General features: G+C 36.7%; 9 protein-coding genes and 1 pseudogene across 12 annotated transcripts in view; 6 read left to right on the top strand and 4 right to left on the bottom strand.

Annotated features, from left to right (window-relative positions):
- LOC130711460 (glucan endo-1,3-beta-glucosidase 5) overlaps nt 1-1,242 on the bottom strand; it is a 1,994-nt gene extending 752 nt beyond the window's left edge. The window contains exons 1-2 of the mRNA XM_057561089.1: nt 791-1,242; nt 1-530 (exon numbers count right to left, since the gene is read on the bottom strand). The exon at nt 1-530 is cut by the window's left edge and continues 752 nt beyond it. Of these exons, the coding sequence (XP_057417072.1) occupies nt 1-530; nt 791-1,143 (883 nt within the window). The 5' untranslated portion in view covers nt 1,144-1,242. The remainder of the gene's footprint in view (nt 531-790) is intronic.
- A 388-nt stretch (nt 1,243-1,630) lies between these two features.
- On the bottom strand, nt 1,631-9,284 carry LOC130711468 (protein SLOW GREEN 1, chloroplastic). Of its 4 annotated transcripts, none has more exons than XM_057561102.1 (6): nt 8,529-9,284; nt 6,630-6,776; nt 6,401-6,481; nt 5,360-5,383; nt 4,581-4,762; nt 1,631-2,988 (listed from the first exon to the last, which is right to left on the bottom strand). In XM_057561102.1, exons 1-6 carry the CDS (start codon nt 9,156-9,158, stop codon nt 2,886-2,888), a joined length of 1,167 nt encoding a protein of 388 aa, XP_057417085.1. In that variant the 5' UTR covers nt 9,159-9,284; the 3' UTR covers nt 1,631-2,885. The 4 variants fall into 4 exon arrangements, with proteins under 4 accessions (XP_057417085.1, XP_057417093.1, XP_057417101.1 ...); XM_057561118.1 differs by having other exon boundaries at nt 2,853-3,002; nt 8,529-9,282; XM_057561110.1 differs by lacking the exon at nt 5,360-5,383 and having other exon boundaries at nt 1,633-2,988; nt 8,529-9,282.
- A 16,226-nt stretch (nt 9,285-25,510) lies between these two features.
- LOC130711508 (probable WRKY transcription factor 13) lies at nt 25,511-28,605 on the top strand. Its single transcript, XM_057561177.1, has 3 exons — nt 25,511-26,073; nt 26,303-26,539; nt 28,214-28,605. Exons 1-3 carry the CDS (start codon nt 25,775-25,777, stop codon nt 28,383-28,385), a joined length of 708 nt encoding a protein of 235 aa, XP_057417160.1. The 5' UTR covers nt 25,511-25,774; the 3' UTR covers nt 28,386-28,605.
- Nucleotides 28,606-47,585: 18,980 nt separating this feature from the next.
- Nucleotides 47,586-49,129, top strand: LOC130732047 (protein ALP1-like). The gene is made up of 3 exons (XM_057584174.1): nt 47,586-48,167; nt 48,273-48,498; nt 48,595-49,129. Exons 1-3 carry the CDS (start codon nt 47,586-47,588, stop codon nt 49,041-49,043), a joined length of 1,257 nt encoding a protein of 418 aa, XP_057440157.1. The 3' UTR covers nt 49,044-49,129.
- A 102-nt stretch (nt 49,130-49,231) lies between these two features.
- Nucleotides 49,232-52,304, top strand: LOC130746441 (uncharacterized protein At2g29880-like). The gene is made up of 3 exons (XM_057599070.1): nt 49,232-49,594; nt 49,691-50,239; nt 52,116-52,304. Exons 1-3 carry the CDS (start codon nt 49,232-49,234, stop codon nt 52,302-52,304), a joined length of 1,101 nt encoding a protein of 366 aa, XP_057455053.1.
- Nucleotides 52,305-56,575: 4,271 nt separating this feature from the next.
- Nucleotides 56,576-57,019, top strand: LOC130746451 (uncharacterized). The gene has a single exon (XM_057599082.1). It carries the CDS (start codon nt 56,576-56,578, stop codon nt 57,017-57,019), a length of 444 nt encoding a protein of 147 aa, XP_057455065.1.
- An 18-nt stretch (nt 57,020-57,037) lies between these two features.
- On the top strand, nt 57,038-57,535 carry LOC130746460 (uncharacterized). Its single transcript, XM_057599092.1, has one exon. It carries the CDS (start codon nt 57,038-57,040, stop codon nt 57,533-57,535), a length of 498 nt encoding a protein of 165 aa, XP_057455075.1.
- An 11,866-nt stretch (nt 57,536-69,401) lies between these two features.
- Nucleotides 69,402-73,459, bottom strand: LOC130711568 (systemin receptor SR160). The gene has a single exon (XM_057561251.1). It carries the CDS (start codon nt 73,240-73,242, stop codon nt 69,676-69,678), a length of 3,567 nt encoding a protein of 1,188 aa, XP_057417234.1. The 5' UTR covers nt 73,243-73,459; the 3' UTR covers nt 69,402-69,675.
- A 15,493-nt stretch (nt 73,460-88,952) lies between these two features.
- On the top strand, nt 88,953-92,966 carry LOC130732048 (uncharacterized; annotated as a pseudogene).
- A 3,643-nt stretch (nt 92,967-96,609) lies between these two features.
- Nucleotides 96,610-103,227, bottom strand: LOC130711588 (UDP-rhamnose/UDP-galactose transporter 6-like). Its single transcript, XM_057561271.1, has 6 exons — nt 103,021-103,227; nt 101,989-102,166; nt 100,874-101,058; nt 100,583-100,783; nt 100,088-100,249; nt 96,610-97,205 (listed from the first exon to the last, which is right to left on the bottom strand). Exons 2-6 carry the CDS (start codon nt 102,116-102,118, stop codon nt 96,876-96,878), a joined length of 1,008 nt encoding a protein of 335 aa, XP_057417254.1. The 5' UTR covers nt 102,119-102,166; nt 103,021-103,227; the 3' UTR covers nt 96,610-96,875.
- Between the last annotated feature and the right edge of the window lie 30,596 nt (nt 103,228-133,823).

Below are 133,823 nucleotides of genomic sequence, written 5' to 3' on the forward strand. Positions count from 1 at the left end.
TTAGGAACCCTTGGTAGAATTTTTTTGCGTTGTTGGGGTTTGCATTTTTGTCACCATCAGTTGGCCATCCAACTTCACCAACCACAATTCTCAAGTCAGGGTAACCAGCCTTTTTCAATGCCCACACAAGTGTGTCTAAATTTGCATCAAACATATTACTATATTGTGCATTCTTGTCACTAATTGTGCTACTCTGGCTATCAAAGAATGCAAATTCTTGAGGGAAACCTTCATTTTGATAGAGACTGAGGAAAGGGTATATGTTGACAAGAAATGGTGAATTCTTTTCATGAAGAAAATGTACAATCTGTTTCATGAGATCGTGAATTCCACTTCTGAAATCTCCTTCTGAAGGTTGGTTTGTAGCAGACTCGTAAACATCAGCATTCATAGCTGTAGTCACCTTCACTTTGTCACCAACACCAGCTTTATCAATGGCCTTTTGAATGTTTTGCATTGCTGGGAATGTGGCCTTTATGTATGAACCATTGTAACTTTCCAAGAATGGCTCATTTCCAACAACCACATATCTGCAATAAAATGATTAGCTCTACGTGTCAGAATTGATTCTAGAGAACAATATACTAATTCAAACATGCTAATTTGACATTATTCCAATATTGGCCGGAATATTAACGATTCAAGTGTTGATATTATCCAACATGTTAATTTGAGTATTTGACATTGTTCCAACATGTTTTCTAGGGAACAACTTCTGTTGGTAGCTTCTATATAACGCCATGGATTTTGAAGAAAAATAAACTGATTCAAACATGATATTAAGTCGTACCTGATGTTGACTCCTCCCTTATGAAGATGTTCGGTAACATTTTCTTGTACCCAATCCTCTGCATCGCCGTAGCTTCCAGCAAAATTACTCAATTGATCATTAGGAATTCCAACCATGACCTCAATATCTGTCCCAGAAAAAGCACTCACGGTCCAAGAATCTGCATCAAAAAGTTTAACCTTTTTGATTCCATTGTCCTTCAGCATAGCCACAACAATACTAGGATCCAAAGAGTGGGATGCTAGTGCACCCCAATTGACACCAAGGCCTGGAATGCTCTCTGCACCATTGGCACCTTGAGCTAGGATCTGAATCAAGAAAAGTGCCCATATGGTGAACATGGCTCGAGCCATGGTTTGACCCTATAGGCTGAATTGGTTTAACCAAGGTGAGAGAGAAATGGAAGATGTTTATATATAATTAGTTACTATCAAAAGTACAACAACATATGGACCATATATGGTTTTCTGCTTAGATGTTTTCAGTTACAATAATGTCTAAATTAAGTGTTTTAAAAGTTGGATAGTTATATATGCAACTCGTTGAACTTTTTTTCTAATTGTAGTTATTTTTCACACATATATAATTAACGGCTAGTGAATATGTAAATAACGAGACAGAACTAAAATAAGTTTTGTCCTTGATGTTTATGGAATATTTAACAGTTAAAGTGTCGGAATAAGGTATATATTGTATTTGCAGTTTTGGACTCGTCTTGAACCTTCTTTCCTATTTTCCCTGGTTCTGTTGGGCATGTTCTGTTTTGCCTGTGAATTGTCATGGAGATAGATCAGTGTTTCTATGAAGGAAGATCTCCAGGTATGTCTGTCATATGTGATTTCTAATGGACCAAAAGGAAGATTCAATAATCATTTGCATTAAGAGGCAATATCTCAACATTCAATGTAATAACCGCTCCCTTATGTTTAGGCATAAATTATGCACTTCCTTCTCCTCCTTGATTCACCTCGTGTATTATATATATTCGTACACGGTTATACAAAAATAATATAACATAATCATCTTTGTTATATGGTATCAGCGGTATTTTTGTTGTTGTTACTTAGATAGCAATTCGACCCTCTCCCTCACCATGCCTTCCACTCCAAGCTCTGAGATCCCAATTACCTTAAATACCAATTATGTTGTTGCTCTTCACACTAGTTCATCCTTAATACTGAACAACACCAATTTCCCTGTTTGGCATGTTCAATTCAATGCCCTCTTGTGGGATATGATCTCATAGGTTATGTTGATGACACCAAGGTCATGCCTGCAAAAACTAATGCAACCTATACTCGCTGAAAAATACAGGATCAATTGATCCTCCATGCCATCATATCCTACGTTGATCCCAATGTCATTACCATGTTTGGTAATGTGAAGACTTCCAAACAAATTGACTCCTAGAGCTTTATTTGTTATTACCCAGTGTCATCACATATTGGGGGCATCCCTCATATCGTATACTTAGACATCTACGTCCATCCTACAAAACAAAAGAGACAACAAGAACTTTGCATGTCATGCAATAGCGTCAAGAGTCATAAATTACCTTTCTCAATTTCTAATATCAAAACAAATAAACCTCTAGGAGTCAATTTGTTTGGAAGTTTTCACATTACCTAACATGGTAATGACACTGGGACCAGCAGAGGATATGATGGCATGGAGGATCAGTTGATCCTGTCTTTTCCAGTGAGTATAGGATGCATCAGTTATGGCGTGCATGACCTTAGTGTCATCAACATAACTTATGAGATCATATCCCACCAGGAGGGCATTGAATTGAACATGCCAGACATGGAAATTGGTGCTATTCAATTTTAAGGATGAATGAGTGTGAAGAACAACAACAGAATTGGCATTTGAGGCAATTGGGATCTCAGAGGTTAATTTGGACCAATTTTCTTAGCTTAAATTATTATATTAACACGTGAATATTGACAAAAAAAGAAAAGATAAACACATGAACTTTTTTGGTACAGCTCATAAAGAAAAAGAAAGACGAGGCAAAACCCCGGACTAAGGCCTCACAGAAGAGAAGCCCATAGCATCAACCAACAGCAGCAAGCTCATCCCATCCAAAGGATGGTCAATAACCACCAGGGCACCAGGGTATCAACCTACTCTGCTCCATGCTTTGCCAAGAAATCTGCACAGGCATTACCTCCCCGCAAAGTGTGGTGCAGGACCACCTGCCAATCACGACCTAACAAATATTTTATGTGTCAAACAAGAGAGGCATGAACATGTCTCGATGGAAGCACAGACTTAACTAAGTATGTGAACATTCTTTGTTTTTAAGAAGAGAGAACTCTATTAATAAGAGATACAAAATAATAATGAGTTTTGTACCACATATGGACCCAAATCCTAAAGTCAATAAGGTTGTAAAGATAAAGCACCATACTTAAAGAATGATATACAGATTTAAATAGAGCAAAACAAGCAGATCCTATTGCTCCAAATCATGCACTACAAGACGAAAAGAAATATTATGCTATACACTCTATGATGATGGACAGGATAGGATAATGAACTAGATTTCGTTATCCTATCTTGCGGGCGCAACATTACAGTACGAAATGATTAAGTTATTCTATCCTATCTCCTTATTCAGCCCACCAAAGGAACCCTAAAAGGTCTAACTTTAGGCCTTCACAAGAGTCTGCTACTGCATTGCATTACTAATTATTGCCATGACAGATAAGAAGAAAACATCATATATATATATATATATATATATATATATATATAGGGAGCATATCAGGTGAGAGGAGTGGTTTATAGTGAGAGATGAGAGCATTAATTACTATCCATTCGATCAAAATAAATGGTCCAGATCTGATCTCACTTTTAAAATTGCACGTGACTTCTTTTCTGTTCATTCCTTTTTTCTCAACCAGTTTTCATCTTCTTCCTTATTCTCCCCCTCCAACGGACCCATCTTCATTCTCCCTCAGTCCCACCTTCCCTATTCCTATCCTTGCTCCCCTGTGACTGTTTCCTCATCAAAATCACCGATGACGAGATCTGGAACAGCGCCACCGTCATCCGGGAGGTCGGAACCACCATGACAAACTCACAGATTTCACGAACAACATGTTGTGGCTGTTGTTGACGGTTGACCCGCCGATCTACAGCATGAGGTTGCTCAGATGGTTCCCGGAGTGAGTGGGTGCGGCAGATCGGAGGCTTTTAGCGGTGGAGGGAATGAATCGGAGCTGGTCGCGGTGGTGGTTAGTGGATTGGGTGTTTGTGGTTCAATCTTAGAGCTAGTCCACGGAGTTTCGGTGGCGGTTTTGCCTGAAAAAATGGTGATCAGAGAGTTTCTCAGGATGGGTGGAGGTTTGCAGCTTTCCTAATTTCACTCCGGTGGAGGTCTTACCGGAAAAAATGGTGATCAGACAATTTTTGCCACCCACCATGTCATTAGAGGAGATTTGTGACTCTAATACGAAAATTATAAGGGGAATAAATTATCTACTAGATCCATGGAGGAGATTTGTGAAATTGACTTTCATGGAAGTTTTTTTTTCTGATAACTTTTGGGCTGGAAGCGGCTTCTGTGTATAAAAAGTTAAAAACTAAAAAAGCAAAAGATAAAATTAAAGCTGTTGTGCGATAAAAACAAGAGTCACGTGAGCTTTTAATGAGAGAGTTGAATCTGTACAGTCTATTTAAATTCAATGGGTGTGATTTAATGCTCTCACCTCTCACCATAAACCACTTATCTCACCTGATATGCTCCCTATATATATATATATATATATATATTCATTCTTACTTCCTGTAAGAAAATTGATCTCCCAATTCCTTTTGAAACTGTTCTCGGGATGTTCTTTGTGCTGTTAAGGCAATATCATCAAGAAATCCCCTCTGAGGAAACTCTTCAGGCACAAGAGTTTGGTATATTTCAAACTGCCGTGCTGCTTCCTCCTTTTGATCCAGGAGACTGTATATTATTCCCTGCAATTTTTTTAACAAAAATCAATTTAGTAATTTGATGAATGGAGTCGGCCAAAATCATTACATCTCTTCCTGCTTAAATTCCATAACACAGAAAGTAGCCCTTTGGTCAATTATCTCACAGAATTATGTTAGAAAAATGATGATATTATAATCATAAATGAATAAAGCCATAAACCTTAAGAGGGTGGTCGAATGTAGAAAGACAGGGTTTCACACCTGTAAAGTTGCAGGTTTGAATCTCCACTTACCCCTTTGGATGTGATAAATTTTATTATGATTGTAAATGCAATTTAAACATGGAGGCTAACATTGCCTTTAATTGGGGCACCATCCCCTCATCCTAAAATTTTCTAAACCAAAATATTTTTATAGAGCCAGAAAGGGTGTAACACAGAAATAAAAGTCTGACACCTGACAACTGAAAGCAAACATTTTTAAAGTCCAGTGCATCAATAACACTCTTATGTTAGTGCTCTCCAAAACAATGGTGTCTGATAATGAGGGGGGAAATTCTTAAGTCAAAGAATTCTGTTCAAAGATGATTAGCTCCATTTTTCACTAGACACAACATAAGAATTGAGTGATGCAACCAACCCATATTTCTGAACAAGAGCAACCCTGAAATGAGAGGAAAAGACAAGTTAATGGAGACAGTCCTTGTTGTATATCTTATCTGTTCTACAGGGCTTGTTTCTCTTTACACCTGGAACTTTGGAAATATAAATTTAAAATAAAATCATAAAGGTTACATTCATGGTGTTCAATCTATCCCATGGTTTTTCTATGAGGTTTTACAAAGCTAACTACTACCTACGTAGAGTTGTGTGACCCAAACCAACTGAGTGGCTGTTGACACTTGACTGTCAGTCCAAGACTCCAAGTAGAAGACATCAAACCAAACAAGAAAAAATGTATTTAATTAAAATAAGTCTATGATGCTGCGCGAAAAGATTTTTTTTTAAAATAATTTACATAAGCAAGCCAATAAAACAATTTAAATTTTAAAGCCTTTAATTTTTTTACAAAATTTATTGTTTAAGTGAACTGGTCCATTTACCAAATTCGACCAATTTTCTCATTTTTTAACTTGGTTCCCCAGGATTTGACAAAGATCAAAAGATTCAGCTGAACCAATTGGGGATCAAGTCAATGATTCATTAGTCCTGCCAGCTTGCAGAATTAAACAACCAAGTCATTTAGCTTTGCAGCTTATTTATGGTTTAATGGATTAACATGTAAATGAGCTCATAAAATGTACACCAATTTTGATGTTAGAAAGCTATACGAATATAAATTTTGGCAATATCATAATAAGACGGTAGTTTTGTCACATGAACAGCCTTTAGGAAGCATAACCTGTCCTTCTTTATTGGATAGGGTTTCAAGGATTAACTGGTATAAGCTCAACTCATAAAACTGATGAAAACAAAATCATTTCATTTTGCTATCATTATTACCATAATCTTAGGCATCTTATATACACACAGGGAGTAGAACAAGTGAGAAGAGTTGTTCACTGTGAGAGTGAGATGAACAATATATGGTCAATATTAGTTTATTTCACACTTTCACTAGATATACCCCTTATGTATATATAGTCGCATACACTTGAGCTTGACTTACAAACAAACCCACCTGGCAAAAATAAGGCCGAAAATCTCGATAATTTTCATCAATCAAATCTTGAAATCTTTTTAAGCCCTCCTCCAAATTACCCTGCAAAACACACAGATGTTATGCATGTTAGATTATTACTCCTAAAACATATTGTATATGCTTTATCTTGAATTGGTAGCTTATAATCATTAAAACACTAGATCAAATTAAAACAGTCCCAACCTAAGCTGATGGATCAACAGTTCACCTGTACAACAAGCATTTGTGCAATTAAGATCCTTATATTTCTCTCCTCTGTAACTCTGTTTTCATTAGAAGCTAACTCTCGAGCCTTATTCAGCATTTCAAATACAGCAGGACCCTCATGGTTTTTGTGCATCACCATAGCCAGACCCTGTAAATGATTACTCACCTCAATTATAAATGAATAAGCAAAACAAACAAACGAAGTGTCATGGTGACTTGATTTCATGGTCTGGAATTGTAATACATTATGAATGAATATCATACTCACATTTTTTTAATATATCACCCACAAAAATGCTTTCAATGAAGCATCTAACAAGCCACCTTTGAAGCTGAATCTAAAATAAGCAAAACATATATCGGAATGAAGAAATATTTTTCAGCTAATCTGATCAAATCCTACCTAAGAATGCATATGACAAATGACAAGGCCAAAGTAAAAAAAAAAAAAAACTCCATCCCCAAAAAAAGATAAGAAGTCAGCATATTAGAACTATTTATGGTACAGAAATAAGACCAATCAAAAACTCTATGAACCTTCAAGGCAGAAACAATCAGTTGAAGCAACGCTTATAGGGCAATGATTAATATATTTTCACAGAAATAGTAATAAAAATACCAGCATACTTTATGTAATAAGAAAAATGACAATAATTTAATAACATGGTTAAACACATAAGCCCATAACATTACCCAATCATGACATTACAAAAACACTCAATATGCTAACAGCACTCAGTATCTTGTTAGTAGTACCTGACCCTGAATTACATAGTTAGCTAGTAGGAAATAATTAAGATGAGGCAGTCAAAGAAGTAGGTTATGATGTATATAAACAACAAGAGGGAGTGAGAGGAAGATTAGCAAGTCAATTTGTGAGGGAAATAGAACCTTTGGAAGGGAGGCATGCAGACCCTTGAAGATCAGCAGAATTGTAGCTATAATTGGGAAATTGGTCGCTAGTATTAGAAAGTGTAGCGAGTCGCTACACTTTCTAATAAAATACAAGTGTCCTATCATATACCTCCTAAGAAACAGTAAATGTATATTGTCTGCATATTGGTTAATTCTCAGAAGCCTGTTTAACCCTTAATGCTTGCCATTGTTTGGGAAAAATTGGGGAGAGGAAGCAAATGAAGAAGTTGGTAATAACTTTCTCATTTGTTGTTTCGATTTCAAATAAATAAGAGGAATGAAAGTGAAGATTTATACTTACTCTCCAATAACTGATTTCGGTTTAGAGAGTATTTTAAGAATTACAATGTATAGTTTAGAATACATCACCACATATTCTTAATTTCAGTCTACTTAGACTGATTTTAGTGCAATATGCAACTTAGGATCTCGTTAGTTCCCTAGACATGTAAATGTAACTTACATTAATTTTAATTCAGCCCAAAATCATTCCTTCCATTCTAAATTTAAAATCAGAGAAACCCTATTCTCAACATACTAAAGCTTTTGGTTGTTGATATAAATTCACTACCCAAGCACAGCTTCAATTGTTCATGACAATATATGCATCCTAGGAATGCTTTTGAACTATTTCAAGCCGCACATCGATTTTCAATCCTCCGAGTGAACAAGCACCATGAAAAAAAAATTAAAGAACTCAGTGCAGATACAAAATGAACTAGCATATCAATGTGCAATCACAATCATATTTGCATAAAGGATAACAGGATAACAAAGGATTTTTCTTTTTCATAGCAGAACAATGTCTATGTTGTGCACTCTTAATAACCATGATAACTAGCAACAAGGTCAAATAACAATTTTGAGCATATGGCTAACAAAGCAGAGAATTCCTATCTATCCACCCACATTTTCAATCAGAACCAAAATTCAAACTTTAAGCAACATTAAAAAACTGAATGAGAGAGAAGCTGAGAAACCTTACATGCAAAGCTCTGACTTGAAGAGGCATTTTCTCCAGGATTTCCCTGAACAAAGTTTTAGCCTTACTCAACTCCCCCATTGTCTCATAACAGAGTGCCAGCAAAAGCTTCCACTCAACCTCATTCGGCTCCAAATCAATCAAACTCTCCACAAACTTCACTGCCTCATTACACTTCCCTCTCCTGATTTTCCCATACACAATCACCTTGAGAGCCTCAACGTTTCTGGAATCCTTCTCCAAAAGCTTCTCGTACATTTCCTCCTCCTCGCTTTTCCCTTCCATGGCTTCCATCTTCTCCTCCATTACCGAAGGCACTGCTGCTACTGCAAAAGCAGTGTTTTTGCTGAGACAACAACCCATGAAGAAGATGAACGACCCAATTAGTAAAGATGCAATCTTTTGTGAAAGGAACTTGGGTAAACTCGTTTGAGGTCGGAAACGTGAAGTGGGTATGCCGGAAAAAGTGCATAGTGGCAGAAGGGTGGGGCGGATTGTGGCGGGTTGAAGCGAAATTGATGTGTGTTTGTTGCGGCTGTGAAATTGAATCCGTGGCTGTCGAAGTGGATTGAGGAACTTTGACTGGGATTGTGAGTAGGAGATGGGGAAGGTGGTGGTTGAGGTTGAAGCCATCTTGAGGTCCTCGCCGGAAAGATGTCACCGGTGGTGGTCGTCGGCGTTCATGACGGAAAGGTGCTTCATGCTCTCCTTAGCTTGTCACAGGAATTGGGTTTAACACCCCAGCCCTTAGGCTTCCCGCCCCACTTAAAGTGGGGAAATTACCGGAAACCCTCCGGATTAATATCGGTAAATGATTTGCTGATACGTATCGGTTTATCATTTCCCGATTCGTATTGATATAACAGCATCAGATAGGTTTTGAAACACATAATTTTCAAAGCCCATTTCCCTCCCCAAATCACTCCCTCTCAAATCTCTTCCAAACTTGCGTTCCACCACTCCAAGCTTCGGTCCCATCATCATCAAAGCTTCCTCAAAGCACCGGAACTCCCATTCCATTACATTCAAAAGGTAAGTTTGATTTTTATTGATTCTCTCACATTGATTGATGATTAGAGGTAGTTGATGGATTATTAGGTGAATGTTGAACACTAGGGTAGTTGATTATTGATTAGAGGTAGGTTTTATTGACTGAAATGGCATGAAACGGTCATGGGCACGAGTGGGTCGTTTCCAGTTCTGGTTCTGGGTTACTGTAAAATCGGAAAAACATTTTCCGATTCTGTAATGGAAAATGTTTTTCCGATTCTGTAATGGGAAAACATTTCCCGATTGTAAACCAGTTTAAGCCAGTTTTTTTAAGCCAGTTTTTTTTAGTTTTCCTCCATCGGGCTGAATATTTTGTACAAATTTTCAAATATTTTAGTGTCATGACACTGGGAAAGGGTGTTGATGGTATCGGCTTATTAGAACTAGGGAACTTCCTTAATGTTGCATTTTAGTTATCTAGATTGAAAAATTAGAAAGGGTGTTGATGCTATATGAGAGATGTTTGTTTCTATATGAGAGATGTTTGTACAAGTTGTAACTGTTAAAGTTGTTCAAGTTGTAATTTGATGTTAAATTTGTTTGCTTTTCATAGGAGAATGAAGGGCGTGAGGAAGAGGTCTCGATCTTCTACAGTCGATGATGCAGAGGATCGCCACGAGCGCTTGCATGCTTGAGGACCTCGGTCGGGATGTCGGAGTACGCGTGGGGTGCGATTGCGCTGGCATCGTTGTACGAACAGCTGAGTCGTGCTTCCCGCAGGAAGACAGCGCAGATCGGTGGGTTCACCTCCCTCTTGCTGTCATGGGCGTATGAGTACATATCCAGCAACGTCATTATCAGGACGGAGGTCCCCGGCTACACACAGGACCAGCCTAGGGCGCAGCGGTGGTCCACGTCTCGGATCGCGCATTCCGGACTCGATGAGAGACGAGTCATGCTCGATGAGCTTACAGTGGATGATATCACATGGACCCCTTTTGAGGACCATCGAGATGTTCGACCGCGGGATCCCAGGGCCCTCTATTCCGGCTACATCAGGACACCTTACGGCCGGTCTGTGAGCCGACATCTACCAGAGCGGGTTATGCGCCAGTTTGGCTTCATACAGGACATCCCTCGACACCCCTCTGAGATCCAGACGACGGGGTCCCTTGCTGAGACCACAGATGTCGCCTATGCTGAGTTTGAGCCGCACCTCCGCCCTCAGGGGATACCTGCTACATATCCGGGAGAGGCGGTGGAGGGTTACATGAGGTGGTATAGCAGAGTGTCCCATGTGTTCATCATCCCTGAGGATAGGAGGGAGGAGCTTAGTGTCGTGGTAAGTTTGGATTCTAAACTTGTATATTATTTTTATTCATTCAATTGTGATTTTTGTTAATGAAATTATTTTTGTATATTATTTTTATGCAGTCTGCCATACGTAGGGGTGTGGAGTTGTTGGAGCAGTCCCTGGAGGTGCCAGGTGCTCTTGCTCCAGGGACACAGCCCCGAATCCTCACGGAGAGGGCGCTCGATCTCTTTCGACGGAGTTCCTTCGTTGGTACCCAGGGAGTTGCCTTTTCTGCTATTCGAGGAGCCGCAGCTGCGGGAGGCAGAGCTCGTGGAGGCAGAGCTTGTGGAGGCAGACCCCGTGGAGGCAGAGCTCGTGGAGGCAGAGCTCGTGGAGAGGGTGATCCTGGAGAGGGTGTTCGTGGTGGTCGAGCTCGTGGACCCAGAGGCCGCAGGGGGCGGGGTCGGGGACGCAGGGGGCGGGGTCGGGGAGAGTGATTTTATTACACTTGTTATGTGGGATCCATTATTATGTATATGTTAGGACTTTTTATGTTATGTTATGACTCTTGCCTCGTTTTATTTACATGTGTTATATTTTTAGTCTTAATATTATGACTCTTATAATGAAAAAAACAGAAACAACGACAACATATAAATAATTCAAAGCATGTAGTAATCCATGACAATAAGTTAAACGGTTACACAACCAAATTAAACATAAGCAACACCGAAAACAAAATTATTCCTCTGTGATATCGATGAAGTCATGGGGTCCGCAATCTTTTGGGAATACCTTCACTAGGTTGGGCAATGTTATATTAAGATAACAAACTGTTCCTCTAGGTGCAAACACAGCAACCTGCAAGTGAAATGTATACTTTAATTAAACCATGCTTATCTGTCCAAAAAATGAAGCAAGTTTCATTAAACCTTCGCCTCACTATTCAGTCGACCAGCGTAACTGTGGCCAAGTAGTGACTCAGCTGCGAGATGGATGTGTCTACCGTCCATCACCTTCAACCACCAACCTTTATCATCTTTCGTACGTCGTCCTTTTAGCCTAAAAGGACAACCTGTCTTTTGTGTTGACGTTCCTTCAACAAGATCCGGTTCTCTGTAGGGAATATACGCACCATGCTTCTCACACCCCAGAATGACATATTCTTTTCTTCCCTTCGCACCACTATCAGACTTTGTTGTCACCAAAACAAAATTATTTGCCATAGAAATGTCGCGAACCCATTTCATAAGATCATCTTTCAAAGGGAAACGCTGTTTCATGATAAACAAGGCATAAGGCATAAAACAAGGCATAAACAAAGCATAAACTAAACATGCAAAAATTTGTGCAATGAGTACCTGATCAGTATGATACAAATGAGAGACATCTGTACATATAATCGGAGGTTCAACTAGTGATGGTTGCTCCTCTGGATTATCATTTTCCAATCCAGCAGCATGTATCAATTGTGATTCACTAAAAAAAAGGACTCTGTCATCCCTGGAACAATAACGGTAAATCAATAACCGACCCTATAACGGTAAATTAAATTCCGGTACTATAACGGAAGATCATAATCCGATACATTAACGGCAATTCATTTACCGATTCAGTTCACGATACAGCAGCCTAAATTACCAACTTAACTAACTAAACTAACTACTTAAACTAACAACTAACTACTTAAACTAACTATAAATAAAGTACCAAAGCTAACAACACTTACCAGAAGTTAAAAGCTTTCCCTTGGTGGTGGTGGTGTTGGTGGTGGTGGTGGTGGAAATGTGGAGATGGTGGTGGTGGTGGGAAGGTGAAATGTGAGGGAGGAGTGGAGTAATGGTAGAATAAGGTAGTTTGGGCGAGTTATGGGGGGCTGGTGGAGGGTTGTTGGAGGGAGGAGTAATGGTGGAGGGGTTGGTGGAGGGAGGAGTAATGGTGAAAAGGTGATCAAACTGCCAGATTACCACTCGGTAAATGATATACCGATATCAATATACGAATCGGTTAATGATTAACCGATATTGTTCTTCGTGTTCTGGGTAATGGGATAAAGGTGTTCATACTGAGGAACAATAACGGGAAATGATTTACCGATTTGTATTTTGACATCGGCATATCATTTACCGATGGGTAATTTTGGAATAAAAAAAAAGGCTGGGGCGGGTAGCCTAAAGGGTGGGGTGCCAAACCCAAATCCCGCTTGTCACACTCGATTAATTGTTGAGATATTTTAATGGCTTAAAATGTGTTTTTAGTAAATGTGTTTTTTGAGAGCTGGATTTGCCACCCACCCCATTAGATTTCACACCCCCCCCCCCATTTTCGGATTTTCATGTTCCGAATTATTTCGGAATCTTAGATTCCGAAATTAATTCGTGATTTGTAGTGCAAAATACATGTAACACCCCACTTTTGAGTGAAAAAATGTTTCGGAAACCTTATTTCCGAAATATTTCGGAAACTAAGTTTTCGTAAGTGGGGTGACATTTCTAATGAGTGGGTGATCGTGTTTTTTTAGTAAGTCACAAATCACAATGATGAATTTAAATTGGTTTATATAAATAAATTTGATAGCTTTCATCCCTAAAAAATATTTATTTGAAATAAAGATGCGTGAAGCTAAGAAACTCAACGGGTGGAAGGAAGCACGTTTTCTAGAGCCGGTAGAGAGGTCTTGATCAAAGTTGTTGCACAGGAAATCCATCATATGTAATGTCTTTTTTTATTTTGCCGGATGGCCTTTGTAATGAGATTGAAAGAATGATTTCACGTTTTTACGGGGGCGGTGATGTAACCCGTCGTGGTATTCATTGGGTTAAGTGAGATACTCTTTGTCGGCCCAAGGAAAATGAGGTCTCGGCTTCAGGGATTTTAAATCCTTTAACTTAGCCTTAATGGTGAAGAATTGGTGGAGAATTCATAACCACCCGGACAAGTATTTTGAAAACAATGGACATGGTTCAACAAGGGAGATCATGGAGAATTGGAAATGGAATGAATGTTCGAATTTGGGATGATAATTGGCTCCCGCATGAACCACCCATTAATTATAGGCATGATGTGGTGGAAGAGCTCAAGCTTGAGGTGGTGGCTAATCTTATCCAACAGGGTACTGGTGTTTGGAACAAAGAATTGATCGAATGGACTTTTTGTCCAGCCACTACAGCAAGGATTTTGGCGGTTCCTTTGCCCCTTCAACCGACGAAGCATTTGCTCGTTTGGACGGGCACAACTGATGGGTCTTACATTGTGCAATTTGGCTATGCTTTTCATCAAAATTCAAACAGCCGAGCTTCTCCGTCTTCCTCGACCTCTGCTGCTAGTGACTTGGATGTGGGATCATGGCGCAAGTTATGGAAAACTTCCTCGATCCCATAGGTGAAGGAGGTGGCAGGGCGGGTTTATGTGGAGCTGTTCCGACGAGGTCTAGTCTCCGCCGCCGGGGCTTGGACATGGATCCAAGTTTCCCGGTGTGTGGCCATGAGGAGGAGAGCATCGATCATTTATTCCTACATTGTCCTCTTGCTCACGGGTGTTGGTTCGTTCGATTGGGTGTGCGTGTGGAACCAGAACTAAGCATTCATGGAGTTCATGGGGGAGGTGCTTCGGGAGTGGGAGAGCTGGGTTATTGCTAAGGTACAGACCATGCTATATAGCTTGTGGGAGGCACGAAATAAAGTGATGTTTGAGGGTCGTGGAGCTCATTGTGATGCTGTATTGGATCGAGTTACATCCATGGGGGTTCATCGTCTCCGGTAATGCGTGAGACCGAGGGAGAGCAACCAACAGTGGGAGGATGGCGACGTTCAGCAGCTGGGATAATTAAGGTAAATGTGGATGCTTCTCTTGGAAGGGATATGTTTTGCTGGTTTCGGTTTGGTGGCTAGAGATGAGGAGGATGAAATTTTGGCAACGACTTCTTATTACCCGACGGTGGCGGAGGCTCTTTGCCTCCGGTTGGTTATGGAGGTGTCTTCTCACTGGGCTTAAGGCGAGTTCAATTTGAGACCGATTGTTTGCAGTTGTTCCATGCTTGGAAAAAGGGTGTTGGACGTTCTCTTTTATTTTCAATAATTCAGGATTGTATGAGTTTTTTGGTTGGTTTGATTTTGTTGATTTTTCTTTCATTCGTAGGCAGGGAAACACTTGTGCTGGTTTTATGACTCGGAACGCCTCTACCCTTTCCTCTAGCTATCATCGACCATAAACCCCTTCAATGGGCTGCCAAATTCGTCCCTCCCAACAACTCAATCAACCTGGGACCAACCACCACAAGCGGACTGAAACTAGGATATGCCAACTGCGCGACCACTATAGTGGATGCATTTATCACTTATAAAAGGTACTGCATAGCCACCCATCTCAAAACACTCACATCCAATTCCTCTCCATCACTAGTCCTGCGGACGGTAAATCAACGATAAATTTAACGGTGGATTTAACTGTTGAAAATTCACCAATAGCTAGGACAGTCGAAAATTTACCGACAACTTTTTGATATAATCGTCGATAGCCTTTGCCAACAAGGCCTATACGCGGAAGCTGGACAACCATTAATTGATCAGAAAAATTTCAATACCCAATTTTCTTGTAGTGTTTGTAGGTAAATTTTCATTAAAGGAAGTTGTTGGGAGTCAATATTACAGCAGATAAACCAATTAACATGGCAGAATTTTTAAATTGTAAGGTACGGTTCTTTCACATTTTTGGGCATGGTTTAGTTTATGGTATTTATGGCATCTCTTTGTGCTATGGATCAATTGTATTTTTGTTGAAGAACCTCTTGTGCTTCCTTAAATACAAGTTTGGATTATAAAAAAATTTAAATATTTTATAATTCTATATTAGTAAATAATCCATGGACACCCTATTTTCGGGGTATCCAGCGACACGTACATGTGATTTTAGGTGGTTCTTAAACAAATTAAACATTATTGGGAGGTTTAAAATACCACAATCAAGTTAAATTTTTCACCACAAAATGTATGTGTTGCTGGCTGCCTATCATAAGGAGTGTCTAACACTCTGTTTAAATGTAGAGATTAAAAGAACGAAAATAATATAAGTCAAAAAAATATAAATGAAAAATGAGATAATTTTTAAGTTGTTTGAATTGAGTGAAAACGAATGGAAAATAGATGGAAAAGTAAGATAAAAGAAAATGAGTTATGATGTGTAATTACAATTTTCTCCTGTCAATTATAGTTTATTCCTAATATAAAGCTTGGAGGAAAAATATTTTTCTCATGTTGAAAATATTGTTTCTATTTTTATGAAGAGAAAGTTATACACTAAATTTTCAATATGTATAAACATGAGAAAATTTGGTATCATAATCCAATCCTAATCTATATCACTCACCTAACAAAGTTTGGGGAGACATTAGTTATGTGTAACGTGTTTATTGTGCAAGTGACGCCGTAGTTCTCATATCCAATTCATGTGGGCTTTTCACATAACTTTTGGTCATTTTACTCCCTTTTTCACTTCTTCCTCTTCCTCTTCATATTTTTCCTCTCACTCAACCTTCATAACAACCATCTAGCTCCCACTCAAACCACCATCCAGCCCCTACCTGCACAACCCATTCCCCTTCCTCACATAGAAAACAAGGAAAGAAACTTTTGCAATATGTTCTAATAGTTGGATTTGGTCTCATCACGACCCGGATTCTTAGAAGTTTCAATCTTTCCGGGAGCAGTTTGACTAGGTCCTCCATCAGACTACGCACGTAAAGAATCGACGCCCCCACAAAAGAACTGATGGCTCTCCAATATCTTAATTGGGCAAAGCAATGATCGAGCACAACCATTCCCAACTCTATACCTCTCGACATCCATCGCTAAATGCCAGAGCGAGGGAAAACTGTTCCGGGGATGGATCTGATCGCCTTATGTCGATCAAACTCATCTTCAATCATTACCATCACAGCGCCCTCGTCCATGTCCTCGTCAACAACCCAACATGTAAGATAGGAGCTCAAGAACGTACTAAACACTCATGACAATCTCGAATGAGTCTGATTTTTACCTAATCATAATAACATTATAACAAATTTTGCTTTCTAAAAAAATATATATAGTAAGATGTGCGCACCATGAATACATATAGCACTCGATAGCAAATGGACAAGATTTGGGTCTTGGAGTGTCAGACTGAGAATTGAGATCACATCATTTTCATCATATCATATAAGGTGTGTGTGTGGAGCGTGCAAGCATGTGTCAGCTTAGGTACCTGATGTTAATCGATCACGAAGCAGCTAGAAACCTTAAGAATAATTATATCTCCACACCTTAAAAGTGAGGTGTGGAGAGGTGGAGGAAGAGAGATATTAAGATAGGAGAGAGAAAGTAAAGATGTGATAGGTAATTTGATTGATAAAAAAAAAAGAAATAGATAGAAATAAAAGTGGAAAAGAAATAAAGAGGTGTGTATATACCATAACTCGAACCCTAACCCCACATGCGCGCATTTGCATTTGCAGCCTCAGTTGGTTCGCAGTTGTTCAATCTGAACGGTCATTTTCAGACGACCATGATTCTCCTATGTGATACTTTATTCTTTTACAGCAGCAGAGAATGTGCAGACTTGATTGAAATGCTTCTGCTTGCAGTGACCCCTTTCAACTTCGTACATAGCAATTAGCAAGCTAGTTATGGTAGACACTACTATTTGTTGCGTATTTATATCCATTCAAGTTAATAATTAATTAATGCATATGGTTTAATCCTCCGAAACTTTCAAGTTCAGCACTATCTGTTTCAAATGAATTGGAAAAAAAAAGGTAATTACATAGATTTACAAAAAGAGAATGGCACCCGCACTCATTAATTAGCTTACAAAATGAAGACGTACACAAATATTCTTGGCTCACTTTTGAAATTAAGAAATGTAAAGATGACAAATGCATAAATGATAGATGGGGCTGCAGTGTCTTGTCACAACAACATAGATGGGTTGTCCCTGGAAAACGCAGTACCTTAGAACATGATATAACGCCCGAGTGGGAGAAACAGAGCCTAATTGCACGAAGATACGTATGACAAGTATTTCAAACGCACGCACGCAGACACTAGAGCTAGCGGATCAAGGGGCGTGGAGTAATCATTCCATAGAATTGCATATGATTGACGTCCACCATAGATGTTTAATTTTCTAGGAAATATGTACATATATATGTTCAGGTATTTGCTATACTAACTTCGGATATACACATCTAGTACTTTTCCTCCTGTAAAAAGAAATACTTTGGACATACAGGTCCATTACTCACGGTGTGAAATTACCAACGTAATCGTCGAAATGTATTTACATTTTCTACGGCAATTATAATCAGGACAAACTTGTATGTCACTTGAAGCATGAGCATCAATGTATAAGAATTGATATGCGCTAAGCAGTATTATTGATAGTTGGATATACTTAATAGAAGTGTAATAAGACCAGGGATGGATCTACACACACCACTCGGGGGAACTGCTTATGAAAAAAACCACTTGGGGCAATGGCCCCCCCAAAAAATTTCTTAACATTGTATATATATATCATGTGTATTAACTGCTCCCAAAAATATTTTCGTATTATATGCTTATGTATATACATTACCATTAAAGATATATTTTTTGGATAATTGAATCCGTCACTGAATAAATATTTTTGAGTTTTTGGCAAAATGTATATAACCCATGCACGAAATTTAATAGTAGTAATTAATTAAGTATATCGGCTGTAAACGATCTCCATGTGTGCAAGAGAAAAGGAAGGTACAAATTGAGGGGTGTGGATTAATAGGGAGTTAGTTCGAATGCCATAATGTGTCCACCTACAAGCATTGGCAAAAGGAAATGATGCATGTTTGCCACTGGGTGACCTTTCTCCGGCTTAAACCAAAAGAAGAAAGAAAAAGCATCATCATTATAATATAATAATACAAGGGGTTTTGCATTAGAGCCTAGCTAATGCAAGTTAATTATTGATTAACAACATAATTAGCAGTGTGAAGCATGATGGCATCACCGGCACGTCAGCCTCACGCCACCAAAATTCCTCATATACAATTTCCTTCCTGCTCTACTACTATCAAACTATATCAATACACTGATAAAAAAAAAGGGAATTGTTATTCAGACCCCTCAAAATTGGTGAATTGTCCAAAATGTCCTTGTTTAAAAAAAAACTTCCCACTTTCCCCACTAACTCCCCCCTCCCACTTCTTCAAACTTCTGAAACCCCCCCCCCCTCTCCCAAACACATTTCACTCATTCAAAATCTCCCCCCCTCTCTCACGCATCTCCTCCACTGCCTCCGCCTGCCACCGCCATCGCCAGCGACACCGCAACCGAGTGGAGTCGCCGCCACCCCCATTGCCACCTTCTGCTGCAACATTCTTCCCGAAACTCAGGTTTGTTACGCGACCCGACCCATTATGTTATGGTTTTTATCGCACCTTGTAGATGCGTCTGTGTCGCAGCTTGAAGGTGCGTGTTCAAAATGCACGCACCTTAAGGGTGCGCTTGAGACACACCTTTAAGGGGCGACACAGACGCACTCTGAGAGTGCGTCATAGACCCTTATCTGTCAAAGCTTCAATGCCTTTATGTTTTTGTTCTGTTTTGAGTCTTATTTTTCCAATGTTGGTTCAGATATGGAAATAACAAAGAATTTGAATGTGCCCCCGACCAACGAAAGGAGAATCCCCCGCGGCATCGGTACGTAAGGAGCGTGAAGCCGCCACCCTACGAAAGAAAGAAGAAGCACGTAAAAGGCGTGATGAGGTAACCCGTGAAAGGCGTGCAGGTAGTGCAACGACTACTGCCAGTGCAGTACAGGAGCCTGAGCCTAAGCCTGAACCTGAACCAGTACAGGAGCCTGAAGATGATGATATGGTTGATGCAGAACAGGGTTCTGGTGAAGGAGAGGAGGAGAGTTCTGTTGAAGAAGAGGAGGAGGGTTCTACTGAGGAGGAGGAGGAAGAGGAGGACGAAGAGGAGGATGGGGATAAACAAGCGGAACAAGGTGAGGAAGATGATGATGATGACATATTCTTTCCTGGGGGGCCTTATGACAATACCTTGCTGAAGAGCTTCAAGCAACATATATCACTGGAGGTGTGGAAGCATTACAAGAATCCTACTGAAGTGCTTGATAGGGGTGTCTTAAAAACCTACCACCATGGGAATGCTATGATTGGGAATGATAAGGAGAAGCATAACGATGTGAAAAAAATGCTTTTCGACTTATGTAAAGGGAAGGGTTGAGGTTGCTGGTCTATTGCCTTTGTTGACATGCAACCTTCCCTCTGTTGACAAGACCATGCTAATAGCGTTTGTGGAGAGATGACAGTCGGAGACATCCTCTTTCCATATGCCATTTGGGGAGATGACCATCACACTGGATGATGTTAGTTCTTTGCTACACATTCCTGTGAAGGGAAAATTCTTCACTCTCCCAGTCCTGACTCGTGAGGAAGCAGCCATTGTATTGCATAAACAGCTTGGTGTTACACAAGCAGCTGCAGAAGAGGAGATCCGGAAGTCCTTAGGACCTTATGCTCGTTATACATGGTTGTTGAAGGTGGCTGAGGACATGGCTAAGGAAGGGAAGACCAAGAAAGCTGCTAGAGCCTTCTTGCTGCGTTTGGTGGGGATGACGATCTTCTGTGGGAAGACAAACAACAAGGTGGATGTTGCATATTTGGGGATGTTCATGGACTTGGAAAAGGCTGGAGAGTATGCATGGGGCGCCATGGCATTGGCTTTCCTTTATGACCAGCTGAAGGACGTCACCAAGGTCTGTACCACTAGCCTTGGAGGATACTTAAATCTGTTTCAGGTATGATTCTATAACTCTTATTTTAGTTAAATTGTAATTAACGTAATTTAATGTATAAGGTATCACATTTTGATGTATGAGTATTTGATTGCAGACATGGATATTTGAGCACTTTCCTGCTTCATTGTTTGATAGACCCTAAGTCCTAACCCTAGTACTTGACATATACAAGTACAATGACCCCCCATATCGGATACAATCAGGAGGGAGTCTTCTTCTTCTTCAGGTCCTCTTTCTTGGCTTCTGAGGTCCCCTTCCTTGTCTTCGATCTCCTCCTCGGCATCTCAGATAGATCCAGTGCAGCCACCTGAGCCTGGGTGAGCCTTGATGTTTCCATCACAAAAAGGAGACGCCGGAGGGCATTTTCTACTAGAGCTTGGACCTATTCTATTTAGCAACTTTGAGTACTTTGAACAAGCAAGGATGAGCAAGGATGGTCACCCCTACATTAGCAACTTTGGCACTCTGAATTTGAAATTTCACTTTCAAAGTACTCAAAGTTGCTAATGTTGGGGATAACATCCACATGACCCCAACCACTCAAAACCCCCAAAAAACAAGACATAAGAAAAGCATAGAAGAGGAGGGGAGGAAGAAGAGAGATTTTGTGTGAAAAATGAAGGATTGGGAAGCCTTTTTATAGAGCTGCGGTGACCTAGGTTGTAACGACGCACTTAATGACTTATTTAATGAGTTTTACCGGTTGTTGACTCATGGTCAATGGCCGGTGCGTTTTTAACGCACTCTCAAAGTGCGTCAACAACGCACTCTCAGTGTGCGTTAGTGTCGCACTCGGAAAATGAGGTTCAAACTGCGACCATCACGCAATTTAAAGGTGCGTTCGAAAGGGGCAATTTTGGGTTTTAGAAAATTCCTTCGGTCTGAATAGCTGTGGGGGGGTCTTAATAACAATTCCCTAAAAAAAAATTGGACATATCACTACAAATAATTGCTTTAGTGTACTTTAAATGTAACTTGTTTAAATGTTGTGTCGACTTGACCGACACCAAGTAACACCAACTTTCTACCAACTAGTGTTGGTTCGGAAGGATGTTAAAATCACCATGCAATGTAGCTTCCATCCACCGACGATTAGCGTCAATTCATGATCGATGCTAAATTCACCGGCTAACTTAACGTCGGTTCGCACCCTCGTTAACATAATTGAATACGACCCATTTTGCAGGTCCAAAATTTAATTAGCGTCGACTTGAATGATTTCTCCGCCTCATTTTATATAAGGGGTCTCTCCCTCATTCTTCAAACCCTAACACTCATTCTCACCCTCCGCCGCCCCTCACTCCTCCTCTACTACCCTCTGTTGGTCCTTACCTCCTATTCTGCCACCATCACTCTCTTTCTTCATCTGCCCCTTCCTCCTCATCAGCCACCCTTACACTCACCCTTGGCCCCTCCCTACTCCTTCACCACCATTCGCTCTCCTTTTCACTTTGCCTCTTCCTTCTCCCTCTAGTGATGCCTTTGGATCTCCGTCTCCCTCCTCCTCTATTGCTCGATCCACAACGAGGTTACTTCCCTATTGCCGTGCCGCCCCTTTTTCCATGTCGATCGCTATATTGCAGTTGCTGCCCCATTGTCGCACTGCCACTTTAGTATTGGTATTACTAATTTTATTGGTGACTTATTTTACTTAATTAAGAGATTAGCCAATACTGATTTGTAATACATGTATTCATGACCTGTATTTGTGATACAAAGTTTTATCTTACTAGTGTAGTCCTTCAATGATATTGAAAAGAGTTAGATTAAGTATTGAAGAGTCATGAAAGACCCTAATAGAGAAAATGATTTTGGGATCGAGTAGCTACACAAAACGGTGATCAAGTGAGACAAATAGAAGAAATTGTCTTTGCTTTTGAAATTGAAAAATTTGTTCATAGACTTAAAGTTAAAGTTGTTAAAAAGGATGAAAGTAATAGGTAATTAAATAATTAATATAATATTATTATTGTTATAGTTGTTTGTTAAGCTTATGATTGTTATTACTTTTTATTATTGCAAATATCTTTTTAGTGTTATAGGTATATGTTGGGATTATGTTCACTACTTTAGTGCCTAATTCATGTGGGATTGATAATTATCCAATCACGTCTTGTTTAAACATCACTGCAAACTAGACTAAAAGATAACCTGCCAAAGAACACTCTCACTCCCATAAAACTGAACCCATCCAACCGATAGACCCTGGAGTCCTGGACCTAAAGCCACCTACAGACAAAAATATGCAACATGAGCACCCTCACAACCACTTCCCACACACCACCACCTCCCAACCCAACCTGCCCTGCCAAATTTCCAAAAGCACTCATGGATCAAAATTCTCTTCAACAATAACTCGAACACTATTTAGAAGATTATCCTAGAAGACTGACTTCCTTCAACACCGACCACCCCTTTTGCTGCCCTTGATTGTTTGATAATTAACAGAAACTTCACTTTCTAGTTTCTACAAAAAAAAAATATTGGAATATTTGGCCACCAATCTTCACCTTGATCATTGAATCTTGAAGACTTGGATTTGAAGAACTTATTAACATCCTGGCTAAATCGAATCTCCTTCTTTTTGTTGTCATTTCATCCAGGCAGATAAATTTACCCATAAAGTTTGTTAATTTGACGAAGAAACTCAAATTCCAAGAACAAAGAGGGACATTTAAATTTGCTTAATGCCATTAATTTATGATTTTAATTATTGCACAGTCACGAGTTTGTCATTTCATAACTAAATTTGAACTTTAAATATTATAAATGAAAAATGGAGAAATGTAATTGGATGCATGTGTAAAACTCTAATATCAGCAATGTATATAAATTAAATTGTTAATTTATAAATAATATTTTCAATGGTCAATCATATAATCTTAGGTCATTGCTATTGTACTTTCTTTATATGTAGCTTATTTTTTCCTTATGTATCTATTTATATTGGATTGAAGTATCATTTTTACTTCATTTCAATATATTTCTTATGACTTATAAAAAAATTCAGCTGGTAGTTTTTACTTCATTCATTAATTTCTACAAATGAATTATTTCGTCATTTAATGCTTAGTTAAGCAACTAGATAAAGTAAATTATGGGTATATTTTTCAAAGGGGTAGAGAAACGTAACTATGCGTTCAATGACTACATTGTTCCACGGTTTAGGCAAGCAGGATGTTATGCCATTAATTCAAGAGATGATGACAATATTATAAGGTTGGTGTGTAGAAATTTGAAAAATTAAGAGAGAGAGAGAGAAGAAAGGTAGGTGTGTATGGGATAGTTCAAGTTTAAAGGGAGTTTAATAACAAAAGGCATGTGAAAAGGCAACAAGCTTTTTTGCTCTAAAAAGTCAAATAGGGCCTATTTCAGCCATCATAATGATATATTCCCCAGTCGATGTGTGATAGATTTGCACCAAAGATTCACCATCATTGTCTTGTGATATTTCTTTTATACATGGTGCCCCAAAAGAGATCATCTTTATAATAAAATGATACAAAAAGAAACCCTACAAAGTGAAAGATATATGACATTACCCGGTTTCTTTTCCCCTTTTATTCGAGAATCAATGGTGAATGATAATTTTCACTCATATTTGATTATGCATCTCTCTTGTTCTATTATTGTGCACTCAACAGGTTTTGCTAGCTTTTGCCCATGTTATAATTATTATCTATAGTGACGGGCCTTGCATGAAAGTTTCATACATTTTTCAGGGTAATGAGATAAAGAGAGCAAACCTTGCTGGTGAACCATTTGTCCTGTATTGTTGACTTCCATGCCAGGGCGAAATTCCACTAACCCTCAAGGACATCGAATTTTTCCAAGCTTTATACGACAAACAGTACAATATCTGGTTGAATTGTTAATATAGTCCTCCTTTTCACATTTTTGCTTATTTTTTTCAACAAAAATATTCACCTATATATAAATATTTTCCTTTGTCGATATAGTTAGTTATTCAACCTAATATAATTGAATTGTGAGAGCATTGTTTTGTTGAATTCTAAAAAAAAGTTAAATTTGTCAAATGGTCAATGATATCTAAGATAACAAAAATGATTTGTATAACGCTGTTTTTAGCAAATACTTGCAGTTTGTAGTGCTTAATTTTTTTTGAATAAACTACAATTTGTTGTGATCGCAAATATCTGAATGTATGTTTGAAGGAAAACGTGGTACATGGATCTGCATTATTATAAAGATAAATAATTTAAGAATTATACAAATATTTTACTTTATTCTATATAAATAAAATGGACTAGAATGAGGTTAAATATCTCCATGAGATAAGTTACACAACCGGACCACTTGTTAGATATATCTCCATAAAAACATTTAGAAGTTAACATCTTTGGAAATTGGAACCCAATGTTTGTTTTTAATTTCTCAGTAGTTAAAATTGTTAGTTTGAATGGTTAGATTGAAAGTCAATCGTTATGAATCGAACTATTGAGAAATTTTTTGACATTTAACACACGTGAATGGAATTGTGATATCACTTCATTAAAACAAAACAAAAAGAATTTAATGAATATGCAGTGTCAGTGTAAAATAGTTTTACACTTACCTCCAATTGAATTCTGTCAAATAAGTATGTTTTTATTTTAATTAAAAACATACTTACTTTTTTTTTTACAGCAAAAACATACTTACTTGAGCAAACAATAATGTTTCATCTACACCTTTCTTTTGAGGTGGAGAGGTGGAATGGTGAGAGAGATAAGAAGAAAAAAAAAGTAAGAGAGAGAAAATATGAGATGTGATAGATGATAAGATAAGAGAGATAAAAATAAAAAGAGGTGGAAATGAAGTGTTTAAAAAATGAGGTGTGTACATATCATTACTCAACATTGATTGGATGTCATATCCATTAAACTAAAAAAAACATATTTGGAGAAAGGAAAGAGAGGCAAAGTGAAAAGGGAAAGTTGGTTGAGAGAAGTTACAAGATATACTTGAGCTCCTGGTGTAACCTCCAAGCCAAAGTTCGAGAGAAACCCTCTATTATTTCTGTAAAGTGAACCAACCACTTATCTCTCCCATTCATATCTTCTCCAACTTCAGGTAGAGATAGAGAAATATCTAGAGATTGGATAGGATCTCTCAAATCTCAATAATCATGTCAACAAGGTCTCAAACTATTGTTAACCACAGCGTGTTTGAAGAGCAAGATCAGATCCATCCACAGATGGGGTTCATTCCTTTCCCTGCAAACATGGCCTTTCCTCCTTATCAATCCTTGAAAACCCTTAATGAAATAGCTCCTTCACTATCATCTGAGGCTGCTTCTACTTCAAGTTTTGCAGAAACCCTGCTCACTACCTCTGTCCAAAAACCAAGAGAAGATCTCATCACTTCTACTTTGGGAGGAGGAGGAGATAATCTGCTTTCCTTGAACAGATCAAGAGTTGATTCATGGTGAGACAATATGCACTTTTATTTTTCACATCTCACCGTGCATGTCTAGAAACCCTTTACTATTGATTCTCAAGCCAAAATTCCATGATCAATTATGAGGAGAAACTTGTATGAGCTTATATAGAATTGATTCTGATGAAAGAGATGTTAATCCAAACATACTTTTGTTTCTTTAGTATATTAAACTTCATAAAAAAAAATATAAAGAGTTGAGTTTTGTTGAATGTAGGGCATGGCGAGAAGTATCTGATTGCTTGATCATGGGTAAAAGAAATGGAGGAGGTGATCCTCATCATCATCATCATCTAGGGGTATCTTCCATGAAGATGAAGAAAATGAAGGCAAGAAGAAAGGTGAGGGAGCCTAGGTTTTGCTTCAAGACTATGAGCGATGTGGATGTGTTGGATGATGGCTACAAGTGGAGGAAGTACGGACAGAAAGTGGTCAAGAACACACAGCACCCAAGGTAATATCCTGATCCTGAATTCAAATTTTCTCTCTTTTTTGTTTGGCTTTAATTATTAGTGAGCATTGATTAATCAAAGTTGAAAAGCATAATAATTTAATTTGTTTAAATTCCACATGTTCTACCTTTTCTTATCTGTCTTCCCCAACTCTTGACCCCTCTCTCATTATTGTTTCATACTTTTATGAGAGTTATATTTGGCTCTCTACTGTTTTTAGGATGTTTTAACACAAGTGCAATCATTAATGATATTGAAGCTAGATTTAACTTTTGTCTTATGGGAAAAAAAAACTATGTGAAAGAGATTTTTGTGAGTGAAAAGATCGATGTAAATTTGCCAATGCTAGCTAAAAGTTAGGACTTTCAAAGCTACTGGGGTCAGAGGGAGGGACTAGGAGGAGCCAAAAAGAAAAATGGAGATCTAAATTAATAATGGATTAAATGATAAATTTCTGAAACAAACTTGATACATCCATGAAAAATCTCTTTGCAGGATTTTCATATCTTGAAGAGTGTTACTGTGGAAACATGTATAAATAAATGTAGAAATTAGAAGGCTGGTTTTATTGTGTCTTTCTGTTGCAAAAATCTTATTATGTCTTCATGAAGCTACAATAAGTAGCTTGTTCCCTTAGCTTGCATACAGGATTGGGTACATTACATATATTATTAGAAATTATGAGGCCTATACTCAACCACAAAAGCTAGCTCAAGAGTTGAGGTTTGCACAACCCTTATAAACACTTGATTGGCCTTATCTCTAGCCAATGTGGGACTTCTAACACACCCCCTCACGTCCAGGATTTGAACAGACTGGAATGTGGGAACAACAACGGGTGGCCCAAATATGGGAGGTCTCCACACAACAAATGGATCTAGGATAGGCTCTGATACCATATTAGAAATTAGGAGGCCTATACTCAACCACAAAAGCTAGCTCAAGAGTTGAGGTTTGCACAACCCTTATAAACACTTGATTGGCCTTATCTCTAGCCAATGTGGGACTTCTAACATATATGCTTTTATTCTCACTGGGCTACACGTTGATGTAAGATCGGCTGGGGGGCAAAGCTAGAAAATATTATAAGGGCGAAGTGCTTTTTTTTTAACAGCCAATTGAATTAACAAAAAGTAACACTAGGGGTATTACAACCCATATACAAACAAGGCCAAAGCCAGAAGATAAAAGAGAGGAAGAGAGGATAAAATTTAGTTCACACTCTATTCAATCGACATTTTGTAATATTAGCCCCCCTAAAATCCGCCGCTTATATGTATGTCGATTGAATTTTGTCAATGAACTAATGTATGTCTGATAATCATTTCCGCTCATATAATTTAACGTTTGGTCCTGTCAAAATTATAAAATTCTGCCTGGGCAATTCATGCTTTTATGAAGTTTTCTTAATATTACAAAATTATAGTGTGTGTATATATATATAGGTGGTTTCTATGATACCCACAATGTATCATACATGAAGGATGTGATTGGTCCACAACAAAAATAATTTATATTTTCATTTTTTTCTTTTTAAAGACGGAGGATGTGATTGGTCCACAACCTTTTCGTGTATCATACCCACACAAGTGTTGTGGTATCGTAGCAAGCACCATATATATATATATATATTTCTTTGATTTATTGATGATGTTTGTTTTGGGCACTGTGTGCAGAAGCTACTACCGTTGCACTAAAGATAATTGCCGAGTAAAGAAACGCGTGGAGCGCTTGGCTGAGGATCCAAGAATGGTGATAACCACATATGAAGGGAGACATGCGCACTCTCCATCAAATGAACTTGAAGACTCGCAAACTCCATCTCAACTCGCTAACTTCTTGTGGTAGTATATACCAATTTAACTAATATTCAAATATGTATATTTCTATCTTAGAGGTTGTGTTATGTAGACATGAAAAACAGAATACGGAGAGAGGAATGAGTAAAATTATATTGACAGTATAGTATCTAGGAATCGATGCATGCTCTAGTTCATTGTCTATTTTCTCTCTTCTATTCACTGCAGCTCTCAAATTCACCTATTTCAAAAGCACACATAACATATAAAGTGACTGTGTTTTTCAGTTTTCAATCATAAGCCAGATCCCAAAATATAGTTCAAATAGTAAAGATCTAATTAAATAGAGAAAACACAAAATGTCACTACTACAAAAACACTGTTTTGGGACGGACAAATCCGTCACACAACAGTTGAAATTTCCGTCCCTAAATAAATTTGGGACGGTATGTGCGACTAAAATATTTCGTCACGATTTAGCTCGTTGCAAAGCTGTTGGGATGGAATTTATTATTCCATCGCGCGTTTGGGACGGAATATATTAAATTGTATTCATTTAATAAATTAATGCGTGATGGAATTGGTGATGGAAGAAATAAACTTTTTGGGACAAATCCTATTACTCCGTCCCAAGTTTGAGACGGAATATAATTATTGATGTTTTTTAAAATATTAATTTTGGGACAGAGTTGATGACGGAAATAGTGATTTTTATTGTGACGGAATTAGGACTAACACAGTTCGTCCCAAATTTTGCGACGGCGTTGGTTACATAAATATTAATAATGGTTACGACGGAAATTAAAATAATAAAGTATGTCCCAAATGTTGTGACGGATATATTCTGTCACTAAACTGTGACGATTTGAAACAATTTTCACGGTAATAGTTGGGATGAAATAGTTCTGTCACAAATGTAAAATTTTGGGACAGAATATCTCATTTGAGATTAATGTATTTATTACTCATTTCTGTTTATTTATTATAAATATTATAAATTTTTAAAATAAAAACAAACTATAAAACAACAATCATAGTCAAACAATTTCATCCATAAATATATCCAAACTTAAATATAATTATCATGTTATAAGTATAATTAAGTATCTCAAAGATGAAAAACATAGAGGTTCCATCAAAACATAAACAACCATGATTTATACTAAAATGTATCCATCCAACCATCAAATTTATTCATCACTCATATTGTTACTTGAAGCATCACTTCCTGGAACATCATGAGGATTATCTTCATCCAAATCCATTGCATCCAAATCAATGTTTGCATGTCTTGCAAAGAGAGCTATCATTTTATTTTGTCGAGAAATGGTAGCACTTATATTATCAATTGTTTGTTGCTGCTCTGTAATCTTCTGTTTTAGTTTTGCCTCAACCTCAACACCCATACCTCGGACAATATCACTATAGTTAGCATATTGTGATATGGAAGTTAATGCTTTAGCACGCATCCTTCCATCCAAACTAAGTTCCCTTTGCATTTCTTCCCCCAACTGCTTCAATCATAAGTGCATCATAATCAATTGGTTTTGGTTGACTAGAACTCTCACCATCACCGGCTTGTGATTGAGACTCGGCTTGTGAACAAAGATTTAGATAGTTGTCCTGACAAAAATGAAAGATTCCTTAATATAGAATCAATTGATACGCTTGAATAAGATAACGCTTACATTATAAATGCAGTAGTACTTACATAAGAATCACTTGATCTTTTATCAACAAAAGTCTGTGTCCCCTTCCTAAGATGACACTTTTGGAATATTTCACCCTTATTTGACATTCTTCCCAAGCTCTTATCATGTACTTGTTTAAACATATAGACATATGCTAAAAATATTAAAAACAATGTTCAAATGCAAAAAAACAAGGTTTCAATTTCAATATCATTATGAATCTGTTCACCAAAAAATTCAACACAAGCAGTAGAACAGTGTAGTCCATTATAATAACTAGCAAATACGCTCAATCACATAAAAATCAGTTCTAAAATTGGACATCCTACTCGTTGCAAAGCATTAATCAAAATTCATGTCACAAACTAAATACACGACGTCCAAAAATATAGAGCACATAAATATATACACTTAAACCTAAGCTTTCAAGAATTATATATAAATCTACTTACGACTCTAAGCACTTACTACATATTAGTACTCAACAGTCTCAAAAAATCAAAGGTACTACTTGGACACTGTTAATGTTGCATATAATGGTAACATCAAGACCTCTATCAATTCACAAAGAAGTCAAATATATGATAATAAATCTAACAGAATCAGGAATCCATGAAGGTTCATAAAAGAACTATTAAGATTATAACTCACCAATTCAAGTCCATGCTTAAATTGATTCATAGATCCTTGAGTATGTAATGAACCACCAGTATCTGAATGACGATTTGCAGATGCCACACATCGTAATGTTTAATAATCCTCATCTTCCCATATAGCAGGCAACAGAGGCCACACATTATCAAGAATCCATGAAGGTCTTGATGAAATATTTTCACGTGCTCTTGCCATTATCTTTCTGAGCAAATCTTTTGCCTTGGATTCCCACATAACCTTGATAGTTGATTCATGTTCACCAATCCATTTGTATTTTTCTGAAATTGTTAAATTACAATAAAAACATAAATTCAACAACAATTTTCAATTATAATAGTATACACTACTCATTATAGCAAGTAACATATATTTCCTTTAAAAAAGTAACATATTCAAATTACCGCCCACTCATTAAACCACAATAGTTTGATTCGATTGTTGCAACGTTTCTAATTGTTGTAAGGGTCATCAAACACAGACTTAATTGCGTTTGATATGTCTTTAGTAGCATTATCATCAGGATAAAAGCTGCAAATGTGAGAAGATGAAATATATTAAAAAAATCAAGTATGAAAGCATGTTAAGCTTAATAACTTTACAATTAAATAACTTCACTTACTATCTACGTAGAGGATAAGTCCAAACTTTGTTATCTGAAGGATCCTTGTCCAATGATAAATGTGTGTTATGAGGACCGGGTAAGGTGGGATCTGCAAATGGAATTGTTTCTTGGGGTTGGTTGTTATGATCATTACCAACTTGTGGAAGTGACACAGTCTCAGACTCATCATTTGGTGGTTGCTGATGATACTCTGGAGTCGGCGTCCTTTCTATAGTAGGAGATTGCATGGGTGAAGTATTTATAGGACCCTGTGCATTACTAGATGATGGAGCTGATGTATTCGGAGGTGACTGGGTCATATATTGAGTAACATTCCTTTGTTGTAAACTTGAATGATCAGATGTAACCCTACTTTTACTTTTACCTCCAGAACCAAGAGGTCGTCCTCTAGGTCGACTAGTACCAGACATCTAAAATAAGAATGAAAATATAAATTGTTTAACCATGTCATGTTTGTAAATATATGTATACAATAACATACCATTCAACAAAGATACGATACTACATATAATAAGAATTCATAAATAAAAACTAAAAGACGTTCAATTTATCAAATAAAAGAAAGAAATAAAAACAACTAGTCTAGCCAATCATCATCAGATTCAACATAATCTTCTGGAACTTCTTCACGAATTGAATCGCTATCATCAAAGTCTTCTTCAGCTTCTTCATTTTCATCTCTTTCATCCATGAGTATTTCATCTTCTTCTTCATAATCATTATCATCGTCTCGCAAGTTATTAATTTCTTCAATTTCGTGTATGACTTGTAGCACTGGAGCATTCTCATTTTCTTGGTAAGCATGTGTTGGGCTTCTTTCATAACCGCTTTCCTCAACAATGCTTCTTGCTTTTGTCTTGATAACAACCCACCAATTTGAATTATCACGTCGTCTTTCAGGATATGGTGTGTAATACACTTAAGTTGCCTTTTGAGCAATGACAAATGGTTCATATTTTGGATAACGCCTTTGTGAATGAACTTCAATAATTCCATGATGCTTATGTACTCTTGTTCCGACATCAGGGGTTGGATCAAACCATGTGCACTTGAACAACACAACTCTATTAATTGGTTCCCCTGGATACTCCAATACTACAATTTCATCAAGTGTGCCATAGTAATCATTTTCACATTGTCCGGAATTAGCTCCTCTAACACAAACACCATTATTAGAAGTAGCTTTTCCTTCACTCCATGGTGTTGTGTGAAACTTAAATCCATTGACAAAATAGATAGGCCATATGTGAACTATAGCCAATGGTCCCCAAGCAATGTCATTGATAAACTGACTGTGAGTTTCATTGCTTGATTGATGCACCTATTCAGTAAAAAGTAACTTTAGGTTCATTTATGATCTCAACACAATTACTTTGGAATCAACGAATACTTACATGATCTTTGAACCATTGTGGAAAATAATTATTAAAATTGGCCTATCCTCCTTGTAATTCAAATTGGCCTATCTTCTATTAAAATATTCTATGTCAACACTCAAATTGATGACATATTAACTTATGCATCTCTAGTCGCAAATAGATCATTCGCATTAAAGACAGGGACTCCAAACGCTTCCGAAATTCGCACAACCAGGAACACAACCCAACATAGAGGAGAACCATGACAAAGTAGAGATGGATAAAGGGGCAATCCAAAACGCACACAGCCCAAGAGAAAACGGAATTGAGAGCCGCAGCAAACCAGAAGCAAGCATAGAGAAACCAGGCCACCATAGTGAAGAATACCTGAAAGAGTTGGGAAGAATTAAGGAGGAAAGGAAAAGAAAAAAACAAACCTGACAAGAAGAGAACGAGTTGAGAAGGAACCACAAAAGTAAGCACTGCAGTACGACAGTTTCCACTCGGAACAGAAACAATGGCACCTTCACAGCTGACTGGCGCCACTCACAGCGGGAAGAACCATAGCGCTAAACATGATAAATTTTGGGTAGGGTTTCAGCTTTTACATTTCTTTTGATTTTTGAAAGGTGAATTTTGTTTAAGAGCTCCTTTTTTTTATATGTAGTTTGTTAAAAGATACTTACCTTTTATTTAAAAAAAGGCTTAATTGCACTTTTCATCCCTGATCTATACCTCTTGTGCAATTTTAGTCCCCTTTGTTTAAAAGGAGCAATTTTAGTACATGAAAGATTAATTTGTGGCAATTGAGTCCTTCCCTCAATTTTCCATTAAATTGTTAACGCCGTTAGTTAGCTCACATGGACATCATAAGTGAGGTGGAAATGCTATTCGCACCACCAAGGAAAAATTAAAATAACAAAAACAAGATTTTCATTTTTTTCATCATCATTATCTTCATCAGCTACTCCCTCCTCTAACTCTCACCAGTTCCTCACCGTCATCTTCATCATTTCCATCCCCATCATCTTACCACCACCATCACCATTCTCTTATCAACCCCGTTTCTCATTCTTGTTCATAATTTATTGGTTACTCCCATAAATCAACAAACAAACAAAACCCATAAATAGAAGAACCAATCCCTCCCATTCTCAATCCATTAAAACCCAACCGGCATCATTAAACCAGTTGCATCCATCAAACATTCAAACCCCACAAATCCAACACTGTCATGGTTGATTAAACAAGAAAGTCACCACTTTTAAACTGCAATTTTTTGTTACAGGAATCAGAATAATGAGGAGATTTTGATTAAACTGTCATGGTTGATAAAGTTACAGGAATCAGAATATGCCAAATTTTTAGAAATGTAAAAGGCTTGTGGTTGAGGGATTTGAAAAAGGAGGAAGGCAATAGAGAAAACCCAGTTGAGAAAGTAGATAAAAGAACCAAGCTTCAACCTTGATGAAGGTAGATCGAAGAACCAATTCTTGAACCTTGATGAAGGCGCCATCTTCTAATGCAACTAAGTAGCCCAAAGCTGCTGGACCATCTTGGCTCGTGTGTATCAGAATGTGGTGAATTTGTGGGGCTACTGTGTCTATGGGGCAGAAAAGGGAGTGGTGAGTAGGAAGAAGAAGTGTAGCGGTGAGATGATTGAGTGGAGGTGATACGGTAGAGAGAAGAAGAAGAAGAAGAAGGGGTGGTGGTGATGCCCAGAGATGAAGAAGGACCATTGTAATTTCTTTTTTTATTATTTAAATTCCACATTTTTTAATTACGTGGATGCCTATCTAGAATCCTAGTGGCAGTAGTGTTAGTGACACGTCATTAATGAACGCCACATATGCCAATTTAGACGGAGAACTAACGGAAGGACCCAATTGTCACATCCTAATCTTTAGTGTACCAAAATTGTTCGTTTTAAACAAAGGGGACCAAAATTGCATAAGGGGTATAGATCAGGGACGAAAAGTGCAATTAAGCCTTAAAAAAATATTGAAATCAAAATATTTTAATCACAATCTATGTGTTTTAAATTTGTGATATAAAAAAGTAGTAATATTCTAAATTGAAATACGTTCAAAAAATATTCTAAATTGAAATAAAGATAAGGAGTGTAAAAAGTTAAAATTTGTTTAATTTTTTTAATAAAAGTAATAATATTTACTTTTTTTTACAGTGAAGATAAGATTTCATTGGAATAAAAAGGCTAAAACATCTTATCGAATACAAGCACTAATGCAAGCTGGGAAATTTTCCACCCAAGTCTCATCACAATGAGTGAGAGAGTACCTAGCTAAGTCATGGGCAACCTTATTTGCATCCCTAAAAATATGAACAAAGGAAATATTACGAAATAAAACACTAAACTTCTTAATCTCATAAATAATCAAGCCAAAGTATGTAGTGTAGGTACTCCATCATTGATAGCACGCACTACCTTCAACGAGTCAGACTCAACACAGAGTTTATAAAAGACATGCTCCAGCGCAAGTTGGAGACCACTAATAAGATTTACATATCATTTAAATATCGATTTCATATTAGTAATAGATATGATAAAAGTATATTATATTTAATAATTTAACTATCTTTTTAATACTAGTATGTGGTTATGATGAGCCACTGAGATTGAGATTAACATATCATTATGTTATGATGAGTCTTAGAGATTGGTTATCGAGTTGTATTAGGCCTAGTAGGCCTTGTACGCAACACGAAGCCTTACATGGCCTAATAGAGCCTTTGATATATGAAATCTCATTATATTATGACGAGCCTTAGTGATCATCATGAAACCCAATAAGGTTAGATGAGTCTCGAAGATCTAACAAAGTATAATTAGGGTAGATAAACCATCGAGGTCCACATGAAGCCTTATTAATTGGGCCTGCCGGACATTGAATATCAACTAGACAACTCATTAAATTGATGACCCCAAGATTGAGATGAAGCTTAATTAGGCTTCATAAACAAATATTATTTAGATTTATCTCTAACTTAGAATAGAAAAAGAGACACAATAAACTAAATGAGATAAAAACTTGATCAAATAAGATATAAGATTTTGGGAAAATAAAAAATATATATCTTATTTTTTCATTATATTTTTTAAAGATTTTGTAATTTTAAATTTAAATTATTATACTTTCTCTTAAAAAGAAAGAGTATTGCATAAATCATTAAATTAATATTAGTCTTTGTCTCATTCTTTAACTTTTCCTATTGTCATCTCCACAAACTTGTGATCAAAATATCATCTAGTTGTCGTTCTCAAGCAAAATCAAGAACTCGATATCTGTACATTTCGACAAGTAGACAACTTTGAAGAAAATAAACAGATTAGATTGGTTCGGTCCCGTAAATAAGTTGGTCTAACATTTCATAGATCATAGTCTGCAACGCTTAAGTATGTGGCTTAGAAGGCTTGTCTGTGAACCAACCAAGTACTAAAATTAAAAAATAATATAAAAATTATAATAAATATGTATTTGTATTCAAAATAGTAAAATATAGTAGTGATTTTTTACAATTTTAATTAATTTTTAAATGTGTAAAAAATATTGGTCAATGGGTCCACGATGATATTCATCAATTATAAATGTTTAAATGGGGACGAAATACGAATTGTCGTCCCAATATTGCGACGGGTAATTTAAAACCGTCCTTTAATTGTGACGGAATGTACATTTAGTCCCATATTAATAGTATTTGTGACGGATTGTTGTTGCAAATTTCGTCACTAGTTGGGACGGAATAATTTTGAACTCTGTCCCAAAATTTGGCGTCATGATTCCCACAAAAAAATATCAATTTTTTTGGGACGGTATTCATATTCCGTCTCTAAATCGCGACAATTAATATATACCGTCCTTAAGTTGTGACAGAAAGTACATTTTGTCACAAAATAATTGATATATTGTTAATTCACCCTTGTGACGGAATGTTCTTGCAAATTTCGTCACTAATTGTGACAGAATAATTACGAAACTCTGTCCCAAAACTTGGCGCCATGTTTCCCACCAAATATTTAAAAAATTGTTGCGACGGTATATATATTCCGTCCCGAAATCGCGACAGTTAATATATTTCTGTCCCTAAATAGTGACAGAATATATTTTTTGTCACAAATTAATAGATATATTGTTAGTTAACCCTTGTGACGGAATGCTATTGCAAATTTTGTCACTAGTTGGGACAGAATAATTACGAAACTCTGTCCCTAAATTTGGCACCATGATTCCCACCAAAAAAATTAAAAACTATTGGGACGATATGTATATTCTGTCCCTAACGTGTGACAGAATGTATAATTCCGTCCCAGTATAACGAATCTATTTTAAAAATCATTTGTGACGGAATATTATTGTTCATTCCGTCACACATGGAGACGGAATAATTAAAAGATTTTGTCCCCAATGTTAGCGCCTTGTTTCCCACCAAAATAAATATTTAATTTGGGACGATTTATATAAATTCCGTCCCGCCAAATATAATATTTTTTAGGCTTAATTGCACTTTTGGTCCCTCACATTTGCCTTTTGTGCAATTATCGTCCCTAAAGTAAGAAAATAGCAAAAAATGTCCCTCACTTTGTCAAACGACAGCACTTTTGGCCCTTCATCCCTATTCTGTCGAAAAACTAACATTTTCTGTCAAATATTTAACAGTTTTCTGAAGAAAAAAAATTTAATAAAAAAAAGAAAAATGAAAACCCCATAAAATTTATGATGTTCTTCATCTTCTTCAATTATTTTCCAGAAAAAATAAGAACAAACTCATCATCAACAACAAGCCACCAAAACATTAGCCTTTCCCCTACAACAAACCAGCAAAACACATGAATTGAGATCCTTCTCCACCAAAACATTATCTTTTCCCCTCCACCAAACCAGAAAAAGCATGAATCGAGATCATTCTCCAGCACCAACACCTTCAACCCCACCTCTTTAGCACTGGTTAGATCTGAGTATGAGACATAGATTGGGTCTGGATTTGCGTAGAAGTGAACTAGACTTTATTCTCGCTTGTGATTGTGAGCACTACACAGAAGAACCATGGTTGAATCGAAAACCCCATTCTCTACCTCGATTTCCCTCGGGTTCTTCCTCTTTTCTACTTGCCCTTTTTCCATTTCTCTTCAATTTTAGGGGGAGAAGGGTGCTTGGTTCATGGGTTTGCTCAGTTTTTTAGGGATGCTATGAATTGGGATTCTTCTTCACCCACCTGGATCCTGAACCTGAAAGAGGTTATCGTTGTTTTTAGATCTGTGACAAGAAGTAAGCAAGATTGAAGGTTATAAGGATCATGGATTTGGAATCTGACACCCCTTTCTACCAAATTTTGTTCTGTCAAGCCTTCTCATTGCATATCCAGCATTACGTTCCTCTTACATGATCCTTCATGTTTTTGTTGTGATTTAAATGAATGTTAATAGATTAATGAGTTGATTCAGAAATTGGGTTTCAATGTTTTGGGTTTTGATGGTGTTGAAGCCCGAAGGTGAACGAAGAGGATTGAAAAAATAAGTTTTTTTTTTTAATTCTTTTTTCAAAAACCGTTAAAATTTGGACAGAATAGGGGTGAAGGACCAAAAGTGTTGTCGTTTGACAAAGTGAGGGACGTTTTTTGCTATTTTTTTACTTTAGGGACGATAACCGCACAAAAGGCAAACGTGAGGGACCAAAAGTGCAATTAAGCCTATTTTTTAAAAACATTCGCGACGGAAAATTATTGCTAAGTTTGTCACAAATTGGGACAGAGTAATTAAATTATTGCGTCGCAAAAGTTGGCGCCATGTTTCCCTCCAAAATAAATGGCTACATTGGGACGGAATATAAGTGTATGTCTCCAAATTGCGACGATAAATAAAAGTTCGTCCCTAATTTGCGACAACATAAATATTCCATCCCAACATGTTAAATTAATTTTTTAAAAAATCTTTGCGACAATAAAGCGTCACGAATTCCGTCACTAAGTAATTATTTTGGGACGGAATAATTTCTCGTCGTAAAATTCTGTCTTAATTCGATTGTTTTCTAGTAGTGTGTCGGTCTTCGTGGTGTCTCGTATGTTGGGTTTAGAAGTGTGCGGGTCTGATTCATGGTGAGCGGACTTGTCAGGTTGGAGTAGAAGTCTTACCCAAAAATCTTAAGGTCATTGGGATTGCAACTCTCCTGCTTGTAAGAAAAGTTTCCAAAATATATAAACTTGAAAATATGCAGTGTATTATTGATTATATCAATTAATGTTCAAAACTTTATTAATATCTTGAGATCGTCTAGTGGTTGGTAACTCTTTATGCTACTCATAAGTGCCAAATTTACTTAATTTTGATATCATTCTTGGGCACTTATTAGGGTTAGAAATGTGAAATAGCTATCAAATTTACCCTCAATTGTGAAGATGTGGTTTACTAGAGGTTCTTGTAGAATCTAAGAGTTAATTATCAAATTTTGATGTAGGAATGAATTGGGAATGAAGATTTGCTTCAAAGAGGCTTGAATCATAAGAAAGCATCAAAGAATAGTGCTTGGCTCAGAAGTTTGCTCAAGCCATCTTGCAACAGAAGGTTTTGATTGTTTGACTCAGAAGTTTGCTCAAGCCATCCTGCAACAGAAGGTTTTGAGTGTTTGGCTCAGAAGTTGGCTCAAGCAAACATTTGGTCGCTTGAGCGGTTGAAAGGCGGTTCCCAATTCCTTCACGTTGAAGAAAGAGTTTGCTTGAGCAAACTATGGACTGCTTGAGCAAACAAAACTGTTATAAAAGGAACAAACCAGCGTATTTTACATTGACAGCGGAAAATTAGGGAAACATAACAGAGAACTCGTAGAACTGAGGATAAGAAGATAAGTTTGGACTTCTTTGATCATCCATCGAGGTGGGAATGCTCAGCGGACGTCACAGATCGTCATCATCTTCTGGTTTCTCTTTGTAAGCCTTAAAGCATCCATGGAAATGGATTGCTAAACCCTTTTTTTGTTGGATTTGGATGTAACCTTTAACTATGATGTGTTCTTCTTGATTTCTATATGTAATATAGTTTCTATCACATTATTCAATGGTTGTCTCTTGTTCTTAATGATATGTTTTAGTTTGCGCACCTAGAACATATCGCTTGATTCGGCGTAAGAGCGGAAGGTACGGCGTCTAGAGTCCAACCTAGGATTAACCATCTAATAAACCTAATGTCCAGGAATGGAAATAGGCTTGTTAGTCATTTAAACACCTAAGCTTAAAGATAACTTAGTTTTTATATGCATGTGAGGAATCAATGTTTAGGAAAGTGAGTTATATATATCCACTCATGTGAGGAATCAATGAAGTAGGGTAGAACTGGTGTAGATGAATCATAGATAAGAATGAATTTGCATATAGAATCATAGGACACTAGTAGTTAAACGGTGAACTCCAAGTCCAACAATTTTCTCATCTTGATATCTATCCTTTTTATTCTCGCTTTGTTTAATTTACATTACATTAGCATTTGATCACTAAAATCATCAACCTTTTGGAAATCCATTGCTTGAGTAATTTTACTAGAGAACGACATTTGTATTAGCAATTCCCTGCAGATACGACAAAACCCTATGTTATACTACAATTGAATCTTGAGGATTTTAAAAGTAGTATCGGTATAGAAAAATCTCTCATCAGCTACCTACATGTACTGGGTTCAAGTCCTACCTTTTGGTATTTTGTTAATTATTTTAAATTATCTATATGGCAAAAAGACGCATCCCTTGGATTCAAACTAGCGACCCCATGTGTGTTGTAACAAGCGTGTCCACCAAATGAGCCACTAGATTAGTTGTGTCTGTTGGTGAACATGAATAGTATATAACGGTTTCTAAAGATGTTTCTCCAAGAGAGGATGTTAATATCTTTATAAAAAGAGATACTATGGCAGCAAAATCTGAGACATACATATGTACGAAATTGGGATCATCAAAATCAATTTATCTCCCATTTACATTATTCTAAATCCTCCTCCACTTCACTAATGCAAGAGTGAAGTGTGGGAATCATTTTTCTGTAACTATTATCAAAGGTAGGCTTGGTGTGTTAGTGTAAATCACATCAAGGTCTTCAAAGTATCCTGAAGGGAATTCGCCGTTTTTCTCCATTGCATCCAATATACATTAATTGGTGGGGCGAATTGAACCTAAAGGTTAGTGTGCATACACGCTTTGAATCTTCATGTGTTTTCGTCATCAACATCTTCATCAGTCCAAGTGTTGCAGCATCTCCCCAACAGATTATTTCCCAACAATATTTAGGTTCAATTATTCGTAATCAATGGCTGCACCACTCATCTATCCCATTATACTACCTTTCCTTCTTCAAAATGCCTCAAGGAGTGATCAACACTTGCACAAAGATTATCCGATCCTTCCTTTGGGGATGGATGGAAGATAGAAGAAGCATAGCCTGGGTGAGTTGGGATGCCATTTGTAAACCAAAGGAGCTCGGTGGTTTGGGGTTGAGAGAATGAGGAAAGTTCAATATAACTCTATTGGGAAAATCGAGGTGGAGAATTTTACACGAGCCAAGTAGCTTATAGGTGAAGGTAATTAGGGCAAAATATCACATCCCAGCCGTAGGTGACCAAGTTGTGGTTGAAGATAAAGCTTCAGCTTGGTGGCGGGATATCTTACAAGTTAGCCCTGAAAGTTCAGAAGTATGTTGGTTTGACCAAGGTTTGAGTAGGCGCTTGGGGGAAGGTAATGAGTGCAGGTTTTGGGAGGATGTGTGGAGTGGTTCTATATGTCTAAAGGATAGGTATTGGAGGCTTTTTAACCTGTCTAACCAAAAGCTGAATTGCATAAAATAGATGGGGCAGTGGGAGAACAACTCATGGAGTTGGAGTTTAACTTGGCGAAGGCCTATCTTGGCTAGAGACGAAGCTATGGTAGAAGAGCTTAGGGCTAAAAATAAGACAGTAGATCTTACAAAGGGCAGGAAGGACAAGTGGAGTTGGGAACCTTGTAGCGAAGGAATTTACACGGTGAGTTCAGCTTTCAACTTTCTGCAAAATCTAGATGGAGAAGCAACAAAACCGGCTTTTAATGCCCTATGGAAGATCAGAGCACCCTCGAATACCTTGGCATTTAGGTGGAGGCTATTATGGGGGAGGATTTAATCGCGATTAAGCCTGAGATCAAGAAGTGCCTTGCCATCAGATGCTTCCCTTTTGTGTGTCTTTTGTGGAGAAGCAGAGGAATCAACCGAGCATCTCTTTTTTAATTGCTTGTTTTCCTATAGTGTCTGGATGTCTGTATACAGGTGGCTGGGCATCAGAACAGTGTTGCCTGAAAGTGGCAGTACCCATTTTCTCCAGCATGGGGCTGAGTTAAAGATGTTGAACCAGAGGACAGGAGTTCTATCAATGTGGCTGGCGGTAGGCTGGTCTTTATGGCTTCTCCGAAACAAGATAATTTTCAGGAACGACCAACAAAACGCAGCGCAAGTTCTGGAAATAGCTCAAATCTGTGCCTGGAACTGGTTGCAGATCAAGTCGAAAGGCTTTAAGTGCTCTATGTATGAATGGTTGTCGAATCCGGTGTTGTGCTTGAATTGTCCTTGAGAGAGCTTGGGTTCAGTCCATCTCAAGCTTTTGGACGTTGCTGCGTTGATCTAGAGACATATTGTCTCTCATCTGGTTTTAGTTGCTCTCCGTGTGGCCTTCATAGTGTTGGTTCCTACTTTTTCTCCTCGTTTTTCTCTGTTTCCCGTTGCTGGGATAGTTTGTTATGGCCTGGTATTGGTTTGGATTGTACATACCTTGTTTTTGTTTTTTGGTGTTTGGCTTTGAGGTACCCCTAGTACCTCTTCATATATATTATACTTTTGCATACCAAAAAAAAACTCAAAGATATGACATCTAACTTTGTGAAATTGGACAAGTTTGATGGAGACAATTTTAACCGATGGTAGAAAAAGATGCAATTCCTCCTTACAACCTTGAAAGTGGTGTATGTTCTGAACACCACAAGACCATTAGAGAAGGACAATGAAACCATGACTGAAACAAGAGGAAGATCAAATGGGATCAATCACACATATGAATAGAGGTTAGTACCCACAACCTTTCTAACTTGTGAAGACTATAAATTCTTAAGACTCATCTTCTACATGCTTTAGTATGATTAAGTTTACATGTGATATCATAGCATGTGTTAGAGAATTGGTAGTTTTCCTTTAATGGTGATTTTGAACCATGGATAATGTCTTGAAATTTCTATTAATGTTTTTGAGAACTTAAGTATATTGATTTTCTGCTGCATGAGATTATGTGATTGCTGCAATATAAAATTATTAATGTTCATGTTTGAATTTGTTTGATTTTCATTCCTTATACATGAATGAATGATGTTATGATATTAGAGTTAATTGTTTATATCATAAGAACACATAATTTTTTATGATTTCTGCTGCATAATTGCAAAATGAATTGAGTTGTAATGATTGACATCATCTATGTGATGTACATCAGTTGATGATATTTATTGTCATAAATTTACTGAAAATCTACTGTGATAGTGATGTTTTGGAAATGGACTCAAATATGGGTAATAAAACTTGAAAACTAGTAGATCTTCTACCAGGACCCAAACCAATAGGTTGTAAATGGATTTTTAAAAGGAAAATGAAAGTTGATGGCACTATTGATAAATTTAAGACTAGACTTATTGCTAAAGAATTTACACAAAATTAAGGTATTGATTATTTTGATACTTATGCACCTGTTGCAAGAATTGCATCAATTAGAGTGCTATGGGCACTAGCTTCCATTTATAAATATGCAATTCATCAAATGGATTTTAAAACTGCTTTCCTAAACGGAGAGTTGGATGAAGAGGTGTATATGAAACAACCTGAAGGGTTTGTTACCAAAGGACAAGAACATAAAATGTGTAAATTGACTAAGTCGTTATATTCGTTAAAACAAGCACCCAAACAATGGCACAAAAAGTTTGCTTAAGTTGTGCTTGCTAATGGATATAAAATAAATAAATCTGAAAAATGAATAGTAAATTTCAAAATGGAAAAGATGTTATGATTTGTTTATATGTGTATGATATATTAATCTTTGAGACTAATTTAAATGATGTAGAAAAGACTAAATCTTTCCTATCCAAAAGTTCTGATATGAAAGATCAAGGTGAAACAGATATGATTTTAGGAATTAAAATCATAAGAGATGGTGAGAGTATTGGTTTATCCCAATCTCACAATATTGAGAAAGTACTTAAGAAATTTGATCATTTTGATTGCAAATCAGTTTCTGCCCCTTTTGATCAAAATACTAATTTACAACCACATAAGGGATGTCCTATAGCACAACTTGAATATTCAAAGGCAATCAGATGTTTAATGTATGTCATGACCTGAACTAGACCTGATATTGCATATGTTGTTGTTAGGTTAAGTCGATATACATGTAATCCAAGTAAAGATCATTGGCATGCTGTTAATAGAGTATTGAAATACTTGAAAGGGACAATTGATTATAGTTTGACCTATAATGGTTATCATTCAGTTTTGGAGGGATATACAGATGTCAGTTGGGTAACTTATGTAGAAGATCATGCTTCCACTAGTGGATGGAACTTCAACCTTTGTGGAGGTGCAGTTTCTTGGGGTTCAAACAAACAAATTTGCATTGCCGACTCCACCATGGCTGCAGAGTTTATTGCTCTTGCTACAGGTAGTAAAAAGGATGAATGGCTAAGGAATTTATTATATGAGATGCCTATTTGGCCAAAACCAATGGCACCAGTATCCATACATTGTGATAGTCAGTCCACACTATCAAAAGCATACCGCCAAGTATGTAGTCGAAAATCCAGGCATATTGGTTTAAGGCATAGCTATATGAAGGATTTAATTTCAAATGGAGTAATCTCCATAGTGTTCGTAAGAACTAAAAAGAATCTTGCAGATCCGTTGACGAAAGGTCTGACAAAGGACATGATGTTGAAGACATCATTGGAGATGGGTCTCAAGCCTATATCTAATTGATCACCAATAGTGGAAACCCAACTCACAATTAAGAAAAAATATTTTTTGAGTTCAATGATGAAAGTACACTCTAAGAATAAAGTAGTAGGATGAAGTTTTTCTTCTTAATAGACATATAACATATATTTGTTGGAATGCATAATTATGGGCGCATTTCTGATATAGTCTACCTATATGATAATGAAGTGGGGCCGCTTCATGGAATTAAAGAGCTTGACTCTTAAATTCTCATTAAAAGATATGTGACACAAGACCTTATTGAATGAGTCAAATCTAAAATTCTTTTGATAATACCGAGATTTCATGTCATCATGTGTAAGTTATGCACACTTGTTCTATTAAATAGTTGGTTCAAAACTTGTCTACCAATGTCTATTCGGGACAAGTGAAACTCATTATCTTACTACGTAATGGTTCAAATCGTAAGATACCATTATTGAAATCATGATATTTTCAGAAATATGGATTAAGTTATATTTTGTAAATGGTGGGGGATTATAAGAAATATTTCCAAAATATATAAACTTGGAATATGCAGTGTATTATTGATTATGTAAATTAATGTTCGAAACTTTATTAATATCTTGAGATGGTCTAGTGGTTGGTAACTCTTTATGCTACCTACATGTATTGGGTTCAAATCCTACCCGTTGGTGGTGAACATGAGATACTGGGGCACGAAATTGAGATCATCAAAACTAATTTCTCTCTTATTTACATTATTCTAAATCATCATCCGCGGCGAATTGAACCTAAAGGTTAGTGTGCATACACGCTTTGAATCTTCAAGTGCTTCTGTCATCAACATCCTCATCAGTCCAAGTGTTGCAGCATCTCCCCAACAGATTATTTCCCAACACAACCAATATTCTATTGATTTCGTCTCCAACAGATTATTTCCCAACACAACTTATATTCTATTGATTTCGTCTCCAACTTAGCAATGTGATACTTCCTTTATATATGTTCAACACTCACTCTCAAGTTCAAGGCTTGTACTCAAGCGGGAACCTCATTGACCGTCGTTTTTATTTTTGGCTTATACTCCTTCAGAAGCTGAGTTTCAGGTCCCATAACTTTTCCCTTTTGTTGATATATTTTTCCTTAATGTTATAAATTATTGTAACATTTCTATGTGACCCTGTTGGGTTCAGCTCTATATTTATTTTTATCCCTCAATCCTGATTCTATACATTATAACAATAATTTTATATATCATTTTCTCTCCTTATCTCTCTCCATATCCTGATTCTATCAGAACCTACCTGGCTGAACTTTCATCTAAATTTACCCAGATGGATCATGAATAGAGACATACCAAGACATAGGGCCCGTTTGGTGCACCGTATTAGGCCTGATTGTATAAGCTAATACAATACGTTATGGGCTTATCAAGTGTTTGGTGCTTACATCGTATTGGATTATTTTATCCATCAATCCTTCTAATACATCAAAATGATGGATAATTTAATCCATCATCTAAAGGGAGGATAAGGCCTGATAAGTTTTGATGTATTAGCTACTTAAAAATATTCCAACCCTACCCTAGCCCCATTCATCTCGTAATCGCTCATCATGTTCTCCATCGACGTTCCTCTTCTGGCTTCTGTCACGTTCCTCTTCTAGCTTCCTCTCTTTGACGACTTGATTCATCTTCTTCCTCTTCTTTCTCCTCCATTATCAAGTAAGTTATTTTTCTCCATGGATATTTTACAATTTCTCACCTTATAATCTCTTCTGTTTTCTTTCATCGTTTACATCATCCTTGTTATGAAAATTGTTAATTTTCTTATATTGAAAATTGTTTGAGTAGTTTCTTTGTGTGGGATTTTGTTGGGTAAAATTCATATGTTGTGATGCCTCTGTGCATCGAGGGGGCAGTGGGGTGCCTATGTCCAATTCATATGTGGTTGATATTGTCTTCATAGAGGGGAATCTCTGTGGGTGTATGGTGATTAGAATTGTCTGGCTTAAATCAGTTTATGTCATATGTGCTGTGTTTATGCAGGTGGGATTTGTGTGTTTATGCAGTTTATTTTGTCAATTTAGTATGAGGATAATTCATTGAAATTTGCGTCTGTTATATGACTTATATCTATAGTACTTTTGGCCTAAAACTTGACAATATCAATTCATTGAAATTTGACTAAAACATGTTAACTACTTCACTCAAAGTCAGATTAAAATGAAAAGAGAAAGTGTCCACTGTACAAATCTACCTCAAATAATCTAAGTTAGTTGGTTTTACTGGTAGTTGAGTTTACTAGTTTTTGTTTGGGTTGTCAATTGGTGTGAGATCGGTGGTTCGTGCGTGCTGGGGGGAGGGGGTGATATGTTTTATTGGAGGCTTTTGTGTCTTGTGTGGGGTGTTATGTTTTTGCAATTGTTTTGAAGTGTATGCTTGTTTTTTGTACTGTGTCTCTGCAATTGTTGTTATATTGTGTTATGTTTTTACCAAAATATACCTAGAACAAAATTAAGAGTTTGTAGTTGCTTGTGTTGTCCACTCAGAAGAAAGAAAGGTTAATAAGGAATTTTAATCAGTTAACTCTTTGCTTTATTAGTAAATTTTAATCATTTAAGTTTTAAAGTTAAGAGTTAACTCTGCTTTATCCTATTTGTTTTGATCAGTTGTGTTTAGGGAGGTGTGGCATGAGAAAATTTAATATATGTTTTTTCTTATAAAAACCTAAGTTGCGATTTAGATTGTTAAATTATTTCTGAATTAAAGTATTTGTAGTTCAAATCTATAAATTACTTTGACAAGTATGATAAAAATTTGTTTCTATATATTGATTAAAGTATGATCCTATGGAATAACTTGTATAGAATCAAAATTGTTTATGTATATAGCTTTTTAGATAATATTTTAAATTTTTTAAATTTTAGGTGAAATGGATCCTAGTAAAGGTTCTGGTCCAAATCAGTGGTTAAATGACCCTAATGAGTGGCTTAATAGTACAAGTGAGCTTCTCAATGCCTTGTCAACTTGTTTGATAATGGAACAAGCTTTTTTGGAGAAGACGATTGTATGTATTCTATCATACCTACAATTATGTCAGGTGGCTAAAAGGCAATATGAGAGGCTCCAAGAGAGACATACAATACCAAGGGTAAGAGAAGAATCAAGAGTGTCATTCATGAGTAGGCTAATAAATGATGATGTTACTTGTGTGGAACAGCTACGGATGGATACCAACACATTTCGTGTGTTGTGTTCTCTTCTACAAGTTCAGGGTAGGCTAAAGGAAGATGGGTTAGTGCCAATAGAAGAACAAGTTGCGATGTTTCTACACATATTGGCTCACCATGCTAAAAATCGTGTCATAAAATTTAAATTCCAAAGATCTGGAGAAACTGTTAGCAGATACTTCAATTTAGTGTTAAGTTCTGTCTTAAGGTTGCAAAAGAATTTACTTAAAACACCAGATCCGATTCCTGAGGATTGCATTGACAATAGATGGAAATGGTTTAAGGTATGAATTACATTAGAGATATTTTTTCTTATTAATTATCATATCCTTTCTACATATATAACTAAGATTTAACATTATTAAAAGGAGTTTCCTTATGTATTTTAGGGTTGTCTGGGGGCACTAGATGGAACTTATATTCGTATTAATGTCTCTGAGGTTGATAAACCAAGATATAGAAGTCGGAAAGGTGAAATTGCAACAAATGTCTTAGGAGTATGCTCACGAGACATGCAATTTATATATGTGCTACCAGGTTGGGAGGGTTCAGCTTCAGATGCTAGGGTGTTGCGTGACGCAGTTAATAGGAGAAATGGTCTTAAGGTTCCTACAGGTACTAATATAATAACTACTAATATAATAACTGCATTCAAATTCAATATTTTAATAAAATAAAATTAAATATTTAATTTATTTGTTATTGAAATAGGAAACTACTACTTGGTAGATGGTGGGTATACAAATGGAGAAGGGTTTCTTGCCCCTTATAGAGGAAGTCGATACCATCTTAGTGAGTGGAGACATCAACGTGTTCCAACAAATCCTAGAGAACTGTTCAACAAGCGACATGCTCAAGCTAGAAATGTGATAGAAAGAACATTTGGATTGCTGAAGATGCGTTGGGCAATTCTCAGAAGTCCTAGCTACTCTGTTAAAACTCATAACCGAATAATTATTGCATGTTGCTTATTGCATAATTTTATTAGGAGAGAAATGTCTGTAGATCCATTAGAAACAGAGTTGGAGAACATGCCTACCACTGAAGAGGTAGATGAACAACCACATGATAACATTGAAACTATTGAACCAAGTGCAGCTTGGACTGCATGGAGAGACGCTTTGGCAAATGAAATGTATAATGATTGGGTTAATCCTTGAGGCCACTTGTAGTGATTTTATGTCTGTTGAGTTTGTTTGATACACCTTGAAGTGATGGTGTTTTCATTGAATTTGGAATTTTTTTTTATGGAACTTTCATTCAATTTGCTATGGATATATAAAATTTCCTACAGTTTTTTATTGCTACTTTTTATAGTTGTCTCTTGCATTATATTATTTGTACAAGCATGACATCTGAAGTTACACAACAAGCTGTAAAAGTTAAAGTAGAGCGTAGGGCTTGGAGTGATGAAGAGTTTAATGCGTTATTGGATTACTTGGAAGAGGCTGTTGCTAATAACAAAAGGTGTGACGCTGGGCAATTTAAAAGTGGTACTTTTAAATGGTTGGAGCAAAAATTAGAAGCCAAGTTCCCTACAGCAGGCTTAAAGGTGAAACCGCATATTGAATCCATTGTTAGGAGGCTTAAAAATGAGTATAAGGAATTATATGACATGCTGAACACAAGTGGTTTTGGATGGGATGAAGTGAACAAGAAAATTCTTGTTGATAGCGATGATGTTTGGAATTCCTACATTCAAGCTAACAAGGTTATCCAATTGTTAAAGTCATTTATTGAATGTCTTGTTTATTTTTTTCTATATTAAATAGTTGATGTGGCTATTTTTACTGTTTCTTGCATGAAGAAAGATAACATTGTGAAGAATTATAGGAACAAAGTGTTTCCTCATTTTGACCGGTTGGTGATAATTTTTGGGAAAGATCGTGCCAATGGGAAAGGTGCAGAAGATCCCGCTGATGTTGTTGAGGACCTGGACAAAGAAGTTAATACTCATGGGAACAATATTACTGATGAACATATGGAGGAAGTTATTGGGTTAAGTGATGAAGATATTCAAGATGTCACTCAAACAATTTCCACTAATCAAAATAAAGTTAAGGAGAAAATTACTCACTCTGAAGGTCGCAGGGCAAGAAAAAGGTTAAAAGGAGAAGATGCAATTGCCAACAGCATGGATAAGTTTGTTGACCAGCTAGTGGAAGTTGTTGGAAAGTCTGCAGATAGGATGGGACAAATGGCTGAAAGTGTCAAGTGCATGGCTGAAGGTGTTAAAGTTGTGAAAGACTTTTATAATGATTCAAGGGGAATTGCTGATGAGTTGATGAAATTGGAAGATCTCACACCTAAGGAGCGCAACAAGGCTGGTCGTTTGCTTATGCAAAACCTCCCAATGGTGCATTTATTTTGGGGTTTTCAAGGCGAACACAGAGTTCAATTTGTGAGAGATTTACTTGAAGATAGCTAAGGGCATTGCAATTTGGAGTTACAAAATTTTATTATGCAGTTAAAAGTTATAACAGTTAGTAGATGAAGGAATTTGATCACGTTTTCTATTATTATAATTTGATGTTACTTGATGTTTTTTTCCACTAGAACTTAATATTTTATTATGGAGTAATAAGTTTGGCTATTATATATATGGTGCACTAAAAATGTACAGTTCTTACTTATTTTTTATATAATTACGTTGTTTGAAGTTTTTGTATGAGACTTGCTAGACATCAAAAATATGTTACATAATATACCGTAAACTTTTGGTATGACTTTGAAATTTTTGTACTATAAAATGCTATATAGTATACCGTAAATGTTTTCTAAAAATTTTACTATTTATTTTCTGAAAAGTTAATTCAATAAACTAAAAGAATTAATTTTTTTAATAAAGGGTATTTTTGTACATATATTTATTTTTTATACTATCTATTATTATCCATCACTTCACCAAACGTAGGATTGTATTAAGTTAAACAATACGAGAAGTTATACGATGTCTCACCAAACATTGTATAGTATTAAATTTTTATCAGGCCTCATACTATCAGGCCTAATACTATCAGGTCTTATACTATACAGCGTACCAAACACAGATATCATTAGTCCTTACACTTTTTTCCTCTGGAGATTCTACAAAGAGGTTTCATATATCCCATTGAAATTTGAACTTCTTAAAGAAAGAAAAAAAATGAAAAAAATCTTACGCTGCCACCATTGAAATTTCAGAAGTATAAAAGAATAGCTTTTAAAACTTAAACTTCCATCTTCTTCCTTATAATTACACTTCCTAAAGCAAAAACATTACACTTATAACTTAAAGAAATATATTCCTAAAAGTAAAAAACAAAAAAATTAGCATATGATACTTGAACTTTCGAAAGTATAAAATTTATATATCACTTGAAATTCTAGAAGCAAAGCAAAAATCTTTTAGGCTTCTAGAAGCAAAAAATAATTGGTGCAGATGGCAGGTACAATTTTGTCTAGTTCAATTCTTCACACTACTTTTCTACAATTGAAGACTGCCATGCTTGTTTAATGAAAACCTGGTTGGATCACTTGGGGCGCACACAAATACACCCGAATCAGATTGTAATAAATTTTGTACGATCAGCTTACTTAGAAAAGATTTGATATTCGATGTCAATAGTTGTGACATCCTGTTTTTTTTTTTTTAGGTAAGCCAAAATTAATATATATAGGGAGTACTATGGGTACTCCAACCAAGTACAAGATAAAAGGAAATATTAGCAAAGAGCTAATAGAAAAAGGAAAAACCCTAGCTGTGTCGTCAAATCAGTCACATTAAGAAAGTTTGACGCTTATACACATTGGCCCACTTGGTGCCCCAAAAGGGCCCGAATGAAAGACTTAACGCCTACATGAACCATCAAAGAAAGACATATCGATGAGTTTTTTCTTGTTGCCTGAATGAAAATGTGTCTATATATTTCAGGCAAAAGAAAATAGATGTAGTCTTAACTAAAGCCCAATGCCAAGCAAAACCCTAAACTACAAGTGAAGAAATTGGGTTCTTCTAAGCACTTAACCCAACATGAGGTGGAGCCTTAACCAGACACAAGTTGGGACCCTATTAGTAGTAGGATAGTGGACTTAGTCAGGCCAACATAATGATATCCTACATAAGAATTTAACTTTTTTTGACCAAAAAAAAAGAATTTAACTTTCACAAGAGTTCCTTGGTTCACGGTGGTGGCGCCTTTGAAGCGGAAGCCATAGCTTTACGAGATGGCATGTTAATGGCGTGGGAACAGGGGTATAAACAAGTAGCCTGTGATATTGACTGTGAGGAGTTAGTCACAATCCTTGACCGCACCCATCAGGACCTTGTTCTTCACCATCCTCAGGTTCTTGTGCTCAGGGAAATCATGAAACTTATGACTCGGGATTGGAGAGTGACCGTTAACTGGGTGCATCGTGATGGTAATGCAGCTGCAGATTGACTTGCTAAACATGGCCATAGCCTCTTGGCTCCTGGTTTCCATGCCATTAGTCAGCCGGAGAGCGAGCTTCAACTTCTCCTGCAGAAGGATTCTCTTGTTGTGCCGTAGTTTTCTTTTACTTGTCTGTTAATTTTCCGATGTATCAAAAAAAAATTGTATAAGGATGGTTTGGGAAGAAATTTTTTTGACGGTGTGCAAAATGTAATCCCAGATAGAAGTTTGGATTGAACTACTGAAGCTACGGCTTACTGGGCCTGGATGTTTTTCTACGTGACCTGAAGATGAAGTACCTTATAAATTAATGCAACTGTAATTTTGGATTCGATTTGGGTACCAAATAAAGATTGGGCCTCAATTTCATTCCTTCACCGGGCAAAGCCCGAACTTATTTTCCGCACAACACATAGGGCTCTACTTCTTCATCTTTGAGTTATGGACTTGAGAAAGTCCTTAAAACTTAAATGATAAATGGACTTATTTTGACCAAAAATAAAAAATAAAAAATTTGACTTATTCCTAAATCCTAACAATTACTGTGGCACCCTAACAACTACTTTAGTACTTCATTCATTTCATCTATAAAAGCTGTTCTGAATTATTCAGTGTTTTTTTTTTTTCTTTATCAGGTGTCTCCAATTTTTCAGAAAATTGTAACTATCAGTTCCGAATTCCGACAAATAATATTTTCCATATTTGAACTTGTGTTTTTACTCGGTCTAACTAGCTTACCAGTTTTTTATACATAACTTACTTACCGGTTACCTCTACATTAATACTTTTTGGGTGAATAAAATAGAATAATATCTTTCCTACCATAAAAGCATAATAATACCTTTGAAACAATTCAAATATGCGTATATTATCATGAATATATATTATTTCAGAAAAAAGAAATCTAATTGAAGGGAATGGTTGTTTGACAACTCAACACGCAGGGCAGGGAGCTGTGAACAAAAAAGAATAATGGAAGCTGGTAGACTCATAAATGAATATCCGCATCATATTTAATTCCTTTTTTCACATTTTCAATCAATAAAATAAAAATAAAAAATAAAGAGTTGTAGGGCTGGCGATTTTGGGCCATGCGGTGTTGATAAATAAAACTATAGCCACATGATATAAACTGAACTGGCACAGCACAGGTTAGTGGATCAAAACAATAATAAAAATTGGTGCACGTAACATATGGAAGATAGTTTGATTTGACCAAGTTAGGAATACAACTTCTACCCAAAAAAGAATACAACACCACGTGAAGAGTATATATGGGAAAAGCAATATTTCCAGAAAAAAAAGATTGTGATGTACACGCATGCATCTGTAACAGTTCTAAGTACATAGATACAGTTCGTAATGTTTTTGAATAGGTTTTGCAGAATTATGCTTTAAAATTGATTCAAATAATGGTGAAAATGGTACATGATAGATGAGTATAATTAACAATTGAAAGTATTTAGATTAAAAAAAATGCAATTCCTAAAGTTATCTCATGTGTAAATTTGGTGGATTAGAATAATTGATCGCGAGTTTCAGGTTTAACTCTTACATCTATATAAGTCAAGATTTGAATATCTCTGTATCTTACCCAAGAATGAGTATTTCCTATAGTTTCCTGGCATGCCACCTGCGTCATGTCCGATAGTTTGGAGGTGTTTTCTAAAAAATCTTAGAAGTTTAAGAACTTTACAGTTTTTAACACTTTGCGTTAATTAACATCGTAACTTATTAGTCAGTCGATCGCTACTGCGTAGTATGTCAACTATGCAGTGAAAAATTAAACTCAAAGCTATCAATTGTGAGAATGAAAAAATAAAATAAAAATATGCACACGTAGGAATAAGTTGTGACACCAAGTTTCAAAAAAAAAAATTTGTGACACCACCATATGAATAAATTCCAAATTTTGAGGCATTATGCAATCCAACCTTCTTTTTGAAGTGCCCACGGACATTAGCTTCGATTCTTCAAACAAGGTTAATTTACCTTGAACGCCTCATTCCCATTGACCCAAAACAAAATTTGAAGATTGCAATTGGAGACTCAACCTTTGGGGATTAAACAAATCATCCTTTTGTTTTCGAAAAACAATTTAAAAAGGAAAATTGTTAAAAAAACATGAGCACGTTGTTTAAGGACAAGACAAGCACGTGAGCCTCTACTAAAGTCCAAGTTTATCCTTGCATTTATCTACTAAACCCAACTTAAAATTTATAAATTACTTACTTTGAAAAGAATACGCATGGCATGGATGTCATAAATTATTGTTATTATTGGTAAAACAAATACGTAAAAAGCAGGGTCTGCCTCGAAAATTAGGTTCAAGTCCAAAGACTATGCAGGGTTAGCTAAGCTTCCTTGAACGTACATACCGGTGCCACCGGAGACCCCCACGTGGTCCCTCGTGTCCTGCACGTTCCTCCCCATATTTCAAAGACTTTCTTTCTTTATATTTTCCACGGGAATTTTTTTTTTAAGAGTCCTAAATAACTCGATTGAAAATATTTATATAATGTAGTTTTTTCATTCACAAGACTTAATACTAGCTGGGCCGATAAAGGCTCGTGGCCTAACTCGTCAAGAGTCATCCTAACCTGATCTGCTTATTAAAAAGACCAGGTTAAGGCTTTTTAAAAGATTAGTTAAGTTAAAAAGGTGGGATCATTGATTAAAAAAAACATGTTTATCTTGATAGCCCGACTTATTTACATAATTTATTTTTACTAATAATATAAATTAATGCAAAATGCTATTATGTAAAAATACATATTGGTTTGTTGACTTATATGCTAGTAGGTTAGGTCATACCTTAGAATTTGGCATATAACATATTAGACTTGGGTCATTAAATTAAATTGAAGGTAAGATTTAGGTCGCACAAAGTGATTTAGTTTGGTCCATTTTCACCATACCTGAGATTTTAGTTAAGAAGAATTAAACATATATCATCTAAATCAAATATTGATTGCTAGGGTTTTCCCTTTTTGAACTTCCCTTTTAAGTTTTTTTTTGGTCGAACCTTTTAAGTTTTCAAGTATAAGAACAATTACTTCATTTGGGTTTTGTTTTCCTTCTTGAAACAAATAAACCTCCATTCTCAGGGTCACTCTACTATATATAAATTGAATGAACAATATCATCATGTTGCATAACAGGGTGGGAGGGGTAGCTCACCTGGTTGAGCTAAGGATAGAAGTAGGTGTTGGAGATGGAGTTCCAAGGTTCGAATCCTGAGGAGGAGCATTTGTAATTACTAACAACTAACCACTAGCATTTGCCTATAAAAAAAAAGTTGCATAACACCTTTTTACAAATAGTAGTTATAGGTATGGACACGGTGAATCACTTAGATTTGTGGCGGTTTTTAGCCATTACACGTTGCAATTTTTTAATGGTACTTAGATTGTGGTCGTATATAATCATCACAAATGCTAGGGTGTTTACAAAAATGCTATCTATCAATAATTCTTTTTGCAAAATAGTTATAGCTAAGTTTTCTTAACTTGTTCCTCACTCCCAAGAAATCAAACTCAATAAAACATGTTTTGTGGTGATTTAATTTAAAACAGCCATAAAAGTAAGTGATAGAATAGAACAATAGGAATAATTTATTTATTCTATTTCCTGTAATTACGTAGGTAATTAGGTTTAGTCATTATTATTTAATCAACTGTATTTTGTATAAATACCTCATCTATTATCAATAATAGACATGGAAAACATTTCCTTCATGGTATCATTGAGCAGGTTCAGATCCTCTCCTTTTCTGACCTAATTTTAATTAATATTATTTTTTTTCTCTCCTCTTCAACCACCCAAAACTGTAGCCGTCGTCTGCAGCCTCCCAAGGGTCGCCGCCGCCGCTCCGTTGTCAGCCACCGAGTCGCCGCTCCTTCTCTCCCACCGCGCCTGCAACCCGTGGTTCTTCTCCTCGTGCGTTTTCCACAACCCGCGACAGCACCACCGTCCAGGCCGCTCGCTCTGCCGCTAGGTTGGTCGCGTCGCTCCCCTCCTGCCGCACAAGCACACGTCGGGCCCTCCTTGCCCGCGCCGCCACCTCCAACGGCCACTCCCTCTCTCGGATCCGCGTCCCACGTGAGACCGATCCACATAGAGGAAGAGACCCGACCCAACTCGGATCCGGGTCAGTCTCTTGATTCCGGTTCCCCAGCAACTGGCTTGACCAGACCGGATCGGCTCCACACAACCCGGTCCAACCGCTCCAGCCAGCAACCTTAAAAAAAATTATTTTACTCTTCTGTTTTGCAGTTTCAATGGCTACCTCCGACTCAACCACTGGCTCTCCAACCGGCAACACCACTATACTCCCTACGCCCACGACGCCGTCGTCCTCCTCTACCAAGCCGGATTTTCATCCGGCCCTTGCTGTCACCAATATCAAAAACAACATTCCTTTCAAACTCGAGATAGACAAGGATCATTATGCTTTGTGGGCTGAATTGTTTGAGACTCATGCTCACGCCACTCAGGTGCTCCACCACATCATTCCTCAAGCTGACATGGAGCCTCCTGCGCGCACCGATGCTTTCTATGCCCGGTGGGCCACTCTTGACTCTACTGTCAAACAGTGGATTTATTCCACCATCTCCTTTGACCTTCTCTCTACTGTTATGGAGAAAGGTGCTATGGCTACTTGGAACCGTATAGCTTCTATGTTTGAGGACAATCAAAACTCCTGTGCTGTCGCTCTCGACTAGGATTTCATCTCCACTCGCATGGAGGATTTTCCTAATGTTTCGGCATATTGTCAGCGTCTGAAACATATCTCTGATCAGTTGAGGAATGTTGGAGCCCCAGTTAGTGACCATCGTCTTATCCTCCAGTTGGTCTCTAGTCTCACTGAGCCTTTCCGTGGTGTTTCCACCCTGATCCGTCAGAGTGAGCCTTTGCTTCCTTTCCTCAAGGTCCGCTCCATGATGATTCTCGAGGAATCCAGTCTCGCAAAGATGTCAGGCCCTGCCTCTCAGACTGCTTTGCACACTTCTGCTTCCCATCCACGGGACTCTGATGATTCTTCTCAGCAGCGCACCACCAACCGCAGCAATCAGGGACACTCTAACTACCGTTCTGGGTCCGGGAAAAATCGTAACTATCAGGGTAGTTCTGGAAAACCTAAAAAGAAAGGTGGCTCCCGCTATACTGGATCATCTGGCTCCTCTGGTTCCTCTGCTGCAGCTCCTCCACCATGGTGCCCGCCTCCACAGGCATCCTAGAAACCCTGGGGTTGGCCTCCTCCCCCTGGTTGGGCCCCTTCCCCTTGGGGCATGCCTCCTTGTCCTTACCCCACCTCTCAGTGGCCGCGTCCCATGGGTCCTCCGCAGCAACCCGGCGTTCTGGGTTAGCGTCTTCAAGCCTACACCGCTACTGCTTCTCCAGCACCCACTGATATCGCTGCTTCCATGCACACCATGTCCTTGACTCCTCCAGACACCACGTGGTACATGGACACCGGCGCCTCGTCCCGTACTGCGGCATCTCAAGGTACTCTCACGTCTTATTCTAATTTAAGTTATTTAAATCAGAAACTGATAGTTGGTAGTGGTCAGGGCATTCCAATTCATGGTTCGGGACGCACTTCTATTCCCACCCCTCACAAACCTTTAGCACTCAACCATGTCTTGCACACTCTGCGAATTATTAAAAACTTAATTTCTATGCGACAACTCATTACTGACAATAATGTTTCTGTTTCTTTGGATCCTTTTGGATTCTCGGTGTCTGACTTCCAGACGGGGATGCCTCTTCTGAGATGTAACAGCCTCGGCGACCTCTACCCAGTCACCTGTTCCTCTCATTTTGCTGGTCTTGCTTCTGGTGTCTGGCACAATCGTCTTGGTCATCCAACTTCCTCAGCTTTAAATCACCTTAGGAATAATAAACTTATTTATTGTGACCCTTCGCGTTCTAGTACTGTTTGTGATTCTTGTGTTTTAGGCAAACATGTTCGGTTGCCTTTCAGTTCCTCTGAAACTATTACTTTGAGGTCATTTGATATTTTGCATAGTGATTTATGGACGTCTCCTATTTTAAGCACTGCTGGTCATCGTTATTACGTTTTGGTTTTGGATGATCACACTGATTTTTTATGGATGTTTCCTATCAGCAAGAAATCTCAGGTTTATGATATATTTACTACTCTTGCTACACTTATTAAAACTCAATTTTCTGCAAATATTAAATGTCTTCAATGTGATAATGGGCGTGAATATGACAATGATTCCTTTCGTCGGTATTGTCATGCTAATGGCCTTATTTTTCGCTTCTCTTGCCCTCACACTTCTTCTCAAAACGGCAAATCAGAACGAAAAATCCGCACCATTAACAACATGATCCGCACCCTCTTGGCTCATTCGTCTGTTCCTCCTTCCTTTTGGCATCATGCCCTTCAAATGGCTACGTACCTTCTGAACATTCTGCCCCGGAAGACTCTTCGAAATGATTCCCCCACTCAGCGGTTGTATCATCGTGACCCTTCATACTCACACTTACGTGTCTTTGGTTGTCTATGTTTTCCTTTTTTTCCTTCCGCTACAATAAACAAACTACAGCCACGATCGTCTCCCTGTGTTTTCCTGGGGTATCCGATGAATCACAGAGGTTATAAATGTTATGATTTGTCAAACAGAAAACTAATAATTTCGCGGCATGTTATCTTTGACGAATCTAGATTTCCTTTTGCTGATTTGCCCTTGGAATCTACGTCCTCTTATGATTGTTTCACCGAGGACCTACCTCCTTCTCTGATCCATCATTGGCAAACTACATCCACACGCCCTCCTGACCTTTCGATCCCACCGTCGAGTCCCACTGACTCTACGACGCCCTCACCGGCCCCCACCTCCTCACCTACTTCTTCCGCGCCTTTACCCTTGCCTCCGGTCCCACCTACACCTCCAACTCGTACCATGACCACCCATAGCATGCACGGTATTTCCAAACCTAAAAAGCCTTTTAGTCTTTCGGTCTCTATTGATGACCCGTCCATCTCACCCTTGCCTTGTAACCCAAAACAAGCCTTATCTGATCCTAATTGGAAGTTCGCTATGCAGCCTGAATTTAATGCTCTTATTAGAAATAATACGTGGGAGTTGGTTCCCCGTCCTTGTGATGTTAATGTTATTCGATATATGTAGATTTTTCGCCATAAAAAGCAGTCTAATGGTTTGTTTGAGCATTATAAGGCTCGTCTTGTAGGTGATGGCTGGTCTCAGATTGCAGGTGTGGATTGTGACGAGACTTTCAACCTCGTGGTCAAACCGGCTACCATACTGACAGTTCTCAGCATTGCTCTCTCCAGATCCTGGCCCATTCATTAGTTGGATGTCCATAATGCCTTTCTGCATGGTGATCTCCATGAGACTGTCTATATGCATCAGCCATTGGGTTTCCGCGACTCTCAGCACCCGGACTATGTCTGTCGTCGGAAGAAGTCTCTTTATGGTCTGAAACAGGCACCTCGTGCTTGGTATCAGCGGTTTGCTGACTATGTTTCATCTATTGGCTTCCAACACAGCAGTTCAGATCATTCCTATATTCTGCTATATGTTGATGACATCATCCTCGTTGCTTCTTCTCATGATCTTCGCAAATCCTTTATGGCACTTCTTGCCTTTGAATTTGCTATGAAGGATCTGGGTCCTCTTAGTTATTTCCTTGGCATCGCTGTCACTCGGTATGTCGGTGGCCTTTTCCTCAGTCAGAGCACTTATGCTAGTGAGATCATTGCCCGCGCCGGCATGGCGTCGTGCAACCCTTCTGCTACTCCGGTTGACACCAAGTAGAAGCTCAGTTCTTCTTCTGGGACTCCTTGTGAGGATGTCACGTTGTATCAGAGTCTTGCTGGTGCCTTACAGTACCTCACCTTCACTCATCCTAACATTTCCTATGTTGTTCAGCAGGTGTGCTTGCACATGCATGCTCCCCACACCGAGCATATGCTTGCTATGTTCGTGGCACTCTGACTTACGGTCTTCACTTGTATCCCTCCCCTATTGAGAAACTTGTTTCTTATACGGATGCTGACTGGGGGGATGTCCTGCACCAGACGCTCTACTTCTGGCTACTGTGTTTTCCTCGGTGACAATCTTATTTCTTGGTCATCTAAGCGGCAACCCACACTATCTCACTCTAGTGCTGAAGCTGAATATCGGGGTGTTGCTAATGTTGTCTCCGAGTCTTGTTGGATCCGCAATTTACTTCTAGAGCTTCACTTTCCTCTCTCTCAGGAAACATTGGTCCACTGTGACAATGTTAGTTCCATCTACCTCTCTGGAAATCCAGTGCACCATCAGCGTACCAAACATATAGAGATGGATATCCACTTTGTTCGGGAAAAGGTCGCGCGTGGTCAGGCTCGCATCCTTCATGTTCCTTCTCGTCATCAGATTGCGGACATTTTTACTAAGGGCCTTCCTCGGGTCCTCTTTGATGATTTTCGTTCCAGTCTCAGCTTCGGTGAACCTCCCGCTTCGACTGCGGGGGTGTGATAGAATAGAACAATAGGAATAATTTATTTATTCTATTTCCTGTAATTACGTAGGTAATTAGGTTTAGTCATTATTATTTAGTCAACTGTATTTTGTATAAATACATCATCTATTATCAATAATAGACATGGAAAACATTTCCTTCAGTAAGTATAACAAGTGATTCTTATTTTACTTTGTTCACCCATCATTTTTGTAAATTGAATGAATTGAACTACCTCATCATGTTGCAAAACACCTTTTTGGAAAATAGTTCTAGCTAGCCTTTTTGTTAACTTGTTCTTCACTCACAAGGAATCAAACTCCTATATATGTTCAATTAATTATCTCTTTCCAGCTGATAGGGAAATTGGAAATGCAGCCACTGTGATCTTAGTTAAGCAACTGCAAATATTGTAAACGTTAATGCGTGGTTGAATATTCTAGTTTTGTGTGATAATATTGAATTAATATTGTATGCATCAAAGGAAAGGAACATTTAAAACATTTTCACGTCTCAATTATTTGAAACTTGAAAGGTAGTGGAGAACTAGTTTATTTTTTAAAATGAGTTGTGGCGTTCAAACGCGTCGAGTGCATGGCCCAGATTTGAATCTAATTAACAAGGTTCTCTTTTTAGTAGACAAGCCAAAGGTTTTATGCTGAACCATGTCCGGTGAATGAGGAACCCCATGCACGAATTATGGAATTATTAATTAATTCTAGCTCTCCTAATAAATTAATAATTGAGTCGTGTTCACTTTTGCCAAAGCTTTTCCAGTTACCCTAAGTTCCCCCCACTCATCATCGCTCACCTACCATTTCGTGCCATAACTTACAACTATTAAGATCCTCCACATTTTTAATTAGGCTTCAAATGATAAACAAGGTCACACTCTAGACCCGAGTCCAAAGCCCAATAGCAAGAGAGACAAATGGGAAATACTACTTATACCTTTCTCCCTATGTTTCTTTTCTTACTTTCATTTTTAAAGTTGTAACAAATGTATTAAGAAATAATATTTAATGTTTTTTTAAAATTGAAATTATTACCTAACTTCCAAAGAGAAAAAGGAAGATGCACCGACGGTGTAAAAAATTTTTACGCCGTCAACCAATTAGATTTCAAGGATGTGTTACGTCAATTAATGAAATTGAATAAAAAGAGAGATTTTCTCACATCCTAGAGAGATTTTCTCACATCCTTAAAATCTGATTGGTTGACGGTGTAATGCATAGAAACTAAACTCACTTCCAAATGTATATTCATCTCTCTTATTGATTTTACCTCATCAATTTCTTACCATGTTAAAATAAGGGTATAATTGGTAAAACATAATTAATAATCCTTGAAATTATAAAAGTAACAAATAAATAAGAGACGACAAATTTATAGCATGAGGAGGAGAATTTATAAAAGATAGTGCGGGTTATACATGTAGATTTTGATATTGACCTCTATCATACATGTAATTTGCAGTTTCAAACTGCTACTATCACATTTAAAAAAAATGTAGTGGTAAAAAATTGTCAGCAGCTATGAACGCTCATAAGATGTCCAAAAATTTGTATGTTCAATACTCCCTCCGTCCTCATTTATAAGTCATTTTTTTACCTAATTCTCAAGATTAAGAAACGTAGTTGCTCACAATAAATTGGTAAAAAGTTTCATCAACTTTCCTAGATTGCCCATGAATATTTTCTCTCTCTAAATTAATTATCTTCAAAATCACACTATCTCTTTCATATTAATTAAGGGTAATTTTAGAAAAAGGTATTAAATGTTTAATTGGTATTATAAACTTACTTATATTTTGGGGAAAAAAAAACTCTTAAAAAGTGAATTATAAATGGGGACAGAGGAGTATCAATTTCCTTTTTTTCTAAAATATATTCAAAGAAAACTAACAAGTAGCAAGAAATTATATTACTTAATGGTGTTTATTATTGTTCTTCCTGAATCTGAGCAATAGATTGCTCTCAATCTCTTGTGATGGTTAAATTGCAAAGAAAAAAAGAATACAATGGGAAAACATGTAAAATGGAGCAGGAAGGTAAATATTGGCATGCTGAAGAAGAAGCACAATTGTGGTGTCTATAGGACATGATCATACACAATAAATAAAGCTTCACGATCATGTCAAACCCATGAAAGCATGTGGATGCTGATCCAGTAGTCACAATTGTGCTCCCTGAGTGACACGGTTGTGCCTTTCATCGCAGCAGAGAGCCGAATGAAATCTAATTATTTCTATTTAAAGAGGGCTTGGAAAAAGGAAAAGGAAAAGAAGAATACAAGCAAAGAGGTGACCGTGCAAACACACAAAGAAGACTGCTAAAGAGCTCTAGAGAACAAGAAGCATGGAAGACTTATGCTTAATTTGTTTCTATAAGATATTAGCTACTAAGTTTTTTTATGGTTTCTATTTGTATTATGAGTAGCTAAACTCTTTCCCTTGAGGAAGCAATGTTTGTATTATGAGTAGCTAAACTCTTTCTCTTGGTAAGGAAGCAATGTAGGAGATGATTTAAACCTGATATCATATATGTTATTTCAATTCAATTATAATTATGTTTCTTTTTTACATGCTTAATTCTATACGTCAATAGGAAGATATAGTTTACTCTTGATCGGTGAAGATTGTTGGGGTTGATTGCAATGTAAGACTCACATTGCTAATGTTGATGAAGTAATTAGAAAGCAGTAAAGAAAAACATCTTGAAGAAGCCTCACATTGCCTAGCCTGGATTTGTTGAAAGGAGTCAAATGCTATGTATAATTAAGGACCTCAAGTTCCTTGCTACAACACACCAAGTATCGGGAAACACTTTAAGTTTATAATATTTGTGTTTTCTTGTTCTATGCTCTTATTTTTAGAGTATTGTGTGAAGATGTGGTTCAAATATTTGTTTTGGGAAATGTGAGTGTATTGGTTTCATGAGGTGGTTGAGAGTGAAGTTTTTGTATTATAACAATTTTCACATATAATTGTCAATTTTGACAATAGCCATATTTTTCTACAATTTTAGATCTTTCACGTTATATTCTTATACTGTTAATTACGGTCATTCTTATTTTATTTCTTCAAGCTATGTTCTTTCATAATAAAGTAGTATAGTAATTATGTAAGAATCACTCACTTTTTTCATTCTTCATTCGTTTCTCCTTCAATCATAACAATTTAAAAATTTTCTCATTTTTCTTTGATATTATTTTATATCATTTTCACCCCCATATGTCTAAACAGAGAATTATATTGAAGTGTGCAAGGTCCGCAAATAACAAGAAATTGACAGTTGTGACTTGTGAGGAAATTAAAAGATGAATGATGAAATGGTGGCCGTTTGATTTTGGTTTTTAGTGGTAAGGTGACGCTTACATCAATGGATAGAAAGGTGGGGCCGTATAGAGATCACACGTGGGCAGGGCAGAATGTAATGCAATGCAATTATTTAATGTGCCCCACTTGCCCCTTCTTTCAGGTCCCACTTGTGCAATGCCATGGATTTTTGCCTTCTACCTTTAATCCCCTCCATTTTTAAAGGCAGATTTTTTATTAGAACATTGATTTGATAAGCTAGTTCAAAGTAATATGTGAAAATGAACACATTTATGTTCATCACATCACATAAAAATAAACTAAAACATTATCTTTAAATGTTATAAAACTCACATAAGAAGTAGAATTACTTACATCTAGTTTCAAAAAGAATTACTTACATGCCCATTTATGTAAGTATCTAAATGTTCTTTCATATTTTTCTCTATCAATTCTTATGTGGCGGAGAAGGTGGGAATGATAGGACGTACGTTTAAAGATTAGTATCAATAATGATATTTTCTATCATCTGTTCACTTTTTTTCTATCACTTATTTAATAGTTTCATATTTTTAATAATCACTCACTTTTAAAAGGAAAAGAAGAGGAAATTTTAAACCCTCAACTAACTTTACCTCTTTAATTGCTAACGATCATCACATTAAGCATACATTTATAAAAGTTAGTCATATAAGTTACATTGGTCACATTAAGCATAAATTTATTTAAATCAAGCAACAAACTCATATCATTAGCTACAAAAAGGTTATGATGAACACAAAGAACCAAATTAATAAAATTTATCCCACTAACCTTCATATAGATACACATATCAATTATGTTTACTACAAAATCAAATGACGTAGTTAATGGTACCATTGAACATGAGATAGCATTATCGGTAAACCTATTTTAGTTTGTATATTGACTTCTTTAACATACGCCCCAAATTAACTTTTCCCATGCTCAAGAAACCTTTTGTTTAATCCATATAATCTTCTTACAAGTCATCAGTTAGAAAAGCGATCGTTACGTTCATTTGGTGAAGTTCTATCATAATGAGCCACCAAAACCAGATTAATCCTCAAAGATTCCTTCTTTGAAACCTAAGAGAAGGTCTTTCAAGCCTTGTATCTTTCAATGTTGCCGATAATTCTAGCCTCATATCTTTCAATGATTCCTTTCTAGTCACGATGAGTCTTAAAGACCGACTTACATCCAACTCGTTTTGAACTTTTTTAGAAAACTCAACTAGATCCCATAATTTGTTGTAGTCTATTGATTTTAAGGCTCTTCTCAATTAGAATTGAACCACTTTTGTAGAATTTCTATGCTTCATGGTTTGTTTGAACGAGTATTGATTTTCGTAAATTCTCGAGTCACATTCATTTCCAAGTGAATAAACTACATAATCATGTGAAATATTTGATCTTTTATGTCATTCGGATATGCTTAATGTTTTTTTCCTGTGCTTTTTCCACCACTTGCTCTTTTCTTATTTGCACATTGTCACTTGGCTCATAATTTTCAGGTGCATTTTTTGGGTTTGGCACATTAATTTGCTGTTTTCTCTTATTATGTGGTTGTAATTAGGGATGTTCATAGTCGAATCAAACCAATTTAAACACTCAAACCGATCTAAAATATCGTTGTTTAGTTAATGGATTGATTCTATTTTCAGTTCACATATCCAAAAACGAATTGGAAGTATTTTATTTATTCAAACTATTATATACATAATTACCAATTTACCCAAACTTATTATGTTGTATTCTATTGTTGCCCATAACTTTAACCCTAAGGTGTTGAGCCCTTGCTAAGTTAGAAGTCGTCTCAGATAGTTTGAAATTCATTCACTTAATTACATCTTAATTCTCTCTCGCACAGTAAGCCTCTCACTGTTGCGCTTCTCTCTGTCACACGACGTTGTTCACACTTAACAGTAAATGCTTTGATTTAGAAACAAGATAACTCTAAATCCCTCATTTCTATTTTATTTGGCTATTTTGTTGTTGTTGTTTTGATTGCAATTTCTCATTTGAAGTCGAGTTCATACTCTTTTACTGCTTCCAGCTGAAAGTTGTTTAACAACCGGAAAAAATATTTTTGATTGAGTAATGATACATATACACCTCACTTTCTCTTCCATCTCATTTCCACACATTTTCCTTTTTATCTCTCTCTGCATTTCTTGTCACATCACAAATCATATCACTAATTTCTCTCTCATTTCTACCTTATCTCATAAGTCATAAGAAGAGGTGGAAAAGTGGTGTGTACACAACATTATTCGTTCTTATTTTGCAATGTTGTTTTCTATTTCATTATTCATTTCAACCTTCACATTTTTATAAACCAAAATTAAATCCAGTCTAAACTGATAAAATTGGATTGGATCGGTTCGAATTTCAAAAAAAAAAAACCGATTGTATTATTAATTTTTAAAATTGAAGTGATCAGATTAGATGGATTTTCCCTTTAAAATCAAATTAGTCCAGACTGCGAACACCTTTTCCTGTGATACATGAGGAACAACAATGTGAGGAGAAACACTAGTTGAATAGTTTCAGTTTGACTTTCTCAAATATTCATTTTTCGTGATTCGTCACTCCCACTAAACTTACCACTGACACTCTTAATGAACCGAGCATTACTAGACTTTATTGTTCTTGTACTATGGTTATGACAATATATAGAACATGTACCACTTTAATTTTTCAAGATAACTAATGAAGTAGCCGCTTATTTTTCTTTCATCAAACTTCTTTTTCACGTTGATTATATATCCTTACTTTTGCTCGATAAACTCAAACATAACGGTTCCTTAAACTGGGTTTCCTCCCTTTCTATAGTTCTTATGGAGTCTTAGGAACCACTTTACTAAGAACCTTGCTAAGCAGATATGTAGTAGTCTTGAATGCATGCATTCAAGATGATAAATGGCGAAAGCGATGACATCGTATTGCAATGGCGACGTTGTAGTGTAGGGTACCCTTTCCGACAACACCAAGAGTTGGCTCACGTGTCAGCCAAACCTGCACACTGAAAGCCCTACATGTGACTGCGAATGTGTGAACCACACGAATCTCAACTCTTCAACCCCTTATTGGGCTTTTGAAAACATCTCCTAGCTATCAAATTGCAAAAGCTCCATTCATCCACATGCCTCAAATCAAATACTACCCCTACAGTTTTGGGTCAAACAGTTCTTCCATCACACTTGCTCCTTACAAAAATGCACATCGGTTCATGGTTGTAAACACATTCAACCCCTATTTTCAAAGCCTCTTTTTGTGAACTTAGGTAAAGGTACAAAAACATTGGAAATAGTAAATACCATGTAGTACTATTGTAAACTTTTTAATTAACCTTATATTAATTACTTTCTTGTGTTATTGGGAGATGAAAGAAGGGAACACAAAAGATTCCTAGCGGATTATCCACGATAGTAAGTTAATTATTTGGTAATTTAATCGTACGTATGTACCTTAATTATGTACTTTCATAAAGACACAAGCATTGTAATTATCTAAATCGATCTAATGACATTAGAGGACTAAGGTGTCTCCAACTCGTTCAGACTTGTAACCCAAGCAGTGGAACAAGAAACGACAGGAGATTAACACAAAATAAATTAAAACTAGCATGAAGTTAGTGAGAAAGAAGAAACAAACATATAGCATGCATTATACCAATAATTTAGTCTCTGAAAGTACTAGTAAGGGATGGTCATGATGAGTATTTAATAGGTAAGACTTAAGAGGTTAAGTGTATATTGGGAAATCATTTCACATATGGATTCTGATGAAGTTCAAATCAATTTTTGAGAGAAACTTTCATGAGTAACAGAATTGATTCTGAAAAAATAAAAGTTAATTTAAATATATGCTACAACTATTTGTGCATCAATGTGTAATATTGTATGACCAACACATTGTTCTCACGCTCTCTTTCTCTTCTCAGATAGTCAGATGCACTTTTGATTTTATTTCAACCAGTTTATGTTGGTATACGGAAATATTGTAGATGATTATCCATTTATCCCTCACACAACACAAAGGGACATATACAAAAGTTAAATTGCACCTGTAAATTTAATACAAGATATGTTAAATAAAACCCTTGTTATTAGTACGGGTAATTTCAATTAATACAATCAAATACTCTCTCCGTTCCTATATAACTGACACTTTAAGGTTGTTGCACACTTATTAAAAAATAACAGTTAATGTTCTTGTTTTATTAAAATTACTATGTAACTTCCTATTATAACCTTTATCTCTCTTATTAATTCTAACTTTTCAAGTTACTTACCACCAATAAATGAAGGGTACAATTGATAAAGTATAATTAATGCTCTCTTGAACTTTGTAAAGTGGCAGATAATTAGGAACAAAATTCAGCTAGAAATAGTGTCAGTTATTTAGGAACGGAGGGAGTTACACCCTTGTTATGAGTACGGGTAATTTGTCTTTTTTCTAAGGGTACCATTTTTTATTATTATAGTTCTGGCAAGGATTTCACAAGTACGTGGCCACTGGAGGGGCACATTGTCCCAGTCACTGAGAAAGTAATAATTTACCACGTCCATGGTCCAGATCACGTGCCATGCACGACACCCATGGAGAACAGACAAAATGGATTCAATTCAATTACACACTTCTTTTTCGTAATCAGAAATGAGCAATCATCAGTCATGAGCTCATGAGGTGAAGATTCTTGATAATTATGAAAAATATATTACTACTAGCTAGTAGTTTCGTATGAAAAGTTTTGCAATTATGAGACTGGAGATTTTGATAAAAAATGGCCCAACCAAATTGCTATCTGTGGGAGAAAGTTGAACCGGCCCCTTAAAAGCTAGTTTCTATGTGGTCCGAACTATCATTAATCATCCTAAATCGTGTGACAATAATTACTATATATAACCCTCAGTTTTAATTGGTTAAGGTTAGGTCCTTAAATTCCTTTGTTGCTTTCATATTTAACAAATGACATTTACTTCTTATTCTATATCCAAGCTCTTTTATGCAATCTTAATTCTGGTGACACTCTAGCTTAACTTGAAGAGAGCAGGGTATAAATTTCTCAATCAAGAAAGTTGATGTTGGACTCAATTTAAGGACATGTTTTGACGTATAATATTGCAAATGGGATCAAAAATTGCAGTTGATGAAATGGGAGGGGGAACAAATCAAACAAATAACCTATAGAAAGGGCCAAAAGGTCCTTCACTTAGTCACCATCACTGGGGTCGCAGATTTAACAGAACCATTTTCAGGTTCATATCTGAATATCTGAATGAGAAGTACTTTAAAATTCTACGAAATTTAACACAGGTGGTAGCAACTGAACCTTGTTTATATACAAGTTAAACAACATGTTTTATGTATAAAAATAACAAGAACTACATACATAAAAAGACCCTGCAGGCGATTCGATCCTCTAATATCACTGGTATATAATTTGAAGCGGCAAAGAAGATGGGAAAAATCTTTTGTGGAGCTAGCTGGTTGGAACTGTCATCTCCTCAATGAACACCCTTAAAATTTTCCAGAATTTGGCTGCCTAATGCTTGCTCAACTCAGGGACTTCCTTGATGCTCATCTCCACCATTTCGACAGCATTGAAACCTTCATCATCAGTGGCTATAGTGGACTGAGAATCCATCCCGGACCCTGCTTGGATTTCCTTGAACATTGCCATGACTTGAATCATTGTAGGACGCCGCCACGGTCTGTCATCCAAACAAGCACAAGCTACCTTCAAGTGCTGCAAGAGCTCAATCTCCAGATTGGGGTCTTCCTTCATGAGCTCTGGATCGAAAACATCGCTTATTTTCAGTTTGGCATGTTGTTTAACCCACCCCACAAGATTATTGTCACCAAAATCAGCCGAATCTGTTGGCCTTCTCCCTGTTAAAAGCTCCAGCAGAACGACGCCGTAGCTATAAACATCACCTTTTGTGGAGCATCTGAAGCTCTGATAGTACTCGGGAGGAACATAACCTGGTGTGCCGGCTAGCGTGCTGACACTTAGATGAGTATCCATAGCACTCATCATTCTAGCCATTCCAAAATCAGAGACCCTGGCTTCAAGGTTTTCATCAAGTAATACATTGCTAGATTTCATGTCCCTGTGAATGATATGGGGGATACAATTGTGGTGAAGAAAAGCCAACCCTCTAGCAGCTCCGATTGCAATCTTCCTCCTCACATTCCAATTCAGCTTGATCCCAGCTTTCTTCGGGTCATGCAGAACATCTTCAAGGCTTCCATATTTCATGTACTCATAAACCAAGAGCCTTTCCTCTCCAACCTTGCAGTATCCCAGAAGAGGAACAAGGTTCCTATGCTTAATTTTCCCAATGGTTTCCATTTCAGCAGTGAATTCCCTGTCCCCTTGTCCACTCACATGTATCAACTTCTTGATGGCAACCACACTCCCATCCTTCAATTGAGCCTTGTAGACGTCACCAAAACCCCCTGAACCAATGAGGCTGTCATTGTGAAAGCCATTGGTGGCTTCGAGAAGATCAGCAAAAGTAAGCTTCCGGAGCGGCTTCTCAAACGTTGCGAGGTTTATGCTGAGCGCTTCACGCGCACTGGTGAACTTCCAGCTGACATTATTGGCATTGCCTGAATGAGAATTGCCATTTCCATCAATGTAGCCATCAATTGCAGCCTCCTTCTTCTTCCTCCTTTTCTTAGTCTCAATTGCAATTATAATCAAACCAAACACACATAACAGGGAGAACAACAATCCCATAGCCACACTCCCCGCAAGAGACGCCTGCTTCCTATGCGACCTCTGATGCTGAGCATCAGCACTCACTCCTGTATCAGTCCCACACGGAAGAAGAGGAACCCCACACAGACCAGAGTTGTTCAAGAACCGCGCAGACGGAAATGTATCGAATTGACCCGATTCGGGAATCATCCCATTGAGTAAATTGTTTGACAAATCCAGCTCAGTGAGCAATGAAAGCCCTGTCAATGCCTGTGGAATCTGACCTTGGAGCCTGTTGTAGGAGAGGTCAAGGATGTTGAGATTCTTCACCCTCCCAAGCTCTTGAGGAATGCTACCAGAAAGGTTATTGTGCCCCAAATTCAATATATAGAGATAGTACATTTCTCCAAGTTCCTTAGGTAAAGGACCAGTCAACATGTTGTGAGACATATCCAGAAAGATCATGGAACCAGTGTTTTTAAACGTGGGCTGAATCTTACCTCCATAAACCCTAGTGAAATTACAAGGGTTCCTCGTAGAAATCCTGTTCAGCTGCTGCTGGCTAATCCCTGCAAACTCCAGCAAGTTTCCTGCACCATGGCACTCCCTGCTCCCATCATTCTTGATGTACACATACGTCTTCCCGCTGATGAAATTCACCCTGATCTTCCCCGATTGCTTGAAAAGCTCCGGCGGGATTGGCCCGGTGAGTTGATTAGTGTTCAGATCTAGCCAAATCAAGCTAGGACAATCCCCGAGCTCCGGCGGGATGCTACCGGAGAACGAGTTGTTGCTGAGCTTGAGGATCGCGAGGTTCGTGAGCTTCCCAATCCACGGTGGAATCTCGCCGCTGAGCTTGTTGTTGGAGAGGGAGATCCAATTGAGCTTGGTGCAGTTCACAAGACCGGAGGGGATGTTCCCGGTGAACTCATTGAAGTCCAGGATGAGATTCTCCAAGCTCTGCATCTTGCTCAGCTCAGGGGGGATCTCACCATGGAGCTGGTTCAGCCACATGATCAAATCGCGAAGCTTCGTGAGGGAACCCAAGCTCGGAGGGATGGTTCCGGTGAGGAAGTTGAAGCTCAGGTCGAGCGCGACGAGGTTGGAGCAGTTGCTGAGCGTGGCCGGAACAGGACCGGTGAAACGGTTATTCTGCAGGAAAAGCTCCTTCAAATTGTTCATCGGATCCTCGCAGAGCCACTCCGGGATTGAACCGGTGAAGTTGTTGGAGCTCAGATCCAGCGATTCCAAGCTCGCGAGCTTGGAGAGCTTCTCCGGGAGAGGACCGACGAACTCGTTGAACGACACGGCGAGCTGTTTGAGGGTGGCGATTTCTGTGAAAACTTCCACCGGGAGTGCGCCGGTGAAGCGGTTGCTGGAGATGTCGAGGGACTCCAGGGAGGAGCAGGAGCCGAGCTCGGCGGGAACTGCGCCGGAGAGGTTGTTGGAGGACAAGTCGAGCTCGACGAGTGTGGTGCAGAGGTCGGCTAGCCCCGCCGGAATCTGACCGCGGAAGTGGTTTCCGGCGAGGTAGACGAACTTGAGTGAGCCGGAGGGGAGTGAAGGAACCGCGCCGGAGAATTGGTTGCCGGAGAGGTTGAGGTGGAGGAGGCTCTTGCAGGGGGAGAGAGTCCTCGCAATGTCGCCGTAGTATTTGTTTGCAGAGAGGTCAAGATGCTGAAGCGAAGAGCAGTCGCCGAATGAAGGAATGGAGACGGTGAAATTGTTGGCGGCGAGGTCTAGATACTCGAGAGAGTTGCTCGCGGCGGAGAAGTCAGTTTCGCCGGTGATTTTGTTTCCCCGGAGATTCAAGTGGGTTAACCCAGTAGTGAGAACCCAGGGGAAGACGGCGGGGCCAGTGAACTTGTTGTAAGAGAGGTCAAGGATTTGCACGGTGGAGCTGAGCTTCCAGCGCGGCGAATCAAATTCCAGGAGGTTGTTGGAGAGGTTGAGGGATTGGAGGTTGGAGCAGGAGGATAGAAACGACAAGGCGGAGAAGGGACCGGAGAAAGTGTTTTGAGATAGATCTATGGCGGTGAGTGAGGTGGCGCAGGTGGTGGAAATGGCGGCGGAGGAGGTGAGGTTAGTGGATTTTAAGGTGAGGAGGTGGAGGTGGTCGAGGGTGAGAAGGTAGGTGGCGACGACGGTGAGGTTGGTGTTGAGGGGGATTCCGGTGAGGACTATGGATGTTATTGTAGTTTGGTTACAGGTGATTCCGGTGAAGGAGCATGGGTTCCGGTTCGGGAGCCAGTTCGGGAGGAGGTTCGGGTTGGGGAGAGTGGCTTTGAAGTTGAGAAGGTTCTCCGTTGGGTTGTTGAGTCTGGAAAAACATGGTGTAGGGTGGAGAAAGAAAGATAAGAGGACCAATAATAGCGAGAGAGAGATGGTGCTGTACATGGGTTTCATTTTGTGAGAAAGAGAAAAAGGAGAGTGATGATAAGTGGTGGATGGTCTGAGTGAGTGTCTCTGTCTAGGTGTAGCTGCTTGGTTTAGGGTATGAGTTTCTCTGCTGCCATTAGAGAGAGAAAGAGAGAGAGCTCTGATGAGAAGCTCTGTGTGTGTTTGTGAGAGAGAAAGAGAGAAAGGGAGAGTAGTCAGTCAAAAGTCGTAGTGAGGATGGTAAGAAGGGTATTTATCAAGTTGTATGGAGGAGTGGACACAGCTAGCTGTTTGCTCACATGCCATGTGACACTCTCTCCCTTATTAATCTCTAATCTTTAGGAATACTAGTATTTTATAAGCTGGACATGTATATACATTTCCACTTTAGTTTAATCTATTTTTTTATCAACAAAATTGGCAGTAATAAGAATAATCACTTTGAAGCTATGATATCACATTAACCGGATATACATTATCGAATTAATTTTTCTCCATATATATGTCGCCCAAATGTTGAACTCTAGATAAAATGTTTATGGTGTCCAACTGTTTACTAGTTGTGTTGGTTATGCTTAATATTCTGATACATGGTGATTGATGTGATGCTGTCTTCTTGTTATTAATTTTTACTAATTTCTATAATATTGTCTCACTTATCTTCATCTTTCTTAATTCTTCTAAAAATCCTTCTATTTACTTACTTCAAGCAAATATATGTAGGAAAGGCCCATTTAATGGTATCATTAATAACAGATAAACATAACTGGTAATTCAGTCTAGGTTGGTAAGGTTATATATAGCTTAAGGTTACATGTCTGGATACCTTGTGGCACCAGCACAACATTTCAAGATAAAAAAAGTTTAATAAAAAAATGATTCATTAATTAATTTAGTTTAATTTTCTCCCATTTCAATAATATAAATTAAAATAAAGAATTTTATCTGTTCAATATATATATATATATATATATATATATATATATATATATATATATATATATATATATACTCGATCCACCTGTAGTCATTTTTATCTAATTTTTCAAAATTAAGAAAAATAATTATCAGCAAGCTTAAGTGGTAAGAGCTGAGAACATATGAGTTGGGAAGGGGAGGTCCAGGGATCAATCATGGGAGGATGTGTTTTGTTTTTCCAGTGTACCAAAATAAAATTGTAAATTTTTTTATTAACTTTTCTAAATATTATTTATTTAAAAACTTTAAATTCAATTAATTTATTTCCGCCTTAATTATATATTTAATTTCTCATTAATTTATATCTAACTTAATAAATTTTCAAAGTCTACATATTTCTTTCTTATTAAATAGGAGGATAAATTTAGAAAGATATTATAAAGTGTCTTATATTCAAAAATAATCTATTATTTCAAAAAAAAAATCTATTAAAAAAGACTTACAAAAGAGAGCGTGTGAGTATTAATTTCAAAATCTTAATTAAGGATTAGTCTCATACCTTGAAAAATAAAATAAAACAAATTGTTTGGTTTAAGTTTCAAGATTTTTGTGTAATTTATAAGAGAGTCATTCAATTATGTGTGTGTTTTGAAAAGTGATATAAAAAATAATGTCATACAAGTTTTACAAATTTTACAACCTGACCACATATTTAAAAATTAAAAATATCATTGAAAATGAATTTTAAACATTATTATGTATTTACTCAAGATGATATTGATACACCATAAATAGAAGTGAAGAGAAAGGGAAATTGTTAAGTGAAGGCGAATCTAGTGTGTTTCCCCAGGAAAGATGAGAGTTGAATAAAGTTGTAAGAGTCATTGGTTTAGTACCTTCAGTTTCTCTCATTAAAAATAGACTATTTATTCTGCTTAACTTTACCCGTACGTGCGATGGAAGACTGATCCATCGCTATCAATTAATTAAGATTCTCTCTCTTGATTAAAATGGATCTTTCGCTCACGGGGATTTTAATTAACTCATCTTGACACTTCTCAACTATTTTAGGTTTTCTACCAATTTCCATTCAATCATTTTATTTTAGCTTACCCTCATTGGCTGGTTTTAGCTATCTTAAAAAATATCACTGCGGTTCATGAAAACTTTGACAATATAGACCGTTTTGAACTCAATGAATTAGATTTAAGATGTGTAAATTGCAAAAATATCTCTACTTCATTTTTCTCTACATTTAGTAATGTCAAAATTATATATGATCGTGAATACTCATGAATAAAAACTCGTGGTGGGCAAAATTATTCGTACCGATAGATATTTATAAATTTATTTATTTAATATTTAAACGATATTCTATGTGTAAAAGTATTGATTAGCAGATAGTAACATTTAATCAACATTCTGATTGTAAAGAAAAATAACCTTCATTAACCGTTGAACGTCTTTAATTGAAAATTTAGTAAATTTTCCAATAAGGAAACAAACAAAAACGAATAATATCTACTCAAACGCAAAGCAAAATGAGGATCGATTTCAAATTTGATAATCAGAACAACGAGGGGGAAAAAGTATGCAAGAAGCACGTGATTGACGAATAGTGCCAAATTTGTGGAAGATTCGTGAATGAAACTCGCATGAAGTGAATAAGAAACGATTGGCTAGTTCTTCAGCAACCCCACATTGTTACCAAAAAGCTTCAGAAATCAGGCAACTTTTAAGCTTGCTTAATCAGAAACGACAAATGACAGTGTACTACGATTCATTAGACATCCTTTAAAGACTATCACCAATGAATGAAAGTAAAGCTAAGTGTACACATTAATTTTTTTTCTTTTGTAAAACTATTATTTCTTTTTTACACTATTTACATTAACTTTAGTCATACTCTACATGGGTTTAGTATCAAAATGAGTGAATATTTCATTGAGAAGTTTTTGTATGTTTAAGTGTTACGTGACGTTGATTGGTATGTGCGGTTCTCTTTGGTAGAGGTGAAGCCTAAGTAGGAGATCCAGTGGTTTGTGTTTGTGTTATGTCTTATGTCTTGAAAAAGGTATGTAAAGAGTGTGTTTGGTATGGATAATTTCTAGGTACGTGTCAGGGTAGGGGAGAAAGCGGCAGCGTTGGAGGCAGGTACAATGGAGGCGATGGCGGGGGGGGGGGGGAGCTTCCCCAAGACTCTTCGCAATCACGAAAATGGTGACGGGGTTGTCGGAGGTGAAGGCTAAAGAAAGAAAATAAAATGGTTAATCATCAAATTAGTCCCTGTGTTTGTACGAGAATTCAAGTTTAGTCCCTCCCCGGAAAATAGTTTGGCCTCTATCGCCACGATTGCAGGCAGTTTGGTTTTGGTCCTCGCTGAAGAGCAGAGCTTTGTCGAAAGTGCCAAGTGGCAAGGCAGAACTGATGTGGCTTCATCACGCCATTCTTAATTAAATTTTATTTCCACATAAATAATTACCATTTATATAAAAATTATTATGTGCAACAAAAAATTTTGGTAAACTTTCCAATAAAGAAACAAATAAAAACAAAAAATTTACTTAAAGGCAAAGCAAAATAAGGATCGATTTCAAATTTGATAACCGGTGGTGATAATCGGAATGAAGAGGGCCAAGAGTATGCAGGAAGCATGTGTTTGACGAATAACGCCAAGAATGTTAGAAGATTCGTGAGCAACACTATCATGAAGTGAATAGGAAACGATTGGTTGGTTTTTCAGTGACCCCATATTGTTACTAAAAAGTTTTAGAAGTCATACAACTTTTAGGCCTACTGAATCACAAACGACAAATGAGAGCGTATGATGATTCCGAGCACGTTTGTGTCGGCATGTGAGATTGTCCAATGGGCGCATTTTCAACCTTGACAAACTGGAGTTTACACATAAATGTGCGTCCACCTGCCCTATAACGCTATACCAAACGGGCACTCCATTGGGCATTTTGTAAAGACTATCACCAATGAATAACAATGTAGTTAAATGTGCACATTAGAGTTTTTTTTTTTCCTTTTGTAAAACTATTATTCCTTGCAATGAGTATTTACACTATTTACATTAACTTTAATCACACTCTACATGAATTTGATGTGGAAATGAGTGAATATCCCACTAAATTAAGTGTTTTGAGACTCGGACCGCTGATTGAACCAAATGAGATATTAGCTTAAGGTTTGATGGTTCAATCGTAATTGAGCAGTGGTTGTGGTCAAACTAATAGTAATCAAATAACATTTTTTTAATAAAATTATATACTATACATCTCAAAATATTTTTCTATCGATATTTTTTTAAAGAATTGGCCGGATATTCATTTCTTACAACAAAAATAATCATTGCTTAAGTTATTGAAAGTTTGAATTCATATTCATTCTAAACATTCTAGAATCAAATTAGCATTTAATAATTTTTAAGGCCAATTAAATATACGGTTTATTTTTAGAGATTAACTTACTACAATGAGAATCAATTTACTTCAACATTTCAATGTAAAACATAACATATTAATTTTAGGATTAACCAGCTTGAAGGTTTTTTTTCAAGAAAAAACGAAAAAGGATTAACCAGCTTGAAGGTAGAAGGGGTTATTTTTAAGTTATAATATAAGGGGTTTAGGGGGAATGGTTAAAAAATTAATTATTAGAGAATTAATGTTGAAGGAAAAATTAAACTTATTTAATTTTATGAGACACAAAATGAAATGATAGATAATCTTGTGGTTCTATGTGAGGAATGAATTATATGAATTGATAGTAAAGCCTGTAGAAAATACAACTGGTGGTCTTTTGAGTATTTAGAAAAAAGGAAATTTTATATTGATAAATTATGTGTTGGTGAAGGTTTCTTGGGCGTGAAAGGATTTTAGGGAGATAGCTCAATAATGGTCTATAGTTAATATTTACTTTCCATGTTCCATTGAGAGAAAACAAAATTATAAGATGAGCAAAATGGTATCAAGAAAGATGCTAGAAATAGGTTTTGGTGTCAAGCTGGTGGTTATAACTGAACCAATTGCCAAGAATCGTACCACTTTCTTTTAAATTCAGTTCATAGTCGAACCAATTCAACAAATTCAATTTAGTTACTTATACTAGTTGAACTATAATTAATACAAATTCATAATGAATAATTGAGTAACCCTAGAATCGACCTGAACCATAAAGTTAGTTAAAAAACCTAAAATCAGCCAAAAACCCTAAAATTAACCCTAAACTCGACTTGAACCCTAAAGTCGGCATGAAAACCTAAAATCGGCCAAAAACCCAAATTGAACCCTAAAATTGGCCGAAAAAACTAAAATCAACCCAAAACCTTAAGTTTACCCTAAACCCGACATGAACCCTAAAGTCGGAAAAAAAAACCTAAAATTGGCCCAAAACCCTTAAATCGACCCTAAACTTTCCTTAAACCCTAAAAGCGGTAGAAAAACCTAAAATCTACCCAAAATCCTAAAATCAGCCTAAAACCCTAAGTGACCCTAAACCTGACCAGAACCCTAAATCGGCCAAAAACCTAAAATCGACCCTAAATCAGACCTGGACCCTAAAATTGGTCAAAAACTTAAAATCATCTGAAACCCTAAAGTTGACCCTCAACTCGACCTAAACCTTAAAATCGACTGAAGAACTCTAAAATTGACCCAAACCCAGCCTAAATCCTAAAATTGGCAGAAAAACCTAAACTCGAACCAAAACCCTAAAATAGACTCTAAACCCTAAAATTGTCCCAAAACAAGGCCTAAGCCCTAAAATCGATCCAAAAACTTATTTTAGGGTTCAAGTTGGGTGTAGTGTCTATTTTAGGGTTTTTCGGCCGATTTTAGGGTTTAGGTTGGCTTTTAGGTCGATTTTAAGGTTTAGGGCCGATTTGAGGTTTTTGGCCAATTTTAGGGTTCTGGTTAGGTTTAAGGTCGATTTTAGGTTTTTCGGTTGATTTTATTGTTCAAGCCGGGTTTACTATCAAATTTAGGCTTTATGGTTGATTATTGGGTTTTTCGATCAATTAGGGTTCGAGTTGTGTTTATTGTCGATTTTAGGGTTTTTGACTGATTTTAGGTTTTTTGACTGATATTAGGGTTCAAGTCGGGTCCAGGGTCAACTTTGGGTTTTTGGATGATTTTAGGTTTTTCGACCGATTCTAAGGTTTAAGTCGGGTTTATTGTCGATTTTAGGGTTTAGGGTCAATATGTTACAAACATCGTTGCAGATTGTTGTTTTTGTCGTAGTGAACGTGGGGACTCCTCCCAATAATATTTTTTCTTACACATGGATATAGGGACCAAACCAAAGATTACCAGCTCAAGAGACTGAAGTTCCCTCCATTTGAACCAACACTTAGTTGGTATCTTTATAAATTAATATGAATTATAAAATCATTATGTGTTTAATACATTACTCCCTCCGTTCTTAAATAGCTGACACTATTTCTAGTTGAATTTTGTTCTTAATTATCTGCCACTTTACAAAGTTCAAGAGAGCATTAATTATACTTTACCAATTGTACCCTTCATTTATTGGTGGTAGAAAAATTTAAAAGTTAGAATTAATAAGAGAGATAAAGGGTGTAATAGGAAGTTAGATAGTAATTTTAATGAAACAAGAACATTAATTGTTATTTCTTAATACTTGTGCAACAACCTTAAAGTGTCAGTTATATAGGAACGGAGGGAGTAACAATTAATAACTATGCATATTTTTCATAAAATTAGCATTTCTTTATAACTTTAGTGCTAATATTTTATTAGAAATCAAAATTGTAATAATAATTTTAAATTTTTTATTATAAATTTTGTGCAATTATTGTAAAATAATTTTTGTGAAATTTTTATATGATAATTTTTGTAATTTTTTTTTTAATTTAAACTCAGTAGAATATTTCCACACACGTATATTGTCGAGTTCAATTTTTAATATTTAATCGAATGGTAAAAATGATGTATTTACATATGTAATTAAAATTCTAGTCATATACCAATGAAGTTATGTTATGAAGTTACCATATATATTGTGCATAAATAATAATGTACAATTACTTTCATTTCATTCCATTCTATTTTGTTCAGTTCAATACCTGACATTACCTAAGATTTTTTTCTTGTTGTTTATAGTCTTGAACTCTTAATCAATCTTTTATATAGTTTATGAATTAAATGTGGTTAATTTTTTGGGAATTGTTATTCAGAACCCCCACAACTATTTAGACCCCTGAAAAATGCAAAAATACTTAAATATCCTTAATGAAAAAAATACAAAAAAAACCCACCCCCTCCTCACATTCTCTCTCCTCTCTCCTTACCTCTTTCCTCTTACTCTCACCCCCAACCACCACCCCCAACCACCGCCACCCCTATGGCCGCCGCCACCACTGCCGCCACCACCACCACAAGCTCCATTGTATGTCGTTTTTGAAAATTTTCAATTGTAGGGAGTTGTTACTGTCGTTTTTAATTTTTTTTTTGCAAATAAACGCACTTTAGAAGTGTGTTACGCACGCACTTTAAAAGTGCGTCGTTAACGCACGTATAACGTGCGAAGTGAACGCACTTTTAAATGGCGAATTTCTGTAAATTTGTACAGAACTGATGTCAGATGATTTTTAAAATTATGAGACTCCACAGTAAATCAAGTTAGAATATTTGGAGATTTATGGTGGAATAAAAAATGTTTGAAATTAAAAATAAAATACCAGATGAATGAATTTGGATAAGTTACACAAATCTTAGGACCTTCAAAGAAGGTGCTAAGTTATGATCGTTTGATTTTTCTCTTCAACTTTGCAGTTGGTCGACTTCGCATCCGGGATAAAAAATTGTCCAATTTTCCAAACCGCACCGCTCCTGATACTAAAGCGACTACTATAAGGTGTCGGAATTTGGAGATTCTGACTACATATTTGAGCTCAGAATGGTCCTATTACCTTAATCAAGAAGTGTCAGTCCCAAATTTCTTCCAGAAATTAAACAAGAAAAAAAAAAGAAATTAGTGCGTTTCGCTCGCACTGTGAAAGTGCGACCAAAACGCACGTTGAAAGTGCGTGATGGACGCACCTTCCAAGTGCGTGATGGACGCACTTTCCAAGTGCGTTTTGGTCGCACTTTCACAGTGCGAGCGAAATTTTTTTCATAAAGGGCTTTTTCGGATTTTACGAATTTAACAGGGTCTGAATAGATGGGAGGGGGGGCCTGAATAACAATTCCCTAATTTTTTATGATTATATGTTTTAAGTGTTAGATATCAATTTTTTTGTTACAATGAAGGGTAGCCCCTAGAAACCAAAGCAAAAGAAGTAGCAACGTAAGTGAGATTGAAGGTGCAACCTCCAAATATTCCGAGAGAGCAACCTATGGAAATCTCCAAATGGAGGGTCTTTAAAGTAATTACCAAATTAAAGAAAACATAAGCTCAACATGAGCCAAATAGTTAGAAAGAACATTTGCTTCTCTATGAACGAATTAAAACACCATGGCTCCATAAACTTGTTGCAAGTAATAAATAGACTGCGATATCTCCCTCTACTAATGCGCACTAACAATTTAACCTATAATTAGCCGAATCACATCAAGTGAGTCACACACGATAATAACTTGAGGAATCTCCAAACCAATCACAATCTCCACCGCCGTAGAGACCGTCGTAAATTGTGCAAGAAAATAATTAGCATACGCTCGACTCCCCATGTTTATGCTGAAACCTTTGATCCACTGGCCCATTGCATCCCTCAACACTCCCACAACTCGCATGTAGATCCCTGGTCACGACACCGTCACAATTAAACTTCACCCAACCTTCTTCCATAAGCCTCCAAGTTTGTCGATGTGCTTTGCCTATGATGTCGAACACACTTCCTCACTCACCTATTACAGATGCTAATCTCGCGACATAAACATCAACATGTTGCTCCATCCCCAACGACTTGATAAAGCCCTAAACCCGAGAGATACTCGACTGGGTCTGATTGAAAATTCACTTGTTCCTTATGCGCTAAATCACCCATAACATCGTTACAAAGAAACGAGGCCAAGCAACACCATCTGTTGCAATTCTCCTACCTGTGATATTTCTGTACACCCATTTTTATCAGTCGCAACAAAGAACTAAGGGTCAATCATGCTACATGTCCTTCTATAAAGGAATCCCGATGCTGCAATCCATGGAAAGATGAAGGTACTCTTCTTGAAACGAACCGTAAAAGGGGCAAATCGTAGAAGTTATGGAGCATATGAAATTAAATATTGAAGTATTGTAAAATAAAATCCTACATTTTAGGAAAAATGTTAAAAATAATGGAATGTGTGCGTGAAAGGAATAATTTTATATTATACATTATTGAATTTTTTTCATCAAACATTATATGTTTTTGAATCAATTTTTCTGTCTCGGAAATAATTATAGCACTGAAAATTCTCATAGAAAGAATTTTCCCCCAAAACTGAGTTTAACTTTAAAATCAATTTTACAATAATGTATATAAGCATATGCCTTTGAACTTTTCCACACTCAACTCAATTACATTTTTCTTTTCTTTTGATTTTCACTACTAGCAAATAAATGAGTGATGAAAATGGAGTGGTGGCAGAACTAGAGAAAAGAAAGATGGCTTGTAGGGACTCCTGAAAAAGAAGTAGCAGAGTAATCAGTTTTTACAGTTACTTAGATCTCTTCTCTCAGCAAGTGAAAAAGGTGAATGAATCTATCTATCTGCTCACGACAACAAAATTTATCTATTTCGTTTTCCCCACGCTCGCCGCTTCCAAAATACCATCATACTCGCTGAGAGCTTCACTATCGTCACCCGTGTGTCGCAACTCGCACCTGTCACCAACACCTGATTTTCAATACGTGGCACTCATCCAAGTCAAGCACTTGCAATGTGGATTTTAAATTTCTTTTTATCTTCTTAATTATTTTCCTTAAATACAAAAACTGCCGCTAAAAATTTAATAATAGTAATGATATTATTACGTGAGAAAGTTTGGCGTTGAATGAGGGTGACGTGGTTGTGTGTTTTATTTTCTTTCTTTCCTGTCTCAGCAAAAATGAACGGCAGGTGAAACTAGCAAACAATGTTTTTTACTACTAGCTGATCACTTTCGTAAGCTAAAAGCCTAAAAGATCCAAACATGTATGATTTCACGAGTGGGGTCCTCATATTGATGGTGTTCATCTCAGCATGAATAAATGGGCACTGAAAATGGGGAAAAAAGGTTTTAGGTAGTTTCGTGAAAGTAAGGAAATTATAAAAAGTCGAATTAATTTAGTGAATACTAACATGTGGCTTTTTGAGATTTTATAATAATGACTCAACTTTTTTTTTTTATTTTATGGAAAGTAATCAATATATTAATCTGACAAGCAAGCGTTCACAAATTGAGTATACGCAACCGTCTACAAATAAAGCATGATCAACATTTGGATGAGGATTCTCTCACCACATATTGAAAACGGAAATTATAAGCAATAGAAGTTAGTAATGTCCGATCCAAAGCTTCAAAATTGTGGAAGCAATAAACATGATGAGAAATTAAATGTTAAATAATGAATTTGTTTATTTTTTGTTTATTTTATGAAATAATCACTTGTGTCTTTTTTAATTTTTTTGTGTATATTTTTTATGAAAAGCAGAATTTGTAAAAAAACAATAAGAAATTTAATAGTACGTATATGATATGACAATTCTCACACTTAATTTAACTTTTAAAAAGTTTAAATTAACTCAAATTATAATGTGATTTCAGAGTCTAATCTTTTTATTGAGTTTGGTTTCCCAAATTTTAATAAGTAGGATATAAGATATAAGAAAGAAAAGAAGAGCATGCAAAAAAATCGAAGGAAAGAAGAGAGGTTTGACAAAAAGATAAAAAAAGGAATATGATGTATTGATGTTGAGGAAGCAAAATGAAAAAAAAAAAGACATTGAGACTTTTAGTGGCATTATATGTGAAAGAATTAAATTGTGAAAATTATTACCAATGAGACCGGGTTACTATAAAATATGCTATTTATACTTTTTTGGTTACAAAAATTTAGCGTGAAGGTTGATGTACCAGTTTAAGGCAGAGAAAATTGTTAAATACAAAAAACATTTATAGAAGACTTACCTTTACCTTACCTTCTTATTAGTGTGTTCAAACTTGCGACCTATCAAGTATGAGATCATGTCATGCGCCACTAGACTAACATTTAAGGTTAATGTACTACTTATATTGCTAGTGTGTCACTTGAATCACAAAAAATTTGTGGGGGACAACACTTACCAGCATGCATCCGTCTGTGGAGGCTAGGGTATGCGCTTGAGTAATTGCTTGATGCTAAACATGGAAAAAGCCAACACTCCGAAATCTGGAGGCTAGTGCCTTTCAATCAAGGATCACAGAAACAATCATCGCAGCGCAAGACGAGGGAGACTCCAAGGCCCTCACGACAGCAGCTGAGTCAGATTCAAAGATAACGCCTTAAGCTCCGATCTAATGCCAATCTCATCCCCCACCACAGTACCATATATAACCTCGGCTCCTAGCGCATCTTGTTTGGGCTCTGAGGAAGTTGCATAAACCAACATCTCAGTTCTATGTGTTCTGGCTACGAAACCGGTTGCGTTCTCCCCTATCCTTCCGGCCTTCACATTTACTTTTTAATAATGACTCAAATTAAAAATGTAGGAATGACCTCATTCATGTCATTAAGAAAATATGTTTATAAAAAATAAACCATTTCATGTATCGACATTTTAAAATTTCTTCATAAAATATTTGTGAGTAATTAAGTTAAAATATTTAATATATAAACATTTCATTATAATTTTATTCAACACTTATTCTTAATTAATCAAAAGCATTTTAAAAAATTATATATTTTGGGTAATATACTGTAAATTATTTATTTACAATACTTTAAAATGTAAAAAGATTTTAATAGTACCTTTAAGATGCAAATTAGAAATAAAAAAATCGTTAATCAAAATATTCATTGTGTTAAAATATAAAATAACCTAATAATACTTTCTTTGAAAAATTGAAACGTAGTTGTTAACAAGATTTTAAAAATAAACAATTGAAAAAAGAGAAAAAATTTAATGATGATTATAATGATGGCAATGATAATGATGTGGAGGGCCCTCAGGCTGCCATCAACACGTGCTGCTGTCAAGAGTGATTACGTGGCCAAATCACAGAGTTTCATCCACCATTTGACTGCTCGGTCACCGACACGCTGGCCAACTTGTCACTGTTACGTACCCTTACCACCATAACTAACTATGCCATATACACACACACGAATCAATTTTATTTCTTTCATGCTGAAATTAATGGCCAAATATATTCCATGATTTGATGATTTTAGTTAATTGTGTTGTGAGGTACGTATGGGTGTTAATTATATTGCACCCAACCAATTAAGAGATAGACATATGAAATTGGGTTTACTAACCGGTTCAAATGATACATGTTTAGTGTTTAAAAGATGTTCTCATCTGTTCAGAAAATTCAAAATTGTATAGTTGTTTAATTTATTTCAACAAATGACTTAGCTTGTTTGTGAATCAAACTCGTGTTCTCATCGGGTCCAGATCCTCTCCAGTAGATTTCTCTTCAATTTTTCTTTAGTGGACATTTGTGGCGGTTTTGAAACGCCACAAAAATTTTCCAGCCGCCACAAAATGCTGCTGCAAAAAATTGACAGCATTTGTGGCATCTGGCAACATTTTTTTACGGTTCGAAACCGCCACAAATGTCCACTTGAGAAAAACTGAGATAAATCCACTGGAGAGGATCTCAGCCCGTTCTCATCTTATAGAATAATTATTTTTTCACATCTAAAAGATGAGGTGGAAAGAGGTGGAAGATGAGAGAGATAGGAAGAAAAGAAAAAATAAGAGAGAGAAAGTATAATATGTAATAGATGATAAGAGAAGCGAGATAAAAATACAAATAAGTGGAAATGAAGTGGAGAAAAAATGAGGTGTGAGTATATCATTATTGCATCTTATAGTGTCTAACTTGTTTATCATAAGACTAGACTTTGTTGGAACGTGTTTAATTCCAGTAAATAGCATTTCAATTTTGAGTATTGTAAATTTTAAACAACCCATGTCAATTGGAAGTTTTTAAGAACCAATTCTCATAAAAACTTAAGTTATGAGGTAAATGATACTTGAATGATTATATTTTTAGCACGCCTTCTTAACAAAGAGTCCACTTAGGTTAAAAGTGTCAATAATGTACAGACTCACATACTATGTGCTTAAATACAACTTTTTTATGAGAAGAATTGAGCACGGCCGTGATCGAACTCTAAATCACCTAATTATAAAAGTTCTGATACAACATGTCATAGATTAGTTATCCTAAAAGCTTCTTGGATAAAGAACATAAATGATTACATTTTTAACAAAAATGACTAATCTCACAAAAATAAAAATATGAATGTTCATAACTCAAATATGGAAAAAAATATCAATTTGTGATTAAGGGGTGATAGAGATTAGAGAGGACACCACACGTGCACAATCACGCGCATAAAATAATTGAAGTGTTGGGGGGGTCCTACTTGAAAGGACTAGGTGGGGTCAAGTACCTTGTGTTAATTGAATAGTAAGTGCATCAAAACAAGCTCTGTGCAAGAACATTGAAGGTGTGGGGCCTGAGATTAAGGGCGTGCGCAATGGGAAGAGAAGAGAAGAGAGGGTCTAAAAATCTTTAAAGTTAAATAAATAAAAAAGGGTTGTTAATGAAAGTTCTATGATTATTATCTAGTGCTTTTATCTAGTGTTTGTGTGGGTCTCACAGTCTTTTTGGTCTTTCTTTGCATCAAGTAATTAAACAAGTACAAAAGAGATTTGAGAATGAAAATCAATGCCACACGAGAGCCATAAACTTTTGAGAATTGAGACTGTCCCTACCCCAATTATTTTCCCAATCAACAAGTAATTGCCAGAGAGAGGATATTATAACTTTTCACTTAACTTTGGTTGCATTACCATTTACCTATTAATTAATAATACTTGAAATAGCTTGCAAACTTTGATCCGTGACTTAGAAATTTGCAGTTTTTAATTTTGGGTCTTCTACAATAAGGACCAAATGCCTTTTGTCCCACCTTATATGCCTATAGAGGACTAGATGTATAGGAGGGAGCATATATAGATGAAGTTTATGGCAAGAGAATGAATGTTATAGCTAGATGATTTTAGTTTTGGAAATTTGAACTTTTTGACATAGTTGACTTGATTTAACATATGAATCAAGACAAGTTATTTCATACAAATCTTGATACGTGTTAAACTATACAATATAAAGTTGAAAGTGATAAAGTGTGAAGAGGAAATAGAGGCTACTACTTAAACAGAAATAGCAAGAGTTCAATTCCAATTTCATCTAATAATTTCCAGTTTGCACCGAATTGTTAGGCCAGAATGGCTTGGTCACTTTCTTGCACAAATAAATTCAATATAGTGGGACCAGTAGGAGCTGTATTAGAACCTAAATTCTGACATTTTATGATCATATTTAAAAAGTACTATATGGCTACAAGTTTCATGTATAAATTTCATAGAATTCAATCAAGTTTGAGATTGAGTAGTTGTTAGTTGAAGTACAAACAATTATTATGGAAAAATTAAAAGTTTGCTACCTCATTACGTTAAAAATTCTAATTGCCTTTGATTTTGGTTCTCTTTATACTATTAGGAATTTATGATACTCCTTTTCTTTGTGGAATCTATGGTAGAGCTTTAAAAATATCTCGCGTTGGTGGAACACTAATATAAATAATTTTTTTCACTTGATATATTAATTAAATATTTTAATGGCTTTTTTATAGAAAAATGTATATCGGTTAATCAAATTTTGAGAGCAAGCCTCTCAATGAGAAAGTCATATGCGACTAATCTGCTATAAAAAAATATAAAGCATTAAAAAGACCATGACAAAAAGACCCCAAAAGTCAAATGAAAACAATCAGAACGATTAGGCAAAAGCCCACCCCATACAACAACAGATCCCAAGACGAAAGCAAAAACCTAGGCAAAAACTCATAAATCACAAGTAAGATCGAAACAAAGAACCAATCACCCAAGCCAAAACACCAAATCCACTAAAAACTTCCATATAACCTCAGATGGTTAGCTATCATATGATTAGCGTAGCTCTGAATGACTTCCTCATTTGTCTCATCGAAAATAACTCCAACCTTCGCCCCAAAGGCAATATATTTTCATTGGTGGATTGTGTCTTGGAGATTTTTTATTCTCATTGTGCTTTGGAAGAGAAGAGAATGTTGTGAGGTGAGTTGATCCAACTAGAAGTGACCACTAGGGTGGATGGATGGTGCGTAATGGGTGATTTCAATGTTGTAAGATGTGCGGTTGAAAGAAGAGGAGTTAATGTGAATAGCACATAAAGACATCTAGATTCATTAAGGCAGTGGAGATTGAAGTTACACCGTTTTTAGGAAGAAGCTTTACTTTGTTGTGGTTATATAGAGGAAAAATGATGAAATTAGGGATGCATATCAAGTCTTGTTAATTAGGGATCGAAGTGTGTTGTTGCCTCCTTGGTTGTTTTGTTTTGCCGTTGAGTTTAGTTGTTGATTATTTCACTTTATTAATTCTTATTTATCTCCACAACATATTCACTCTGATGTACAATGTGTGGACACGATTCCCATTCTTTTATTCAAACTAGCGCTGATTTGCTATGATAAAAATGGAAGATAATTTGAATTAGTGCTGATTGGCTATGATGTGCCTAGCTCTATTTAGAATTTGGTTTATATTAACTTTAGATCATTAAATTTCAGAGATGAGGAAGTTTTTGGTTGATAGAGCAAATATTGAGAATGTGAATGTTGTGCAACCAGAACCCGAAGTAGAGTCGCCGTCTAATGTTGCCAATGAGTTTAACCCAAATGAGATTGTAAGTGATCCATGATTTCAGGTTGTAGGAAACAAATTGATGAGTATGCTCCGGATATTCAAGACAAAGTGAGGATGACATATATATTGAAGGGTCCAATGCAACTAGATTTGAAAAATTTCCTCGTACTAAATTTGGAACTGCTAAAAGAGCATTTCTAAATCATGGTATAAGAAGTACACATGGACAGAATACAGTGAGTTCAAGGATGCAGTTTATTGTTTCTATTGCTTTCTCTTTAAGTAACTCGGAAGGGCCAAAAAACTTGGTTATGAAGTCTTCACCAAAGATGAATTAACAGATTGGAAGCATGCATCTAAAGGCTCGAAAAATAATATTGGTAATCATGATATTAGGCACAAATCAGGTGTCAAGAACTATGGTGATTATAATAATCAAAGACAAAGTGTGGCAACTAAGTTTGCTAAAGCAACTAGGGAATTATAAGAATTGTATAAGATCTGTTTGACTTGTTCTGTAGATTGTTCAAGATATCTCATGGCACAAGGCATGACATTCCGTGACCATGATGAATCATTTACTTCTCTAAACAAAGGAAATTTTAGAGAGATGATAGATTGAGTAAAATCTAAGAATGAACAAGTGAGAGATGCTTTTGACCGTGGTGGAAAAAATTCTACAATGACTTTCGGTGACATTCAAAAAGAGCTTGCAATGTGTTGTGCGCATGAAGTTACCAAGGTGATTATGGAAGAAATTGGCGATGGGCAATTCTCTGTTCTTATTGATGAGTCACGTGATATGTCTGTTAAAGAGCAAATGGCAGTGATGTTGAGGTTAGTAGTTGTACTTTCCACTACCTATTATTCTCCATGCCGCCAACTATTTTTTGTGTAGGTTTTTGAACGACAGAGTAGAGATGACAATGGGTAGGGTACTATAGTACTCACCCCGATGCCCGCGTTTTCAAAACGTACCCGTACCCATCCCCATATCCACGTGGGTAGCAACCTGAATGCTCGTCCTCGTATCCTGTGGGTACCTATATGTTCGTACCCGTGTCTGTGTTTCCCGCAATTTAGCTAGCGAAAGTTTAACTTTCTTCAACAGAAAATCAAAATATAACTGTTATTATAAAATAAAAAGCATAAATTAAAAATACAAACGATCATCCGAATATTTAGGAAGTAAAATCATTGGAATATGTATTTTATAAAAAGAATAAGCGAGAATTGAAGCTTTAAATTTACAAATTTAGATTATTAATAAACTCCTAAAGTTGTCGGTTAATAATATATCTTAGAAATAAGTGAGAATGATTATGAACCGTATATATAAGATTAAGACTTCACTTACGTATTTTTTAAAAGAAGTTAGGAAGTTATATTTTAACTTTATTAAAATATACTACCAATTATGCAGTATGGGGTGGGTTGGGTACTATAGTACGCATACCCGCACCCGTACCTATCAATTTTTGCGGGTATTTACCCATACCCCAACCCCATGCCCATCTAGCGGTGTTTTACCCTACCCATTATGAGTATTTTTTGCGGGTACCCAATGAGTCCAAGACCCATTGTCATCCCTACGACAGACGGAAAGTTGTGGAACGACTTATTCTCTACATCATGTCAATGATACTACATTTGAGGCACTAAAAGATGCTCTTTATGGTATTTTTGATCATTACAAGTTATCTATTTCAAGGATACGAGGGCAAGAATATGATGAGTTTTCAAATATGAGAGGTGAATTTAACGGTTCACAATAAAAGATTCTAAATGAAAACCCTTTCTGCTTATATGTCCATTGCTATGCTCACCGTTTTCAACTGGTGTTGTGTATGTTGCTAGTAGTTGCTCATCTATTCATTATTTCTTTGAGTACATCTCCTCTCATTGATTGTGACCACAACAAGTGCATCTTGAAATTTTAGTTTCCGTATGGCAGATGTTCTACGCGATACTTAAGCAATTGCTTTGACAATCGAATAACAGTGAACAATAAAAGCATAAAATAAATAAAGCACAACACCAAAGTTGTTAACACAGTTCAGTGAAACTTCACCTACGTCTGGAGGATTTGCACCCAAAGAAAGGAAATCCACTATCTCAAGATATCTCAAGATATAGGAACTACAGACACTCATGAACACCACAACTCATAGTTTTATTCCTAATCTACCCAGTGTATTTCTACTTAGTATATCGACCTAAGTATGAGAGCCTCTCTCACTTTCTCTCAATCACTGCCACAGTGATTGGTAAGAACAACAACAATCAGAGTTTTAATACTCAAAAACACAGAACACAACCTTGCCTTATAGAATCAATGAGCAAGGTTTGTTCACAACAAACACAAGGACTAACACAATTAATAACCCTAAAACACTTGATCTATTTCTCTCAAAAGCTCGGTTCTCTTCACGTTTTAGGTCTTCATATATATATATATATGCTTCAGCAGCCACACTAGGGTTTCCGGAGGCTGAAACAATAGTCCAACAACAGCAAATCAAAACGCAATATTTCATAATGATGATTGCGTTTACAAGTCAATCGACCAATAACACAATAGAGATATATCCTCAATCAGAGATTGCCTCAACAAATAAACCAACCCACAATAAATAACCAGAATACAGCTACTAACACCGTAAGTAACCACAATAAAATCTTTACCGGACTTTCAGGGCACACATAAGCACTCCAAGTCATGGACTGATGTCCTGTGCTACACATAGGCATATGTCACAACATCTGCTTCGATATCAGGTTGTTTTTGACAAAATGTAAGACAACCAAAAGTAACAACACATCTTGCAAGAAAAAGGATACATTGACGGAGGCACAACACCAAGATTTTTAAATAGACTTGAGAATGGTGAGATATCTGGACGAAGGGGCTTGCACTAATTATCTAGTATCGCTAGACCCGGGGATACTAGATGGGGTTCACATCTAACTACGTTACTTCGTTTGGAAGAGATGTGGTTCTCTGTGTTAAAGGTACTTAGTTTGGTTGATGAAGATGGACGTGGACCATCTCAAGTAGCGAGTTTGATAGAAAAATGGAGAGCTTTAAATTTTCTTTCATTTTGAAGCTTATGTTAAAGTTGTATGGTATCACAAACGAGCTTTCAATAGTCTTGCAAAGAAATGGTCTTAATATTGTGCTTGTCATGGAACTAGTTGATGATGTCAAAGCTCGGTTGACCACATTGAGAGAATGTTTGGGATAATTTATTTGGTGATTTCCAAGAATTTTGAGGTGCTAAAGGTATTCGGGTGCCAAATATGGATGAAGAAATACTGGTTCGGGGTCGTTCAAGGCTAGAAGGGAGGAGGACTATCACTAATCTTCACCATTACCGTGCAAAGATTTTTATGTTGCTATTGACAAAATATGTGTGGAGATGGATCACGCTTTAGTGAAGGAACTAATCTTGTGCTTGATTACTTCTCATGTCTTGACCCTAATAACTCTTTCTCCAAGTTTGATGTTGATAAGCTTGCTTGTCTTGCTGATATTTATCATGAAGACTTTTCTAATGATGATCGTAAAAATAACGGAGCAACTTGAAAGAGCTTATGCACTTCTAGTGAAAATGCATGTTTCCTTTTCTACTTGTGATGATGTTGAAAGTTTGGCTATGAAGATTGTTTAAACTGCGAAACATTTGGTATTTCCATTGGTCTACAAGCTTATTGAGTTGGCTTTGATATTGTCAGTTTCGACAACATCCGTTGAAAGAGCTTTTTCAGCAATGAAAATTATCAAGTCTAAATTGCGCAACAAGATCAAGAATGAGTGGTTGAATGACTTGATGATATGTTACACCGAGCAGGAGATATTGAAGTCACTTGATGATGTTGATATTATTCGAACATTTACCGCAAAGAAATCTCGGAGCATTTGCCTCGTGATTTTATTTAGTGCACTATTGGTATGTTCCATCTCTTTTCTTTCAAGCTTTCAATTTTGAATATATTCATAACACTTAATTTATGTGAGTTACAAATCCATTTTTTCTTATCTTGTAGTCTCTTTTTAGACGTGTGGATGGAAATTTATATGTTGTGTCTATTAGTACGCTTTAAAATTACATTTATATGAGTACTTGTTCATAATTTCATTTTTTATCAATGTGGATTTGCGGTTCTAAAATTTGGTGCCATTTTACATGATGTGTATCCAAATATCCAATTTTGGTTTTCAAATTAGACACTTAACCTTGCCCAGACTTCACAAAAAATCCTAACTCCACCACTAACAGTAACAGTAAGGCCGACGACTAATTTCTATATTGCGGCTAACTTATCTTTTTGGCTAGGTCCCTTTTTATATAGTCATTGCAAATTTTTTTGTATAACAATACAAGCATAAGTGAAATACCTCCTAGATCAAATTATAAATTTTGACATTATAAAGATACTTGTACATAAGACTAAATAACTTTTAATAAAAAACCACAAAACTTACTACAAAATAAATTAATGACATATATTATTATTAAATACATTTTGAAATAAAAATAGTTACTTTGAATGATTTAAAGATTCATTAATTATTATATGTTAAAATTTATGCATATATCATGATAAATAAAATTATTTTAATATAAATAAAAACTAAAATATTTTGATATAATTTTACAATGTCATATAATATAATTGCTAGTTCTAATATACTACTATTAGTTAAGTCTTGAAATATTCTTACAGCTACAGGTGAAATAGGTCTTTGTTAATGATATTGACATTACAGGAATATTGTGGTGGTAATTCTCATTCAACTTGAGCTTTCAGTATCTCGTCGACAAGGATAACCCCAGAAAGCATATACTTCTCATTGGTTATCTCATCCTGCAACTATAACTGATTCACTACTCTTTACTTCATTGGCAGTCAAATAAACTTCAATCTTTCATAACTAATAAAGAAGCACTGAAGTCAATATATCCAAATTCCAATACCTGATTTTAATTCATTTCTATTTTAGTCAAAAATAACTTTTTGAACAAATGTACATGTTAAGTTGAAAACGTTGTTTTTAGAAGATTGTTTTATATTTTTTTAAATTTATTTAATTATAAGTTAAGTTGCTAGAATGTCTTTCATAAAAGTTTATAGAATGGATTTATTAAAATAAATGTTGAAGAAATTTAAATTTAGATAGAAAAAAATAACTGTTATGAAGACATATTATTTCTATCAAGATTTTTTGTATAGACAAATGTTAGTTGTTAATGTTAGTAAATTAGTCATTCTCAGGATTCGAACTCTGAACCTTTCACCCTTTACCCTACCAAACCCTTATGTCCCCTAGCTCTTATGAAGATAATTAACAAAATAAAGAAACAATTTGTCTTAGGCATTGTATTTAGAAGTATTAGTAACAAAAGAATAGAAGTGTTTTTGATTGAATTGACCCGAAAAAACTCAATAATTCAAATAAAATTAATCGAATTGGGTCGGATTTACTTAAATAATATATTGTTTTATTTCTCTTTGAAAATTAGTTAGAATAGGTTCATTCATCAAAATGTTGTTGCCTTGGAAGATTTCGCTTCATCATGTTCCTAGGGAGTGTAATTTAGTTAATATTGCTTCTACGCAAAGCCTTGGAAGATTTCGCTTCATCAGTGTAGAGTTGTTTATTTTTTCTGAAGAAAAAATGATTTATCATAAAATAATTTCAAAATTAAAAACACTTTTAATTATAATAATTTATATATATGGTCAAATTAATGTATTTTACAAATTTAGCTAAATCTCAAAATTAGTAGTAACGAACTGACTATGCATATTGCACGTTCTAGAATTAATTGTGAAATACAAACACAAACAAAGGCAAATCTGAACTAGCAAGCCATGAAATCTATGTACATTTTGAAATGCATCTGAATTATACAAAACAGTGAAGAGATTTTTCAACAAAAAAGAAAAGACAAAGCTATTAAAATTTTGAGCACGAGACAAAGGCAGGTGCTGAGGTGCTGCTACTACAGAAGTGTTGGTGGTACATGACGCCTTAAATGTCAAATATGAACCTAATTTTTACTGTTATGCATGAATGCGTCATTCCCCATGTCTCACAAAATCAGGACCCTTATTATTATTACATCTTCTGCTTTCCCATTTTCTCAAAAGTGCACTGTTAAATTTGAAGATCTAGCTGTTGTTGGGACCATAGCATTACAACTTACAAGTGATGATGCATTATCGAATCCTACAAAAAAACCTTCCACAAAAGCAGCAGCAACATCACGTTCAGCATTTACCATGCGGATTGCTGGTACATACAACACAACACATATTCGAATCTTCTTTAATTTATTTTTCAGACACAATTTAATGTCTAATTTCATTTATATTTTGTAAATATAATCAAAGGGTAGTTTGGTTTAATTGCAACATGTTTGATTTCCTTTAAGTAAAGTCTCAAATTCAAGTTTAACTTATAGATTTATGAACCCTGCATTGGGCCGAAGTTTCATGGGCCGCTAAATATGTACTAGGCCAGACAGAATTCCATAACGTCCAATAAGAAAATTTTATTAGTGATGAAAAATAAACTAAAATATCAAAGTACAATCGTTTGAGAAATATTTTTTATTGGTTTTACAAAATAATTAAAGTTGATATGAGCTCTCAAAAGATAAGTGATACGAAATGAAAATGATATATAATTACATTAATAAAGCGAGTACGCATTGTATCATAGATTAAATAGAGTTCCCGCATGATAGCTCAAGTGATAAGAGTTAGGGGGATATGAGTTGGGTGGGGGAGGTCCAGGGATTAATTCCTTGAGGGTGGAATTTATCTTTCCGATGTAAAAAAAAATAGATAAAATAAAGGTCACATTTTGTTTTTTTTTTTCCTTATGTACCAAAAAAAATAAACAGAGGCCACATAAAACATAATACGAGGACCTTATCCTTATTCTGTAAATTAAATTCTTATCATTGAAATTTTAGAGTATGGAATCATAGCTACCTAGTGGTTTTTTAACGAGTATAACTTGTGTCACTATTCACTAATGATCCATAGGAGCAACTCGGTCCATATTATGCGTGCCCAAATTCATTATCTTATTTGCGGTGCCCGATTGTACAGGTTGCTTGTTTCAGCACAACAATCTTTTGTTGAAGTCTGAGAAGATGGCATTACACTTCATTTTAATAAGGAAAATTGTAAATGTTACGATGGTGCAACCCAAGGTATCCTCCACTAACAATGACTAATCCCTTCACCGTAGGTATTATATGAAACAGTAAACACAGGTGACCCCAAAATGTGATTGACCCCACAGGCAATGTTCAAACCTCAAACCTTAGGATTAAAGAGTGATATGAACAATCACCATTCACCACGCCACATCTCGTGGTTAGAAAGAAAATTGCCCGTTTGGAAAACTAAACTATTGTCATAAATTTACTTTTAAAATATCATTTTCAAATATAAGATCATTTTCTCAAACTCAATTCTATGAATAAGTTCACTAAACTTAGCAAACTTCGAAACAATTGGACCATAGTTGTCAAGCCATGAAGGCGAATATGGAAACTTCAATATAAATGTAACAGTACCATTTTCTATTGTAAAAAAATTGGAACACAATGAAGATCTCACCCCTTTCCTCTTTAACAATGATTTGTCCTCTCTACTCTCTCCCAAATAATTCATTACACAAAAGCAAATATATATGACTATGATCTATATAAATAACTGGGAATTCCCTCTAGGTATAAAGAAAATAAGTCAGCTAGCCTAAAGGGCACATGATTTTACTATGGACTTCACCAAAAGTTTCACCACTCTTCTAGTGAAGTTATATTTTCTATACCTTCTCATCTGGTTCAGAGGACACAGGTAGTGCACCATATTCTTGTGTTTTGGAGGAAGGAATGGAAAAGCTACGACGCTCTTTTCCCCCTGGCTTTGAAGATGCATTACCATACCAAATCATTCCCAATATTGCAATCATCATGCCTATAACAACTTGTAGATTGAGACCCTCTTTTCCAAAGAAAATGAACCCTAGGATCAGCACCAGAATGGTTTTCATGTGGCCAAGGACTTGGAATGTTACCGCTGTAAACCTACCAATGCAGATGAACTGGCTGAGGTTTGTCCCTACTGCAATGGTGCAGGACAGAATGATGAACAACTGCAGACAGAAAGAGTAGCTCAGTTTAATAACAGTTCACTAGTTGTCACAGTACTCAGTTTTTTTAAGTGAAGATGCACAGTACAGTATTAGAAAGTTAACAAAAAGAGCATGCACATTTAGATCCTCTCCTTTTTCTTAGGACCATGCCAGTGTCATTTTCAGAGAGGAGAGAGACAAATAAAGCATATGGCATATGCACTGGAAATAGTTGGTCCCTTGAATGTTATAAATGGGGGATAGCTGTTCAAAGCGGCAAAAGAAAAAAATCAGCCATACCAATATGGCAGATGGGGTTGCAGTCTATGGCTTAAGCATTACAAGTTACAACTAATAAATTATGTGTTCAGAAGGTATACCAAACAACTATAAAATGTAGAAAAAAACATTAAAACTAAACATTATAAAATTTAATTGCATTTTTCATTTATCTAATATAAATCACTTTTTGAGCAAATTTAGCCCTTTAATTTTTTTTAATTGTTACATTTACATCCCTCGACCACTTTACTTTCAAATTCTCATTTTCTAAGCATAATTTTCACAAATTCAACTGATTAAATCATTTAAACCTTCCACTCAAAACTCACCAACCAAAATATTAAATTTCACCAAAAACTTCCACTTCTTTAAATCTTAATCTCACATCCTACAAAATCTTCTAAAATTAAATCCCCAATCCAACATAAAATCCAAAATATTTGAATAGAAAAGATTTAGGAATTTTTTGAAACAAAAAAATTAGGATTTTGGATATATGAAGATTGAGATAAGGACAAAATTTGTTTAATTTGAAAGTAAATGGGCTTGATTAGCTTAAAAAAAGAAACTAGGGGAACAAAACTCAAATAGAATCCAAACTAAGGAGACTAAAAGTGCAATCAAGCCTAAATACGCTTCTTGAACCAAGAACACAAAGCAATAGAGAAGAAATAAGAATAGGCAAGAATGGGAAAGTGGAAAAAATATGAAGAGCAAAAGAGGGCAGAAAACAGAGGGAAAAAAACTTAAAAAGGATCAAGAGGAGAATAGAGTAACAAGGAGCAAGCAAGAAAGATAACAACAGACACAGAAAAGAAATAACAGAAATGAGAAACAGAAGAGGATAAGAGTGAAAGAAATAAGTAGAGTGAAGGGATACATAGAGAGAGAGAGAGAGAGAGAGAGAGAGAGAATGAAATAGAATTACATAGAACAATAGAGACAGAGGAGTAAGAAAAAATCCGTTCATTGGAAAGGGAAGATAGAAGAGGTCAGGCGGGACTGCGGGAGGTTATTGAAAATAGAAGTGAGTATGATGGACTACTTAGGGTTTGATGGCTGAGGAATAGGTGTTTGATTTTTGTGTAACTCATTCCATGGATGTTGAGACGACATGGGTGTATATTGTCCATCTCTTATTTTTTTGGCTTATTCTTCTGGCATTTCCACAAAAGCAGCTTCCATGGTCTGCCATTCAAAACCTGTCATGAATGGTCTTCAAATGGCAGGTCGTTGAAATTCTGCTGTGGTGCCACCATTGGACAACATAAAGTCCTTATAGATAATACTGTGTTTCTCACAAAAAGTAGTATATTCCTAATGAAAATGGGTCATAATCCAAATCTTCCAGAAAACAAATTGACAACCAGAAAATATTTGGTTCTAAGTAGACCAAGGCTAGGCATCCTCACAAATACAGTGTGAATTGTGAGCAACTACTTAAGTACAAATTGTCAAGCATACATCGTTTTTTATGAATAAAAAGAAGAGCTATTGGCATGCTGCCAGTATAAAGGTAAGCAAATTTAACAACAGTGACTCTTTCTTGTTTTCTACATGTACACTAGGGATAGGACTGCTAAAGAACTTCCTAAGCTAAAATCATTATAGAAGCATAATACAAGGTAGATAAAATAAGAATCTCCAGGAACTCATAAGTGAGATCACAAGATAAAAACAAGATAATACAATCTAATTAAAATCTTCAATATACAAGAAATTTTAAAAGAAAGTAATGATTCACAAAGATAATTGCCCCTACAGATTGTGGGTTATGATCTGAGAGATCTTAATAGAAAAATTGCTCATAAAATGTAATTTTTTTAAGACTAGATTGGTCATATTAAGAATACAAAGAACTTGACATTCAGCATCTATGTGGATTTGAAATAATTATGTGCCACTTTTCAGAATCACAAATCTGCATGATTTTTTTACATACAGATGGTATAACAGGAAAACTAAAGTTAACTAGTAAGATGCAACAGCGAGTTAAAAAAAGGGAAGGGTAAAGAAGAATACATTAGTTAAGAAAAGGTGATTTCACCCTAATAAAAAGAATGAACATGTTTGGAATTGGATATAACACCTTGAACTTCAAATGCTATTTACTGGTCCTTTTTAGTCAACGGTTTGAAATGTTCTTAACGGAAGGAAGCTTCCAGAACTTCTGGCTTCATGCAATGCTTACAGGACTTATAAATTGAAAAGTTTGTATGTTGTGAAGCAATGTGACCGAAGTTAAAACTTAGACTTAGACATAGTAAGCCAAGAAGTTATTTTCTTAATATCATTCAGGAACCTGAGACTGAAGTTAGGCAGTATAACTTAGCACCAAGTTCAATAATAAGCAATACAAAGAATGCGATCTTTTATAATGAATATGAAATTCACCATGCAAGTGGCACACACAATTCTCTGATGCAGGATTAGTCCCTAGTCTTACAACTTATTTCAATATTAACTTTGTTTTTGGTCGAATATTTCAATATTAACTTAACAGCTAAAAGAAAAAAGCAGCCTAAACCTGAACTAAATAAATTTCAAAAGTTTCTGCTTACCCCCTTCTCATAACTCAACATTTATTAGAAAAGAAAACTAGAAAGAGAAAGAGAACTTACAGTGGATGTCAAACCATAGCCATAGGCATCAACTCGTTTGTTTGTTAACCAATAGTCCAGAAAGGGGCCTACTAGCAGTAAACTAGCTGCCTGTGCTGGAGCAGTGTGGCCCAACAAGTTAAATGACCCGATAGAATACTTCCTCTGAAGAAAATGCACATACTGCACAAACAAAACCTAGATTGTCAAACCCAAATAAAACAGGTAGAGCTAGAAATATTAAACAACTTATTGTACTCTGCTCCAGATGATACATCTGAGAATACTGCTCATTATAAAAATGCAAAAAAACAAAGAAATTTTTTTGCAGGCTTCCAATTTGTCATTTATAGATACATAAAAAGATTAATTCTTACAAACATGAAAGTTACCAACGAGCATCATGAACCTGAAAGTGAATGTTTAACAATCTAGAACTACTTGATGGCAAGGAATTCAAATTGATCAGTTTGTATCTCCCAACCAAGGTTCAATATTTAATGTAGTGCTACTTACATATTGCTGCAGTGCTGTGCTCCAAACTGCTATTATAGCAGCTACGAAACCCTTTGTATTGACGCTGACATCAGTGACTGTACAGATGGCAACACCAAGCAAAACCAATAAAATACTAAGCTTTGTGTCCCTTGAATATCGCACATTGTCCAAGACAACTTCCAGGAAACAAGATACTGGAATCATACTAAGCTTAGCAATCTGATAATAATGAGAGGAAGAAATTATTATAAATACTAATCTATGTCAAAGGAGAGTTAAAAAGTTCATAACAAAAAGCCCATAAGTTACCTGATAAAAACCAACAGAGTTCCACATTAAACTCACATTCATTCCAACAATGGAGAAATTGGCAAATAATACAAATTTGATGATATCAGATATTGGAAGATGAGAGGGCGTGATATATCCCAGTGACTTAAGAACCAGCGTCAACAAGGTTGTTGTGGCAAAATGCATACCAGTTAAAGTTGTAGCTGCATAATAGCATGATATGATATAGAATGTCAGGATTCAAGACTATTGCAGAAGTTTAGAAGCAATCTGTAGCCTTACAAGTAACATCAGAAGAAACCATAAACTACATTATTCTTTGGTTGACTAGTTATTTAATAGATTTTAATTGATCATCCAATGCTATTCTCAGTGCTTTAAAGCTGTTGTAGCTTTGGGATATATATCTTTTTTTGACACATCGGAAGATTAGCTTTGGGATATATTAAGAACAGTAGTTCTGTAATCAATATCAAAACTAAAAATCAGGCAAATGAAAGAGTTGTTTCAAAAGGCTTTCCTAGAGAAAACTTCGAATGTCCATCTGTAACATCACAACAGTTTTTTGGATTGAAAAAATTGAGGATTTTGCTCACATTTTTACATTGGATTTCACTTCACAAATACAAAAAGTTTGTGCGGGCTGAGAAACATCAGCATATGATATGAAAGCATAACTTCTCAGATTTACTCTCTCTCTCTCTCTCTCTCTCTCTCTCTCTCTCTCTCTCTCTCTCTCTCATTTTACATAGTATTCACACCAGCATCACCAATGCCAACTTGTCAGCTATTCAACTACTACCAAGATATAATGCATGCATTTTTAAATCCAAGGAAAAGTTTATGCTGCAGACCATCAATAAAAGCCAAAAGGATGCTAGTTGGTAATATCAAAGTGAAAAATACACAGAATATATCAAGTCTATTAAAGCAAAAATCTTTCTCCACCATTAACACAAAAAACATACATACATGATACATGTTTCTTACTAGCCAAAAAGGAATGCACCAAATTGGTAGTTTATCCAAACAACACATAGATGAGAAGCATGATATCTTTTAAATTAGAGGTATGACCAAACAAACATTTAATGGAGGGAAAGAAAAAGGGAAAAGTCATGAAGAAGTCATACCGAAACTAAAACCATATTTAGCCATCAGGGCTTTATTGACAAGGATTATTCCCACAGACGTGACCACGTTGAACAACCATGACGATGCATCAAGGGTAGCCTTCCTATCACCCTTGCTTGCTGACGACATATTGAACTAGAGCTTCCAATATACAAACTGGATTTTTAACTTCTCAGCCTGAATGCAAAAAAATGTACCAATTGTTTCAAAATCCCATGAATCATCAAAAGAAGCAAGCATATGAGTATAGATAAAGTAAAAACCCATGCTGCTTCACATTTCACAGAAAAGGCAAAACAAAAAAAGAAAGGTCCCTAAAAAAAAGAAGTGAGTGTCCTAAAACAGTGATTAAGGAATTAAAAAATGTAATTATTTATTGAAGAGTGCAACATTTCATTTTACCAATACATTTAACTTAGGTACTTTCAATAAAAAAAAAACTTTCTATTTCTTGATTTTCTAACCAATTTGCACAGGGCACTCATTGGCAGGATTCAAAACAGAATTAGAAAACACTCCAGGGCAGGGGCAAATAAACAACCTAGACCAAGTAAACAGTATCAGCATATATCCATATGCATGAAACATCTATCATAATTGATTCTGAATTTCTTACGAGAATCTCTTCCATTTTCTGTTCAAACATCACAAAAGGGGAAAAAAAAGACCCAGCAACATGAGCATTGAAGTCAACTACATACACAGTGAGTGAACCATGATTAACTGCAATGAAAATTCAACATCTTCAAACACACAAACAGTTCAGCTAATTAAAACCAAAAACCAGCAAAATCAAACCAAATCAGCAAAATTCATATCAGATCCATCACTCCGCACCACAATACAAAGCAAATCACAGCAGATTCGAACTTGAAACAGGTCGAAATCACGAAATTGCAACAATTCAGAAAGCATAAGAAATAATAACTTGAGCAAAAAGTAACAATCAAATCGAATCGAAAACCCAGATCTGCGATCCCTAATCGAGCATAAGAATCAAAAACAGAAAAACGCATTCAGAGAAAACGCACCGTTTTGAAGAAGAAGAAGAGTTGAATGGAGAGAAAAGCAAAGAGAGTTGAAGCGCTTCTCTCTGCTTGTTCTCTCGTTGGTTGGGTTGGGTTGGGTTATAAATAAAATGGAGTTTTGTGTTTGTGTTGGGTGCTTTTGTAATGTAACGTCCAGATTCAGTGATCGATCGATCGAAGAAAAGGAAAGAAAAGAAGTGAGTTGCGGAGAAAGTAGCATCACCAGAGTAAACGCCATGTTCATTAAGGTAATAATATTAGTCAACTTCTAACTTACATCATTTCCTACCTTTTCCTTAATTATTTCTTAATTACTAGTATAAACTTATAAACAACTTAATTAAGAAAGTATTTATATCAAAAAATATTTACCATATAAGGAATATGGAATGTATTCTATGAGAAACATTTTTTATATGAGAATATAAGAGTAAATCACGACTGTCAAATTTAATTATGAATAATCAAGATTAAAATAAGATGTCATGTGGCATTTTAAAAATGTCACGTACGTGATATTTTAAAAATATTTTTTTTCACAAGATACATCACATTTATCATAAAAATACTTATTAATTGTTCATATACATATTTAAAAAAAAAAGTTTAATGTTTGTACGTACTAAGCGTAAATATTTTTTACACAGACACTTAATTATCTTTCACCGACTTAAATTTTAATCTAATTTAAATAAAAAAAAGAAAATGTAACGTTAGTGTAATGTGGCACATCGTGGTTGCGTGTAAATGTAATTTTTTTTTTTTACACTAACACTGCATATTCATTAAATTCTTAAAAATTTGTTAAAGTAATGCTTGTTCTAATATGAAAAACTTATTAATAAACTCAAAATATTGTGATTAGTCTTCCATATGTAAATAAAATTGATTAATGGAAAATTTAATGTTATAATTACTTGTTACTATGTTTAGTACGTGGAATAATGATAGTCAATCAGAAAGTAAATGTAGGATAACTAGCCTAATTAGTGGGATTTTATAGTGTTGGTTTTCTTTCTCTGTTTGATGTGAAATTTTGCCTTAAATTTAATGTCATACATTTTTTATTGCTATGTTTGTTTGGGGTGAGCATATGAAATTTGTTTAAATCATTCTCCCATGCCTTTCGTCGTGACTGTCCATTTGGTGCTTATTAATTATTATCAACGAGGAATTAGTCTGTCATTCTATTATTTTTCTAACTAGTATGTTCACCCGTGCGTTGCACGGCGAGTTTTTATTTCTGAATTTTACACAAGATGATTGATATAGAAGAATTAGTAGTTGCACGAAAACGAAAATAAGACTTTCGTGATTGTAATATAGCAATGACAAAAAATTGTAAGTTGAAGATTTCAATATAGATAAACAAACAAACAACAATTAATGAATGATAAAGTATTAAAATCAGCTACCCTATATTATATATGATTTGTCTGATGAGTAGATGACTGTGTTTATAGAAATCTTCAATGTTAGTCATCTAGAGAATCCAAGATTTGTGCTAAGGAAGCAGCAAATACATCGATTTGTATAGAATAGATTTGCTTTATATGATAATAAACAAAATTGAGTTTTAATGAGCGTTAAAATAAAATAATTTCCTATAGTTATAATATTGGCTACTTTGAATACAAATTTTATAGTTCACTTATATTGAATCTTGGTTCCACTATATAAAAGGATGAACGTGTAAAGTTTGACTTTTCACCATTCTAGTACAAAATAACTACTAAATTTGAGATCAAATTCAGAATGTTATAAAAAAAAACTTAGATCATTATAAATCGAACCTTTTAGATGTTGTCAAACACTTATTGGTATACAACATTGTTTGTTGCGTTTGAGAGGTTTCCTTTATCGTCTCAAATCAATAATTTCAACCATTTTCTTGATTTCGCTCTTGAAAGAGCAACATAGAGCTGGTCATGAGTGAAAAATGGTATAGGCAGATATAAGGCAACATGAGATAAGGATTAACCTTGACTCTTATTTGTAGTCATTGCTAAGCATAAAGTGACAGGAAATTGTGGTCTTGAGAATTTGAACGGTAATCCAGGGTCAAATGATATTAAGCTTATTCGAGGGATAAAAACGTTTTTCTCCCATTTTTTTACCTGTTAGAATTGATGCTGCAATGACATTTTTTGTCAAATCTATTACTGTCAAGCAAGTTATGTGTATAAACCAACATATGTGTAGTCTATATTCCGAAGAAGCATAATAGGAACATCAACCTTCAAAATAAGTATGTGGTTTGTAATGTTTGAACATTTGACGTTATTCAAGAACTAATAAGTGAACCTTCTACCTCTGTATCCTCAACAGACTTACATGTAGTGTCAAAGCTCAAATATTCCTTCTCATCACCAGGAACCAAATCTGGTGGTATTTCTATCATGATTTGAGCATCATCAATTGTGTTGAATGTACTATCTCCGGCCTAGAGAATCTATTCTGCAAATTCTCTAGTTTCTTCATTGGTTGATGATGAAGAAAATATTTGTAATCTCATGTTTTTGGTCAATTTCAATACTGTGCATGAGTTCCAAAAGTATGAAGAATTAATTGAAGATTCAATGATATTTTCTCGGCTACCTTTTCGAACAACAGGAAGAATTTGCCTGAAATCTCCTCCTAGGACCACAACTTTACCACCAAATGATTTATCATAACCAAAATTCAAACGGATTTTCATCATGTCATTCAGGTTCTATCTAATGCTTCAAAACAATGTTTGTTCAACATTGATGCTTCATCCTATATGATCAAACTTGTCTTTCTAAGTAATTCAACCTTTTGAGATCCTTGTTTGATATTGCATGTTGATATATCATTAATTGATATAGAAATAGAAAATCATGAATGAGCAGTCCTCCCTTCAAGTAACAACAAAGAAAACAATACCACTTGATGCCACGTTCAAAACAATGAGTCATTTTGATCTTAAAACTTAAGACAATGTATTCCACATAAAAGTTTTCCTCGAGCCTCCAAATCCATATAGAAAATAAAACCCTCAATGATTGAACAAAACCGAACTCATTATTTGTTTATACACTTCGGATTACTAAGTAATCAAAGACTTTAATAGTGCTTCATGTGTATCACACATTTCATGTTTACTGTAATTCAACTCGTCGACAACAAACTTGTTTTCAAATTGTAGATTTTCAGAAAATCGGGGATATGACATACATGAGAATTCTTTAAGTGACCTTCCATTGCAACAGAGAAGTTTCTTAATTTCAATTAAGCAGAGGTTCATGAGAGCATCATTCTCTATTCGAAATCCTACAATGATATGCATGTTATTAGTAATGAAACATAAACTCTTTTATGAGATCGGTAAATGAAGGACTGTAAAAAGAGAAATATCCAAAGGAACATAGAAAACACGTTAAAAAATTTAGAAAATAAAGTAAAATTGTGCAGTTACACAAAGTTGTAACTGTTGAAAATGTGTGTTGTCGAAGAGTAGGGTGATTTAAAAAAATGAGGAATCAGATTTGTTTTAAGAAATAATATTAATTTTTTATTAGAAAAAATCAGATAGAATATGAGGTTGTAGGATTAGTGGGGTGGTGGTTATTTGGTTGAAATGTGTTTTGTGGGTTTGTGGGGTTGGTTATTTTAACAAAATTAAGATATAATATTTATTTTTCTAAAAGAAATTCATTCTTATCATAAAAAACAACAACGAAATCAGATAGAATATTAAGTTGTGGGTGGTGGTTATTTGGTCGAAAATGTGTGTTGTGGTTTAGTGGGGTGGTTAATTTACTAAAATTAAGATATAATATTTATTTTGATAAAAAAATTATTGTTATTAAAAAATAAAATAGAATTCACATAGATATTAAGTAGTGGGGTTAGTGGGGCGGTGGTTATTTGGTTTGAAATGTGTGTTGTGGGGTTAGTGGGGTGGTGGTTATTTGGTCGAAAATGTGTAACAGTGCATTGCACAAAGGGTTTACCTCTTGTGTTTTAGAAACGTATCAATAGTTCAATACATGGATTTATAAAAAAGTGAGATATTGATACTATTTTTTGTGAAAGTTAAAACTTCGATGGAATTAAAATGCTCATATTACAATATTTCACACAAATTTTATATATACTTATTCATAAAATTTTAATAATGTACTTAAATTATAAAAAAACTTATTTTTCTATTAGGATTATCATTACAGTATTTCAATACTAAAATATTCTTTCCTATTATTTCTTTTTACAATGTAATTTTTGAAAAAAGTAAGTCCATCTTGTTATGTAACACAATTTTAACATGAAATTATAGTGTAAAGTAGTGAAATTTTATAAAAGATTTATTTTATTAACTTTTACATAAGATATTTTTATGTGAAATGTTTATTCCCGTTGAAACTCTTTATCATCTAGTTTAAACATAAATAAATGTAAATTTTACACATATTATTGTATTCTAATCTTCACACATCATATTTTATCATCCAATTATCATACCTTTTTATTTAAGAAATTATGAAGAGTACTAAATTTATATTAAAATATTTTAAAATTATATTTAAGATGAAATTATTTTTATGTAGAATATTCCTCCTCGTCGTAACTTTTTAAAGTGTAATTTAATTATAGATAATTATGATTATATCTATATATATATATATTAATGTTTAGCAACATAATTTTACTATCAAATTTTTATAATTATATATATATATATATATTTAATTTTAAGATTATTTAAAAATTTATGAAAAAAAGTAGTTAATTTATATAAAAAATTAGTTTTCTTATAAGTTTTAACAGGAAAGTACTTTCATGTAAAATGTATGTCCATGTAGGAGCTTTATCCTGGAATTTGCACAAAATGAAATTGTTATAAAATGCACTTTTAACATGAAATTATATTTTAAATAACTGAAGTTACCATAAAAAATTAATAACAAAAAATAATACATCTAATGGAATGCCAGACTTAGAAAAAAAAACCAAAATTAAAAGTTGTGTGCTATGATTTATTTCGTAATCGAATTTGCTAAATTTGTGACTGGAGCAATCGCATGTAAAAATTAAAAAAATGATAAATTTTAAACTGACCCACGTACAATATATGTTTTTTACTTGATCATAGAAGAAGGAAAACATAAGTAATAATGTATTATTATATTTATTTTTCTAATTAATTTTTAAAGGGAAGAAGGAACACTAAAATTATAAAAGAAGGAAATAGAACATGCCACTACTTTGTGGTTCCACTATAGAAATTACAGCATATGAAAGCTCAAATTAAGCCAATTTCTCCGCCTTCATAAGTATCTCAATTCCAAGCCACTTGTTGGAGAGAAAAAGTAAAATAATTAAAAATTTATTTCTAATCTTCAACGAAATTGAACCTCTTGATTATTCCGAGCCTTCCAATCTCTTCAACAGTGTAAACATTATACACTTTCTTCTTACACTTGGGGATGATGAAATTTGAATCCATTGCTAGAGCTTTGAAAAACATTGTGATCTTTCTTTTCATTCTCATCTAGAAACGTCAACTTCTGAAACCTATCAGAAACGTCATCTTTGAAATCCCCGTTCTGTCAATACCCTTTACTTTGGTAGTTTTCCAAGTAGCTTAGTGTTTACTCTCCTCAGATATAAACAATTGAAAGGACATGTACAAAAGAAAAATAAAAAAATCATATAAGAACCATAGTGAATCGAGAATAAAATAACCTATTATTGGAATGAGAAGCAAATAATAGAACACTATAAAAATGAGTTCTTAATTATTTTTTACCGAGAATGAAAGAGAAAATTGAACGATTAGTAAGGAACAAAGAACAATAAAAAAGAAGAAGAAAAAAAATAGGGGGAAAATACATTTTTAGAGAGCGATCTTGACATGGATCTTGTTCATGGAATGCCAGAAGATATAGTATTTATTTTGATAAAGGAAATTCATTTTTATTAAAAAAAATTAGATAGAATATTAAGTTGTTGGGTTACTGGGGTGGTGGTTATTTGGTCGAAAAATGTGTGTTGTGGGTTAGTGGGGTAGTAATTTTAATAAAATTAAGATATATTATTTTTTTTGATAAAAAATTGATCTTTTATTAAAAAAGTAAAAAATAATTCACATTGATATTAAAATGTGAGGTTAGTGAGGTGGTGGTTATTTGGTTTGAAATATGTGTTGTGGGTTAGTGGGGTAGTTATTATTATCAAAATTAAGTTATAATATTTATTTTGATAAAAGAGATTAATTCTTTATTTTTAAAAAAATTCAGATATAATATTAAGTTGTAGGGTTAGTGGGGTGGTTATTTTGTTGAAAATGTGTGTTGGTTATTCAAGATAGTATATCGATAAAAACCAACCTATGATATTAAAATGTTTTCGATTTCTTTAGACGTTTTTGCAGCTAGTGTCAAAAGTTTAAGACAGAATACTTACGATTGATTTTTATGAAGAAGAAATAAAAAGTGTTGGTCAAATTGCGTGAAGATAAAGCAGAGAGTAGCTCCTAGATGTAGCTTCCAAAAAATGCAGACTCAACCCTCACTCTGTTTTCAACGGACTTATGATTAAATTGTTATTTACAATAATTGGGACATGGATTCAAAATTTCAATAGATTTTGCATTTTTGTTAAAAATACTAATAATTACCCTTCTTGTTCAATCTCTATGGTAATCCTCTTTCGCACTTGATGATTTTTTTTTTGAATTCCTACTCGCCGCTATAGTCGGTGAGGATCCCTATCATATCTGCAAGACAAACAAAATGTGATAGATTACAAATAATCTTACGGATGTATACAAATTTAGTTTGAAATCTCACCAACTAACAGGGTTTGATCTGGATCATTGAACATGATATCAGAAACAGAAACATATGAATAGGGATGTTGGTTAGGGTTTGAACAACCTAATCAAACTCAAAGATTATATATCTTGTGAGCATGAGACGTTGTACGGAAATCAAGAGTGCTATCACTAACAGTGAAATATGATAACATGTATACTCAACTCTCAACTAACAAAGGATTAAACTTATAAGCATGAGTCTTTCGCACTGTGCCATGGATCTTGTCACCCTGTAGATTGAGAACAGGTAAGTGAACAGGATAGACTTAAAAATTTTAAACCAACATCAAGTCAAATCGATATATCAATTATAAAACAACATGGAAGTCGAACCTTTGCATCCCTTAAAACTAACACCATTGAGTTAGGAAGTTTTGAATGATCGAAACTTGGAGTCAACCACTTCTGCACCACCTTCAGAATAACCCTCCACCCATACTTTTCATTTTGAAATGGAAGAGACATCGTCAACAGTAAGACTAAGCCATGATAATTTTTAGATGGAATGGAGATGGATGAATTATGAAGAGACATGGGGAATTTATAGAAGAAGTGTTTTTGAATGCAGTTTTTCTTTACGGTTGAAAAGAAGATTTTGGAACATGATGTGTGATTTTCAAAGGAGAAAAACATAGTGGGAGAGAGAGATGAGATCTCTGATGAGAGTGGGTGAGAAGTTAGGTGGTAGAAGTTATTTTTTGAGGTGGGAAGTTATCTTTCTAGTGGGTGGGAAATATCTTTCTAGTAGTCTAGTGAATAGGTAACCGTTGCGTGAGAGAATGACATGTGGCACGAAAACTCCTAAATTCACTCTCGTAGTAGAATCATTGTGGTGTTGACACGTGGCAAAATGGTTCTTGGAGTGATTTTTCTTTATATTATATATAGATTTTTTCCAGCAATAAAAAGAAGTTTATATTTACTTGAGTTCTAATAAGTAGGCCGACCCGACCCAATTTTAGGGTTTGTTTGTTTAGGTATGAAATCAAGTAGGGGTGTCCACCGATCGGTCACGGTCGGTTTCGCCGGGTGAAAATCACCCAAATCTCAGGCTCGCCACCGTCCGTTGAACATATCGGTTTTGACGGGTTGAACGGGTTAGAGTTCAGTCGGGTGGGTTCTTCGGATACACACCCAGATTTTCAGAAAAAAAAAATCACAGAAAGCAAAAAGAAAAAAAGAGAAATAAAGAAGGTACAGGGTAAACCTTCTTCAATAATCAAATCCATTCAATACAGATATACAAAAAATAGAGATGAGTGAGAAAGAGAAAGTTTGGTTGCTGACATTCCAAGTTGCGGTGGAGCAGATCGAAGGCTGTGATGAGATTTCTAAGTCACGGTGGAGCAGATAGATGACGAGGAGGAACCATGCGATGGAGGAAGGAGAGATTGAGCAGATCCAAGTCTCGGTGGTGCCTCACTGGCGCCCGATGCTTCATCTTCATCTTCATCTTCTTGCGCATGGGACTATGTAGACGATGAAGCATGCGCTGAAGCTGTGGAGGATGAAGTCGATCATGCAAGAAAAGTTTGTCTTCTTCGGTGGAGAGGATAAGAGGACATAGAAGAGAAGGAAGTCGGGCTTTGGTGCTGGTGGCAAGTGGCTGGTACTGGTAGGGGGAGAGTGGGTGTTGCGGCTGGATAAGAAGATGGACTAGGGTTTGTGATTGTTGTGAGGGTGAGTGGGTGTTGCGGCTGGAGAAGATGGATTAGGGAAAGAAGATGGAGATTGGAGAGTGGATGTTGCGGCTGAGAGTGAAGGAGATGGACTAGGGTTTTAGATTGTTGTGCGGCTGAGAATGAGGGTGGGATGTTGGAGGCTAGGGTTAAGTTGATCTCCCACCTTTTCTTGAGTGGGTTGGGCCTTCTGTTCGAGCCTTTTTATTTTTTTCCATCCCTATTCGGTCGGTTCGGTCGAAATAAGGCCCAGACCGAAACCGACCGAAACAAACCAAGCCAAACTGTTTTTCATCATCCGTTGAACCTGAAACTCGGCCCGACCGGCCCTTCTGCACAAAAAAGGCTTCGATTATGTCGGCCCCGGATCGGGCTAGGTCTTGTTGGACAGGCCTAAAATCAAGTTAGAAAAAATCGCTTTATAAGTGAGTCTGCTTAATACTCGGTCTTAATCCGTGTAAAAAGCTTGTTATGCAAGTCAACCCGCATGTTTGGGTTCATATACAACACTCACATGCTAAAAATATGAGAATGATCTATTGTTCTGTAATTCAGGTTCCCTGTAGTACGAATGTCCTGCACGATGCTGGGACAATAGGTTCGACAATCGCTTAACAGTAAAACAAAACTTAAAACAGAAACAACAAAAAACACAGGAATTGTTAACCCAGTTCAGTGAAAAACTTTCACCTACGTCTGAAGGGTTTGCACCCAAAGAAAGGAAATCCACTATCTCAAGATTCAGGATTACAGACACTCATGAACACAACAGTTCATAGTTCACTTCCTAATCTACCCAATGTATTTCTACTTAGTATCTCAATCTAAGTATGAGAGCCTCTCTCACTTTCTCTCAATCACTGCCACAGTGATTGGTGAACACAATCAACAATCAGAGTTTGAAAGTAATCAAACACACAGAACCCTTCTTTGCTTTATAGAATCAGTGAGCAAAGAAGATTCACAACTAACAAAGGACAAAGCACAATCACAAATCCTAAAACGCTTGATCTCTCTCTATAGCTTCGATGGTCTTCAAGTTTTAGGTCTTCATCCTTTTATAGACTTCAGCAGTGGTGGCATGGGCTCTAGGGTTAGCATGAGTTGAAGTAACAGATTGCAGCAACAGCAATTCAAAACGCAATCTTGATAGATCTTGTTACTTATTGCACAAGTAAAGATAGAAACCAATCTTTTAACAAAGATTGTTTCAACAAATAACAACCCATAATAAAACCCTTATGGAATAGCTACTTGCTCCTCAAGTAACACGTAAAAACATATCTTCAATTAATCTTCAAAGGGCCCACAACAGAAACTCAAGCTGAGGACTGATGCCCTAGCTTCACAGAATCAAATGTCACGGCATCTGCTTTGACAATCAGTTGTTTTGACAAAATGCAAGACAACATGTACCAACAATCTCCCCTTTTGTCAAATTTTGTCTAAAACAACACACAAACCAGAGAGGATAAAAATAGAGAATCAATTCTCCCCCTTAGTCAAAGCTCCCCCTCAAATGATGCATCCATACCAACAACTAGCATAGTTGAGACAAAACACTTAGCAGCAAAAACACACAAACATAAGTACTATCAGGCCTTAGCATATGATGACTTCACAATCAGCTTGAACATCAACATATCAGAAATACTATCAGAAGCTACTTGCACACAAGCTATCCACATAAAACCAGAAGATGCAACTTGAAACAAAACATAGCCATTGTCTTGACCATAGCTAACACTAGCAAAACAGATAGTCTTCACAGTAGCAACACTAGCAAAACACATAGTCTTAACAGTAGCAACATAGGTCTTCTCAGTAGCAACACAAATTATTACAAACCATAGCAGATATAATCTTCAAACTTCTTCAAACTTCAAACTACTCCCCCTTTTTAGCACAAATTTGGCAAAGAGGCACAAATACATCCAAAAACAAAAGAAAATAGCAAAAGAACATAACAATTTAGTCGTCAGAACTGGATTCCTCTCCAGACTCTTCTGCACTTTCCTCTGCACTCTCATCAGACCCTTTCTCCTCTTCATTGTTCCCATCCTGAGCAGCAGTAGCAGCAAGACCTTGCTCACCTCCTTGTCGTTCTTCTTCTTGCAGCTTGAGAAGCAAAGCATCAACCTTGAGCTTCCTGGCAGTGGTCACCCTAATTGTCTACTGCAAAGCCTTGGAGACTTCCTGTAATTCAGCAATGATGGCCTGAGTGCCAAATTCAGTCACAGGTGGGGCAGATGTCCTGCTGGTTGGCATGGCAATGTCTAGGACATGTGGTTCCATAAACAAACGTTGATCCAAGGTGATTGGACCTCCACGAGACATAGCCACTTCATCAGCCCTGAGAATCTGAGGATGCTGCTTGAGAATGATCTCAGTAAGAAGTGAGGGAAATGAAACAGGCAGCTTCACATCACAAGTATCAGCATGCTTCAATGTCTGCTCAAAAAACAAAAGCACCAAAATCAAATGCAATAGACTTGCCAATCATATAGATCAATTTGGCAAGGGTTGCAGAAACACCAGAGGTATGCTGAGTAGGAACCCAATTCACAGCATCAATCCTGTTAAGGATTGCATACTTCACACTGAGATTTCCAGTGGACAACAATTTCTTGCTGGGCCACTTCTTCACATGTCCAGCAGTAAGTTCCTTGGCGACATCATCCATAGACACTTCTTTATCAGCAAATTCAATAGCACTTCTTCCAAGTGCTTGATTGATCACAGTAGGTGAGAACACAACACATTTAGCCCTCACAAAGACTTTCCTGAATTCATCACTCTCAGGAAGTCCAACATCCACAGAGAGATTCACCAAGAACTCTCTCACAAGCTTCTCATAGCACCTTCCAACATTCTGAATAGTCTTCATCAGACCTGCTTTCTCTATAAGAACAATAACATCCTTACACTCAAGAACATCAGGACCAACTTCCCTCACCTTGGCCATTCTTCTCTTGCAAACAAATTTCCACTTCTGAACACTCTCTTCTAAGTGAAAAGACACCCTATCAATGGGAACAACAGGAACATTTTGAGGAATACGCTTACCAGAATATTTCTTTTTCTCAGAAGGTCGAATGTCCTGGACATCGGCTTCTGCATCTGACTCAGAGTCTTCAACATCAACTGGAACCTTTCTTTTCTTCTTCTCACTGGGAGTCTTGACAACCTTTTGCTTTCCCTTACCTTTCACAGTCGCTTGTCTAGACTTGTAAGTCACAGGAGAGGATTTGGATCTCTTTGGTGGAGTAGGAGTGACTTCAGGAGTAGAGACCCTTCTTTTTCTTTTCATCATGGCAGCAACGCTATCAGGGATGGATGAAGTCAGAAGAACATCATCAGAGATGTCCTGAACAGGGGTTGGAGCCTGGAGTGGCTCTGCAGAATTGGTATCCTCTGAATTGCCATTCTTTGGATCAGTATCCTTCGAAGAAGACGACACAGAGACATCAGGCTGGGTAGCATTGCCTGAATCTTCAAGAGAAGTGGAATCCTTTCCAGGATTTTCTTGATCAGAAATTTCCTGAGACACAGATGTCTCAACACCGGGCACAACATTAGGAGGCGATTTCACAGGAGAATCTTCATCATTGATTTCCTCTTCATCAGTAACATCCTCACAGTGAGGAACATTGGTGGGTTCTTTGTTCTGAACCTTGGACATGTAGGTCTTTCTTGTTGGGTTTCTTGTCTTTGTCTTCTCAGGAGCTTTCTTGGACATAGAAGATGGTTGAGAAGAACCACTCTTCAAACCCATGCATTTAACTCCTTTAGCAGTACTTTCAATCTTTGCCTTGACATAATCATTCTTTCCTGAACTTTGAGACATGATGAAACGAGAGCAAACACAAACAGAGCACAAAACGATGAAGAAGAATTGAAAATGAGAAACAATGAGACTAGAAGAAGATAAATGCACAAGTGGTTGAGGAAACACAATTTGCCCGTTGGAGGTAGTTATAGGAAGAGTGAACCATAAAGTAACCTTCTCTCTGCTGATGTCACAACGACAGTTAATGATGATCAAGGATAAACTAGCCGTTAACATGATGTGGCACGCTAATTGTTATGCATCAAAAAGGAAAATCCCTAGATTTTCTCTTAATTTTTCAAAGGTGATTGCATCAAGGGGTTTTGTGAAAATATCAGCCAATTGCTTGTCAGTTGTAACATGCTCCAAATTGACAATTTTTCCTCCACCAAGTCTCTAATAAAATGATGTCTAATATCAATGTGCTTGGTCCTGCTATGCTGTATGGGATTCTTGGAAATATTGATTGCACTGAGATTGTCGCAGTACAATGTCATGACATCCTGTTCAACATCATACTCCTTCAGCATTTGCTTCATCCACCTGAGTTGAGTACAACTACTTCCTGCTGCAATATACTCAGCTTCAGCTGTAGACAATGAGACACAATTATGCTTCTTGCTAAACCATGAAATCAAATTATTCCCTAAGAAGAAACATCCACCAGATGTGCTCTTTCTATCATCTGCACTACCTGCCTAATCTGCATCACAAAATCCAACTAAAGAGGAATTTGTATCATGAGTATAGAGAATACCATAGTCACTTGTCCCATTGATGTACTTGATAATTCTCTTGACTTGTAGCAGATGACTTGCCTTAGGAGCTGCTTGATATCTTGCACATACACCAACAGCAAAGGTGATGTCTGGTCTGCTAGCAGTAAGGTACAACAAGCTACCAATCATGCTTCTATAGAGACTTTGATCAACATCTTCTCCTTGCTCATACTTGGACAGTTTGATGTGTGTAGCAGCAGGAGTTCTCTTGTGCCCAGCCTTTTCAAGGCCAAACTTCTTGACTAAGCCTTTAACATACTTACTCTGTGATATGAACATAGAATCCCCCATTTGTTTGACTTGTAGTCCTAGGAAATAAATCAATTCACCAACTAAGCTCATCTCAAATTTAGATTTCATTTGTCGAACGAAATGCTCCACCATCGAGTTCGACATTCCTCCAAAAACAATGTCATCCACATAAATCTGTGCTATCATGAGCTTACCTTTGTCATTCTTCACAAACAGAGTCTTATCAATTCCACCCTTACAGTAACCATTGCTTACAAGAAACTCAGTTAACCTTTCATACCAAGCCCTAGGTGCTTGCTTCAACCCATACAAGGTTTTCCTCAGTTTGTACACATGGTCTGGATGATGTGAATCTATGAATCCTTTAGGTTGCTCAACATAAACTTCTTCACTCAAATAGCCAGTCAGAAAAGCACTCTTCACATTCATCTGATAGAGTCTGAACTTCAAAAGACAAGCAACACCTAACAAGCGTCTTATAGATTCCAGTCTAGCTACTGGAGCAAAGGTCTCATCAAAATCAACCCCTTCTATCTGAGTATATCCTTGAGCAACTAGCCTTGCTTTGTTCCTTGTGACTGTTCCAGTTTCATCTGATTTGTTCTTGAAGATCCACTTGGTGCCAATGATGTTTACTTCTTCAGGTCTAGGCACTAACTCCCACACTTCATTTCTCCTGAACTGCTCTAGCTCTTCTTGCATAGCATTTATCCAGTATTCATCAGTGAGAGCTTCATTGACATTCCTGGGTTCTATCTTTGAGATGAAACAACCATGAGCAATAAGACTTCTGGATCTGGTAGTCACCCCTTCTTGAAGATTTCCAATGATGTTTTCTTGAGGATGATTCTTCTGAACCCTAATTGATGGAGCTTTGTTTGATGGGATCTCTTTGTCTTCTTGTTCATCTGCACTTGTCTCAGAATCATTGTCGAGGACAGTTGTTGGAGCATCGGCTGGAACATCTGCTCCATCATCATCTTCATTCAAGTTTGTTTCTTCCTTCTTACTTGGTTCATCATCCACAGTCACATTCACAGATTCCATCATGGTCCTTGTGCGAGAATTAAAGACTCTATAAGCTTTGCTGTTCATAGAATACCCCATGAAAATCCCTTCATCACTCCTTGGATCAAGCTTCCTCCTAGGATCACGATCTGCAAGAATATAGCATTTACTTCCAAATATGTGAAAGTATTTTACAGAAGGCTTTCTACCTTTCCAGAGCTCATACTGTGTAGAGGATGTCCCTGCCCTAATGGTGACCCTATTGTGTATGTAACAGGCTGTACTCATAGCTTCAGCCCAGAACTGGTGTGGAATCTTCTTAGCATGTAACATTACTCTAGCTGATTCCTGAAGAGTTCTATTTTTTCTTTCAACAATTCCATTCTGCTGTGGTGTGATGGGGGCAGAAAACTCATGACTGATACCTTCTGTTCCACAGAACTCCAGAAACTTTGAGTTCTCAAACCCTCTTCCATGATGACTTTTGATTCTCACAATCACACAGTTCTTCTCATTCTGAAGTCTCAAACATAGGTTCTTGAATATTTCAAAAGTCTCTGATTTTTCTCTCATAAATTCAACCCATGTATACCTTGAAAAATCATCTACACAGACAAACACATATCTTTTTCCTCCCAAGCTTTCAACCTGCATGGGACCCATAAGATCCATGTGAAGCAATTCCAGTACCTTTGTCGTGGTCTGATGCTGGAGCATCTTGTGTGACACTTTGGTTTGTTTTCCAATCTGACATTCTCCACAAAGCTTTCCTTCTCCCAAGCTCAATTTGGGCAACCCTCTTATTGCTTCATTTGACTCCTCTCATCACAATTTTGTCATCATCAGTGGTCACAACACATTCTATTTTATTGAACTTCACATAAAACCCTTGGTCACAAAGTTGGCTTATGCTGATCAGATTTGTAGTTAAACCATTGACAAGTAACACATTATTCAAATTAGGAGATTTTGTGCTAACAAGCTTTCCTACTCCCTTGATCTTTCCTTTAGCTCCATCTCCAAAAGTAACATAATTGGTGGAGTGACTTCTGATGTCTTTTAAGAAGCTCTTGTTCCCTATCATGTGCTTTGAGCAGCCACTATTAAAATACCAATCTTCCTTTGATGATGCTCTAAAAGATGTGTAGGCTACCTAACATCTGACTTCACCCTTGGGCTTCTATTGCTTCCTCATCTGAATAGGCTTTGGAGACTTGATATTATTGTGCATCTGAGGATAGCCATATAACTTGAAGCAGTAGGGCTTTATATGACCATTCCTACCATAGTAGTGACACTTCCAAGGTACAGTTTTGCTAAACTTAAGTTGGGGGTTCACATGCTGAGGCACATGTCGAGGCAATGGGTCTGACAACTGATAATTCCTGGGCTTCTTGAATTCAGTTTGTTTTGTAGCAGAAACAAATTTCTTTGATCCTTTCTGATCTTCTTTATTTGTTGTCCTGTAGTCAAAGCCAATTCCCTTCAAACTCCCTCCTTGCTTGCTAGTTTCTTTCAGAATTTCCTCAAGCATATCAGAACCACTGTTCAACATTCTAACAGATTTGTGAGTAGCTTCAAGCTTTCTTGTCAGAGTTGCCACTTCCTCTTGAAGTCCTGCATTAATCAACATTAGGTTAGCCTTTTCCATAACATCAGCATTATTAAACTTACTTTGCCATTCCTCCAGATCTTCCTTCAGCTTTGTGCTGAGCTCTTTCAGCCTTTCATTCTGAGAAACAAGTTGTTCTATCTCACTTTACTTTTCTCTCACAAGTTTACACGCTTCTTCCCACTTGTTATGTAGAAGCTTGTAAGTCTCAGCCAGTTCCTCATCTGAGATGTCCTCATCACTTGTCTCAGACTCATAGATGGTTCCAGAGAAAGCATTGACTTTGTTTGCAGATATCTCCTCCTCATCTTCAGTATCTTCATCTGACCAAGTTACCATCATACCTTTCTTCTGCTTCTTTAGATAGGTGGCACATTCAGACCTGATGCGATCATATCCTTCACATTCATGACACTGCACTCCTTTGTTCTGACCAGATCTTTCTTCTTCCTTGGTCTTTCTCTGCGAATTAGAAAACTTGGGTTTGTTGTCGAACTTCATGTCCTGGACATTAGGCTTGGTTATTTTGTCAATCTTTCTCAATGCTCTGTTGAATTTTTTTGCTAGCATAGCCAGAGCCTCAGAAAGGTTTTCACCCTCACAGTCTTCATCATCACCTTCATTAGTGTTAGACACAAAAGCAATACTCTTATTCTTCTTTTCAGACTTCCCACTCAGTTTCAACTCAAATGTCTGCAAAGAGCCAATAAGTTCATCAACCTTCATGTTCTCAATGTCTTGAGCCTCCTCAATTGCAGTGACTTTCATAGGAAATTTCTGGGGAAGAGATCTCAAGATCTTCCTTACAAGCTTCTCATCTGACATAGGTTCTCCCAAAGCAAATGAAGCATTAGACAAGTCACGGACACGCATGTGGAATTCTGAGATAGTCTCTTCTTTAGTCATCATCAAATTTTCAAATTGAGTGGTAAGAATCTGAAGTCTTGACATCCTTACTCGAGTAGTTCCTTCATGTGCAGTCTTCAGAATTTTCCAAGTATCCTTTGCCACAGTACACGTATTGATCAGCCTAAACATATTCTTGTCAACTCCATTAAAGATAGCATTCAGAGCCTTTGAGTTTCCAAGAGCAGCTTCATCTTCAACACTGGTCCATTCCTCTTCAGGTTTCTCCACAACAGTGATAGAGGTTCCTTCAACCTGAGGCTTAGTGGGGTGCTTCCAACCCTTGACAATAGCTTTCCAAGTCCTGTTGTCAATTGACTTGAGAAAAGCTGTCATGCGAACCTTCCAGTAGTCATAGTTAGTACCATCCAGAATGGGTGGCCTATTAACTGATCCTCCCTCCTTGTTATCGATGAGAACTTGAATCAAACTCCCTGGAGCTCACCCAACCAGAACAGGGTGCCTGCTCTGATGCCAATTGTAATTTAGGTTCCCTGTAGTATGAATGTCCTGCACGATGCTGGGACAATGGGTTCGACAATCGCTTAACAGTAAAACAGTAACTTAAAACAGAAACAACAAAACACAGGAATTGTTAACCCAGTTCAGTGAAAAACTTTCACCTACGTCTAGAGGGTTTGCACCCAAAGAAAGGAAATCCACTATCTCAAGATTCAGGAATTACAAACACTTATGAACGCAACAGTTCATAGTTCACTTTCTAATCTACCAAGTGTATTTCTACTTAGAATCTCAACCTAAGTATGAGAGCCCCTCTCACTTTCTCTCAATCACTACCACAATGATTGGTGAACACAATCAACAATCAAAGTTTGAAAGTAATCAAACACACATAACCCTTCTTTGCTTTATAGAATCAGTGATCAAAGAGGATTCACAACTAACAAAGGACAAAGCACAATCACAAATCCTAAAACACTTGATCTCTCTCAATAGCTTCGGTGGTCTTCAAGTTTTAGGTATTCATTCTTTTATAGACTTCAGCAGCGGTGGCATGGGCTCTAGGGTTAGCATGGGCTGAAGTAACAGATTGCAGCAACAACAATTCAAAACACAATCTTGATAGATCTTGTTACTTATTGCACAAGTAAAGATAGAAACCAATCTTTTAACAAAGATTGTTACAACAAATAACAACCCATAAATAAAACCCTTCTGGAATAGCTACTTGTTCCTCAAGTAACACGGAAAAACCTATCTTCAATTAGTCTTCAAAGGGCCCACAACAGAAACTCAAGCTGAGGACTGATGCCCTAGCTTCACAGAATCAGATGCCACGACATCTGCTTCGACAATCGGTTGTTTTGACAAAATGCAAGACAACATGTACCAACAATAGTGAGTCACGAATCCTCTCCCTTGCTCTTTTGCCTCACGCGAGTTCTTCCTCCTCCTTGCCTTCTTCACGCCCAAAACCTTCTTTTCCTAGCCTCTTTCACGTGAAACCCTTTCTTTTTGATGTGTGGTTTTGAACGTAAGATGGTTTTGTGTGGCTTTCTATTTCAACAATCTCTTGACTTGAAAAGAAAATAAAACCCCCCTCTTCTCTCTCTATATGGCCGGCGGCAACACACACACACACAAGGCCAGGGTTTTCAAAAAATTTCCTCTATCACAATTAATCCTAATTGTGTCTCTTAGGATTTAAAAAAATATAAATTAAGCCTTCATCTTTTGAAAAAAAACTGAATAATAATTTAATTTTAAAGAATCAATTCCTTTTATAAAGCAAGACTCAATCTCCACTTTTAAAAACCCAATCTTCCTCCAAAATAGGTGCAACAAATCAAAACAACATCTCCATCATATCTTTTCTTCTCAAATTTCGGCCATTAGCCCTAATATGGCACAAAAATTCGCCCCTCCCCATTTTGGGGTCAAAACCTCACAAAATCAAATCATTTCCACACAAATATTATTATTTTTCTGAAATAATTTTTCACACACTTAGGTAAGGAAATATAATTTCCATACGCATATCACACACAGTAATTCTATGATTACTGGAATTTCACACTTTATTATTCATCTAGAGTAAATAATAATTATAATAAAATCAGGGTCTTACAACACATCTTTGAATTCCAAACAATTATCACGCTGCGTGTCCACAAAGCCATAAATTTGCAGGAAGAAAATTACAGCAGAGTCATGAAATGAAGATAACTCCCAAATCAACTTGAATTAATCCACTGAGCAATATCATGAAGCACACATCCTTAGCATAGCCAATGCTTTCAATACTGTAATATCAGAAACAAAGACAATCCCACGCACACCACAATCCAAAATTCCACAGCCTTTTGCACCAACACCTAGTGGAGAACGCAATCAAACAACATTTTCGAATTTAGAAACACTTATAGCATCCAAATCATTTTTTCGAATAGAGCATCTTTTGAACCGGAGCTGCAGCTGATTGATTCAATTGGTGACGAAGAAGGAGCTGCAAATGGGTTGCGGATGCAGGGGGCAGCCCGGCTGAGAAGGAGACGGCGACGACGAAGAGGGGGGCAGCGACGATTGTGGAGAGAGACCAGAGAGGGGGTAGCAGCGGTTGGAATAAAAAATTGGAATTTTTAGATTTGTGGAGGGTTATTTTTGTCCGAAATTTATTTCCCCTCATAATTCTCCCACTTTTGGGGGGAACAAAAATTTGAGGTTGGAGGGATTTTTCTCCCCTCCATTTCCCTCCCTTCCCCTCCTAAAGTTTGAACCAAACAAAATCATATTTTAAAAATCTCTCCCCTCTCCCCTCCCCTCCCCTCCCCTCCCCTCCGTCCTCCGTTCTCCTCCAACCAAACAATCCCTTAAACTTCTTCTTAACTCTACTTCAATGTCTCTTTCAAGTCTTCAATCTCCTTGATCTTCCATCTTCAGCAGTTCTAGACCCGATTACTTGGAAACAAAGCTTGGGAAAATATCAAGGAACTCAAAAGGTTATAAGCACAAAGGCCCTAAAACAACTAGAAATTACATAAGACTCCTAAACTCTACCAAAATGCGATAGAAGTCCATATATGACTATGAAATTACCAAACTAACGCAAATGCACAAATAAAAGTTGAAATGCATGAAAATGCATGAAACACTACATGAGATAAAGAAAAAGACTCAAAACTAACACGAAAATGACCCTAAAATCTAGGACTAAAACATGGTCATCAGTTAGCTTGATGTGAGTGTTTGCTGGAGTTCTCTTATGAGAAGCACTTTCAAGACCAAACTTTTTAACTAACTCCTTGGCATACTTGCTTTGTAAAATGAACATTGAATCTTCCATGTGTTTCACTTCTAACTCCTAGAAGTAGTTTAGTTCACCAAACAAACACATTTCAAATTCTGACTTCATTTGTTCGACAAAATGATCTACCATTTGGCTTGCGTCCCGCCAAACACAATATCATCAAAATATATTTGAGCTATCATGAGTTTCCCATTATCATTCTTCACAAACAGTGTCTTGTCAATTCCCCCTTTGTTGTACCCATTATTGTTCAGAAAATCAGTCAAGCTTTCATACCAAGCCCTTGGAGCTTGCTTCAAACCATACATAGCATTTCTCAATTTGTACACATGTTTTGCAAAAGTTGGATCAATGAAACCTTTTGGTTGTTCTACATATACTTCTTCATTCAGATATCCATTAAAAAATGTACTCTTCACATCCATTTGATATAATCTGATCTTTAGCAAACATGCCACTCCCAATTGCAATCTGATTGATTTCAAACGAGCAACTGGTGCAAAAGTCTCATCAAAATCTACCCCTTTTATTTGAGTGTAACCTTGAGCTACCAATTGGGACTTATTCCTAGTCACAATTGTAAGATCAAGTTTTGATCTAGTAGTACAACTCTATGTTTTGATGATTACAAGTTAACCTTTTGATATGAACAATTGTGGTACTCTAACGTGTTTTTCTGAGTGTGCTATTTACAGGCTCTGACCTCAACTCAATCTCACACAAATCAGAAGCACTGTGTATAAAGGGTAACCCAAGCAACGCTTTCGCATTCACCATGTTCAGTATGAACAGTGGAAAAGCTTCAGAAGTTCTGAAGCTATACAAACTCTGATGTGGACTCAGTCGCTAGAAGCTCTGAAGATCCAGAAGTTCTGATAACCAAGAAACACTGAAGGTTCAGATGTTCTGATGGTGTAGAAGACTCTGAAGATCCAGAAGCTGAATAGTGGAAACTCTGAAGTCCAGAAGCAAGAAACTCTGAAGGCCATGTTCTTCCCTCTGAGTTCAGAATCAGAAGATACAATGGTCAGAGGATCTGTGCTTTCCCTCTGACTCTGATCAACCGGCTTCACAAGTTCCAATATGAAGTATTCCCCTGATCAGAAGTCTCCTAGGTTAAAAGGTCAAGTCGCTATCCAAGTACAAAAGCAAGTGTACCTTCCTGACGACCTACCTAACGTTCTCAGCCACAGCAGAAGCTGGATTTTCCAGAACTGCCCTCCAACGGTAGCATTTCCCATGCAACGCTCAACCCTAATCCTTGGAGTATATATAGAGGCTGAAGATTGAAAGAAGCGGCTAGAAGAAACTACGAAGAAGCAATACACACGCGCAAGACATATTCAAAATATTCTAAGCTTTCTTTCATCTGAAATTCATTGTGTTTACAATTAGCTTTTTAGAAGCAAACCTCTTGTAAACAATTCTTTGATAAACAGTTTGTTTAGTTCCTTTAGGAGATCAAGGTTGATCGGATCCTAGAGAAGACTAAGAGAGTGAATCTTAGTGGTGATTCCTTTAGGAGATCAAGGTTGATCGGATCCTAGAGAAGACTAAGAGAGTGAATCTTAGTGTGAGCTAAGTCAGTGTAATTGTTAGTCACTTGTAGGTTTCAAGTGCAGTTGTAACTCTTACCTGATTAGTGGATTGCCTTCATTCTAAGAAGGAAGAAATCACCTTAACGGGTGGACTGGAGTAGCTTGAGTGATTTATCAAGTGAACCAGGATAAAATCCTTGTGTGCTTTTCTATCTCTTATCTTTAGCACTTAAGTTCTCGAAAGATTTGCCAAAATCTTTAAGGTGGAAGTTTTGTACTGAAAACGTTATTCAAACCCCCCCTTTCTACCGTTTTTCATACCTTCAATTGGTATCAGAGCGCAAGTCCTGATTACCACACCTAACAGTGTTCAGTGATCCGGGCCGGTGTGAAAAACAATGGCTGCCACCACCAGTGAAACTCAAAGAGATGGTTACAACGCAAAGCCTCCTATGTTCGATGGTCAAAGGTTCGAATATTGGAAAGATAGACTGGAAAGTTTCTTTCTGGGTTTCGATGCAGATCTCTGGGATATTATTGTGGATGGCTATGAGCGTCCAGTTGATGCAGATGGCAAGAAGATCCCAAGGTCAGAGATGACTGCAGATCAAAAGAAGCTGTACTCACAACATCACAAAGCAAGAGCAATTCTTCTAAGTGCTATTTCCTATGAGGAGTACCAGAAGATTACAGATCGTGAGTTTGCTAAAGGCATTTTTGATTCTCTGAAGATGTCTCATGAAGGAAACAAGAAAGTCAAAGAATCAAAGGCATTGTCTTTGATCCAAAAGTATGAATCCTTCATCATGGAGCCAAATGAGTCCATTGAAGAAATGTTCTCCAGATTTCAATTGCTTGTAGCTGGCATACGACCTCTCAACAAGAGCTACACAACAAAAGATCATGTCATAAGGGTCATCAGGTGTCTTCCTGAAAGTTGGATGCCTTTGGTGACTTCAATAGAGCTCACGAGAGACGTTGAGAATATGAGTTTAGAAGAACTCATCAGCATTTTGAAATGCCATGAGCTGAAGCGCTCAGAGATGCAAGATCTGAGGAAAAAGTCCATAGCCTTGAAATCCAAATCTGAAAAGGCTAAGGTTGAGAAGTCAAAGGCTCTTCAAGCTGAAGAAGAAGAATCTGAAGAAGCATCAGAAGATTCTGATGAAGATGAGCTGACTCTGATCTCCAAGAGACTCAACCGCATCTGGAAGCACAGGCAGAGCAAGTTCAAAGGCTCTGGAAAGGCAAAAGGAAAGTATGAGTCCTCAGGCCAGAAGAAGTCTTCAATCAAGGAAGTCACATGTTTTGAGTGCAAAGAATCTGGGCACTACAAAAGTGATTGTCCAAAGTTGAATAAAGACAAGAAGCCAAAGAAGCACTTCAAGACCAAGAAGAGTCTGATGGTGACATTCGATGAATCAGAGTCAGAGGATGTTGACTCTGATGGTGAAGTCCAAGGACTCATGGCCATTGTCAAAGACAAAGGATCAGAGTCAAAGGAAGCTGTTGACTCTGACTCAGAATCAGAAGGAGATCCTAACTCAGACGATGAAAATGAGGTATTTGCTTCTTTCTCTACCTCTGAACTGAAACATGCTTTGTCTGATATCATGGATAAGTATAACTCTTTATTGTCTAAGCATAAAAAGTTGAAAAAGAACTTATCTGCTGTCTCCAAGACTCCTTCTGAACATGAGAAAATTATTTCAGATTTGAAAAATGAAAATCATGCTTTGGTAAATTCTAACTCTATGCTTAAGAACCAGATTGCTAAGTTAGAAGAAATTGTTGCCTGTGATGCCTCTGATTGTAGGAATGAATCTAAGTATGAAAAGTCTTTTCAAAGATTCCTAGCTAAAAGCGTGGATAGAAGCTTAATGGCTTCAATGATCTATGGCGTAAGCAGAAATGGTATGCATGGCATTGGCTATTCTAAACCAATTAGAAATGAGCCTTCTGTGTCTAAAGCTAAATCCTTGTATGAATGCTTTGTTCCCTCTGGTACCATATTGCCTGATCCTGTACCTGCTAAAGTTGCTAAAAACCCTCTTAAAAAGGGATCTTTCTCTATGACTAAATATCATGCAAATATTCCTTTTAAATATTATGTTGAGACACCCAAGGTGATCAGAACCTCTGGGATAACTAACAAAAGAGGACCCAGAAAGTGGGTACCTAAGGACAAGATAATCTATGTTGCAGATATCCTTGATAGCTCCACTGAAACACCAATCATGGTATCTGGACAGTGGATGCTCGCGTCACATGACGGGAGAAAAGCGTATGTTCCGAGAGCTGAAACTTAAGCCTGGAGGCGAAGTTGGCTTCGGAGGAAATGAAAAGGGTAAAATTATTGGTACTGGTACTATTTGTGTAGATAGTAGTCCATGCATTGATAATGTTTTATTGGTAGACGGCTTTACACATAACTTATTGTCTATAAGTCAATTAGCTGACAAGGGTTATGATGTTATATTCAATCAAAAGTCCTGCCGGGCTGTAAGTCAGATCGATGGCTCTGTTCTGTTTAACAGCAAGAGGAAGAACAACATCTATAAGATCAGATTATCTGAGTTGGAGGCTCAGAATGTGAAGTGCCTTCTGTCTGTTAATGAAGAGCAGTGGGTATGGCATAGACGGTTAGGGCATGCCAGTATGAGAAAGATTTCTCAGCTGAGCAAGCTAAACCTTGTCAGGGGCTTACCCAATCTGAAGTTCGCTTCAGACGCTCTTTGTGAAGCATGTCAGAAAGGCAAATTCACAAAAGTCCCTTTCAAGGCAAAGAATGTTGTCTCAACCTCAAGGCCGTTGGAACTTCTGCATATCGACCTGTTTGGACCAGTGAAAACTGAGTCTATAGGTGGCAAGAGATATGGGATGGTTATCGTTGATGACTATAGCCGCTGGACATGGGTAAAGTTTCTAACCCGCAAGGATGAGTCTCATGCTGTGTTCTCTACCTTCATTGCTCAAGTGCAAAACGAGAAGGCTTGTAGGATTGTGCGTGTCAGAAGTGACCATGGTGGAGAGTTTGAGAATGACAAGTTTGAGAGTCTGTTTGATTCCTATGGAATTGCACATGATTTCTCTTGTCCCAGAACTCCTCAACAAAATGGTGTTGTTGAGAGGAAGAACAGAACTCTTCAGGAGATGGCTAGAACCATGCTCCAAGAAACTGGCATGGCTAAGCATTTTTGGGCAGAGGCAGTAAATACAGCATGTTACATTCAGAACAGAATCTCTGTGAGACCAATTCTGAATAAGACTCCTTATGAATTGTGGAAGAACATAAAACCCAACATTTCTTATTTTCATCCTTTTGGCTGTGTTTGTTATGTTCTCAATACTAAGGATAGATTGCATAAATTTGATGCTAAGTCTTCTAAGTGTCTATTACTTGGTTATTCTGATAGATCTAAAGGTTTTAGATTTTATAATACTGATGCTAAGACTATTGAAGAATCTATTCATGTTAGATTTGATGATAAGCTTGACTCTGACCAGTCAAAGCTAGTTGAAAAGTTTGCAGATTTAAGCATTAATGTTTCTGACAAAGGCAAAGCTCCAGAGGAAGTTGAGCCAGAGGAAGATGAACCAGAGGAAGAAGCTGGTCCCTCTAACTCACAAACTCTGAAGAAGAGCAGAATCACTGCAGCTCACCCTAAGGAATTGATTCTGGGCAACAAAGATGAACCAGTCAGAACCAGATCTGCCTTCAGACCCTCTGAAGAGACCTTGCTGAGTCTGAAAGGATTGGTGTCCTTAATTGAACCCAAGTCCATAGATGAAGCTCTTCAGGACAAGGATTGGATTCTGGCCATGGAAGAAGAATTGAATCAATTTTCCAAGAACGATGTTTGGAGCTTAGTGAAGAAGCCTGAGAATGTTCATGTTATTGGAACGAAATGGGTATTCAGAAACAAGCTAAATGAGAAAGGAGAAGTAGTCAGAAACAAGGCAAGGCTAGTTGCTCAAGGCTACAGCCAGCAGGAAGGAATAGACTGCACTGAAACATTTGCTCCGGTAGCAAGACTGGAGGCAATTAGACTGTTGATCTCCTTCTCAGTAAATCACAACATAGTTCTACATCAGATGGACGTAAAGAGTGCCTTCCTAAATGGTTATATCTCAGAGGAAGTCTATGTTCATCAACCCCCAGGTTTTGAAGATGAAAAGAAACCAGACCATGTGTTCAAATTGAAGAAATCACTCTACGGTCTGAAGCAAGCTCCCAGAGCATGGTATGAGAGACTTAGCTCATTCCTTCTGGAGAATGAGTTTGTAAGGGGTAAAGTAGATACAACTCTTTTTTGCAAGACTTATAAAGATGATATCTTAATTGTGCAAATTTATGTTGATGATATTATATTTGGTTCTGCTAATCAATCTCTATGCAAATAATTTTCTGAGATGATGCAGGCTGAATTTGAGATGAGTATGATGGGAGAATTAAAGTACTTTCTGGGAATACAAGTTGATCAAACACCAGAAGGAACATATATCCATCAGAGCAAGTACACTAAAGAACTTCTGAAGAAGTTCAATATGCTGGAATCTACAGTGGCCAAGACTCCAATGCATCCTACATGCATTTTGGAGAAAGAAGATAAAAGTGGTAAAGTATGTCAGAAGCTCTATCGTGGAATGATAGGTTCACTTCTATACTTAACTGCATCTAGGCCAGACATATTATTTAGTGTTCACTTATGTGCTCGTTTCCAATCAGATCCAAGGGAAACCCACTTAACTGCTGTTAAGAGGATCCTAAGGTATCTGAAAGGCACCACTAACCTTGGCTTGATGTATAAGAAAACATCAGAGTATAAGCTTTCAGGTTATTGTGATGCTGATTATGCTGGAGATAGAACAGAGAGAAAAAGTACTTCTGGAAATTGTCAATTTCTGGGAAGCAATCTAGTCTCATGGGCAAGCAAGAGGCAATCAACCATTGCACTATCAACTGCAGAGGCAGAATATATCTCAGCAGCAATATGCAGCACACAGATGCTCTGGATGAAACATCAGCTGGAGGATTATCAGATCCTTGAGAGCAATATCCCAATTTATTGTGATAACACTGCTGCAATCTCGTTGAGCAAGAATCCTATCTTGCATTCAAGGGCAAAGCACATTGAGGTAAAGTATCACTTCATTAGAGATTATGTGCAGAAGGGCGTACTTCTTCTGAAGTTTGTTGATACTGACCATCAATGGGCAGATATCTTTACAAAGCCCTTAGCAGAGGATAGATTTAATTTTATTCTGAAAAATCTAAACATGGACTTTTGTCCAGAGTGAAGATGGATCAGAACCTCTGACTATGATACTTCTTGATCAGAAGATGTCTAGTCCAGAAGGTAACTCAATCAGAGTGTGTGTGCCCACTGGTACTGACTCTGAAGCTGAGACAACAACACGTGTGTCAGAATTTCTGATGCATAATTCCTTGTGCCCGTGTGACAGTCTGTTATGATTGCGTGTAGATATGCTTATCTCCTGTGTGTGATTGTGTATTTTACTCTTACTATCTATCTTTAATTTTCAACCGTTGATCTTAAAATGCTTTTTGAATCAACAACGGTTATTTGATAAAACCCACTATACACACACGTTCTCGTTCATTTCCGGTTTTTACTCTCGCACTCTCTGCTTTTCAAAACCGCCTCTTTCTTGATTTCTCTCGATCTCTCTTCATCCTTTAAACTTCATCTTCTACCTCAAACCTTCAACCTCGTCAAAATGGTGAGACAAACCAGAAGATCTGCTGCAGATGCACCTCAGTTCCCTCACATGGTAGTCGGTTTGGCAACGGGTCAAAGGGACTCTGAGAACCCGGCACAAGAACAAGTTCAAGTTCAAGAGCAGATTGTTCCAATTGCAGAACGGGGCTGTGCCGTTCACTGCGTATTTGCTCCTGAGGAACTCCAAGTCCTAGCAGAATGGAGATTCGACCTCGACAACCTGGTTGCAAATGGGTTTGATCTTCGTCCTGAAGTCCAAGCTCAAGGTTGGGGAAACTACTTCAATCGACTTCGAGGACCGGTGTATGAGAAACTGGTAAAGGAATTCTGGAAGCACGCAGACTGCGATGATACTCAAGTGGTCTCTCACATTCTTGGCAGGAAGATCATCATCACTGAGAAGTCATTCGTGAATCTGCTAGGAGCAGAAACTGCTTATGGGTATCGGTTCCAACTGACGGAATCCAAGCTGAAACCCAACACCAAAGACAAAGTCAACAAGGCCCTGTACACCACCTTCAAACCGGGCAAGACGAGTTACAAGGTGATGGATCTTCATCCCAAACTCAGAATCTGGCACAAAATCCTGCTCAACTGCATAAACCAGAGACCGAAGGGCAGTTCTCCAGACTACATCAACTTCAACCAGAAGGCGATGTTGTTCTTCATCCAAGATCAGGAGAAGATCTGCCTTCCCTACTTCCTGTTCTCATACTTGAAGGAATGCATCAGGAAGTCTCGCACCACCGCCTCCATCAAGTCTGCAATCAAATATATCCCTTTTGGAAGGCTGCTCTCAGACTTTCTCATTGAAAGCAACTTGGTGCAAGATTTGATCAATGCTGGTTGCACAGAGGATTTGAGCACAATTGTCAGTGATGTCTTCACTGCAAACTCCTTGAAGAAGATGGGCTTAATCCAGAAGAAGATTGCTCCTGCTCGTGAAGACACATCCTCTGACATCAGAAGCAGAAGGATGCCTCTGATTGACTACCCTCTGTGGACACAAGCAGACCATCCTGAAGCCATCAGATGCTATGTTGAAGACCTCAGGGCTCAAGGTTTCGAAATTGACCTTGATGATTTCGTCAGCAGACTACCACCAGCTCCAGAGTTTCCTTCTCCTCCCAAGAGGAAAGCTCAGAGGAAGATGGTTCTGGACGAATCTTCTGAAGAATCTGATGTCCCTCTGGTCAAGAAGACGAAGAGAAAGCCTGATGATGGTGATGACAGTGATAGTGAGGATGGTCCTCCAAAGAAGAAGCAGAAGAAGAAAGTCAGAATCGTGGTGAAGCCTACTCGGGTGGAACCAGCTGCTGCAGTGGTCAGAAGGACTGAACCTCCTGCCAGAGTGACTCGATCATCAGCACATTCAAGTAAGCCTGCACTTGCTTCTGATGATGATTTGAATTTATTTGATGCACTTCCTATTTCTGCCTTGCTCCAACACTCCTCAAATCCCCTCACTCCTATTCCTGAATCCCAGCCAGCCGCACAAACCACCTCTCCACCACATTCCCCAAGATCATCTTTCTTTCAACCTTCTCCTACTGAAGCACCACTCTGGAATTTGCTTCAGAACCCAATCTCTAGGTCAGAAGATCCAACCTCTCTCCTTACCATTCCATACGACTCATTATCTTCTGAACCAATCGTCCAAGACCAACCCGAGCCAATCCAAACAGAACCACAACCCAGAACGTCTGATCACTCTGCTCCCAGAGCATCAGCACGTCCTGCTGCCAGAACCACGGATACAGACTCTTCAACAGCCTTCACACCTGTATCCTTCCCAATCAATGTTATTGACTCTCCTCCCTCCAATACCTCTGAATCAATTAGAAAATTCATGGAGGTTAGAAAAGAAAAGGTATCTGCCTTGGAAGAGTATTACCTTACCTGTCCAAGCCCTAGGAGATATCCTGGCCCTAGACCTGAACGTCTAGTTGACCCAGATGAACCTATCTTGGCTAATCCTATCCAAGAGGCAGACCCCTTAGTTCAACAAGCTCACCCTGTCCCTGACCAACATGAGCCTATTCAACCAGACCCTGAACCTGCACAATCAGGGTCTAACCAATCCTCGGTTAGATCACCTCACCCTCTGGTTGAAACTTCAGACCCTCACCTTGGAACCTCTGAACCCAATGCTCCCATGATTAACATTGGTTCTCCACAAGGTGCCTCTGAAGCTCATAGCAGCAATCACCCAGCCTCTCCTGCACCCAACCTCTCCATAATTCCCTATACTCACCTTCAACCCACATCTCTCTCTGAGTGCATCAATATTTTCTATCATGAAGCCTCTTTGAGGCTCCGCAATGTGCACGGTCAGACTGATCTTAGTGAGAATGCTGAAAATGTGGCTGATGAGTGGAACAATCTGAGCACTTGGCTAGTGGCTCAAGTTCCGATTATGATGCAGCTCCTGCATGCAGAGGGCAGTCAGAGCATTGAGGCTGCAAAGCAAAGGCTTGCTAGAAGGGTGGCTCTTCATGAACTAGAACAGAGAAATAAGCTTCTTGAAGCAATTGAAGAAGCCAAGAGAAAGAAAGAACAGGCAGAAGAAGCTGCACGTCAAGCAGCAGCTCAAGCTGAACAAGCCAGACTTGAGGCAGAGCGTCTTGATGCTGAGGCTGAGGCAGAACGACTTGCACCAGTTGTATTTACTCCTGCTGCTTCTGCTTCCATTCCAGATCCTCAAGCTGCTCAGAATGTTCCTTCCAGCTCTACTCAGACAAGCTCATCCAGACTCGACATCATGGAACAACGTCTTGACACTCATGAATCCATGCTGATTGAGATGAAGCAAATGATGATGGAACTTCTGCGACGCACTGACAAACCTTAGTTTAGGATCTCTTCTTTTTCCTTCTTTTTATTTAACGTTATTTTATTCAAACTCTGTTTCTTTTTATTTACTTATTCTATTCTATTCGTTTGTGATTATATATGCATATCCTTATATATATGTGTGTCACATATGTTTGCAAAAATCTCGTTTTATTCATAATCTTTTTGTGTTTACATCATACATCACTTCTCTAAAAAGTCTAGAATGGAGGATCTCTCCTCATTCTTCTGCACTCCTGGCGCTGCTCTGACCTATCCTTCTCCAGACGCTCCAGTACATGCTGGATGTTGCTGAGCCTGATCTTTAGCTCATTCCTCTCCAGAATCTCTTCTGAAGTCTTGAGCTTCTCTTCCAAACTCTCTTTCTCTTCCAGCAGCTTGAGTTCAAGCCGGCTGAGTTCTTGCACCTCCTCCACGAAGGCAAGAAATTCCTTCAGGTCTCTCTCCAACTCTGGACGCAAGTCCTCTTCCAGCAGTGTCCTTGTCAGCTCCGCGAT

Source organism: Lotus japonicus, chromosome 1, assembly GCF_012489685.1.
Source record: "Lotus japonicus ecotype B-129 chromosome 1, LjGifu_v1.2".
NCBI classification, from domain to species: domain Eukaryota; kingdom Viridiplantae; phylum Streptophyta; class Magnoliopsida; order Fabales; family Fabaceae; genus Lotus; species Lotus japonicus.

Excerpts from the sequence above, each read along its gene's own strand:
- LOC130746451 (XM_057599082.1), top strand. The coding sequence starts at position 56,576 with ATGGCTACCTCCGACTCAACCACTGGCTCTCCAACCGGCAACACCACT.
- LOC130746441 (XM_057599070.1), top strand. The coding sequence starts at position 49,232 with ATGACATCTGAAGTTACACAACAAGCTGTAAAAGTTAAAGTAGAGCGT. Across the intron at positions 49,595-49,690 it reads CCTACATTCAAGCTAACAAG|AAAGATAACATTGTGAAGAA; the intron begins GTTATCCAATTG and ends TCTTGCATGAAG. Across the intron at positions 50,240-52,115 it reads TTATGCAAAACCTCCCAATG|GGGTATAAACAAGTAGCCTG; the intron begins GTGCATTTATTT and ends GCGTGGGAACAG.
- LOC130711508 (XM_057561177.1), top strand. The coding sequence starts at position 25,775 with ATGTCAACAAGGTCTCAAACTATTGTTAACCACAGCGTGTTTGAAGAG. Across the intron at positions 26,074-26,302 it reads AGATCAAGAGTTGATTCATG|GGCATGGCGAGAAGTATCTG; the intron begins GTGAGACAATAT and ends TGTTGAATGTAG. Across the intron at positions 26,540-28,213 it reads AAGAACACACAGCACCCAAG|AAGCTACTACCGTTGCACTA; the intron begins GTAATATCCTGA and ends CACTGTGTGCAG.
- LOC130711468 (XM_057561102.1), bottom strand. The coding sequence starts at position 9,158 with ATGGCTTCAACCTCAACCACCACCTTCCCCATCTCCTACTCACAATCC. Across the intron at positions 6,482-6,629 it reads CACAAATGCTTGTTGTACAG|GGTAATTTGGAGGAGGGCTT; the intron begins GTGAACTGTTGA and ends TGTGTTTTGCAG. Across the intron at positions 4,763-5,359 it reads GCTCTTGTTCAGAAATATGG|GGAATAATATACAGTCTCCT; the intron begins GTTGGTTGCATC and ends AAAAAATTGCAG.
- LOC130732047 (XM_057584174.1), top strand. The coding sequence starts at position 47,586 with ATGGATCCTAGTAAAGGTTCTGGTCCAAATCAGTGGTTAAATGACCCT. Across the intron at positions 48,168-48,272 it reads ATAGATGGAAATGGTTTAAG|GGTTGTCTGGGGGCACTAGA; the intron begins GTATGAATTACA and ends TATGTATTTTAG. Across the intron at positions 48,499-48,594 it reads TGGTCTTAAGGTTCCTACAG|GAAACTACTACTTGGTAGAT; the intron begins GTACTAATATAA and ends TTATTGAAATAG.
- LOC130746460 (XM_057599092.1), top strand. The coding sequence starts at position 57,038 with ATGGAGGATTTTCCTAATGTTTCGGCATATTGTCAGCGTCTGAAACAT.
- LOC130711568 (XM_057561251.1), bottom strand. The coding sequence starts at position 73,242 with ATGAAACCCATGTACAGCACCATCTCTCTCTCGCTATTATTGGTCCTC.
- LOC130711588 (XM_057561271.1), bottom strand. The coding sequence starts at position 102,118 with ATGTCGTCAGCAAGCAAGGGTGATAGGAAGGCTACCCTTGATGCATCG. Across the intron at positions 100,784-100,873 it reads ACTCTGTTGGTTTTTATCAG|ATTGCTAAGCTTAGTATGAT; the intron begins GTAACTTATGGG and ends CATTATTATCAG. Across the intron at positions 100,250-100,582 it reads GCACAGCACTGCAGCAATAT|TATGTGCATTTTCTTCAGAG; the intron begins GTAAGTAGCACT and ends TTGTTTGTGCAG.